The sequence below is a fragment of the Aotus nancymaae genome, unplaced genomic scaffold, assembly GCF_030222135.1.
Source record: "Aotus nancymaae isolate 86718 unplaced genomic scaffold, 86718_ANA_hifiasm-v0.15.2.pri h1tg000041l, whole genome shotgun sequence".
NCBI classification, from domain to species: Eukaryota; Metazoa; Chordata; class Mammalia; order Primates; family Aotidae; genus Aotus; species Aotus nancymaae.
The window spans coordinates 41,219,601-41,363,779 of record NW_026988455.1 but is presented as its reverse complement, the minus strand read 5'-3'; the positions used below and the strand labels follow the sequence as shown (position 1 = coordinate 41,363,779).

Here is a 144,179-nt window from a genome sequence, read left to right as displayed (position 1 = left end):
ACATGAGAAGACACACATGCAGATGCAGACCCTTACGAGACACTTTGGGTTTTTCCTCATGCCCATCTAGTAAGTCCATCACTGTGGAGCCCAACCAATCCTTTATCTGAGAGGCAAACTCCTCTTTGTTTAAGGAGTCAGCTTACATTTTGCTATCTGTGGAGCTTCCCCTGGCAAACGAAATACTCCTTGTACTTTAACATAATGGAAAAAGTTGCCTACTTATCTAACTTCTCTATTAGAAAAAATTCTAAAGCTGAGACTTATTGCTATTACTTTCTCTGCGCCTGGCACAGTGGTTGGTACATGGTGGCAGACGTTTGATGTACATTCCTAAACGAAAAAATGACGGAGTGAATGAGCTGTGAGGTCTCTCTGAAATAACCAGAGTCAACTTCAATTCTTAGCAGCATTAAATAAATAAATAAATGCCAACAGACTCGGGTCCCTTTTATTCCAAGAAGATTTCTGTGACAAATTCATTTACCAAGCCAATCTGTAGCAAGTAAAGAGCCCCTGGCTTTTGTTCTGCCTCTGAGCCTGCAGCGCTACTTTGCCCGTGGACCTGGACAGCTAAAATTGAAGAAAGAGCAAGTGTGTCAGGCCATTCACATATGCCTAGGCTCTGCTAGTAGTTGCTGCTGAGAGATAAGGTTCAATTTTTTTATTAGAGTCGAAGTACCTCAGGCTCCAGAAATATACAGCAGCCATTGGGGCGACAAAGAGAGAAAACTCACCTTTCACCGGAAAAATGTGTGGTAAAAGTATATATGAGTTTTCTCATTAAAAACACACACAGGGACTTTTCGGCTTGGTTGGGTTTCCTTATTCTTTCCTCTTGCTAAAGGCAGATCAATCCTCCTGGGGAAAGAACTGAAGGCCCAGCAATGCAAAAGTCACTGGATCCACGATTACTGTTACTACTTCCACGGTGTTTTCTTTCCAGTAAACTCCAGCAGCTGCTAAGGAGAATGCCTCGTCATTGCATCTATTGACTGGAGCAGTGCTCTTGGGTGCCCAGCAACACAACATTCTCTGGAAGCTCATTCTAATGAGAAACTGGGTGATTGTGGGCTTCTTCACCAAGGAACACAGTCAAGGAGCTATACCCGAGTGAACCTGCAGCTACAGATGCATATATTCAGGGCTATTGTGAGATCTTTGGAGACGTTTTCCTCTTTTTCACAGGTTGGCTTTCTACTTTATTTTTGGATGTTTCCAATCTAATCAAACAAAAATACATGTAAATTATTTTTCTTCTTCATGTCCCCAGGTTTTTGTTGTTGTTGTTGTTGTTGTTTTGTTTTGTTTTGTTTTGAGATGGAATCTTTCTCAGTTGTCCAGGCTGGAGTGCAATGGTGCAATCTCGGCTTAATGCAACTTCCACCACCCAGGTTCAAGCCATTCTCCTGCCTCAGCCTCCCAGGTAGCTGGGACTACAGGCATGCATCACTATGCCTGGCTAATTTTTTTTTGTATTTTTAGTAGAGATGGGGTTTCACCATGCTGGCCAGACTGGTCTCAAACTCCTGACCTCAAGAGATCTACCTGCCTCAACCTCCCAAAGTGCTGGGATTACAGATCTGAGCTGTTGTGCCTGGACTTCATGCCTCCAAATTTTAAACACATTTTTATTTTATTTTATTTTATTTTTTGAGACGGAGTTTCGCTCTTGTTACCCAGGCTGGAGTGCAATGGCGCAATCTCGGCTCACCGCAACCTCCGCCTCCTGGGTTCAGGCAGTTCTCCTGCCTCAGCCTCCTGAGGAGCTGGGATTACAGGCAGGTGCCACCGTGCCCAGCTAATTTTTTATATTTTTAGTAGAGACGGGGTTTCACCATGTTAACCAGGATGGTCTTGATCTCTTGACCTCATGATCCACCCGCCTCGGCCTCCCAAAGTGCTGGGGTTACAGGCGTGAGCCACCACGCCCGGCAAACACATTTTTAATATAACAGAATCAGAGATTTGGATGGGGGCCCTAAACTTTCTCTGCTTTATGCAGGGAGAACTCCACTTAACTCATCCCTGGAAGCAAACTGCCCACCCTGTTCTCAGGAACACCTCAAGATGATGTGAGGCTGCATGGGCATCCTGCTAACTCTTAGCACAATTAGCTTCCTTGAGGCTCAAATGCCATTGTTTTAATTTCCTCTACTGTTCAAGTAGGAGCTTAGCTTTTCCATTACTTTCATTTCCTCTGCCACCCAAGTAAGAGCTCAGTTTTTTTCCATTGTCTTCAGAGTCTGTAGACTTTCAGGCTGCACATATGCTGATGTTTTGTGCCTCTATATCTTTGCACACGCAATTCCATCTGCCTGGAAATCTCCTTGCCCTTTCTTACAGTAAGAAATTCTGTTTATTCTCCAACACTCAGCTCCTTGGCAAATAGCCTTCTCATCTCTATATTCTGCTGCTCTTTAATCTAAGATATTAATTACTAGCTCCTGAGTACTAGCAACGGCTCTTCTAAAACTGCATTATTCAAACTGTGGCCCTTAGACCAGTAGAAGCAGCATTCCTTGGGAAATTAAAAATGCGAATTCATAAGCCATACTCCTGAATTACTGAATTATTATATCCTAAAGTAGTGTCTGGGAATATGGATTTTAACAGGCTTACCAATCTTTGAGAAGCCCTACTATGCAATAACTTAATCTCAGAAAACCTTTGGCATTGGTGGATTTAACACTCTTAACAGATGAGAAGGATCATGACAAGTAGTTATCATTTTACCGAACAAAATTGGAACAGAATTCTGTGGCAGTGATTAATGAAAAAGAATCTATGTAACAGCCCAGACTCTACATCTCACTGAGATTACTGCTGTTCATTTTTTATTATAGACATACTTTGAAAGAAAATTATTTGGCAAATTTGAAAAGCCACAGCTATCCCTTGAGAATGTCAAGGGGCAATGCTTTTGCCTTTTGCACATGACTTTGGAATCATTCCTTTGCATGTTTGTCTCATATTAGCCATAAAGACTAGGACCATCTCTCTTTCATCTTGGAATTCCAGGACCAAGCACAGGCCCTGACACATAGTGATAATTTAATACGTTAACAGGAAAAAAAACCACAGAATGAATGTCCACAACAGAGCATTTCTTTCTGAAAACTCACTGCCTATTTTAGACAATACAGCCATCAAACTGAGCTTTGGTTTAGTCTCTGCAAATAATTTTGGCACCTGCTAATGTTTCTCGAAGTGTGTTCTCTGGGCCAAGCAACCATCAGCATCATCCTGTATATCTATCCTGTGCAGATTCATAGACCTACCCTATAATATTGAATCCGAATCTCCAGTTTTGGGTATATGGAAATCCCAGTGATTTTTATGTAAACCAAGTTAAAGAACCACTGAATTATATAATTACCCCAATTCAAGGCACTCTAAAATTGGTCACTAACCAAAAAATAAGAAAAAAACATCCTCAACTAAATGGCCTACCATCTAACTTCAGTAAGGGAGGAGTCCAAATGAGATAGAGAAGAAAGCAAAGATCCCATGGAGAAAATTCATTAAGCAAAGATTCCAGACAATCCCATGAGTTTCATGGCATGTTTAGATTGAGATCCGTATCTTTGTCAATAGCTGCTTTGGGAAGTGGGAAAAGTGTTTAAGAAGTTTATTTTGCTAAGCCACTCCTTACATAAGAAGCCAGGGAAATATACTCCCAGGAATTCAAAGCAAGAGAAGGAAAGCAAGTGGAGGAAGTAGAGGAGTTGTTCTTGGTTTTTGTTGTTGTTGTTGCTTTTACAGGAAAAAGAACTAAACAGAGCTACTATATATTCTTCCCAAGCCCACTTCTCTCAAAAGAGCCTGATGCAAAGGCCCAGCAGACACCGATTCACTGTGGTGTGCATTTAAAGGGTTGAAAATGAGGTATCTGTTTCATGAGAGTTCTTTAACTGGAGATGCCTTCTCCTGTTCCACAATTTAAGATAATATCTATGATAGAAATACCCTGGGAAGAAAAAAATCAGTCTATTTTCAAAATGTAATATGGGAAGTTGGTGGTAGAGGTGTGCAATTTTTAATCTCCTTAAATTACCCCATAAGAAAGCAGCCAGAGCCAAACCAAATAGCCACAGACAATAATATCTATAACCGAATCGGGTAATACGTTGTCCTCATGAACCTGAGGAGAAGTAGGTGGGAACAAATTATCAAGCCCCAGGTAGTTTGAACGCACATTCCGGGGGAAGATGTGGGAAGGAAAGGGACATCTAATGGATGTTGAAAAAAGATAACTCCAAAAACTATTGGCTGGAAAGCATGGTCAGCCAATTTGAAGATGGCAGCTGAATTGGAAGGGCTTTTTGCAGTTGAGACCAATGGGATGGCAGTAAGATTTTTAAGAGGCTGATTTAACCCGGGATTTATGAACTGTGGAAACATATTTGCCCTAGTACTCTTCCAGGAAAAAGCTCCATGCCAGAAAAAACTTCTGGGAATAGAACCTAAATTGACCAACAGCGGGGAAAAAAGAGAGAGAGAGAGAGGAGACAGAGACAGTTCAGATAAAGTTGGGATGAGTAATAAAACCAAAGATCTGCAAAAGTATGAGGCTGTATTTTTGAGCAAAAGCTATTTATCAATAAAAAGACAGAATTCAACAGCAGTGAAGCCAGAAGTGCTATCCTAACTCAACCCGTCCTCCTGAAAGTTGAGAAAAACTGATTTCATATTAAAATGAGCAGCAGAAAAAGACTATGGTTGAATTCTGGACAATTTTACAAGGAAATAGAAAATGAGTCACAGGAAAACACCCCTGCAGATAATGAAAGCACTCTAATGCCCACAAAACAGATGAAAAGTATAACCTAATTTTTTAATGAACTAATTAAAATTGTAAAATGATAAACCTGTATGAAAGTACAACACAATTAAAATTTTTAAAACTCAGAAATGAGGTACTAGAATTAAGGACAAAATTAAGCCGATTGCACTGGCTCATGCCTGTAATCTCAGCACTTTGCAAGGCTGAGGTGGGCGGATCACTTGAAGTCAGGAGTTTGAGACCAACCTGGCCAACATGGTGAAACCCCATCACCACTGAAAATACAAAAATTAGCTGGACGTGGTGGCACATGCCTTTAACCCCAGCTACTCGGGAAGCTGTGAAAATGAGCAGCAGAAAAAGACTATGGTTGAATTCTGGACAATTTTACAAGGAAATAGAAAATGAGTCACAGGAAAACACCCCTGCAGATAATGAAAGCACTCTAATGCCCACAAAACAGATGAAAAGTATAACCTAATTTTTTAATGAACTAATTAAAATTGTAAAATGATAAACCTGTATGAAAGTACAACACAATTAAAATTTTTAAAACTCAGAAATGAGGTACTAGAATTAAGGACAAAATTAAGCCGATTGCACTGGCTCATGCCTGTAATCTCAGCACTTTGCAAGGCTGAGGTGGGCGGATCACTTGAAGTCAGGAGTTTGAGACCAACCTGGCCAACATGGTGAAACCCCATCACCACTGAAAATACAAAAATTAGCTGGACGTGGTGGCACATGCCTTTAACCCCAGCTACTCGGGAAGCTGTGGCAGGAGAATCGCTTCAACCTGGGAGGCAGAGGCTACACTGAGCCGAGATTGCCCCACCCACTCCAGATTCAAAGATGAAGAACCGGGCATTTAGGACCAGGGAAAGGGATATGCAAATGAGAAAGCTAGATTTGTCTCGGGCTTTACCAGCCCAAATTCTGCTCAGAGAAGTAGCATGTATGTTACTTGGTATGACACGACCAGGCCATTATGGGTATCAACCATCATGCCATGCTGAAAGGGATAATGCAGCGGACTCTCCCACTCTGGACCTAAGGCAGATACCATTTTTACCTCTCAACATAAAGTAATACAGAGCATGGGTATGACCTCAACTAGGAACACTGTTGAATCCTCAAGGCAAAATGATGGCATCTGAAGAAACGTAAACACGTACACAATTTCCCTTTGTTAGAGTCAGATCAGATTCTACCTTTTATTTTTCGTTCATCTCAATAGATATTTATTATATAGCTATCGTTGGAATCATATAGAATACAGCCTTTTCAGATTTCCTTTCACTGAGTGATATGCATTTAAGAGTCCTCCATGTCTTTTAATGGCTGAATTTCTTTTTAGACACGCAAACTGTGGGTGTGGGGAGAGTAAAAGCACATGGCACATCAAGAGTTGACTCCAGTGTTGTTTTCCTTCTACAATAAAGCCCCAGGCTAAGATACTTTAGATTCTGAAGGCCCGCCATCAGCCTGGAAAGTGTTTATATGCTAATCATCCTAAACCTGTTTTGCCACTGTTTTGCTACAATGTGTAGTCTGTGTCAGGCTCTGTGCTACAGCCTAAGGATGAAATATAGGGGTCCCAGGCCCAAAGAGTTCACAGACTGGTCAGAAAGACTACACATAAATGCATGAATTGCAATAGAGAATAGTAGAGGTTTTAGGGGAGGGATAACAAAGGGCTTCAGGATCATACACAATGGGACTGAGCCTTAATCTGGTCCATCCTGTCTCTACGTCGACTGTGTGCTCACTGCTGATTATGAAACTGAAGGACCGATAGATAAACCAGCTACTTTCCAAAGCTGGTCAAACAAAAAAACACTGGGCTCTAGGTAAGGTCGGAGTGCCCTCTACTGAAACAGGAAGATGGAATCAGAAGACAAACTAGTTAGTCTGAATAGAAAAGCATTAAAATATTCTTTCTATCCTTTCATTTGTAGAAATGAATAAAGATCCACGTCTCATAACAATAACCGTCTTAAGTCTAGTAGATTCTTGTGTTTATTGGGATGGAAAGCAATAGAAGGGCAGGAGAATAGCAAACAGATATGAACATCACAGTGGCAAAACAGGTGTAGGATAACCAGCGTATGAATACTTGCCAGGTTGATTTGGGGGCTATCAAAATCAAAGGTGTTAGACCTTATTGTAGAAGGACCACACATTGAAGCCTCAACTCATGACAAGCAATCATGTGTTTTCACTCTCCCTATTCCCACATTTTATGTAAATAAAAAGAATTCAGCCCTAAAAAGATATGAAGGAAACCTAGATGCATATCTAAGTGAAGGAAGCCAGTCTGAAAGACTACATACTGTAGAATTCCAACTTTATAATGCTCAGAAAAATACACAACTATGGAGATAGTAAAAAGATTGGTAGTTGCTAGGGGGTAGAGGGGTTGGAAGTGTGATTAGGCAGAGCACAGAGGATCTTAAGGGCAGTGAAACTACTCTGTAGGGTACTATAATGGTGAACACATGTCGTAACACATTGGTCCAAACCCATGAAATGTACAACACCCTGATGCAGACTATGGACTTTGGGTGATGATATGTCAAAGGACTGAATTTGATTTTTTTTTAAAGATATTCAGGCTAATTCCATCATCAGGGCAAGTCTCAGGAGGTAAAAGATCATAAAAAGGCAATTTGTAAATTGAACATTGTATCTGTAAGCACGTTGCCTGTCAGTGGGGCGGGCACTCCCAGGCTGGTGGGCGTGGGCCCTTAAGCAAGCCAATTGTCTCTTTGGTGTTTTACTTCAGTCTGAATGTCAGTTTAGTTCTACAGTTAAAGATCTATGTTAAAAATAAGTTAGCTATGATTACAATCATTGCTACTTTTGAGTGAATGCTGACATTTCCACTAAATCAATGGGAATTTACCAGTTTCTGGAAAACGTAATGACAGGTAGATTCATTGATTGTAACAAATGCACCATTCTGGTGCGGAATGTTGATAGTAGGGGAGGCTGTGTATGTGTGAAGGTGAACTTTCTGCTCGATTTTGTTGTGAACCTAAAGCAGCTCTGAAAAAAATAAGATCTTTTAAAAAAATTTTAAACAAATTCAGGCTAATTCCATCGTAAGGGCAGGTCTCAGAAGGCAAAAGAAAATCATATAAAGGTAATTTGTCTTGCCATCTAAGGGGACAAGATAAGAAGAGAGAATGTGTGTAGGACAGATGACATGGTAGCATGAGCCTCAGAGAAAGCCGCCTCATTTCTTCCTCTTGCTCAACCTCCCTATCAAACAGCAAGCTACAGAGACAATAACTATCATCACATATGCCAGAAATTAGATAATTTCAGATTGATTTAGTGGAAATTTCAGCATTCACTCAAAAGTTGCAGTGATTGTAATCATAAGTAACTTATTTTTAACATAGATCTTAAACTGTAGAACTCCAACTGACATTCAGACTGAAGGATGACACCAAAGAGAGAAGTGGCTTCCATAAGGGTCCACCTCCAACAGCCTGGGAGTGCCCGCCCCACTGACTGGCGATGTGCTTACAGATGCAGTGTTCATTTACTCTGTGCAACAGAAAAGACAGAGAAGTTTCTGCAATAAATGAGTTTTGAGCAAATGAGATAATTTATAGCAGCAATTGGGGCTGCTTTTGTTTTTCAAACAAGGACACATGCTAAATGTCACTAACTGTCCTTTAGGTTAGATTATGTCATCTGAAGTCCTTTTTCCACTTTGAATTAGCTTCCAAAAATTTAATCCCATATTTTGAAACGGTGCTGTTCATAAATCTTCAAAAATATCCCAACAGGAGCACTGTAGTCATTTACTTAAATGGCATTTAGCGTAATTAATAGTTTTATAATTTTTCCTAGCCTCTTTAATTATCCAGTGAAGGCTAAATATTTCATCACTCCTGCATGATTAACATGCTAGTACAGATGAAAAGGTAAGGGGAGGTCTCTGTAGAACAGGTGCTGAATGCCTCATTTTCAATAAACATCCCCAGCCACCATGAGTTTGGACAGCTGGTAGAGATTTTGTAGTGATAAACATCTGGAATTTGCTACATGTAGTAGAAACTCCTTCTATTAAAAAAAAATCCTCTACTTTATTCAAAGCAATTTGCAGTCTTTTAATCCATTCATATCCCCACCCGGCCCTTTAGAAAAAACATCTCCAAAATGCCTACTGTGAAAATCCTTGGAATTTCTTGGCTTTGCAAAATGGTTACTTAATGCATTTCAAGCAAGGTTATTCCAGTTCCTGCTTCCTTGTTTCTATCCATTGATGAACTCTGGCTTTATAATTAAAGTGATCTAGTGTGATATTTCAGCTTAATTAGTCAATGCTGTCATCTATTTCAGGGCCTGTGAATTCCATAGTATGTATGAAGGCCCAGGAAGAAGTGAGGGAGGAGAGCAAGCAGAGAGTTCATTTGCATTTATTAAGTTCATTGGTGTTTACATGCACAGTGTTCTTTTCCTGTGGAAATGGGCTTTTGTGACTGCTCTTTTCATAGTTCAGTAGATTGCTCGCTCCACTGCAAATGGCTGCTATGAATAAACACCCTTACTTTCATCTGTGAGACCCAGTCTCTTTTTCCTGGAGATAAAGATGGCTTAGATTAATGTGAAGCACATTCCAAGACATTTCTTGGATGGAGTCGGGATATTTAAAGAAAACCTAGCAGACAGATCTTAGATAAGATGGCTCTTTTTCTCTTTTTTTTTTTTTTTTTTTTTTGCCATCCTCAAAAGTGGAGTCAACTGACCTCCAAGAAGCAAGAAGGAGCTATTAAATGATATCAACCCTTCTTCAGTCTTAGGATGGCAGAGCTCCCTCTCTAAGAAAGCAGGTTGCCCACTGGATAAAAGGCTGGAAGTTGACACTCAGACCCTGGGTGTGCCTGTCACAGTCCTTTCTGAACTTGGCCTTTGGGCAGTTTCATGTGTGATACCAAGCTGATTAAGTACTTCTCGGAATGATTTCCTCCTCCGTTGAATCAGATCCTGAAAGGAAACGTTGATTCTGGCTCTTCCTTAAATTACTCATCCTCAGCATTTCCTACTGTCACTAACATTTAAAAAAAAAACTGTCCTCAGCCGGGAGCAGTGGCTCACGCCTGTAATCCCAGCATTTTGGGAGGCCGAGGCGGGCGGATCACGAGGTCAAGACATCGAGACCATGGTGAAACCCGTCTCTACTAAAAAATACAAAAATTAGCTGGGTATGGTGGCGCTTGCCTGCAGTCCCAGCTACTCTGGAGGCTGAGGCAGGAAAACCGCTTGAACCTGGGAGGCGGAGGTTGCAGTGAGCCGAGATCGCATCACTGCACTCCAGCCTGGTGCCTGGTGACACAGGGAGACTCTGTCTAAAAAAAAAGAAAAGAAAAGAAAACCTGTCCTCAAATAGTTATGACTGTTACAAACATCTTATGTTCCTTTCTTTCAGTGATTTCTCTTTATAACAAATTCTGCCTTTGGATCTAATATATCAAATTCAGTCTGCTAAAGTACTTACATTTTTCTAATAATTGAAACATGAATTTATTGCCTGTGAAAAACATGTTCAGCCCAGAAAGACACATCCTCATAGTCAGGACCTCTTGAAATGTAAACGTTACATATGGGAAACATACAATATGGGAACAGTTTAAATGAGTTTCTCTAAGTGGTTACCAGATGATCTTCCAGTAGACTTTAGCCCCGAGAAAAAATGAAACCTAAAGTTGCCTGAGTAGATTTGTGGTGGTCAACTTTAAATACATTAGACTGGGAGCATATGTTTTTGAAGCAAAGCAATCTTGACATGGCGAAAACCTCTGACATGACAAAGGGAGGAAATTGATCTGAGTAGCTGTCTGTAACATGCCATTTGCTGCGATCAGTCTCCCATCTAGCCTCATCTCTGGTGTCCTTGTTTGTATTGAAGCCATTTCCTGCCTGATAGTACGTTCCTGTTTGATAGACCATGCCTGGGAAAAGGCAGTATCATTTACCCCACCCAGGCAGGCACAGGCTGTAAGACGTCATCAGTACCCGTTGTTTCCGTTGCTGGGTGTTGGTTGTTCTGCCGGGTTTGCATCTTTCTCTATTTACTTCCTGCCCAGTTCAGGGAAATCTAAAGAAGTGTCCAAAGATTTGGTTTCAAGATGAATTGACAAAGCTCAAAAAAAAAAAGACAAGGAGGCGATGAAAACATAGTTCAAGGTCCAAGATTTAGAATTAGAATTTTGAAGCCTACGGAATTTATCTGTTCCTTGCTACTCAAAGTATGGTCCATGGACCAGCAGCACAGAAATCGCTTGGAAGCTTATTATAAATACAAAACCTCAGACCCCAGCCAAGACCTACTGAATCAAAATCTGCATTTTAACAAGATACTCAATTAATCTGTGTGTATCCTGAAATTTGAGATATACTGATCCAAGTCAAGCCTTTTAGCTACGGATAAGGAAACTGAGTCCCAAGTGCAAGGCTTATGGCAAACCACAAAGCTATTCATCCCAGAAGAGCTAGGACTGGAACTATAATATGAATACTCTGGCTAGTCTTCGTTCTCTGTATTTGAATGGAAGACATACAGCTCAAATGCCTTAGGGACATTTCTTCAAATTTGTCCTTCTCAAATCACAGATCGCACCAGTTTCTCATTCATCAGAGCTTCTTCACTTCTCTCCTCATCCATGTTAGATTCCATTACAATTCTCATCCTGCAAATTCCTGAACTCCCCTTGGATCTTCTTCTCATTGTTTCACACATTCTGAGCAAAGTACCTACCATGAGTGAGCTCAACCAGCCACTTTCTCCACACCTGCACCCAAACAGCTGAGTGAGACTGGAGAAATATCATTTTACCACACAGATTGCTATCATTTTATATTTACAATCAGCAATCTCAACTAAGCCCTTGACAGTGTCCGCTAATCTTACTATATATCTATAGCAGGATAGTACATTTTCTACCCTTTCATGCTTTTTGTAATTTCCTCAAAATTTCCACTACCAATTCTCTCTCCTCAGATAAAATCTCATTTTATTACCCAGGCTGGAGTGCAGTGGTGCTATCATGGCTCACTGCAGCCTTCACCTCCCAGGCTCAAGTGATCCTCCTACCTTAGCCTCCTGAGTAGCTGGGACTACAGGCACATACCATCACTCCTCTCCAATTTGTTTTTAAAAAATTTTTTAGAGACAGGGCCCCTCCATGTTGCCTGTGCTGATCTCAAACTCATGAGCTCAAGTGATCCTCTCGCCTTGGCTTACCAAAGTGCTGGGGTTACAGGCATGAACCACCACACCCAGCCCACCACCCATTCTCAAGTAATAATTTGTCTCCAACTTCGCTGACATAATATAAGTAATTAGCTATTAAACCTTTCAACTTTCTACCACTGGTTCTAAATCTGCATACCCATCTGCACCTGCCCACACCCAAATTCTCCTCCTCTTACAAAAGATAACTCTCCCACCTCTTAACAGGATAGTTTGCAATGAGCCCTGTGAAACCACCCACTCTCCCCTTCCCAGGAAGGATTCTTGCACTATAGATCATTTTTTCTTTTCTGAATATGCCATATGCACACATCCTTGCTTCTGAATCAATTTCATCTGCATTCAGTTATATCCCAGTACTTCCCTTCTTCGACAAGAAGCAAGAAGGCAAAGCTTTGGAGAGAATCTCTTTAATTTGAACCCTCTCAATTCTCATCTTCACAGTAGCTTCTTGGAAGAGTTTACTTTGCATCTTTCATTCACTATTTCTTTACTTTGTTGATTGCATAAAAGTGGTACATGCTCCTTTTTAAAAAACTTAAGCAATAAAATATTTCTTAATTATGAAAAAAGCCCCAGAACTCCCACAACCCAGAGATGATCATCTCTTTTCTCTTTATAATCTCTCTTTTCCATTAATGTGTATCAACAGGAAAAGGCAATAGAGTAAAAAATATAAAAGGAGACATATTCGATATGCGGGGTTTTAAAATATAAGATTTAATTGTACTTACATTTATTTTTTCCCCAAACCTTATTTATTTTGAATTGTACTTGAATTTAACAGAACAAGTTTAGAAAGCGAAATTAGAAGACTGATTTCTGAACAGGTGCAGTGGCTTACGCCTGTAATCCTAGCATTTTGGGAGGCCAAGGCAAGCAGATGGCTTGAGCACAGGAGTTTGAGACCAGCCTCGGCAACATGTTGAAACCCTGTCTCTGCAAATAAAAATTTAAAAATTAGCTGGGTGTGGTGGTGCACACCTGCTGTCTCAGCTACTCAGGAGGCTGAGGTGGAAGTATCACTTGAGCCCAGGAGGTCGAGGCTATAATAAGCCAAGATCACACCACTGCACTCCATCCTGGGTGAAGAGTGAGACTTGGTCTCAAAAAAAAATTAAAATTAAAAAAATAAAAGAATAATTCCTTTGAACAACAAGAAAATTAGTATTTTATAATTGCCTTCACATTCTTAGTTTTATAGCTTATCTTGTTATTTTAACTGTGTCAATGTTTTTAATACTTATAATCTGTTCTGTATTTATTCTTCAAGTATTCTATTCCAGTTCTCCATTTAAATGTATCCAACCCTCAACACTGATTATTTTTACTGTAGGTTTCATTTGTGTATATTCAACAAATAAATTTGAAGCATCTAAACACTGGAGATGAGATAGAAAAATGTGTAAGAACTTTGTTTTTATGAACATATTCTAAAACGGGAGAGAGAAAACAAGAAATAAGACAAATCGAAAGCCAATGTAATTTTCAGATTGTGTGTGGTAAGTACCGTGTACTGTATATAAGGACACATACTGAACAAGTAACGGAAAGGCTGTTTTTGTCAAGAAAGGCTTCCCTTTGGCTGTGGCATGTGAGTCGAGTCCTGAATGATTCAAAAGAGCCAAAGAAAGGGATGGGGGAGCTGGGAGCCAAGGGACATTTTACATAGAAGGAACAGAAAATGCTGACAGCTGCATAGAAGGAAAGAAATAAGTTTGGCATATTTGAGCAACAGAAAGAAGCCCCACGTGGCTAGAGCTCAGTGGGAGAGCAGGAGAGGGGAATGTGAGGTTGGAGACGTCAACAGGAGTCGGTTCACAAAGGAGTTTTACGCCAAGACACCAAGTTACAACTTCATTCAAAATGCAATGCAAAGCCTTCAGTAGGCATAAGCAGGAGAGAGAGATATAAAGTGATTTATGCTTTCAGAAGACCAGTTTGACCCTTGAGTAGAGAATACATTGAAAGAGGTGGTGAAGTGAAAAAGTAGAAGGAGAAAGTCCTATCAGGAGATTAAATTTGTAGTAATCCAGGCAAGAGATTACCTGGTGGCTTGGACTAGAGAAATACCAGCAAGGATACAGAAGAGTAGCAAATTTGGGATCTACATTATAAATAGAGGGGATGGGACGTGCCAGTGGGCTGGAGGTGGAAGAATAAGAAAAATGGGACCAAGGACAAATTCTAGTGCTTGGTTGGTTCTGTTTTACTGAGCAACTGGGTTAACACTGACACCATTTACAGAGAGAAAAAAGACAGAGAAAGTATAGGTTGGATTAGGAACAGATGTCCAGTAATTTCACATTTAAGATATCTACTGAAAAATCCATCAGACAGAGGTATCTATGCCTAGTCCAGAGTTGAATGGAGAGAAAGATTTAGGAGTGCTCAACATGGGGATGCAATTAACACCATCAGAAGGATTGAATCACCTAGGGTGGGTAAGTTGTCCACAGCCCTTATTCTGCAACAAAATCATCTGAAAGCTCTAAGAAATACTTGTGGCTAGGCGCAGCAGCTGAGGCCTGTAATCCCAACACTTTGGGAGCCCAAGGTGAGAGGATTGCCTGAAGCCACGGGCAACATAGTGAGACCTTCATCTCTACTAAGAATAAAAATAAATAAATACTTGTGGCTGGGTGTGGTGGCTCACATGTGTAATCCCAGAACTTTGGGAGACCAAGGTGGATGGATCATGAGGTCAGGAATTCAAGATCAACCTGGCCAAGATGGTGAAACCCCATCTCTACTAAAAATACAAAAAAAAATTAGCCAGGTGTGGTGGTGCACACCTGTAATCCCAGCTACTCGGGAGGCTGAGGCAGAGAATTGCTTGAACCCAGGAGGTGGAGGTTGCAGTGAGCTGAGATCATACCACTGTACTCCAGCTTGGGAGACAGAGCGAGTCTCAGTCTGAATAAATACATGTATACATACATACATACATACTTGTGCCCAGTTCCTAACCCCAAAATAAATCAGTATATGTGACAATGGGGTCAGCATCAGTGTAGATAAAGAAATGGGCCAAGGGCTCAGCCTTTGGATACACTAACATTTAGAGGTTGGAAAGAAGAGAATCCAGTAAAGGAGATTAAGGAGTAGCCAGGGAGAAAGGAGAAAAACCAGGGAAGTGTGTGGTCCTAGAGGCCAAGAAAAGAAAGGTTTTATGAAGGACAGAGAGGCTGCTCTTCTGCTGAGACCCTGGGAAAGATGAGGACCAAGTAATGACAGTGTGGAGGAGAAAGTTAAGCAAGTTGCCACCTGCTTTCACCAGCCATGTAAAGGAGAACCATCAGCCGGGCAAGTACAGTAACACTCAAGGCTGGAGAAGAGAGAGGAAACTGTGTGTTATTTTGAAGAGTCAGAGAGTAAAGAGAACATTCAAGGAAAGCCAGGAAGTGTCAACTGCTGGTTTAAAAATGATGAGAATAGTCAGTTTATTTTGTATTAGCTATTCAACCCCATTCAGGTGCTCAAAGTGGGCAAGTAGTTGGCTTTCATCGTGGTAGGGTTTTTATTTTGGCTTTAGTTTTATTTTTGTTTGTTTGTTTGTTTTGCCAAGTAAAAACTATGAAGGAAGACAGGGAGGCAAGAGAGTTGACTTAAATTCCTAATTGCTCGGGGGTTAATTACAGTGACAACGTAGCGTCAACACCTTCAACATGTGACATCTCATGCTCTAAACCAAGCAAGGGGAGTAGTTTGCAAAAAACCAAAATTGAAATTAAAAGTATCATTCAGACTTTCAAATGAGTGTGTTCTTAAGTAAATCTAAGCTGGATAAAGAGAGAATAAAGTTAGAAAGCTTGATAAGGAAATGCTGAATAATGAAAAGCTGTAGGGTTAGTAGATGGGGATCCCAATGAAATAGAATTGGCAGGGGGCTGGGCACAGTGGCTCACACCTGTTATCCCAGCACTTTGGGAGGCCCAGCAGGGAGTATTGCTTGACCCTGGGAGTTTGAGACCAGTCTGGGCAATATAGTGAGACCCCATGTCTACGAAAAACTTAAAAATTGGTCATGATGCTAATGCACACCTTTAGCCCCAGCTATTTGTGGGCTGAGGCAGGAGGATCACTTTTGCCCAAAGTTCATTGTTGCAGTGAGCTATAATCACATGACTGCACTCTAGCCTGGTCAACAGAGTATGATCCTATCTCTGAAAATAAATAAATAAATAAATACGAATTGGTAGGATGTGGCCCTAAGAATGAGCCAGAGGATCAGGGGTGGTGAGACCTATTATTCTAACTGTGTTCAACTGTTACCTTTGTCTGCTGCATTCACTATGATATCCTCAGCATGTCCCCTATGTAATTTCTTCAGCTGTGTGTACTCCGTTTTCTGTTCTTTCTGATTTATGTATGTTTTATAATTATATGATTTTGTTTCCTGCGTTATTCCCTTGGCTCTGTTTTTTGTTGTTGTCGTTTTTGTTTTTGAGGTTTTCCTGACCATCATGTCCGTAAATTCTTATTTCATAAACTCCTGTTTTGAACAAGGAATTTTTTGTAATTCTTTCATGACCCGAGGGACCCATGGAAACCTGTAGTATTCAGCTGTGTTTCCCCACTACATTCCTTGTCCTTCCCTCCTCAGCCCCTTTCTTTTCGTTCCCTCACTTCCCTCCTTTTTTCCTTTTCTTCTCCTTCCTTCCTTTCATTCCTTTGTCTGCCTTCTGTCCTTTTCTCCCTCTTCCCTCCTCTTTCCTTTCTTCCTTCCCTCTTTTTTCCTTTCCTCCTCCTTCCTTTCTTTCATTTTCTCTTCCTTTTTTCCTTCCTTTCTTTTTTCCTTTCTCTTTCTTTTTCCTTCCTGTTTCTTTCCTTCCTTATTCTCAATGTATCTAGCTCCGTGGCTTGGTTTTCTGTTGTCTTTCCACACAAGTTTAAGGCCCACAGCTCTAAGCAGAACTTCTCCTTGCTCTGGTAGAATGCAAGTCAGGCTTCATTGGTGCCCTTGGCAGTTCATCTAAGACCGTGTTGTCTTTTCCTCTGGGCAGCAGGTGAAGGAGTGAATGTTGTACTAGACCCATCTTCCTGTGGTCTGTGGTGCAAGGGAACAGGAGAACCTCCTGCTGGGGCTCTGAGCAGCCTTAATCCTCAATTTGAAGACATGAGCTCTTCTATTTTTTTAGAGTTTTTGTTTGTTTTTTGAAATAGCATCTCGCTCTGTCACGCAGGCTGAAGTGCAGCGGCACAGTCTCGTCTCACTGCAACCTCCGCCTCCTGGGTTCAAGCGATTCTTGTGCCTCAGCCTTTCGAGTGGCTAGGATTACAGGCATGCACCACCACACCTGGCTAATTTTTATATTTTTAGTAGAGACAGGGTTTCACCATGTTGGCCAGGCTGGTCTCGAATTCCTGCCCTCAAGTGATCTTGCCCACGTTGACTTCTGGGATTACAGGCATGAGTCACCAGGCCTGGCCAATCTCTTCAGAGGCTCTCCTAGTCTCCTGTATGACAGCATATTCCTGGCTGTTGGCGCCAGTCCCCCAAAACCTTTCCCACAGGGTGAGAGTCCTCAGAGCCTTCAGATTATCGCCCAATTTCTTGGAAAGCCCTTCTTTTCTCGACTGAGACCCTGTGATGATACTTAAGGGTTTCTCTTAACTTCCCCCAGACCTCCTACTCACCCCCTCAGTCTGCTTCTCCACAAACTTGGGAATTTTGACAAGAATGTTCAGGACTTTATAGACTTCCCATCTCTCCCGTGCTGCCTCAGGAAGGTGGGTGTGGGTTAGAAGCTATGCTAAGCCCAGCCATGGTAGAATTTTCTGATTCTTTCTTTAGCTACCAGGTTTCCACAGTTATTGGAATTGGCACCTTCCCTCATTTGATTGCAGCTGGTGAGCTTACTGTTGGTTTCGATTACATTTGTTGTTAAGAAACAGATTTTTGTGATCCTCTTTCACACAACTAACTAGGAAGCACCAAAAATGAAGTCTCTCCATCTGCCTTCTTGCAGAGAGAGACTCAGATCTTAAATATGTAAATAAACAACAAAGTTTCAAAGCATTGCAACAGAAATCAAGTACAGGGAAAACAACGTTTCTTTAGGTTTGTCTTGCTAGCTTCACGTTCGTTACTCCCTGGAACCATCATTTATAGGGACCCAGCCCTACAAAAGAACACGTGCCAATCTGCTGCTTTACTTGGATGTGTGAAGTCTAAATAAGGCTGTTCCTCAGTGGATTGTGATGTCATACTTAATAAAAACTTTACGAGATAGTCATGGAAACAATGACAGGTTAGACACACTAATCTGTCTCGAGGTTGGGGGCAAGGGAGTCCTGATTTCTAGCATTTATAAATTTCTATAGTATAATTACTTACGCAATGCTGCCTTCAAGCTACTCATGATTTAATAACTGGCTTGCAAACTCCTAAATATTTAACAGTGGTCTCTTGTGAGTCAATACAAGACAGCAAAAGCCAAGCCTGTACCCCACTGGGGGTGCTACTCTGGGACCCAAGCTCCAGTTCTCCTTTTCAGGGTGGCCTTGAACAAGTTATTTAATTGTTCTTAGTCTCATATTTTCATTTTGATACAAGGATTGATAATATGATAGAAATCTGTGATGGTTAAATCCCATAATGTTTAGTTCATAAAATCTTCCTAAGTCATCAAGCACATACACAGTAGGTAGGGAGAGGTCTATCATGAGCTGAGCTGTGAACCTGAGATTCTGAGGAGCCTCAGAATAAATGAAGACAGGTTCCTGCGCTCACTCCCTATATAATTCATTTGTTAGATTGCATCCCCTCTCTCTCCCTCCCTCTTTCTCACACACATACATGTCCAGTTGAAGCCACCTGCATGTCCAATGTTGAAAGCTCAGTCTCCCGCTGTTGTCCTGACTTCCTTAGGGAGTTCTGATGAGTCATTCTGGCTCCAAGCCCCGCCACTTCCTCCTCCTGCAGAGGAAGCTCATTTTCAGCACTCACACCCACAAACCACTCAGGAAAGCGAGAAGTGGGATTGAGTGAAAATGTTTAGCTCCTTCCATCGCGTCTGGTCCACTATTATACATAATCTTGCCAACTGTGTCTTGACTGTGGCTGCGGCTTGTCTGAGAACTAAAGTGGCCCTTGGAGCACACATCCCTGCCTGTGCCTTGCCTGCAAAGTCGAGCTCTATAGCCCAGGGAAAAACCTCCTGATTGGAAGGCAGAAAACACTGGGTTTTGATCCAGCTGAACTGGTTACAAAGACCTTAGTTTCCTTATCAGCAACCTGAGTCTAATAGTTATACATACTTCACAGTGTTATGTAAAGATTAGTTGAGATAATATATGCAAAATTTTCAGGATAACACCTGGTACATAGAATATCCTCATATATATTAGCTAAAATAATAATAATTTTTTTTTTTGAGACAGAGTCTGGCTGTGTCGCTCAGGCTGGAGTGCAGTGGCACTATCAGGGCTCCCTGCAGCCTTGACTTCCCAGGCTCAAGCACTCCTCACATTTCAGCCTCCCAAATAGCCGGACAACTGGGACCACAGGCGGGCACCACCACACCTGGCTTATTTTTTTTTTTATTTTTATTTTTTGGTAGAGATGGTGGTCTCACTATGTTTCCCAGGCTGGTCTTGAACTTCTGGATTCAGCGATCCTCCCACCTCGGCCTCCCAAAGTGCTGGAAGTGCCTATGAGCCACAGCTCCTGGGCAATAATTACTATTATCATCAGGTAGATCTGCCTAAGGAGATCTTTCCAGTCTTTGAGAAGCTTCACCTGTGACTATTTTAAAACATGCATCCTTTAATAAATTTCAAACTCACTATTCAGGATTTGTTTCACTGAGTTGCTATTTTTTAATTTATCCAAAAGCTCTTTCATAATCTTTAATGCCATTTTTCCTGATAGGAATTTTTCTGTATGATTTTGCTCTAGATGTCAGTCTGAACTGTTTTAAAAAGCTTAAACAAGATTTTCTTGTTCAACAGACATTTCCTTAGCATTTATTGAGAAATCTTTTTATCTTTTTTTATATTGTTTCCCTTTTTCTTGATTTTTACAATGCAGACTGAAAAGGAATCAGTGCCGGGCTGATGGCCATGGGAGCTTAGGGAAACCTGGATCCGGTTATTCATTCCGCACACATTTGTTGAGTAACTTTTTTTTATGCCTTTGTGTCAGGCACTACTCTAGGAGATAAGCCCACAGAGAACAAAAACACAGTCCCTGGCTTCAAGGACTCCAGAGACTAAGTAGAAAATACAGACAGGTCAACTGGTGATAAATGTGTGGTGTGTAAAGTGCTAGATACAAGAATTCACACACCACTATCGGAATCTGTGGGTCAGAGGGAGCCAAATTGGAAAAGGAGGAGACAGGGAAGTTTTTTTGTAGTTTGCAAGTGACTTTCAAGTAAAGAAAATGGACCAGCGCCGGGCGCAGTGGCTCACGCCTGTAATCCCAGCACTTTGGGAGGCCGAGGCGGGTGGATCACGAGGTCAAGAGATCGAGACCATCCTGGTCAATATGGTGAAACCCCGTCTGTACTAAAAATAAAAAAAAGTTAGCTGGGCACGGTGGCGCGTGCCTGTAATCCCAGCTACTCAGGAGGCTGAGGCAGGAGAATTGCCTGAACCCAGGAGGCGGAGGTTGCGGTGAGCCGAGCTCGCGCCATTGCACTCCAGCCTGGGTAACAAGAGCGAAACTCCGTCTCAACAACAACAACAACAACAAAAAAAAAAAAAGGACCAAAAAATCCCAGGCAGAAGGAACAATAAACACAAAATAACATAAGGGAGCCTGGTCCACCAGGAGCTGTATGTAGTTGTATTTGTTGGAAATTAGGAAGAAGGTAGGGAATTTCCATCAGTGAGGCCTTACAAGCCAGGTCAACCTGTTTCTAGAACATCCTGATATCAATAAGGAGTGATCAAAAGATTTTAATCAGGGGAATAAAGAGACCAGACTTGTGCTTTGGGAAGTCAATATGGAAAGACTTAAAGGTGAGCAAGCCTGAGGATGGAAAGACAGTCAGGAGGTAAACACAATGGGCAGAGAATGAGGAGGTTTGAACTAAGGAGATAGCGGTGGGAATGCAGAGAAGCAGAGGGCTATGAGAGAGGTGAAGCAGCAAACTCAATAGCTCTTGGTGACCAAATAGACGTGGTAGATAAGGGAAAACGAAGAGTCAAGGATGACTCTTAAATTCTTGGCTTAGGTATCTAAAAACTGTGGTGCCATCCACTGACAGGAAGCACAGGAGGAAGAATAGATTTAAGGAGTTAAATAATCATTCATTTTACATGTCTTAGGTTAATTTGCCTTTGATACATCCAGACCAGGCTGGGTGTGGTGGCTCACACCTGTAATCTCAGCATTTTGGGAGGCCAAGACAGGAGGGTTGCTTCAGCACAGGAGTTCGAGACCAGCCCGGGAAACATGGCAAAACTTAGTGTTCACAAAAAATGCGAAAATTAGCCAGGCATGGTGGCGTGCACCTTTAGTCCCAGCTACTGGGGAGGCTGATACTGGAGTATCACCTGAGCCCAGGGAGGTCAAGGCTGCAGTGAGCCAAGATTGCACCATTGCATTCCAGCCTGGGTGACAGAGTGAGACCCCGTTTCAAAAAAAAAAAAATTAAATAAATGTCCAGGGCAAACAAAAGTGTTTCAGAGTGGTGCAATATGTCTAGTTTGGAGTTCGAGAGACAGATCTCAGCAGAATACAGGTGGTAGTCAAGGTCATAGACGTATGTAGAGTCAGCAGAATGAGAAGAGAGTAAAGAGTCCAGGAGGACAGACTGATGTTATGGTTTCAATGTACGTGTCCCTCCAAAATTTACATGTTGGAAGTTAACCACGAGGTGAAGGTATTAAGAGGTGAGGCCATCTGGAAGTGATTAAGCCATCAGGACTCTGCCCTCATGAATGGGATGAGTGTCCCTATAAAAGGGCTTGAAGGAGTGAGTTCACCTCTTCCACCCTTCTGCCCTTCTGCTTCTTCCACCATGTGAGGATACAGTGCTCATCTCTTTGGCCATGTGAAGACAGAGCAAGAGGCACCATCTCGGATGCAGACAGCAATCGCTCACCGGACACGGACTCTAGTGAGACCTTGATTTTGGACCTCCTAGCCTCCAGAACTGCTGTCTATAAATTATCCAATACAAGGTAACTTTTGTTATGACAGCAAACAAACTAAGACAACTAGTAACCATAAATAGCAAAAAAGAAGAAAAATGAAAAGGAAAAGCCAAAGAGATAGAAAGGAAATAAGAAGAGTGGAAAACCATATTAATACTTAAGATTTATGGCCAGGTATGGTGGCTCACACCTATAATCCCAGCACTTTGGGAGGCCAAAGTGGAAGGATCGCTTGAGCCCAGGAATTCAAGACCAGCCTGGACCACATGGCAAAATCTTTTCTCTAAAAAAAAAAAAAAAAAAATACAAAAATCTAATGGTTTGGTGGCAGGCACCTGTGGTCTCAGCTACACAGGAGCCTAAGGCAGGAGTTTTGAGCCCGGAAGGTTGAGGCCGCAGGGAACTCTGATTGTGCCACTGCACTCCAGCCTAGAGTGAGACCTCATCTCAAAACAAATCAAAACACAACAAAAAGATTTAAGGCTTAGTTCAGGTACTTTTTTCAGAAAAGCTATTACCTGTCTTCTCCTGACACTCAAGCCCCATCCTATACAACTCTCGAGAGAATGATCTAACTTTTACACATCTCCACATCTCTGGCACCTAGAATGGTTTTCTGACACAATGTATCTGTCTGGTCCCTCAATATACATTTTATCAACAAAACTGAAATCAAGGGAAGAAAGACACTCAAATGAAAGGAAATGATCGGCTCTGTGAAATACTTCCAAAAAGCCGAGTCAAAACATCTTACTTCTAAACAAGAAAGTCAATTTGCAAGGTTCTTGCCAAGAGAACTTAGTAAACTAAAAGATGCAGAAACCAAACCACCCGGGAAATAAATTGAGACAGTGGCGGCAGGGGGGCTGTGGGGGGAGAAAAAGTAGATTTCTCTTCTGAGAAGTTTGTCATTGAAGAGTTATGACACTTCATACAATAGCCGGTAAGGAAAGTTTTTGCCATAATGGCTCTTGAAATACTCTGCCACTTTTGAGGCAATTCCTTCTGCTTTATTATAATGACTTTTTCACCTAAAACATACTAGACAAGTCCTCTATTAGAAGTGATATTTTGGTATTCTGGTTCCAGGCAAAGTTACACTCCCCAATTTACTTGACACAACAATTTCCCATCAGAGAGTATCATGAAAAAAAATTTGAATTGCACTCATGTTTGTATAAACCCAAATAATCTGTCTTGAATATGTGCAAAAGAGGCTAGGGAGATGGCATCTTCTAGGATTCTTCCATCTTTTTTCACACGTAACAACTCCACATTTCTAAACAAACACGCTCTCGTCTGGACTTTTGTGCTGCAGGTGTGTTTCTATGCTATAAGATTAACTGGACTTTGAGTGAAGATACCACAAGCCCCAAAAAAGTTGAAAAATTGTTGATGTAAAGAGAAATAATTAGTTCTAGAAACTTTCACTCTATCATATTTAATGCACAAATTATCAACTTTCAAAATGTTATTCATTACTTGTAAAAACTTATTTTTATCATTCAATATATATTAACTACAAAAATGATTTGGGTATCATGGGTTCTGACAAAATTCGTCATAATTTTTCCATTAAAATTAATGAAAATATTTTCTTTATGTAATAGTTTTTCATTTAGCAACAGACTTTTCAGTAATGAATTTAAATTGTTAAAGGAGGGATAGGTGTTGTGAAAATGGAAGGGTGATAGTCAAGGGAGATTTTTTTTAAAAAAGATGGAAGATAGTTTAGTGCAATTGTATATCAAAGCAAAACCAAAACACATAAGAGAGAATGAAGATACAGAGTCAGAAGGCATCATTGACGAAGTGATTCCTGAGAAAGTAAAAAGAGGATCCAGAACACAGGTGGATGAACTAATGTGGATTGAAGGCAACTGTTCTCATAGAAACTCAGGAGAATGGAGGAAATAAAGGTTGCAGATTCAGATCAGTGGGTCTGATAGTTATTGTGGACAAGCAGGAGGTTGCTAACTCAAATGTGCAGAGACATGGTTAGAGCAATGCAGAGATACTGACGGCTCAGTGCTGGAACAGCAGAAGACCACCTCTGTGAGGCCCCTATTCCTGGAGTTATGTACGGTTGCCTAGATTCTGTGTGAATATACAAGGCTTGATTTTTGGTGGACCATGGGGAAGGATCTGCTGTGTAGAACTGTTAATAAGAATTATATACATAAGAGAAAATAATACATTTTTCACAAATGTATTTATTCATGTTCTATATTACAAATAAGAAGGCACGTGATGGTTTATCCTTTCAAAATCCAAATATCTAAGTACCCATCTCCATGTTCAACAGGTAATATTTTTGCCGTATTCTCATCAGATCATTCATTTTCAGAAGTAGACATAGCAAATATCATTGAAGCCTCACTATGGCTCCATCTCTCCTCAGAAGTCACTAGCATCCATGTTTTCATAACTTATCACCCAGGTATTTTGTGTATAAGTATTTATATTTGTTTGACATTGCCATTTCTAGTAAAAAGAATAGAGAATGGTTTTTGAATGATTTTATTGTTTGAATAAATGTCATCTTACTGTATAACAATTTGCTTTTCTCACTCTATCTTTTGTTTTTAAGTTTTATCATGTTAAAATGGCTGCAAACTGCCATTCACAATTGCTACAAAGAGAATAAAATACCTAGGAATACAACTAACAAGGAACGTAAAGGACCTCTTCAAGGAGAACTACAAACCACTGCTCAATGAAATAAGAGAGGACATAAACAGATGGAGAAACATTCCATGTTCATGGTTAGGAAGAATTAATATCGTGAAAATGGCCATACTGCCCAAAGTAATTTACAGATTCAATGCTACCAATGACCTTCTTCACAGAACTGGAAAAACCACCTTAAACTTCATATGGAACCAAAAGAGATCCCGCATAGCCAAGTCAATTCTAAGCAAAAAGAACAAAGTGGAAGGCATCACACTACCAGACTTCAAACTATACTACAAGGCTACAGTAATCAAAACAGCACCATACTGGTACCAAAACAGAGATATAGACCAATGGAACAGAACAGAGGCCTTGGAGGCAACACAACATATCTACAACCATCCAATCTTTGACAAACCTGACAAAAACAAGCAATGGGGAAAGAATTCCCTGTTTAATAAATGGTGTTGGGGAAACTGGCTAGCCGTGTGCAGAAAGCAGAAACTGGACCCCTTCCTGACACCTTACACTAAAATTAACTCCAGATGGATTAAAGACTTAAACATAAGACCTAACACCATAAAAACCCTAGAAGAAAATCTAGGCAAAACCATTCAGGACATAGGTGTAGGCAAGGACTTCATGACCAAAACACCAAAAGCATTGGCGACAAAAGCCAAAATAGACAAATGGGACCTAATCAAACTCCACAGCTTCTGCACAGCGAAAGAAACAGTCATTAGAGTGAATCAGCAACCAACAGAATGGGAAAAAATTTTTGCAGTCTACCCATCTGACTGCAATTCTGATACCCAGAATTTACAAAGAACTAAAACAGATTTACAAGAAAAAACCAAACAAGCCCATTCAAAAGTGGGCGAAGGATATGAACAGACACTTTGCAAAGGAAGACATACATGAGGCCAACAAATATATGAAAAAATGCTCATCATCACTGGTCATTAGAGAAATGCAAATCAAAATTACATTGAGATACCATCTCACGCCAGTTAGAATGGCGATCATTAAAAAATCTGGAGACAACAGATGCTGGAGAGGATGTGGAGAAATAGGAACACTTTTACACTGTTGGTGGGAGTGTAAATTAGTTCAACCATTGTGGACGACAGTGTGGCGATTCCTCAAGGACCTAGACATAGAAATTCCATTTGACCCAGCAATTCCATTACTGGGTATGTATCCAAAGGATTATAAATTGTTCTACTATAAGGACACATGCACACGAATGTTCATTGCAGCACTGTTTACAATAGCAAAGACCTGGAACCAACCCAAATGCCCATCAATGATAGACTGGACAGGGAAAATGTGGCACATATACACCATGGAATATTATGCAGCCATCAAAAACAATGAGTTCATGTCCTTTGTAGGGACATAGATGAACCTGGAAACCATCATTCTCAGCAAACTGACATAAGAACAGAAAATCAAACACCGCATGTTCTCACTCATAGGCGGGTGTTGAACAATGAGAACACATGGACACAGGGAGGGGAGCATCACACATTGGGGTGTGTTGGGGGATATAGGGGAAGGATAGTGGGGGGTGGGGAGTTGGGGAGAGATAGCATGGGGAGAAATGCCAGATATAGGTGAAGGGGAGGAAGGCAGCAAATCACGCTGACATGTATGTACCTATGCAACAATCTTGCATGTTCTTCACATGTACCCCAAAACCTAAAATGCAATAAAAAAATTTGCTCAGGGTATTTGATTCAGTACTTTATTCAATATCTGGGGAGCAAATATACTCTCCCTTTAATTAATAGGAGCAAATGTGTAAAGCTCTGAAGTCCACATTCAGAAGGTGTGATAGGGAAGAATAATCTGTAACAACTCTATTGGATGTCAAAACATTCACCAAAATATTTTTCTTCAGTTTTTAGAGGGAAGAAGGCAACTGACAGGTAAAAAAAAAAGTTTCCCAATGTGTCCCATTGCAGGGACAAAGGGAGGTCCTTGCTCATTATCCATAATGGACTCATCTGATTATATAGCTGGAGATCATAACTCAGGTTTTATTTTTAAGGGATCCTGGAAACCATGGGTGACTGCTTTTTATAATTTTACTCTGTACTTTTTCTCTTTCTCTCCTTCTATTAAGTCTAATTAATTTTCCCTAAACAAAAAAAACAACAAAAAAAAAGTTTTATCATGTTAATACATGTAACTGGAAAATAAGATTTTTATTATAGTTTTTAAGAATAGAAGAATTTATTTTATTTGAAAAAATCTTTTTACAGAGCGTTTCTTCTTAAATTTTATCTTAAATTACACCTTTCTAATTTAAATGTTTTTATATACTGAATGTATTAATTAAAATAAGAACAAAATGAGCAACAAAGTTTATTTTTTTAACTAAAGCACACACACACAATTCTCTATTACAAATATTTTAACAAATGTAGTTTCCTAAAACAAACATACGTTATCTCAAGTTTACAAGTCAACATTCTTGCAAGCTCTACTTAACAAATATTTGCATGTGACAGGAAAGTTCTTTGCTCTTAGAGATAATTTCATGATAACTAAAGACAAAAGAAGCATAAATTTTATAATCATGGCAAGTGGAATGTAAATATTCTCTAGCCTCCTGCATTATCTTTTTCATCTAAACAAAAAACAAGGACTAACCTAGCGTTTGAGAGTCTCAAAAGCACTATGCTAATAACATCATTGAAGTTTTTTATTAAGTATCAGTGAATCATGTGGCTTAGAATCTCAACTATAATTTTAACTGAAGCTGATTCTAAGTGTTTAAAGTAAATAATGTTCTATGACATAGAAGATTAAAGAATCTATAGGCAGATTCTAGAGGTAAATAATCTTGTATAATATAGAACATTAAAGAATCTATAGGCAGAATCTATAGCCACAAAGATTAACAATTCATGTTAATTCTTCACAGTATTCCATTGTATAAAGATCCTACATTCTAATCTACTGTCTGGCAATAAGATTCGTTTTTTCTAGCTTTTCATTATCACAAGGAAACGCTCAAGAACATTTATGCACATCCCTCTGAACACACATGCAAGACTCTCTCTATATTCCTTGTTAAGTGGAACTGCTGGATCACCGGGTAAAGAGCATGTGCATCTTTGATATGAGACAAAGAGCATATCTTTACTAGAGATTGTCAAAATTGTTTTGCAGAAGTTGCACCAGGGTAGCCTCTCACCACTCCTGTGTGACCCTTCTGTCTTGTTTCTCCACATCCCAACTTACGCTTGGAATTATGAGACTTCTAAGTTTTCACCAATCTGCTGGGAATAAATCTGTGCCTTTAATCTGTATTTCCCTGGTTACTGGTGAGACTACGCTTTGCTTTTGGGTTTTGGATATGCTTTGTGGCCATGTTGGTTTCCTTTTCCGTGAATTGTTTGATCACATCCTTTGAAAATTTTCTCAAGGTCTTGTCTTTTCTCTAAAGGTTTGTAGGAATTCTTGATATATTCTGCATACAAATTCTTTTTCAGTTTTATGTATTGTAAAAACCACCTTCCAGTGTGTGGATTTAGTGCTACCATGTTAATTTGCATTTACCATTCTCCTCCTCCTCCTCCTCCTCACTCTTACGTTTGCTCCGTTCCTGCCTTCTGTTGTACTTACAATACATATATACACATACACATATGTGAAAGGAAAATAAATCTCAGGATAAGGCAAAGGGAAAAGTCAAGCTGGGAACTGCTTTAGGGCAAACCTTCCTCCCATTCTATTCCTAAAAAAGACAGCTACAAAAATTTAAAAAGCTACATAACCTCCTTCACAATTTGTCCACAAGGAAATTCCTTACAAAGGTCAAACAGAACTCAAAGTCATCTCTCTGCTCGCTGAGATAAATGCATATCTGATTGCTCCCTTTGGAAAGGCTAATCAGAAACTCAGAGAATGCAATCATTTGTCACTGATTATTTACCTATGACCTGAAGCCCCCTCCCCACTTGGAGTTGTCCTATCTTTCTGGACCAAAACAGTGTACATCTTTACACATATTGATCGATGTCTCAAGTCTCCCTGAAAATGTATAAAACCAAGCTATCCCCTAACCACCTTGGGCACATGTCATCAGGATGTCCTGAGGCTGTGTCATGGGTGTGTGTCCTTAACCTTGACAAAATAAACCTTCTAAATTTATTGAGACTCATCTCAGATATTTGGGGTTCACACATATATAGTCTATTTTATTCTTTTGGGGTTTTAAAGCTATACATAGTTTCTATTCTTTTAATGGTCACTCAATTATTTTTTTACCTACATACTTAGTTTTTCTAGTAAAGTCTGGAGGAGTGGTTCTCAAAGCATAGACCCCGGAGCAGCAGCCTTAGCATCACCTGGGAACTGTTAGAAATGCAGATTCTCAGCTCCCACGCCAAACCTAATGAATCAGAAACTCTATGGGTGGGTTACACAACCTATGTGTTCCAAGTGATTCTAACACATGCCAAAATTGGAAAAACACTGGTCTAGAATTATTTAAATATTTCTATCTGCCTTTTCCTACCCAATCTCATAAGAACTCCCATCCCTACTCCACCTTCTTCCTTGGTATTCTTGCCTGGAATTTTGACATCTGTGCTTTGTGTGTGTGTGTGTGTGTGTGTAAATAGTGTCAATGGTGAAGTAAAACAGCATTTTAAGAGCATTAGTTTCTCTTGGGGTTTTTGTTTTGTTTTGTTTCATCCCAATCCTTGGATCTCTGTTAATGGTTCTTTCATTAAGGATCTTAAGTTGTTAAATATTCCAATGCATTTTTGAAAGTCTTTATACGATCTTTATTTTTGAATCCTGGTTCATTTGGTTTTAGAATTCAAAGATTGCAGTTATTGTCTATCAGCACCTTGAAAATATTATCCTGTTGTGATGTGGTATCTGTTGCAGGTGAGAAGTCTGTTGTTCATCTAATGAGATTTGTTAGCAGGAATTCTGCCTTTTTCTCCTGTCGTATTTTTTGTTGTTGTTGTTCTTTTGTGTTTTTTCTAGACAGAGTCTCACTCTGTCACCCAGGATAAAGTGCAGTAGTGCAATCTAGACTCACTGCAACCTCCACCTCCCTCAAGTGGTTTAAGTGGTTCTCCTCCCTCAGCCTCTCGAATAGGTAGGGTATGTTTTGGCTATGTGTCCCCACCCAAATCTCACCTTGAATTGTAATAATCCCCACATGACAAGGGCAGGACCAGATGGAGATAAATGAATCATGAGGGCATATCCGCCCCCCCCACACATCGTACTGTTCTCGCGGTAGTGAATACGTTTCGTGAGATCTGATGGTTTTATAAATGGGAGTTCCCCTGCACAATTCTCTTGCCTGCTGCCATGGAAGATGGGCCTTTGCCCCTCCTTTGCCTTCCACCATGATTGTGAGGCCTCTCTGGGCATTTAAGTCCATTAAATCTTTTTTCTTTATAAATTACCCAGTCTCAGGTATTTCTTATTACCCAGCTAATTGTTGTATTTTTAGTAGAGACAGGGTTTTGCCATGTTGTCCAGGCTGGTATCGAAGTCCTGGCCTCAAGTGATTGAGCTGCTTCAGCTCCCCAAAGTGCTGGGATTACAGGTGTGAGCCACTGTGTCCAACCTTCTCCTGTCTTTACCCTTGTTGTTCTGCAATATTACCATCTTGTGTCTACATGTGCATTTATTTCTACTTATCCTTTTCATTATTCTTTGTGCACTTTAAATTGTAAGGATTTGTGAATTTCCTTAACTGTGAAAAGTCTTCAGTTGTTCTTTCTTTGAATATTGTTTCTCACTATCCTTTTTTCCATTTATGTATGTATGTATGTATGTTTATAGAGATGAGGGTCTCACTATGTTGCCCAGGCTGGTCCTGAACTTCTCAGCTCAAGTGATCCTCCTGACTCAGCCTCCTAAAGTGTTGGGATTACAGGCATAAGCCACTGTGTCTGGCCTGAATTTCTAATACAATTGTTGAGAACATTTTTTTCTTCAGCTGTATCAGCCTAGAGTTGATCCAACCTATTATGTTTTTTTTTTCACTTTCCAGATTTTTTATGTACATGATATCAAGGTGGCGCTATTTCATATGTAACTGTTCTTATGTCCTTTCTTCCTATTTTTGTTTGGTTAATTTTTTTCCTTTTTCTTTTAGTAGAGATGGAGCTCTCACTGTAATGCCCAAGTTAGTCTTGAACTCCTTGGCTCAAGCAATCCTCCCTCTTCGGCCTCCCAAAATACTGGGATTACAGGCATGAGCAGCTACCCTGGGGCCTTTCCTTTGTATTTACCACTTGTTGATCTTAAACTCATGTGTTTAAAGTCTTTTTTATCCTATTCTATTATTTTATTTATGTATTTATTTATTTTTTGAGAGGGAGTCTCACCTTGTCACCCAGGCTGGAGTGCAGTGGCATTATTTCAGCTCACTGCAACCGCTGCTTCCTGGGTTCAAGCAATTCTCCTGTCTCAGCCTCCAGAGTAGCTGGGATTACAGGTGCCCACCACCTGTAATGCCTGGCTAATTTTTGTTTTGTTTTAATTAAAAATGGGGTTTCTCCATGTTGGCCAATCTAGTCTTGAACTCCTGGCTACAAGTGATCCACCCACCTCAGCCTCCCAAAGTGCTGGGATTACAGGGGTAAGCCACCACACCTAGACTTATTCTATTATTTTAATTGTATAGTGAATTTGTCACAAATGTTGGCTGTCTCTCTTAGACTAGATTTCTTCATACGTTTTGGACTATGTATTTCAGCTCATCTTAGGTGAAATTTTTTTCTCTTTCATCCTTTCCTGCCAGTCTCCAGGTTTGGGGTTGTTTCTGCCTGGCCTCTCAGAGCACTCAACTTCTACTTCTAGTGGGGGCTCACAACCACCTCTCTCTCCCATACGCTGTGTGGTGTTACAGGTACTGATGTCAACACCTGCCAACGTGTGGGGCTTGCCTAAGATTTTGGTTGTGTGCTTTTACAGTTTCCTTCTTTCCTGGGTTCAAAACTTCACAGAAGTGATAGCCCTACGGAGCTTTCCAGACTCCTTTCTTAACTAGGGAGCTTCATTTAATCTCCTAGTTTCAAGAAGCCCCTTATCCCTTTCAGATATACAGCCCAGCAAGGCCCAGAACCAACAGCCAATTATAGTTCTGTGGGTTTGTTGTGTTTCTGATACATGGAAATATTATTCTTTATTATTGATATACCGATGCTTTTATTTTCTATTTTTATACTGCTATATGGAGCATGGATGGCATTTCAAATAATACATTTATAACACCTACTGATCTGTATTAGTCAGTTCTTGCACTGTTATAAATAAATACCCGAGACTGGGTAATTTATAAATAAAAGAGGTTTGATTGGCTCGCAGTTTTTCAGGCTGTACAGAAAGCATAGTGGCAACTGCTCAGCTTCTTGAGAGGCCTCAGGAAACTTACAATCATGGCAGAAAGCAAAAGGAGAGCAGCACTTCACATGGCTGGAGAAGAAGCAAGACAGAGAAGGGGCAGCTGCCACACACTTTTAAACAACCAGATCTCATGAAGACTCACTATGGGATGACAGCACCAAGGGAGATGGTGTTAAACCATGAGAAACCACTCCCACGATCCCATCACCTCCCACCAGGCTCCACCCCCAACACGCAGGATTACATTTCAACATGAGACTTGAACAGGGACAGAGATCCAAACCATATCACTGACACACAGATTCTGACAAAAAATCTGCTTTGTTATGTTTTTAGGGCCCAGTAGGTAAACAGAATGATGTAGACCTCCAGCTTCTAGTCTGGCATGTAAGAAGCTTGGAAGTCATCACTCTGTCCTAACAACGAGTAAAAAGCTGAACAAATTTAAATCAATTACTTTTCTTAGATCTATCAGAGAAGTGAGGTCACATTAAACTGCTGCCCTTAAAGCTGGAGAGACAGACAGGTGGTTACAGAGAATAATAACTGACGAGAGCAGAAACCTCCACAGGAAAGGACAGGAAAACCTAAACCGTAACTGAAGAGTTGCTGAAGCCTCGATGTGGACAGATCTGAGAGTTAAAAACTCCAGAGGGGCCATTCACAGGAGCAACCTCATACTTTTGTGAGTTCTCCACGATCTCTACCGGGTTCTCACAATGAAGGCTGGAGAGAAATCCACTGAGGCTTCCTTCAGAGGGAGCGGAAAGGGAACCATTTAAAAATATGCCAGAGCATTCTGTGCATCTTAACAAGGTCGGCTCTCAAGAGTAGCTAACCAGTGCCCACCCTAATGGGTTATTTCAGAGCCTAACCAACTGAGAGTAAGGGAAAAACCCAGCTCCAGCCCCATCTAGCTATCCTGCCCCATCTAAGGTGAAGGAGAGCACTGAGAAGCACTTATGAGATTCACAGCCCAAAGGCACAGGCTTCCCTCCCCATACCTTACGCCACATCGCTAAAGGTCTATTTGCTGGAATTACTTTTACCCAGTATGTCATGTCTAGCTTTTAAGAAAAGATTACAAGGCATACTAAAAGGCAAAAGATACAATCTGAAGACAGTCAGAGAGCCTCAAACCAGACTCAGATATAGCAGAGATGTTGGAATTATTAGATGGAGTTTTTGTTTTGAGGCAAGGTCTCATTCTTTCTTACAAGCTAGAGTGCAATGACACAGTCACAGCTCACTGCAGCCTCAATCTTCTGGCCTCAAGCAATCCTCCACCTGAGCTTCCCAAGTAGCTGGCACTACAAGCGCATGCCACATGGCCAGCTAACTTTTTTATTTTTTGTAGAGACAGGGTCTCACTATGTTGCCCAGACTGGTCTTAAACTTCGGGCCTCAAGCAGACTTCCTGCCTCAGCCTCCCAGAGTGCTGGGATTACAGACACGAGCCACTGTGCCCAGCCCTGAAACAACTATGACTACGTTAAGGGTTTTAATTTAAAAAGTAGAAAACATGCAAAGACATATGTGTAAAGTAAGCAGAGGGATGGTTACTCTAAGAATCAAAAACAAATGCTAGAGATCAAGAGTACTGTAACAGAAGTGAAGAATGCCTTTGATGGTCTCAATAGTAAACTAGACATTTCTAAGGGAAGAGTCTCTGAGCTTGAGAATACGATAGTAGAAACTTCCAAATCTGAAGAGGAAAGAAAGAACATGCTGAAAAAACAGAACAGAATATCTAAGAACTATAGTAACAACTACAAAAGGTATAACATATGCGTAATAGGATACCAGAAGCAGAATTATGTATAAGAATCACACTCACATATATAACCAAGTTAATGTCATCTTCTGAGTTCTCCTGGAAGACAATGGCCCTCACTGTAAGTCTTTGTGAAATTTCTGCATAACTAGGTTATAAGCCTCGCCAGAAAAGCAGCTTTGAAGTCACACTTCATACGCAGCAATGTAGAGAGCACGTGGACTCTCATTTTAAAGCACTTTCAGTAGGGTCTAAACAAGTGGTTGCAAACCCTCAGCACACGTGCCGTGGTTGATCTAGGTAACTGTTTGCTGTATTCTATCCCGCCATACCTTGGCAGTACCTCGTGATCCTTCTCAACACAACACATTAGGTAGTCATTTCCAGTTTTCTGGAGTTAGCCCACAAAATACATTCTGTTTACCAAGATTTCCTGAGGTGTTTCTGTGGCAACTTCCTTCTACAAAACAATAACTTGTGAAAAACAAAAAGATTAATAAGGTCACATGGATTTGAAAACACTGAATCAAAATTACACACATTCTTTTTTTTAACTGCGAGACTTCATAATATACATGATAAGTCTCTATTTTCTAAACTTTCTAAACCAGAAAGGAGCAGCTCGTAAAACAAGCATGCCCTGGAGCATACTTTGACAAATATTATTCTAGAAATATTCATGGATACATTGTTTACGGGAAAGTAGAGGAGTTTGGGAAGGCTGCCTAATGTTTTTAGGTTAGCGCTATGGTACAGAGGTTTGCAGATTTTCTCCACCAAGGCCAGATGCTAAATATTTTGGACTTTGCAACCCACAAAGTCTCTTTCTGCTACTCATCTCTGCCATTGCAGCACAAAAGCAGCCATAATCAATGCTGGGTGTGACTGTGTTCCAATAAAATTTTGTTTACAAAAAGAGAAATGTGGGTTGTAGTTTGCCAACCCCTGCTTTACAAAGAATAATAATGATGCTTTGTCCTAAAACATTTGTATTCAACAAATACTAACTATCTACTGTGTTTTTCGGTTCTGTGAATGTTGTTGGATACATGAATATAGTAGTCACCTCTTATGTGTGGGTTATATATTCCAAGACCCCCAGTGGATGCCTGAAACCACAGAGAGACCCGAACTCTGTATATGCTGTTTTATCCATCTGATAACCAAGATGGCAGTTGTGACTAGCAGACGTGTAGCGTAAGTAGGTAGTGTATATAGTGTGAATACATTGCACAGAAGGATAAGTCCCATCCCAGAGGGACAGCATGAGACTTCTTCATACTACTCACAATGGCATGCAATTTAAAACTTGTAAATTTTTTACTTCTGGAATTTTCCATTTAATATTCGCAGACCAAGGGTGACCGTTGGTAACCAAAACCACAGAAAGCAAAAGAACAGATCGAGGGGGCTGCCGTAGATGAATTCGTGTGTAGGGGAGAGACCAAGGTGTTTAAGGCACAGTGTACAAGTTCTAAATCTTTACACTTGACATTTACTTATGGTTTTGCACTTAGCCTTTTGTAAAATTATTATTTTTGCATCCCCATTCCACAGAGGAGGGAACTGAGACTCTGACTTCCTTTGGTGGCCATGCCAGAGGTGGCATCAAGGCATACAAGATGCATAGGCCCACCGCCAGCATAGCTTTTCTAAGTCACTGAGGCTTTGTGTGTCAAGCCTGACGCTGCCGCAACTTACGGTGTGAATCCTACAAATGTTAAAACCACAATAAAAACATCAGGGAGAAACAACCAATTTGCTTTAAGTAATCGAACCCTGCAGTGTTTATGTTCCAAGATGGGATCCATTCTTAAGCTGTTCAAAGAAACTGATTACATCTTTTTCCCACATCCAGCTCTCTAGTCCTCTGCTGAACTTAAAACCTGGCCAGTAGCGAGGAACGATAAAGGCACCCTGTGGTTTTTTTTTTTTTCCAATGTTTTGTTTCGAAACACGGATGGAAAAGCTTTATTTAGATTTGGCTAGCCTTTATCCTGCAAAACTTTCCAAACAAAGCCTTCATGGCTTGGAGTTTTTCCAGGTCCTGTGATTCCTGTAAATCAAGTTAACCCAAGGCAAGTTTGGGCTTTGTTCAAATCCCCACCGCCCTCCACTTCCATGCCTTTTTCCCGTGCCAGCTGTTTAGACTACGGCATTCTGATATCTGCAACCCACAGTTAGGTTAGGCTATGTTCTTGCCCAGCTAAACAGAATCCCAAGATGGCAAGTATTTAGCATCTGACAACTACAGAAGCAGGGGAAGGGAAGCGATTTACAATGGAAAGAAGGGGTGCCCCATGTTTACTTCCTCAAGCTCTGTTTCACCATCCTTTCTAACTGTAACATTTTTGAATAAGTACTAGGAATTAGCCTGTGTCTAACAAAAGAAGCCATTGAAGCCCCCCTACTCACCCCCCTGCACCCCCATAGCACAATATACTAAATTGCTGATGTGAAACAATTAGCATTGTGGCCAGACATAGGGCTCCAATTCAAAAAAGGGCTGTGTCTCTTGAAATTCCTTAGGCTTGGCTGCCCTGCTGGCCACAGAACCAGCCACCGGAATGTTTAATAGAACAAATACTTTCTGCCTAAACCATTTGTTTCTCTTCCTAGAATTCCTATGGAAATTTTCTTATGAAACAGATCTGAGAGCCTTTTGAACAATTGTCTTCCACTCCCCTATTCCCAGCCAGATCAGATGAAAGCAAAAAATTGCTCTCAGATTCCACAAGCAAAATTGGGCCTCATAAAGGCTTATAAGAGCTGAAAAAAAAGTGGGAGCCATTCTTCAATTAGTTCAAATGTCTGACCTAAATGAAAGCAAATTCCTGGGATTCCCCTTCAGCTGGCATCATTCACTATAGCCATTTCTCAAAGTATTGCTACCACATCCACCAACAGGGATTGTCACCACTCATAAACATCTGTGGATTTAACTCACCCCAGAGCTCTGAAGAGTGGGAAATCCGGGCATTTGTTATTTCTGCAGAACAAACCAACCTTGACCCAACAAGGGACAAAAACAAGGCAAAGCAAAATTAAATGACAAGAGCTAGGCGTGACTGATGGAAAGCAGAATATAGAGACGGGGAGAGGATTTGTTCTTGGGAATGTGTGATATCCAGTACAGAACACCTGACTGGCTTTAACGGCCATGTCTAATAAGCACAATTTTTTACTTACTAAAAACTCCAGTTTGATGGCTTAACCTGTGTTTGTTTTTTCCCTCCACATCAAGGAATAACACATTCCACCATGGCTTGTCACATGTGACTTGCATTAACTAGTTGTTCAATCTGTAAACATGAGACTCTAGAACTAGATATTTTCTGAGATCCTCTGGCACTACAATTCTATGAGTGATTTTTACCTTTATTGTTTCAGAAAGTGATATGGCATCTTTTCCCTTCCCTAAGATTAAGAAAAAGAATTCACATAAATTAAAGCAGGCCCAGTTTCACCTATGAAGGAAAAATACCTACCATTTTCTGATGGAGATACATACGCCAGTTTAAGTTATTAGGGGCAAAATACACAAGACTTCATTTTTCCCCTTCCCCCAGCCCTGGCGTCTTGGGCATTTCACACTTCCTTCAGGGACTAACAAAGAATATAAGCCAAGTTAAGACTCAGATCAGTTTTCACACAGTATCTGTTAGGAATGCTAAAAATAAGTTAGATAGCAGAGTCGTCATAATTAAGGTTGAAGTTTAACTGTAAATTACCATATTTCTGTAAAATTTAATTTGTATATCTCAGCAATAGTAAGATACTTTTTTTCACATTTAACATCTTTGAAATTGGAATGCAATTTTACATTGCAGGGAGTTGCATTTTACAATTCCTATCATCAAAGTCCCATCATGATGTAATTGCCATTGCTGAGGTATGTACAGCATTGGTCACACCTGTTCATATGAATGCCGTCATCTCTATTGAGTGATGTACAACCTGGTTGCTATGGTTTGAATGTCCCCTCCAAAACTCATGTGGAAACTTAATATGGATGTTGAGAGGTGGGGCCTTTTAGAGGTGATTGGACGTGAGTCAGCATGTTAGCACACTCACTTCCCTCACCATGTGATGCCCTGCACCGCCACACGGCTCTTCAGAGTCCTCACCAGCAAGAAGGACCTCACCAGATACCGCCCCTCAATCTTGGCCTTCTCTTCTCCATAACTGTAAGATATAAATTCCTTTTCCTTTTATAAACTACTCAGTTTCAGATATTCTGTTATAAGCAACAGAAAATAGACTAATATATCAGTACTACAGCATTGAATATAACTATGATTTGACATTTAGATAAAAGATTACAAGAATGCAGAAAGACACAGAAAACAGAGCACAGGCTATAAATTTGACATAAGTAAACAGTCTATTGTGTATGTACAAAGACATAAAAACTAAGCAGAATATATGCATTGTAGGAGAAAAAGAATGACTATGCTTCCATATTTTCTCATAAAGAAATAACAAATGCTTTACAGGAGCTAAAAAAGATGCTCACAAGAAGATGATGATGTAGTTTGTTATTAAAGTGTGTGCAAAATGATTTCCTATCACAAGGCAAGGAAGGCAACTGGGGGCAGGACAAATTGCCAAACTCCTTGGAATGGCTGAGAGACATTTCCAGGCAGTAAGAGGTTGCTGGGACCAATTCATATGGAGTTGTTTCTTTTTATTCTCTTTCTTACTTAGTAATACATAAAATAATGGTGAGACTTGCAACTGATGGAATCTTAAGGTTGATAGGCTGATTTAGTTAGTTGTTTCAGCATCATAACTAATTGCATATGAAGTAGACCTTGATAAGAGATTGAAGTCTATGTGGTATTGTACTCATACACTTACATGGAAATTATCCTCTGTGACCTCCAGCCCCTCAACCCCTCAGAGTCAGCAAGAGCACTGACTGTTCTTCCCAGCTAACTTCACATCCATGCCCACTCAGCTCAGGCCCCCAAATTAGTCCTTTCACCATGTTCTTACCAATATCTTAAAGACCATTTTTATCATCATGATTTTCTATCTTGGTTAATGGCTTCTGCATGTACCTAGCTACTTAATTTCAAAAAATAAAGCTTTCTGGTTCATAGTAGCTGCTCAGTAAATGCCTCTTTCTTTTATCATATGCCTCCTTCCCAGCTCACAAATCCCCCCTTCTGGGCCTCACCACACTCCGTGATTTCACAGAGCTCATACAACCAGCTTTCTCCAACACCAACTACATTCACACTCAAGGTTCCCTGTTTTCAAAAAAATTTACTTCCACCTTTTCTTTCTAGCAACTTGGTAGCAACTAGAAAATATAAATTTTAGTTTGCTTTCTGCCTTTTCTGCAAATAAATCTCAGGGAAAAAATCTATAATGGAATTCTACTACCGCTTTTTGGTTTTAATTTTGCTGAATGTCTCAGCAATACTTGATACCATTTAAAACTTCCTCATTCCTGACATTTTCTCCTTTCTGACTTCTGAAATGCCATTTTTTCTTGGTTTTCTTCCAAAGTTTCTGAAAACTTCTATGGTTACCCTTTCCGGAATCTTCGCCTCTATTCAGCCCTCAAAAGTAAAGTGCCAAAGTGCTCCATTGTACATACATTTCCGTATGACCTCATTCCAAATCTTTATTTCCAATTCTAGCCTGAGTTCCAAGCAGCATTTCAAACTAGCCTCTTGGAAATCCTCATCTAGCATGCCAAACGAAAATAAACTCCTCTATATTCTGACTGTTCTTACACACAGATACTCAGTTAAGAGCACAATTATCTTCACACACCAAGAGAGAAACCTCAGCATCATCTTACACTCTTTCTTCTTCAACTCCAATGGTAAGTACTACTCAGTCCTGTTAAGTCAAATTCTGTAAGATCTCTTGAATCAAATCCTTTTTATTCTTATTCATTTATACAAATGTTTAATGAACACCTTCTCTTGGGGATGGTTCTGTAAGGTCCCAATGATAACCTTATCCTCCTTCTAAGTTTGATACTCAGAGATAGATTCATTCTTCAGATAGAAATTAGAGCATGTACAACCCAAATGAGGCTCCCTACCACCATACACACAAATATACACATGCACACGCACATGCACATGGGTGCGTGCACACACACACATGCAAAAGCCCAAATTTGCAATCCATCTAAAAGGAAAGTCTGCAAAGCAGATATGCATCCAGTCGGCTACATGGGGAATTATGTGCGTCTTGCAACCCTTGAACCTAGAGAGCTTCTAGAAAACAGGCTCAGGATCATCAATCAGGTTTGCTTACTTAATTAGCAATCAGGCTTGCTTACTTCATGGAGGAGTTCAATAGAAGAACATATACACACTATAGGCTGGCCTAAAACATAGCCCAGAAGAGCATTAGCTGCTAAGAGCGAATTCCACAATATCACAAATCAGAAACATAATTCTTATTTTGTGAAAAAGGTCGAGTATAAAATGAAGAGAGAGAATGTAACTGGAAATGTTACTGTAATGCTATCTCACCTGATCAGTGGAGTGAAGTCCTATATTTATTTTCTGAGGCTGCTATAAAAAATTACAACTAAGCCAGGGCCGGTGGCTCACACTTGTAATTCAGCACAAGTAATTACAGCTCACACTTGTAATTCCTCACATTGGGAGGCCAAGGTAAGAGGATCCCTCGAGCCCAGGAGTTTGAGATCAGCCTGGGCAACATAGGGAGGCTCCAACTCTATTAAAAAAAAAATACTACCAACTTGGTGGTTTGGTGACTTAAACAATAGACGTTTATTCTCTCACATTCTTCAGGGCCAGAACTTTAAAATCAAGATGTCGAGGGGCTTGGTTCCTTCTGGAGGCTGTAAGGGAGAATCCATTCCTTACCCCTCTCCTGGTTTTTGATGGCTCCTGGCAATTGTTGGTGCTCTTTGGGTTACAATTGTATAACTCTATTCTCTGACTCTGTCTTAACACGTCCCTGGCCGCTGTGTTTCCCTGTATGCTCTGTGTCAAATCTCCTTCTCCTTTCTGTTAGAAGGACACTAGTCATTGGATTTAGGGTCTATCCATAGTGTAGGATACTATCATTTCACGATCTTTAAGTACTTATATCTACAAAAACCTTATTTTCAAATAAAATCACATTTGTAGGTACCAGAAATTAAAACTTAGACATAACTTTATCTTTTGGGGGACACTAAACAGTCCACTAGGAGTCTTTATGAAAGCATGAGCGCAGGGATTCTTCCCCTACTTCTCTTTTATTCCAGGAACTGTACCAGGCACCAGAAACACAGAAATGAGTAAAATCAATGCAGTGTCTGTCCTCACACTCACTGACCCTTCTTCACTTTTCCTACTGCCAATGCCTGACCAATTAAAATGGTCTTCTAAATTTTTCTCCTGGTCTCAATTCTAATTAGTGACAGATCAGATTTGAAAACATGCACATTAGTCAGAACAGGCAAAGTTATGCTGCAACAACAAATAATCACTGCATTTCAGTGGCCTTTTTTTTTTTTTTTTTTTTTTTTTTTTTTTTTTTTTTTTTTGAGACAGGGTCTTGTTCTGTCAACCAGGCTGGAGTGCAGTGGCATGATCATAGCTCACTGTCACCTCAAACTTCTGGGCTCAAGCAATCCTCCCACCTCAGCCTGCCACATTCCGCTAATTTCTAAAATTTTTGATAGAGACAGAGTCTCGCTTTGTTGCCCATATTGGTCTCAAACTCCTGGGTTCAAGCAATACTCTTGCCTTGAACTCCCAAAGCGCTGGGATTACAAGCATGGGTCTCACACCCAGTCTTCTCAGTGACTTAAAACAGAAAAGGCTTGTGTCTTCTTATTCATGTCCCTGAAAGAATAGCTGAGAGTCTTCTCTATGTTTTTCTCACTCAAGGACTAAATCTCATGCTTCCATAAAACTTAAGGCAGAAAAAGGAAACATGACAAATTGGACAGCGTCTCTTAAAGTTTCTACCCAGACACGGTACATTTTACTTTCACTCATTACTCATTAGCATTGGTCCAAGTAAGTCATGTGACCTTGACTCATCTCAAAGGTATACAGAGAAGTATGTAATCCTAATATAGGCTTAGAAGCATGAAGAACTAGCAATATTCAGTGACGAGCTCTAACAACGACCACGATCTTCCTAATGTTTCAGTATCTCTAATACATGCGCCTTGCAGATTAAAGTTTACACTCCTCAGCACGGCATTCCAGGCTTTATATAGAAATCCCAATCGCTACTCTCTGCTTCATTTCTGTCACTAATGCTCCAGCATTTTGACTAGTCAAATTTCCTGCCATGTTGTGCCCTCTCTAGCCTTCAGGTATTTATTCACACTGTTCCCCCCACCGGGAACAACCTTTGTCCTTACTCATTTTCCAAGTTTCTTCTTAAAGGTCGTGTCTTCTCTGAAGCCTTTTTCTTAGGTAGAATTAATCCCTCCATCCGTGATCTTATTTCATTTTTACATAACTTATTCCTCCACTAATTTATTTCCTCAAGAAGTAAACCACGTGCCAGGCACTGTGCCGCAATAAAAAAAGGGCATAGCTGCAGTCCTCCAAAGTTGATTGCCCAGTAGGGGAGAAAATAATGTAACAGGCAATTACAACACAGAATTTCACTTGCCACTTGAGGAGAAGGATGAGGTGCTATGGGAGCCCATTAGTCAAGAAAAAGTCTAGGGAGGAGAAAGATCCAGGTGGAGGAAAACTTGTATAAAGGCCCATAGAGAAGAGAACTCATGATCAGTTTGGAGAACTGAAATATGTGCTTAGATACAGGAGAAATGCATGGCATGCACTATAAAGTGAACTGAAGACGACACCATATCTTGAACTGGAGAGCAAGATAGTCTCATTTCCTATGTTCACAATTCATCAGAGTAATTGGTTACTTAATCTGGCGTCTTTGACCTATCAGTTTCTAAGATATGAGAGAGACATTTCTCTTTGTTGTTGTCAGGTTGGTAGGTTTTGTTTTGTTTTGTATTTTTGAGACATAGTCTTGCTCTGCCATCCAGGCTGGGGTACAGTGATGTATGATCACAGCTCACTGTAGCCTTGACCTCCCAGGCTCCAGTGATCCTCCTTCCTACCTCAGCCTTCTGAGCAGCTGGGACTACAAGCAAGCGCCAACGCCCAGCTCATTTTTTGTGTTTTTTTGTAAAGAAGGAGTTTCGCCATGTTGCCCAGGCTGGTCTTGAACTCCTGAGCTCAAGCAATCCTGCTGCCTTGGCCTCTCAAAGTGCTGGGATTACAGGCGTGAGCAACAGCACCTGGCCTTCCTCTTCATTTTGTAATGCTACTGCCCATTATTATGTGTTGTCTTTTTTCTTTATTTTTTATTTTTTTGCTGAATATTCTATTCATATTCTACTAATATTAGTATTATTAATTTTGTCATATCAACTTAAAAAATTAATATACCATTTTCTCTCTTTTCATTTTTAATCATTCCATACCATTTTGTTATGTTTATAAACAACACATAATTATATCTTACTTTTTAGTCCAAACAGAGATTGTTGAATTCAATATTAGAAAAGTGAGCTTAACCTGTATCTATTTTGTATAATTATGAATATATTTACACTGGCCAGGTGCAGTGGTTCACTCCTGTAATCCAGAACTTTGGGAGATCAAGATGGATGGATCACATGAGGCCAGGAATTCGAGACCATCCTGGCCAACATGCCAAAACCCCATCCCTATTAAAAATACAAAAATTAGCCTGGCGTTGTTTGGGGTGCCTGTAATCCCAGCTACTTGGGAGGCTGAGGCAGAAGAATAAGTTGAACCTGGAAGGCGGATATTGCAGTGAGCTGAGATCATGCCACTGCACTCCAGCCTGGATGACAGAGCCAGGTTCTGTCTCAAAAAAACAAACTATATGTTTGTTTGTTATAAACGTATATATATGTGTGTATATATATATGTGTGTGTATATACACACACACACACACACATACATATACATATATCTATATATACACACTGATTTCTACCACCTTTACATTTTATTTTTGCCATTCTATTTTTTTTTTTTTTGTTGCTGTTTCATTAAACAGATCAGTTTTATAAACTTCTTACTTTTCACTTTCCAGTGTAGAAGTTAAGCATTTTGTATTTATCATACATTCTTACTTTTACAATACGCTGACAAAGTGAAAGGTAATCAGTATTTCTTTTCTCTGCGGAAAAAGACAGGGACCTTAGCACAGAGTAACTTCCTCCAACTTCCTCTGTCTCAAGGTTTCCAAGTTACCGTGGAGTATTTCTAGCTTCTTGTGAAACACAAAACACAAAAACAACTGTCCTTGTTATTTTATGGAAAACACTTTCTGAAATTGTGTTCGACATTTTATTGCTTCCTTTGTTCATAATTGTTTCTTGTACTTTATCACTCCACCCTGCAATCATTTAACTTCTCACTGAACCCCAGGGCTTTAGCCCCAGTCAAACAGATACTTTAACCCCAGGGCTGGTTAAAGAACCACCTTCGGATAGATACCTAGGGTCCCTGAGTTGTAACCCAGAACTTTAGAGCGTCCCTCTGGCTCTTCACCTCCAGTGCCTATCCCCAAGAGCCAAGCGATTCAGGAGCCCAAGAGGACACTCCAGCTGAGCAGGCACTTCTGGTCCTCCTCTGAACCATGTTTCAGAGGAATTTCCTTTGAAATGGCAAATGTTAAGCACAGGCTTGCAATGTAGCTTTCTGGTCCACACAGATCTTTATATCCTGCTCATTGATATTAGTTCCTTTCATATTTCCAACAAGTACAAATTTTCCTTTATTTTGAGCCAGCTCTGTGTGAGTTAATATAGAAAATATGGTATCTAATAATTCTATATGTCTCAGGTAGAAGGGTTGTGAGGAGGAGGGGAAAGTAGATTTTATATGTGCAAAATCCACTGCCTTAATCTTAATTTTATATATAAATAAATGAATGATTTAAGTGAAATAAAATTAATTGAATTACATTGGTTAATTTTACGATTAAATTGACTGAAACTTAAATTTTTAAATTATATATGAAGTAATTCCTCTAACTGTGGCCCAAATCGTGCTGTGGACCAGATAACTCTATGATCTGGGGCAAATCACTTTATTTTTCTGAGCTCCAGTTTCTCCTATTAAGAAAGACATGGATGTGGATTGCACATAGTGACTTCCTTCCAAAGAATACCGCATAGAAAAGAGGGAAAGTTCAGAAAAGCAACTCTGCAGTTGAGAAATGTGGCAAATCCTACCTGTACCAGGTGATCAAGGTTAGCATCAAAAGAGATTGCCATGCTAATAATATGCGCAGTTGACATACTGTGATGGGAACAGTACTTTACAGTCTTTCTCACTGAAACTCAGTCTAAAAATGAGAAAAATATCAGACAGCTTCTAATGAGGAGCATTCTACAAAATAGCTGATCAGTACTCTTCAAAACTGTCAAGGTCATCAAAAAAAGGTGAAGTCTGAGAAATGGCTGCTATGTAGAGGGGCCTAAGAAGGCATGGCTGATAAATTCAGTGTAATATCCTTCATGGGACCTTAGAACAGATAAAGAACATTTGTTCAAAACAGGAACTCTGAATAAAATATAAACTTTATTATATCAGCATTAGTTAATGCAGTGTAACAAATGTGCTATATTAATGTAAGATGTTAGGCCAGGCGCGGTGGCTCACGCCTGTAATCCCAGCACTTCGGGAGGCTGAGGTGGGTGGATCACAAGATCAGGAGTTCAAGACCAGCCTGGCCAACATGGTGAAACTCCAGCTCTACAAAAAATACAAAAATTAGCCAGGTGTTTTGGTGGGTGCCTGTAATCCCAGTTACTTGGGAGGCTGAGGCAGGAGAATAGCTTGACTCTGGAAGGTAGAGGTTGTAGTGAGCCAAGATCACGCCACTGCACTCCAGCCTAGGCAACAGACTAAGACTCCATCTCAAAAAAAAAAAAAAACTAATGTAAGATGTTAATAGAAGAAACTAGGTGTAGGGTATATGGGAACTCTGTACTATCTTCATAATTTTTCTATTAATCTAAAGCTATTCTAAAATTAAAAGTCCATTTTTTAAAAATGTTAAAAAGGAGATTGGATAAGATAATTTCTAGGAGAGTTTTTAGCCCTAACATTTGAGATCTAAATGTGAAATAAGGAATCTTCAAGTTTAGCAAGGAAAGAAAGAGAGTCTCTTCTTAGAGGTAGAAAATTGGATCATGCAACCTCAAAAATAAGTGTATATCTATAAATATCATATTACCATTTCATATGGATTCGTCTACCCAGCACTGTGTTTTCTGAATGTATCCATATTGATACACAGAGACATAATTCGTTCATCATTATCTGAAGCAGAGTAGTTCGATATGTTCTATCATGTATTTATACAGTCCCACATGATGAACATTCATGTTCTTTCCAATTTTTCAGCAATATAAACACAGCAACAAATTTGTCTGAACATGTTTGCTTGAACACATGAGCGAGAATTTCACAGGTATATATGAACAACTAAGGTAGCAAATATACAAAGCTTTTAGATACTGCCAATTTGACCTCCAAAGTATTTGTACCAACTTACTTTCCAGCCAACAATATATTCCACAGTTTCATTTTTCCTACATATTCACTAACCCTTTGAATGGTATTTCATCTTTTAATTTCATTTTCTGTGAATACTAATAGAGCTGCCATTCAGATTTCTATTCTATTCTGTTTCTATTAGTTGGATATGATTATTTGCCCATTTTTTCCTGGTTTGCTTTTATTTTCCTCAATGATTTATAGAATATATACATATATGTTCTATAAATAAATATATATATATATATAGTAATCCTTTACTGGTTATACTTGCTATAAATATCTTGTTCAAGTTTGTGGTGTGTCTCTTGACTTTGCTTAAGGTATCTTTTGTCATACAAAAATTCCATTGTGCTATGGTATGAAAGTTTGTGTTTTCCTAAAATTCCTGTGTTGAAATCTAGGCACTAATGCAATGGTGTTGGGAGGTGGAGCCTTTGGGAGGTAAAGACAAAGCCAGAAGTCTCCATCTGTGAACCAGGAAATGAGTCCCTGCCAGACATCAAATCTACCAGCACCTTAATCTCAGACTTCCCAGTCTCCAGAACTGTGAGAAATAAATTTCCGTTGCTTGTTAGCTACCTAGTGTACGTTACTTTTTATAGCAGCCTGAAAGTACTGAAATAAAATTAGTACCAAGAAGTGGGGTGCTGCTATAACAAATACCTAAAAATGTTGAAACAGCTCTTAGGCTTGGCTAATAGAGGCTGGAAGTGAGACTCATGCTAGAAAAAGCCTACATTGGCATGAATGGACCATAAGCGGTAATTCTGGTAAGGACTCAGAAGAAAAGAGCTATAGAGAAAGGCTGAATCTTCCTAGAGAATACCTACATGGTCACCAACAGAATGGTAAAGGCTATTCTGATAAGACGGTCTCAGATGGAGATGAGGAACATGCTATTGGAAACTAGAGGAAAGGTGATCCTCATCATAAAGTTGCAAATAACTTGTCTGAATTGTGTTCTTGGCCTAGTGTTTTTGTGGAAGGCAGAACTTGTGAGTAATGACATGGCATATTTGGCTGAATAAACTAAACGCAGTGTTGAAGGTCTGGACTGGATTCCCTTGGATGCTTATAGTAAAAATGTGAGAAAGGGGAAATGAATTAAAGATGGAATTTTTAATCAATAAAGAAGCAGAACTTAAAGATTTGGAAAATTCTCAGCCTGTGTATATTGTAAAAAGTGAGAAAAGTGTTGGGAGCTAACACAAAGGGTGTGGCCAAATGACCCTTTGATAAGGAAATTAGTATGGATTGGCCAGGTGTTACCCATCAAGACAATGGAGGACTGACCCTGAAGGCATTTCAAATTGAGGCTGCCACTCACCTCACAGGCCCAAGTGCAAGGACCTGGGGGAGAGAACGATTTCAAAGGAGGGGTCACTGGCACCCCTGGGACCTTGGCACCCTCTGCCCAGCACTGTCTCAAGATTCTGCTTCCTGCGCTCTGTCACCAGGCTCCGCCACTGCCCGAGTTGTGGCTCTCATGGCCCTGGTTCAATATGCACTATACCCAGCAGAGCTACAAGGGTCTGGTTCCCTCTACCTAAATTTCAAAGGATAATCTGTAGAGCCTGGAGCCCAGTCAGAAAACAGCCATGAGGTGGGGCCACTGCAGAGGAATCACACTAGGGCAATTCTCAGTGGAGCCATGGGGGCACGGCCACCCTAAGACCAACAGTTAGAGCCACTGGTGTGTGATTACATCTGGGGAAGCTGCAGGCTCAAGACCCAGGCAAAGAGCCACGAGGGAGACAGGGCTTGCTCAAAGCCCCATCAAGAGAACTGCCATGGGGATAGGGCTGCTCAAGGCCATGAGGGCAAGGCCATGCCCCAGTGGGTTCAGAAAGTGGGACTTCAACCCTGCTAGGACTGGCAGGAAGAGCCTCAAGTCAAAGAAGATTATTTTCAAGCTTTTAAGGTTTTGAACTGCTCAGGACCCACTACCCTGTTCTGCCCTTAAATAAGCAACCTAATTAGTAGAATGAGTCACACAACCTGGAAATAGACGTGTGACAAAGATGGCATTACAGATGGAATGGAAATGTCCATCCTGTTCCTGTCCCACCATTGTGTTTGGAAGCACGTAACATGTTTGATCGCACAGGTTCACAGCTGGAGATCATTTGCCCGTGATGAGTCATACCTTCAGTCTCACGTATATCTGATTTGAATATTTAGATGAGACTTCAGACTTAGATTTTAAAGTTGATGCTGGAATCAGTTAAAACTTTTGGGGCTATTGGGATGAATATCCTTTTCATGTGAGATGGAGTTTATTTTGCTTCACAGTGTGAGATAGGGATCTAATCACATTTTTTTCCATATGGAAAACCAATTTTTCTCACATTATTTATTGAATAATTTATTCTTTACATGCTGATTTGTAATGCCATCTTTGTCACACATCTATTTCCAGGTTCTGTGACTCATTCCACTAGTTATGTTGCTTTATTTAAGGGCAGATTTCTAGGTTTCAACCCAAGATTGTAATTCAATTCATCTAGAACAGAGTCCATGAACCTGCAATTTCCATAGTTCTGATGGATATGGCCTATAACCCTCACTTTCAGAAACAGAGTCCTGGGCTTTGGTAAACAAAAGAGCATGCCAGAGTCCAGGGAAGATGATATTCTTTAATACAGGGTAGCCTCCCCTTTATAACCTGTCCTTTTTCCAAGTGGTACCTAAAACCTTAACATCCACTATTCAACAGCCCGTTTCAATCCAACTTGACTCATAGAAGTCTGAGCACAGAGAGAAGCTAGGCCCTCATTCCCTCTAAACTTAGGAACTCATACTAAGCAGGTGGGTATATCTAAGTAGCTAACTTCCCCATGGTAATTAACAGATTTAACTTTTCCCTAGAAGCAGGATTCTACCAATCACACACACCAGTGTTTAACTTTATTTTTGTAGCCCTCAACAAGATAATTATATTAGTATAACAAACTCTCAGACATATGAGAGCAACACACACACATATACAAAGTAACAAGGAGGGCAGAATTTGTTTAGAAAATTGTTTTCTCAGTAAGCAAACTTAGAAATTCAATGATTAGAGTCCACTGGCTCTGACTTACTAGTTGAAGAGTAGAGATAGTAGGAAAAGTGAAAGAAAACCAAGGTAGAGCCACTATTCTTCCTCATCCTTTACTTCCAATGTTACTATTCTTCAAGTCTATAATTGGCTACCTTTATGCTTCATATTAGTCATTTGTCTTCTGTAAACAGATAAAGACCAAATAAAATTAAAAGAGCCTCTTGTGTTAGGTACTAACAATACAAATACTAAATTGTTAGTTTAGAAGTTGACTCTCCAAAAACACTTCACATTTGTTATCGACTTTAAATCTAATTATTTTAGATAATATTACAGCAAAAATTATAACTGAAATCAACAAATTGACTCATTTCAAGGAATTTGAAACAAGAGCCAGAAAGTTTAGATCATCAGTGTAATAAAATCACACATTCCCCTCACAAAAATAATTTTGTGTTTGTAACTGACCCTTTTCCTGGGGTCAGTTTCAGGATAAAACTGCACAGGAAGCCCCTAATCCTTGTTTATGTATCATCTACCTACTTGCATCCTTCCTTAACTTTGCTAGCATGTGTCTACAATACAGGGCTGCAACAAAGGAAAACTATAATTAACAGATCTCTTCCTTTTAGCTATTAAAATAGGTGACTTACAGAAATGCAAGACATTACCAAAAGTAAGAATTTTCCAGTGTTCACAGAGCGCGGCTTCCAGGAAGACATTGGGATAAACATGCTTTCTTGTGGCCAAGATCCTGGGCCTGGAATCTGAGTGGATTATATGTTTCAGAGCCAGGTACTGTTTCTCATCTAGTATCTGTGTTCTGAGAACATTGCTTAAGCTGGAGGAAAATCACAGTATAATCCATGACCTTCCGGAAGGTAAGCAGAGGGATTCCACTCAAGTACAAATACTCATATCCTGTAGATGTATTGACTCCACTACCCAGAACTAGTTCTCCAGGGTGTGAATTTTCCGGATCTGTAATTTCCTGTACACACAGATGAAATCAGTCTCATATAGAGTTCAATATGCTGCCAGAGGGCAAAAGTGCTTTAAAAACCAATAAATCAGAGATGTAACCAAAAATTCCAGGTACACATTACTTTCAGAACTATAAGGTGCTCTGGGCAGATATTAAAATTGCATTGCCTCCCAAGAGAGAATTTTAGACATGAGGACTGACCTGATTTTTGAATTACTTTAGCAAGGGCCGAGCACCCCGAGGGTTAGAACGGAACATGTGAGCAGCAGTGGAACATGAGTTACCGAACAGTTGTGGGAACGTGGTCTTCCAGCAGGACAAGGGCCCCAGGGGTGGGCAGCTGGGAGGGGGGCACAGAATCACAGGAAAGCATGTTGTCAAAGGCACTCATTTTCCAAGTCCTTGAACTCAGCTTAGTTTGTTCCTTAATGAACCTTAGCTCTAAACCATTTCACTACATAATAGCATTTTTTCCTACTTGATAGGAAGGAAAAGTGAAATTGTATGTGGTTAAAGAACTAAGAGATAGAAATGAGATGTTTCTAGTCTCTGTTTATGATACAGAGGGAATAGAATAGACAAATTATTAACTGAACTAGTTTCCCCTCACAAGAATGAAGAGCTGAAAACTACACATACTAGCTGCAGAACAGGGTGAAGCCAAGTGTTTTCAGAGATTTTTGGTTTTTCTCTACATTTCATGGCTCCAGTTCCCACACAGCTGATTTGTTGAGTTATGGGCAACCAAGGGCATGAATGCAAACCTCATGATGATGTTCAGACCAACCCACTGAACGAGGATTGCCTGGCCTCAGGTCCCGTTTTCCAGATACGAGTAACAGCACCAGAGTGTGTTGAAACTAGGGCAGGGTTTTGCATCAGGTATTCTCAGTGGTTCCCCAAACTGGCATTATCTTGGAAGTTTTTTTTTTTTAAATCCGGATTCCCTAATCCTTAACCCTCAACAAACAGACTACTAAATTAGAATTCACAGTGGTCTGGAAATCTAATTTTTTAGACAACAAACCATCAGGTGTTTTTGATGACCAGCCACGCTCAGGAGCTAGAGCTGTTCTCATTTAATCCCCTCTGTAATTCCACAAAAGTACAAATAGTTCCATTTTATAGATTGGAAAGCTGAGGCTCAGGAGGAGGAAGCTGCTCCCAGAACCACCACTAAGTAGAGAGCCTTAGCAGAATCAAACCTAGATTGGTCACCAAAACATCCACACCTACAGCAAATAACTGTATCAGACACTGCCCTGCCTCCACTCGACTTCAGAACTCTTTTCCTTAAAAAAACAACTGACCACATGCACTCTTAAAGGAGGCAGTTTTGTCATCTTTCTCTCCCATCAGAACTCTTGTTCTCCTACCCATCGTGGCGGCTAAGGATGTTTCTCGCCTCCTAAGACTTGCAAATCCCGCATTCTCCCACATCAGAAACCTACCTGACCCAGGCCCTCCTTTCTCAGGAACTGGATGTTGACAATCAATGTGGGCTGATGGGAGGTGAACCTCCCATAACCACCCTCTTCCCTGGCAACGGTCAATCTCATTATCCACCAACTCTACTCAGCCACATCCTGCAACCCTCCGTGAAGTTCACGTATTAAAAGATTTGTGCTTGCAAAGCAAACTGCTTGTATGAAATGATTCATTCTACCTCACAAAAAAATACATCTGCAATTACCAATTAGAGCTTCGATAAATGTGAAATAACTAGGGTGGATACAGTTTCATCAAAAAGCAAAGAAACCTACGTTTTTGTTAGTCTGTGCAGCCTAATTGTGGCCAAATGTACATTTTGCTTTAAAGTCTTTAAATAAAAAACTTGCAGAAAATAAAGAATGGCTGGGATTTCAGAGTAGGAATAACTGTAGCCAACGGAATCATTCTAGTGGTATTTCAGGCATCACGGGGGGAGGACTCAATCATGGGCTCCAAACCTTTGCCCCAGTAACAGCTACACACTCCGCCAGCATCAAATCTGCCCTAGTCAGAAGTTCTAGGGAAGACTGTGTAGATAGAATCATTAAGGTTAAAAAAAGTCAATTTTGTTCAGATGTGTTTTCTATTGAAGGAAAAGAGGGAAAGGAAGAACAGGTTCAATGCATTCTGTGAAATGGTCAAATTTTAGTGTTCACGATAATCATCTGGAGCGCTTGTTATGACGTCATATTCCCAGCTCCTACTCCTAGAAATGCCAGTTCTCCTGTCTGAGCTGGGGCTTGGGATTCTGCACGTTCTTCAAGCACCTCAGGTGATTCTGATGCAGGTTTTTGCCTTAACTTGCTATTTTAAAAATTCTCACAATATAGGAAGGTTCCAAGAACCCAAGGACAATGAATGCTGGTCTACACTTCACTGAGATCAAGGGCTGGTAAACTTTTTCAGTAAAGGGCCTAATAGTAAATATTTCCAGACTTACAGTCTCTGTAGCAGCTACTCATCTCTACCCCTGCAGTATAAAATGCCCATAGTTAATACGTATACACAAATGAGCATGGCTGTGCTCCAATAAGATTTGATTTATGGACACTGAAATTTAAATGTCATAGAATTTTCACCTCATAAAATATTACTCTTCTTTTTCTTCTGTTGTATTTAAATACATTAAAACTTCCTAGCTCAGAATTGTAGGCAGAGGTTTGCCAACTCGGATTTCTCAATTGTGATCATGAAGGCAGCTTTTCTGTGGATGAACTTTAAACTTACCATTTTTCAGATTTAGACTAATTATTTTGTCCCTCTTAGGAAAATTACAAAAACACATCTATAATGATGTTTTCTGGTCCACGCTTTGCTGTATTTTCAGATATAACATGTTCACAGCTTGCCATGGCTGATAATTTTGGATGTCCTGTGGGGCACAGTTCCTCATTTAGAAATCACAGTTCAGTCAGTCTTTGTCTAAATTTACCACATAAAAATAAAAAGCGTGTGTGCCCTTATCCACAACACTAGGGCCTACTTAAGCATCCTTTTATTAGCTTCTTTCTCAAACTGAAGATAAATAAGGGGGGGAAAAAACAACAGCTCTTCTCTCCCAAATGACTCAAATGGTCCAGCAAGTCGTGAACAGCATTTTGCCATTTGTGAGCAGGGAAGCGGGAATGGAGTTCCCTGATTTTTTTCCCTCCCTGACCTTTTGTTGAAAATTAGCTTCAGCTCTGTCTGCTCACATTTCCAGCAGACTGGGTTGTAACCAAGTAAGACTAACAGTAATGATACAAATCTACTGCCCTATTAAAGGTCTTTACCTCCAGGGGAATTTATCAGGTTATTAAACATTGGTTAATAAGTATCCAAAAACTAAACAAGAATTCCACAAGGACGCTCCAACTCCACATGATGAAATTAACAAACATCGTCATCATGGAATCTCTGTATTGTACTTACCTCCTAGGAACAAAGAAAAAAACCCTTGAACTAAGCTCGTTCCTTCTTCCAGAAATGCCTCTCAACCAGACTCCTCCAAACATGACCTCATCTCTTAAAGAACAAAAACCTACCATAGTTATCTAAAGCACTAAAGCTTCGATCGATCACTTCATTACCACCCCCTCCTTAAGGCAAAGTAACCCGCTTAATGGCATGAGGATGTGCTGTCTCTTGATGAAGTTAGAGAACAGAGGAGTCATAAATCCTCTTTTCCCCTCCCCAGGTCTAATCATCAGCTTAGAGGCTGCTTTGGAGTCATAGTCCATGAGACGGTGTGTCTGCCTTTCATCTTCTTGCCAGCACTCTCTTCCAGCCTCTGAATATATGACATGCAGACATCCATCAGGTGGAGAGGCAGGAATCACAGCAAAGACTTAAACCCCAGTCTGTGGATACATGAGAGCCTCTGTGTTTCTCATCAGCTGGCTGATTTGTGGACGACCACATTTCTGGAGCTCAACCAACTGCCTCACCTGATGGAAAATGCTTACGAACTTATAAATCACCCTTGAATATATTTTCTTAGTAGAAATAGAACAGACTGCTAGCTCCCAATAGTCTGAAATGTATGTATCAGTGTATAGAACCAATTTAATGACTTGAGAGGATTGAGGACTAAAAACTGTATTAAAAGCTTCTATTAAAAAGAGACAATAGTGAAAAGCTTTGTTTAGGGCTGGTAGTTTTGTGAGTAACATAGGAAATGCAAATAAAAATAATAGATAAATGCAAATTTTGTTTTAGTCACAAAAAAATTGTAGACTGGAGTTAAACAGTGGGCTTATTATATTAGTGCAGTGGTTCCGAAACCTGGCTGCATATTAGAATCATCCAGGGAGCTTTAAAAAAAATTCCAATGCCCAGGCTGCACCCCACACCAATTAAATCTGAATCTAGGGGGAAGGGAGTGAAGTCTAGGCCTCTATATATTTTTTTAAAGCTCCTCAGGTAATTCCGGTGTTCAGTCAAGGTTGAGAACCTCTGTATTGGAGAATATAGTCCCTGCCCTTCTGAAGCTTATTCTTACCACATTTACTTGGTAGATTCTGTCCACCAAGTGTCTTCCTCACTTCAGTCAGTAACTTCTTTACAACTGGAATCTGAATTTTAAATGTATACTTAGAGACATAAATTCACAGACAGGCCAGGCGCTGGTGGCTCACGCCTGTAATCCCAGAACTTTGGGAGGCCAAAGTGGGAGGATCACTTGAGGTCAGGAGTTTGAGACCAGCCTGGCCAACACGGTGAAACCCCGCCTTTAATAAAAATACAAAAATTAGCTGGGTGTGATGGCAGGTGCCTGCAGTCCCAGCTACTCGGGAGGCTGAGGCAGGAGAATTGCTTGAACCTGGGAGGTAGAGGATGCAGTGAGCCGAGATTGCGTTACTACACTCCAGCCTAGAGACAGAGCAAGACTCCATCTCAAAAAAAATAAAATAATAGATAAATAAATTCACATACACACATATATAGAATACATGCACACATATTTTTATTTAACTTAGGCCCTGATTATTAGTATATAAAACAGAAAAACCGAGTGCCTTGGTAATTTACATATCCTCTCCAAATCTTTAAAGAACCAAACTCTAAAAAACACACATAAAGATATTTAAGTCATAAAATTTTACACACACACGCACATACACACACACACACATGCAAACTTTAATGAGCTTCAGGAACCATGATCCAATAATAATAGGTAAGATCTCATTCATCAATATACAAAAAAAAAAACCCACAAAACAAAAAACTAACTTTGATTAAGACATGTGCCCTTAGTAAGAGCACTTACAGTTAGAAAGTTTATCGGTAGCACTTTGAGGTAGCATATTTTGTAAAACAACAGAAGTCACAGAGCTGCTCTGCAGTTTCTCCTGGATATAAAGGTAGAGGCCATCAGCCTTTGCCCTTGGAAGAGGAAAGTGAAATTATCTACTCATTGCCAGTGTCAGCCTGAACACACTTCCTACCACCTGCCCTCGGCCATCCCTCCCCTACACTTCATGCATAAGGGATTTTAGAAGAACATGAAGACCTTTCGCTGCTCCCTTCCTCTTGCTATGGCAGCATCCCAGGCTGTAGAGCCAACTGCCTCTTGCCGCATGTGATTCACCTGCAGGAGACGCGTGGACCCCACGGAAAGAGAAGCTGGGCATCACGGCGTTTTAATTGGCTTTAACATTTCATTAAGAAAGAGTGACTCATTCCTGTAAGGCTATAAAGAGGTTCATTTCTGAGTAGTCGCTCTGCGATTCTGACTCTAGAAAGCGCTCCTTTTTTTCTTTCCTGGGTGTAATCATTTTGGGGTATCATTAAGCTTTCTGGGATTTTCCTGGCAGGAGGGTGAGCAGAAAAGCTTTTTAAAATCCACACAAAACAACAACAGAAAACCCAAGCGCAAGAGCAACACCAAGAACAGACTTCCTTTGTGCAAGTTAAAACGATACAAGTTTACGGTTCAGGAAAACAACCTACTTCTTAAAAAAAAAAAAAGGAAATATTCAGTTCAGCTCTGCATTTTAAACACAAATACACCGTCAAAACAAGCTAAGGATTAAAGCTGCAAAAATGGTCCCAACAGCTTCAGACTTTTGCTGCAGGAAAAGTTTTTGCCCAACGGTCACAGATTAAAGGGATTTCTAATCCCCAAGAGCCCTTTTGTCCCAATATACTTCCTGTTTGAAAGTTGAACCCTTACAAGTAATTGATACACAAGTGAATAAAAACAGCACATGTCCAGGCAAAAAAGGGCATGAGCTGGGCCTGAGTTGCCGCTTAAAACTCTGTCATTCAGTATCATAGAAAATCCTCAAAGGCTGCCCAGAAATAGGGCCCCAGACACTGATGAACATGCCAGCCACCAGGTCAACTGCCACCAGACACAACTGAGCATTAGACTTCAAGTATCCAAGGTGCTACAATAGCTGGTCCTCTAAAGACCTCAGGCTGACTCTCAGAAGCCCCCACTCCACCCCACCCCATTATACAAAAAGTAAAAACACTAATCATGATCATTACAAAATACTGGGGTAGAAAGTGAGCAATGAGAGATCTGCTCTCTGAATACACCAGCCTTACAAATACAAATGACGTCTTTAACATTTTGTACAACTAGAAGGTGCATGAAGCTGGTATCCAAGCAATGACTTCAAACACTTTTTCTCCCCGTTCTGTATCAAACTGGAAAATGGTTCCGTTGGGTTAACAGTGTCATTTTAAAATGCCATAAATTAAATAAGTTAGTTCACATTTTTTCCCCCAGCACTTGAGTTACAGTTAGTCTCTAATGTGCTTTTGAAGCTTGCTTTAGCAGTTCCAGGTCTCTTCTGTGGACAGCGGCGGCTCTGGGACAGCCATATTCGTCCAGCTGCAAAGGTATGAATTGTTCAAGCACCCCAAGGCCCTGTCCAGCAGGACTGGTAAACAGCTTAGTCCATGATGGTTTAAAGTTTCCACTGAATCCCAAAAATATGGTGCTCCCTAAAAAAAAAAAAAAAAGAATAGAAAAGAAAAAAATTTCAATGCTTGTAGCTATATTCCAGCAAGAGAATGCAGGAGGTGAGTCGGAGGTGAGCAAAACAAAGGCAGCTATTAAAAACTCTACACTTCCTCACATCAGCAAACGAACTTTCACCACCCACCTCTTGCCCCAGATGACAAACCACATCCCAGCACACTTCCTCTCATACTGTTCCCTTATTTAGAAATCATCTTAATGAGACTCACTCCAGCAAAACAAGCTCACAAAAATCGTCTGGTAACTGAATTGCACCATAAAATTGCCTATGTTGCTGGCCCTGTCAGAACTTCATGGAATAATACAGATACAAACCTTTGTCATAAAGATGAGCTGGTTTGGCTAATCCCAGAGGTACTAGTAAGTCTGAAATGTTCAACTGCTTTATTTCTCCTCTTGTGCTCAACAGAACGATTGACCTGTATGTAAAATTTAGAAAGTCAGAACCAGTTTCAATCCTTCTGCACGAGTATCTTTCTATTGAGTAGCTTTCTGAACTGAGTGCTGAATAGAAATATTAGTTAAAAGCAGAACTCCTAACAGAAAAAAAGCCCAGATGCTTTTTCATCCAATTCTCACTCTCCACTCCTCCCATGGGCTTCACATGTTGCTCTTACAAGGGGTAACACACAGAGAAGCCAAATCATTTACGTAAGTTCACCTACTGCAGGGGTCCCAACCCTGGGCCATGGATGGGTACCAGTAGATTAGGAATTGAGTTGCACAGCAAGAGGCGAGCAGACGGGCAAAGCTTCATCTGTATTTACAGCCATTCCCCATCACTTGCATTACAGCCTGACCTCTGCCTCCTGTCAGGTCAGCTGTGTCACTCAACTCTCCAGGAGCAGGAACCCTATTGTGAACTGAGCATATGAAAGATCTAGGTTGTGTGCTCCTAATGCCTGATGATCGGTCACTGTCTCCCATCACTCCCAGATGGGACCATCTAGTTGCAGGAAAACTAGCTCAGAGCTCCCACTGATTCTACATATGGTGTGTTGCATAATTATTACATTGTAATATTTCATTATATATTATAACATAAGTACATTGTAATATATAATATATACAATTACATAGTAATATATTATACATTACAATTATATATTATATAATTACAATATAATGATATAATTGTAATATAATAATTATTTCATAATTATTTCATTATATAATGTAATAACAATAGAAATAAAGTGCACAGTAAATGTAATGCACTTGAATCATCCTGAAACCATCCCTCTCTCCCTCTGGTCCATGGAAAAAATTATCTTCCATGAAACCGGTCCCTGATGTCAAAAAGGTTGGGGACTGCTGACCGAGTAAATGGTTTGGGACACAGCTCTTTTAGGGAATAGTTTATTGTTGCTGTTGTTTATAATTTGTATGAATTTGTAGGGCACAAGTGCAATTTCATTACATTCATAAGATTGCATAGTGGTGAAGTCAGGGCACTTAGGGTATCCATCACCCAAATAACGTACACTGGGTCATTACGTAATATCTCATCATCCACCCCCCACCCTTCCTTCTCCAATGTCTATCAGGGAATAAGTTTTCTGTAACACGGGAGAATGGATTTGTTTTGTTTCAAATATTCTATTTACATTCTATTATCTATTTATTAAATAAATGGATAACACAATTCTAAAAATAAATAAAGAAAATGTGTTTTAGATGGTTTGAATTGGAATCTTTGTCACGCAGTAAACCCACACACATACTCGTTCCTATATGTGGATTCTCTGTTCTTCTCCTCTGATCTTGCTCTTCTCTGCCAAAGCTATGCTGGCCTAATTACTACAGCTTCACGGTTTATTTTAATATTTGATAAAACAAGCTCCTTGTATTACTGTAATTTGTTTACATTTTGCTACTCTCTCATTTATTCTTCCAGATGAACACGGGTATCGACTGTCAAGTACAATAGAAAAGTACCTTCTGGGACACTAACGGAAATGTGTCGAATTTGTATTTTAATTAAGGTAAAGTGACATTTTTATTAATTTTTCCATTTAGCAACAAGGAGAGTCTCTCCTTTTATTCAGCTCCTGTTGCATATCCTTTAGCAATGTATTTAATGATGTATTTATTTTCTCTCTCTGTGTGTGTGTGTGTGTGTGTGTGTGTGTGTGTGTACATACAAACTCGCTGCTTCAAAAACTTTAATCAGAAATGTTCTTGGCCAGCTGGGTGCAGTGGCTCATACCTTTAATTCCAGCACTTTTTGGGAGGTGGAGATGAGAGGATCACTTCAGCCCAGGAATTCAAGACTAGCCTGGGAAACACAGCAAAACTCCATCTCCACAAACAAATTTTTTTAAAAAAATTAAACAAAAAAACTAGCCAGGCGTGGCGGTACACATTTCTAGTCCCAGCTACTTGGAAGGCTGAGGTAGGAGGGTCACTTGAGCCTGGAAGGTTGAGGCTGCATTGAGCTGTGATCACACCACTGCACTCCAGCCTGGGCAACTGTTTTTTGTTTTGTTTTGCTTTTTTAGACACAGGTTCCTTGCTCTGTCACCCAGGCTGAAATGCAGTGATACAATTATAGCTTACTACAGCCTCAAACTCTTGGGCTCAAGGGGTCTTCCTGTCCTAGCCTCCTCAGTAGCTGAGACTACAGGTATGTGCCTGCATATCCAGATAATTTTTAAATTTTTTGTAGAGACAGGGTCTCATTACATTGCCCAGACTAGTCTTGAACACCTGGCCTCAAGCAATCGTCCTGCCACAGCCTCCCAAAGTGCTGGGATTATAGGAATGGGCCACTGTGCCTGACCTCTTGGCCAGTGTTACTGAAAAAAAAATTTTCAAGAACAAATCAGTGTTTAGGGGGCTCTGAGTAGCTCTTATTAATTAAAAGGTAACATCAGATTGATTTATTTTCAGAGTCATCAAGGATGTCTACAGGAAGTTGAAATTTGCGTAGTATGTCTTAATGTGGGTCTTTATAGTTCTTAAGATTAAGAGCCTTAAGTCTCATGCTGGTATGAGTTCTTTACTGTAGTCTTTCTTTCCTTTTTTTTGGAGACAGAGTCTCGCTCTGTTGCCCAGGCTGGAGTGCAGTGGCATAATCTCAGCTCACTGCAAACTCTGCCTCTTGGGTTCAAGCAATTCCCCTGCCTCAGCCTCCCAAGTAGCCGGGATTACAGGCATCTACCACCATGTAGGACTAATTTTTTGTATTTTTAGTAGAAACGAGGTTTCACCATGTTGGCCAGGCTGGTCTCAAACCCCTGACCTCAGGTGATCGCCTGCCTGGGCCTCCCAAAGTGCTGGGATTACAGATGTGGGCCACCGCACCCAGCCTACTGCAGTCTTTCTAAAGCAGTGGTGATGCAATCTAGAAATAGTGCATCAGTCTAAGCACCACCACCCTGCACACCTGACCTTCTTCGATAAGTCAGAATTACCCACAAGATCATATGGTCGCCCCCCAACCCTATACACATAGACATGTGCTCAATCTCCATAGAAGTCACTGCCAGTTGCTCCATACCTTCTTAACACTTTATTAAAATACAACACACACGTTGAAGTTTTGCAAACAAAACCTATCTGTATAACCAGAGGGCAGATCAAGAAACAGCATTACCAGTATCTTAAAAGCCTTTCTGTTGATGAGTTAGCTTTACCTCTTAAATCTATGGGCTGACTTGCAGTACTGCCATGTTGTCCTGAATATTTGTGGTGAGGTTTAAATCCTAGATTGTTTTAGGGGAAGTGAGTGCATGTGTTTTCAACATTAGGAAAAATCTTCAAATCCTTCAAGAAAATTGAGGCTGTACAAGTGTCTTAAACCAGAAGATAGAACTACATATACACAATTAATGTTATATCCAAATAATCCAGTGACTTCATGCAATTTATTGGGATCTGGTTCTATAAACTATACAGAGCGTAAGCAATCGGAAAATGATTCTAAAGCTTGATAGGCCTTTAATTTGGGAGAAGCTTATATTCCTTCCTTAATGGTTCCACTAAATGAAAGCCTGTGTATAAACCAACATCTGTGGCAAAGGCAGAAAACACCGAGTTCATCTCCTTGCCTTTAGGCAGGGTCTAGCGAACCCAGAAAAGGAAAGGTTTCTCTTCCTAGTGCGCTAAAAGAGCGACTGCACGCTCAACCACTTCAAAAATCAATTTACTCTTTTCCAGCCATTTCCAAGTGACCCAGGTGATCACTTCCTGTATCAGTCATAGTGCAGTGCTGTCCAGGAGCATCCGTGGGACAGACGGCTGCAAAGGCAAGCTGCCTGGAAAATCACTTCAAATAGTAATAAGCCTTCTCAGGGAGACTGGACAAAAAATAAATGAAAAGTGGGATAATGTTCTAAACAATGAGCTTTTTTTCCTCCTAAGAGCCTTTCCCCCATTTGTAAAATCTTGCAACATCCAAGTTCTGCCACTGATAAGCAATGGCGTGTCAGTGATAAGCAGCTTAGACGATGTGAGCATCCATCTGAGGTAGGAGAGGAATGAATACCTTGCACAGTGCCCTGAATGTCCACAGAGTGAAAAAGCAGAGTTGACCAGGCATTACTGGTTTGGAGCACTCCACATCTTTAAGGTGGCTTTTCCCTGTTATAGCACAAGCTTGACCTACCTCGGAGGGATGCCTGTTTTTAAGTACTCTTCCATGCGACTGACATCAGCAAGAAGAAAATCCTTTCTTTCCGTCAACTGGAATGGAACACTGCACGCATTCACGACAAGGAGGAGGACGCCTACGTTTTGGAAGGTAAAGCTGGTGCCATTGACCTGAGAACGCAAAAACAACTTCTGCTGTCATTGTCATTTCAAGAACATCTGCAGGATGACTCATTTTTCCAGCCCTTTCCCTTTGTCTTCTAAACCTATGATTCAAAGTAGATTTCCAAGATTCCAATTGTGTGTTTCACTTGGTTTTTACTCACCATCTGAAATTGTGCCTGTGATCTTAGATGCTGCCTATAGATTCTGCCTTGATTGATGTTTGCTGACTGGAGAAGCTGCTTTGAGCAAGGCATGGTGTCCCCAACTCAGCTAAACTGGGTGACTCATTCTGCAGTGCTCAAGGCCTTCCTTCTTACACATACTCTCTAACTGGGGTCAAAGCTTTGTAAGTCAATGATAGGTGGCTGCCTCTATACTTCAGCTCAGATGGTTCATTTATTGTCTGTCATATTGGTTCAGAAAATGATACACATACACATATAAATATGTATCATGCCTTGACCCACAGGAATTCCATGTTAGTTTATATTGTAGTTTGCTATAAATACAGCTCTCCTCTGAGATCAAAATGACAAAGTGGTAATTTTACTCGAATTTAAGCTATAAGGAACTACTACATTTATTTCACAATTATTGTGAGCTAAATTTTCATAGTCATCCTCTTTAAATCAATGGTTTGTGATCTTTTCAAGAAAAAGGACCCCAGACATTTCCAAATATCATTAATTTCTCAGCCAAAAAGGAAGACACAAAACAACACAACTGACTAAACACTAATTAAACCCAAAGGCTGTTCTAAGATGTAAAATTATAAACTATGTTAAAAGCTAACAAAGGAGAAATGTTCTCACCTCTATACCTGTCCATGCTTGGGGAAATTATAATGTTTAACTTTTACTTCTAATCACTTTTGATCTCAGTGATATTCAAAATGGCCCTTTAAGGCCAGGCTCGGTGGCTCATGCCTGTAATCCAATCCCAGCATTTTGGGAGGCCAGGATGAACGGATCACTTCAGATCAGGAGTTTGAGACCAGCCTGACCAAAATGGTGAAACCCCATCTCTACTAAAACGACAAAAATTAGCTGGGCGTGGTGGTACATGCATGTGATCCCAGCTACTTGGGAGGCTGAGGTAGGAGAACTGCTTGAACCCAGAAGGTGGAGGCTGCAGTCAGTGGAGATGGTGCCACTGCATTCCAGCCTGGGCAACTGAGTGAGACTGCCTCAGGGAAAAAAGATAAAAAGGTCCTTTAGCTATGTTTAAATTGCACCAATCCAGTGAATAGTTCTGGAAGCATTTGAAGTAAATTTTATATGTGGAAAGACTAGACGTATTTCCTTATTTTTAAAAATCTCAATACTTAAAATTGAGGTACATTTAAGAAAAATTACATAACAGTCCTCAACATATTCAAACTGCCCCCATGAAAAGTATCCCTAAAACCTGTTGCTTAAAAAAAAAACACAAAACTTTCTATGAAAGTAAAGCAAAGCAAGGTCCAGTGGCCCATGCCTGTAATCTCAGCTACTTAGGAGGCTGAAGTAGGAGGGTCACCTGAGTCTAGGAGTTCAAGGTCATCCTGGGCAACATAGCCAGAACTTGTCTTAAAAAAAAAACAAAACCAGCTGGGTGCAGTGGCTCACACCTATAATCCCAACACTCTGGGAGGCTGAGGAGGGGGAATCACCTGAGGTCAGGAGTTCAAGACCAGTCTGGCCAACTTGGTGAAACCCCACCTCTAATAAAAATTTAAAAATTAGTTAGGTATGGTGGCTGGTGCCTGAGGCAGGAGAATCACTTGAACCGGGAGGGTGGAGGTTGCAATGAACCAAGATAGAGCCACTGCACACCAGCCTGGATGACAGGGCAAGACTGTCTCAAAACAAACAAACAAACAAACAAAAACCCTAATGCAATGCCAGATCGGAAGGAAGAGTTTTCAGATAATGAATGTGAAAAGTACTAGAGATAAGCATGATTTTTCTAGAGTCCCAGGCACCCAGTGTGTAGCAATGGAGTCCCACAATGTTTTCTCAGGGGGTATATCCTGCCTGAGATTTTTTTTTTTGGCAAAACGCTCTACCCATACCCCCCACCGTGTCTCTCTCTCTCTCTCTCTCTCTCAATTATCTAGTAAACTACCAGAGCAGTGGGACTCAGCACCCACCTGCTTTCCCTTATGCAACTCCCACCAGACACCAAGCTAACAGGCTGGGATCAGGTTCCTTATGCAGCTGACTGCAGTCAGATGCTGAGATAGCAAATTTCATGCCAATAAAATTACATCATGAGTGTATTACAAAATGCAGGACTGCTAAAGGAGGGGAACAGGTATAAACACAGACTTGAAGAATCTTTAACCTGGTGTGATGGCTCACACCTGTAATCCCAGCACTTTGGGAGGCCTAGGTGGAAGGATCACTTGAGCCCGGAAGTTCAAGACTAGCCTGAGCAACACCGTGGGACTCCGTTTCTATAAAAAATGTTTTAAAAATTAACCAAGTGCTGTAGCCTGTGCCTTTAGTCCCAGCTACATGGGAGGATCAATTTAGCCTGGGAGGTGGAGGTTGCAGTGAGCTGAGACTGCATCACTCCACTCCAGCCTGGGTGACAGAGTGAGACCCTGTCTCAAAAACAAACAAACAAACAAAAAACCCAAGAATCTTTGAGCTACATTTACATAGGGATAGTCTTAATTCAGAGTTGTGAAGTAGAACTTTAGTTCCGGAGCTGGATGATAGTGATGGTGACACAACAATATGAGTGGACTTCATACCAATGAACTGCCCGCTTGAGAATGGTTAAGATGGTAAAGTTTATGTGTATTTTACCACAATAAAAAAACCGAGAAACAAACAAAGTAAACTTGAATTCTGTCCACATATGTATGGATTTGTGATTATGTTGCCCACCACTAAAACACCAAGCCCCTAAAGAGACCATGTGAGATGGCACGGGTTTTGGCTGAGTCCTGGTTGAAAGGTTGGATACCTGTCACCCAAAGAGTTCTTTGTATGGTGGCACCCAGGTCAACCTGATTTTGGACAGGCCACATGCTGAGACCTGGTTCTCAGTGGCTAACCTGGCTCTATGCGCACATGCTAGTGTTGATACTGAAACTCATGTCTACACTTCCATCAAACCACTTAGAAAAGACAACTGACACTTTGCATCTTCATTTTCCTCAACTGAAAAAAATACAGAAGAGGCAATCTTAAAAGGCCAAAGAGTTGTTAAAACTTTTATTTCCCATATCTTAAACAACCTTGAAGGTTATTTTATACAGTTTCCAAGAACAAGGTTAATGAGTAGACACAATCTACTCAGGAAAAAAACATTTCTTAAATTTATTTAAAAACACAAATGTTTAGGAGGTATGTATACCTCTATTGTATCGCTTGCTACCGATAATAGAAAACGTGATTACAAACCAGTGACTATAGCCAGAGGTAATACATGTCACCAAGATAGAAGATAAAAGCAAGAAGCTACACCAGTGTGTACATCTGGTCTGACTGTCTGTGTCCTGCCAAATATTTATCTGTTGAAAATGTCATCTCCAAGGTAACAGTATTAGCAGGTAGAATCTTTGGGAAGTGATCAGGACATGACAGTGTAACCCTCATGAATGGGATCAGCGCTCTTATAAAAGAAGCCTGACAGAGATCCCTGGACCTTTCTACCCTATAAGAATGCAGTGAGAAGGCTCTATCCATGAACCGGGCTCACCAGACACTCAATTTGCTGGCACCTTGCTCTTGGAGTTTCCAGCCTCCAGAACTGTGAGAAGTAAATTTCTGTTGTTTATAAGCTACCTAGTTTATAGCATTTTGTTTTACCACCTAGAACAGCCTAACACAACACCAGATGATACTTACAGAAATAACAGACGGGTCTCCACGCTGGGTTTCTGCTTTACCAGGTGACTGGAATTGCACCGGGAGGTAACTTTTATGAGGATCACTAGTAAACACCACCTAGGCAGAGAAGATGTTCCATATTTATGGCAACTCTTACCTTCCTCCAAAAGGTTTCCTCAATATAAACTTAATTATAATAAAGTTAGTGGGTGTATTTCTTATTCTGAACTTTTTGCACATATTTTATGACCTAGAATTCCATCTTGATATTCTTAACACAGCAAGTATATATTTGGTCCTCATTTTCTGGAACAATTCCAGTTTCAAATAAATTTTATTCTTGCTGTTCACTTCAGCTCCATAAGTGATTAAATAAATGTGCTTTATATTTCTAAGTAAATATTTGTAAACATTGTATGGAAAAACACGCACAAATATCTTTTAAAGTGTTTTTCAAACCTATGGTCCCAAATTGGGACTCAGTCACTCTAGGACCAAGGAAAGAAGTGTAGATGACAAGGACTACCCGGTTTAGAAACTTTTAGTAACTTTGTACACACCCAGGTCTCAACTCCCCTTTGTGACCTGCAAAGCGCTCCATACAAACAGTTGTGCCTTATGGACAGGACCCTATTTCTCGCTGTGCTGTCACACTCACGCGGGGCCTCACTTTCCCACAAGCACTCCACCCTCTTTCTTGCCACTCTGCCTTGCGATGTTGTTCCTCCTTCCCAAGAATGCTCTTCCATTTTCCCTGTACTCCTCCAAATTACTCCCAGTCTCCAAAGCCTACCTCTTCCCTAAAGGCTCTCTTCTCATTCAAAAACACTTAACTCTCACACGATATAACACTGTCCATATAAACCCATGTTAACAACTTCACTGCAAGAATAAACAATCAGCCGGGCACAGCAGCTTACGCCTGTAATCCCAGCACTTTGTGGGGCCCAAAGTGGGCGGATCACCTGAGGTCAGGAGTTCAAGACCAGCTTGGTCAACCTGGCGAAATCCTATCTCTACTAAAAATACAAAAATCAGCCAGGCATGGTGGCACCCATCTGTAGTCCCAGCTACTTGGGAGGCTGAGGCAGAAGAATCACTTGAGCCTGGGAGGTGAAGGTTGCAGTGAGCTGAGATCGCACCACTGCATTCTAGCCTGGGTGACAGAGTGAGACTCCATGTCAAAAAACAAACAAAAAAAATTAACAATCTAAATGATCCTAAGCAGCATTCAGAAGCTGGATGGTTCTTTGAAGTCTCTAAGTTTGGAGTCAAAAATTCCTGTAAATTTTCCTATTTACTCCTAATATACATGTGTTTGGTTTTGACATTCAGAACAAAAATTAGGCTGGGTGTGGTGGCTTACACCTGTAATCCCCACAATTTGGGAAGCCAAAGTGGGAGGATCACATGAACCCAGGACTTCAAGACCAGCCTAGGCAGCATAGTGAGACCTTGCCTCTGTATTAAAAAAAAAAAAAAAAAATTACTCACAAACTTTCAAGTAAATGTTCCCAGATACTTCAACTACTTTGCAACTGCACAAAGTCAGTAATCAATACATTTTTAAAAAATGAATTCTGATGAATGATTCATGCACAAACGATACAGAATGCTAAGTATTTGTGCATGGAATCGTTTAATAAGACAGGCCTAGAATATTTCCAATGATAATTAAATTATTTGTATAAGTTATAATGTTTATCATAAATTATGTAAAGTATCTTCAGTATAGAAGGGTCTTAACAAATCCAGCTTGAAAATTAGGCTGGAAATTTTACTTTCCCACAAAGAATATCTCAAAATGTCACTTTAACAGTCAGATTATTATATGGGTCTGGCAAGGAATCATATAACCTTCATATACAGGGTTGTTTTTTGTTTTGGGGTTTTTTTTTTGGCTGGTTGGTTTATTTTTGGTTTTACTTGTATGAGAGAATAGAGGTGGCTCAGAAATATGAGAGACTAAGATTGTGATAGTAGAGTTGCCATTTAAAAAAAAAAACTTGGTCAAGCATGGGTCACACTTGTAATCCTAGCACTTTGGGAAGCCAAGGCGGATGGATCACTTGAGGTCAGGAGTTTGAGACCAGCCTGGGCAACATGGCAAAACTCCATCTCTAGTAAAAATACAAAAATTAGCCAGGTGTGGTGGTGCGCGCCTGTAGCCCAGCTACTCGGGAGGCTGAGGCAAGAGAATCGCTTGAACCCAGGAGGCAAAGTTGCAATGAGTGGAGATCATGCCACAGCACTCCAGCCTGGGCAACAGAGAGAGACTCCATCACAACGGGAACAACGAAAAGCAAAAACAAACAAAAACAAAACAACTTATACATCCTGGTGTCCTCGTGGGAAACACAAATCCACCTCTTTCTTCCTGCTTTTACTGCCACTAATGGATATAAATAATGGAAAAACATGAGTGAAATACGGAACTTATTAGTGGAAGTAATTTTGTTTTCTTTTTCTTTTTCTTTTTTGAGATGCAGTCTCATCTCGCTCTGTCGTTAGGCTGGAGGGCAGTGGTTCGATCTCGGCTGACTACAACCTCTACCTCCCAGGTTCAAGTGATTCTCCTGCATCAGCCTCCTGAGGAGCTGGGATTACAGGCACGCGCCACCACACCCAGCTAACTTTTGTATTTTTAGTAGAGATGAGATTTCACCATGTTGGCCAGGATGGTCTCAATCTCTTGTCCTCATGATCTGCCCGCCTCGGCTTCCCAAAGTGCTGGGATTACAGGTGTGAGCCCCCTTGCCCAGCCAATTTTGTTTTCTTAAATCACTTAGGATAGTAAGAAACGAAAATATTTAGTTTTCTCCATATTAACAGACAGTATGCATATTTGTGATAATTATTGCTTTTAAAAAAAAAATTCTCAGTGGAACTCAGATGTGAACACGTATCAGAATCAGCTGCAGGGCTGGTTAAAACAGATTGCTGGGTCCCATCCCCAGAGCTGCTGATTCACTAGGATGTGGGTGGGGCCCAAGAATTCCCATTTTCCACAAGTTCCCAGGGGATGCTGATGCTGCTGGTCTGGGGGCCACACTTTGAAAACCACTTCCCTTAGCCTATATTTGTTAGTGTAAAGATGAAATATAAATCAGGGCAGCTCCATCCTTTGTTTTTTCACTTTGAACTGATCTGATTTCCTCTGGAACCCCTTCTGTATGCCTAATTTTAACTCCTATTTTGGGTTCACTTTCATTGCAGTGTTTTCTTGCGATCCAGTAGGAGGCCATCTAATCAAGAATGTTAGAGGAAGCATTTTCATTTCTAAACTAAGTCAGTCTGTACTTTTTTTTTTAATGAAATGATAGAGTGAGGTGGTAGTCTGTACTTTTAATTACAGATAGATATAATGGCATATGTTTCAAAAATAGAGTGAATTTCCACTTTATAAAAAGGAAACAATTTTCATATTAGCTGTATTTTTAGAAAAGAAATTTCACACTATGCCAATAAAACAAAGGATCTTTTTTTACATCACTGGCACATAAATCCAACCGTAATAATGCAAAAGTATCAAACATCTGAGAAAGAAAAAAAATGAGAACCAACATAGCAACCTTTAATTTCAAACTACAGAAAATCTGCGGTTGTCCAGGGTGAACTGATGTATCACAGGGGACGTATCTGTTATAAATTGGACTAGTTTGCTTCTTATCCACATCATATTTTAGCATGGGCCAAAATTCAGGATATACCATGCAGTGTCCATAAATGGGCAACAGAGATGTTTCAAAGAAAAGCACTCCTATTGCAAAGAAACCCTCTGACTTTTTCTCCCTGGCCACAGACCACTTTTCATCCTTGTTTACCTGCCGAGTACCACAGTCCTGACAGAGTCCAGTGAGCATGGATGGCATCCGCTTGACCGCTGATGGCTTTCTGTAGTACTGTGGGTATGCTTTGGCCATGCAGTTACTGATGTCCTTTGAGTCTGTGGCTGCCTGGATCTTGACTCTTTCACATCCCTGAGATGAACAGTAACTGTGGCCATCCCTGTGGCTTTTGGCTTTGAGATACAAAAACAGTAACCTGCACATACACACAAAGAACAATCATTGTAGTTAGACTTACTCTTGAAAACTTACAAAATTCCTCAAATCAAACTCATGGCCAAAAGGGATATTCCTCCACTACCATAACTTTTCCTTAAAAAAAAAAAAAAATTATAAAATGAATAAAGTTGTTTCTGTTTTCTTTCAATCCTTCAAGGGTCCTAAGTCAAATGCAGCAACACTTTAGAAAATATTTTCATGCCCTGCTTCCATTGTTCTAGAACATATCAAAGCTGATTTCTGCTTTGAATTAGTTCGATAGGTAATTTGGGAGGATGAAATTTGGTTTGGCTCAAACATTCCTTGGAAAACTTTATACATCATTTGTTGAGTTTAGGATTTGGTAAATTAGTGTGGTCATTCTTTTTGCTGTTCTTGTTCATAAATCATTTTGGTTAAGGCACAAAACTGAAATAATAAAAACAGGAACTGTGACTTGTTTGGCTAAGGCCAAGATAAAGTCTCAAATCAATTCCTGTAATATTTACAAAGAGCAGACAGACCTGGGTTCCTTCTGTCTATATTAGGGCCAAAATCAGGCAAAATGAACAGTCCATCCCACCCATTCTGAACTATCTTCCTACTACCAAGATGAATTAAAAAATCTAACTTCCAGGTGGCAGATCAACCTCTGTCAGCAAACCCAGTCCTTCCAAACCAAAGGAAGTCAAGACTCTAAAAAACTTGATCAAATGTGATTGATTACTAGAGATGAAGAATTCACATTTTAATATGAGGTCAATGAACAGTACAAAGTTGAGATTATGAGGTACAAATCGGCCCAAAAGGCACATTAAATATCTCTAGAACTGAGAGCATTAAAAATAAAAAAGACAAAAACCACAATTACTTTTGTACCAACCAAATAAAAACTATTAGGACTTCACAATTCTTGAAATACCTAGATCAGAAAGTATTTCCCATCTTTTTATACTTTTCATCATTAAGTTGTCACCAGACTATCCTTACAAATTTGGATATTCTTTTTATTCTTGTGGAAAATCAACTGGGAATCTGCAAGTTCTATCATCTACAGAATGAAAGTCCAAATAGTTGTTTAGGTCTAATCAAAAACTGAAAATCAGTGCTGGATGTGGTAGCAGCAGCTACTTGGGAGGCTCAGGTGGGAGGATCACTTGAGCCCAGAAGATCAAGGCTGTATTGTGCCACGACTGTGCCTGTGAACTGTACTCCAGCCAGGGCAACAGTGATACCCCGTCTCTTAAAAAAAGAAAAAAGAAAAAAATTAAAAATTGGAGACAGTTGTGATAATAAAACTTTTAAGCTGATAACACTGTTGCTGGGGGACTTAGGGCAAATGAGTTGCATCTCATTTAAAGGCTAACCAGGCACTTAACAACTAAGCCCCAACTTCATTCCCCAAATCAACCTCCCACCCTTCTCCCCACTCTGAACTTCTTGCCTTTCCCCAAACATGCAATGCCACGTTCTGCCATGCCTCCATGCATCCGTGCACACGGTCTCTGCTGTGTAAGACATCACACCCATCTCTTTTTCCATCTCCTCCTAAGTGTTTCTCAAGAATTAGCTCCAGGATCATCCTCTCAGGATGTCACCAGTTACTCTAGGCTGAACTTCTGAGGTAGCCCAAAAGGCACAGTGAATTATCTTTAGGGCTGAGAGCATTCGACTTTTCCTTCTCTAATGACTTGCTTTACATGCCCACATTCCTCAATGGACCGTGAGTTTGCAGAAGAAATGCGTCTTCTTTCCATTGGTATCTTTACAATGCATAGACAATGGCTTATAGGAGGAATGTCTGCATGAGGACAGAGGCTGAAGGAACATGCTACCTTCTGGAAGGGTACAGGAGATGGAGCCTACCATAGCCCACAGGCTGAGACTGTAACTGGGTAAAAGCAGTCAAAACCAACAGGACCCCAGGAGAAGAGGATTGGAATTAAAAAGTGGAAAGATGCAACCTAGGGAAAGTTGAAAGCAAATATTCCACAGTTATACAGTGATTTTTAAAAACTCAAGGTCAACTTGAAAGATAACCTTAAGTCAGGAAGAGAAAAATGAGTTTTCACTGAAATATGAACTATATCACATGTAAATAATCATATGAAGAACTATTATGGGAAAAAAATTATTGTAATTTCCAACTGGGCCTACTGGTTCTTCATTGACAAGGGATAATCTCTCTCTCTCAGTTGCCTTAATAGGTATACAGCAGACGTCTTCACTCGATCTCTACTGCCAACTATAATTACAAGTCCTTCTAGTTCCCCTCCAAACCTCTAATAGAGATGTGCAGAAATTACCCACATCAGCTGCTTTACTAAACGGCCATGATGCTGAAGAACTAGCGATTTCACCATTACAGAAAAATAGCAATAATTCTCATTCCCTGGTTTCACTGAATTACCCCGTGCTGGAGTCAAAATAGAATTTCCTCTCAGACTGCTTTCTCTGCAGTTCTTCCAGAGAATGCACAGGCTCATATTCCTCAATTTTGGACAATGAGCCATTCTGCCGCTGCAAATAGCCAAAGGTAACTTGAAAACTTGTGTTTGCTGGATAGCAAAGGCCAACTCGAATCCAGTCATTCCTTTAAAGGAGAAACATAAAAAAAATTAATTTACACTTGAGCCATCATCTTTTAAGTACTAGAGCGTATGCAAATACCTGTCCTTCATTCCCCCACTTCTTCCACTTCGTGCCTCTAACCATGGCTTTCCCCTTAAATTCCTTCTGTGTGTTGGGTCACTGACGGTAGAAGTTCTGAACCACGGCAGAGTAACAAATCGCCCACCTTTATCTGTTGCTCAGATTTCTCGTATCAATAGATTTACAGCAAAAATATGAGCCTTTAAAAATTCTGTTTTTGTTTTGTTGTTGTTGTTTTTGAGGTAAGAGTCTCGCTCTTTCACCCAGGCTGAAGTACAGTAGCACAGTCTCGGCTCACTGCAATTTCTGCCTCCCAGGTTCAAGCGATTCTCCTGCCTCAGCCTCTCAAGCAGCTGGGATTACAGACGCACACCACCATGCCAGGCTAATTTTTATAGTTTTAGTAGAAATGGAGTTTCACCATGTTGGCCAGTCTGGTCTCAAACTCCTGACCTCAAGTGATCCACTCACCTCAACCACCCAAAGTGCTGGGATTACAAGTGTGAGCCACCATGCCCAGCCCCCAAAATTCTTAGTTTTAACAGTATTTCAAAGAACATTAAAAAAAGTTGGATAAAACAGATACTCTAAAATGATAAGAAAATTAAGTAAGATTGGGTATGGGTATACCAAGATGGAAACACTAATGCACGGAGAGTGGAAGTATACACTGGCAAAAGCATTCTAAAGAATTTTTGTGTTTATAAATATATGTTTACCTTTTATACATGTACTAGGATGAGTTCCTAGTGGCAAAATAGCTGGATATAAAGGTATATGCCTTTTTAAAGCTTTTGATGCATATCACTAAATTGCCATAGGATTTTCTTAGTGTCCTTATATATAAAATTAATCCTTTTTAAAAACCATTAAAAACATTTTCCCCCTTTTATCATTTTCTCTCTTTTTTGAACTTTTTATTGTAGTAAATATACATAGCATAAAATTTACCATGTTAATCACTTTTAGCCATATGGTTCAGTGGCAGTAAGTATATTCTCAATGTTGTTCAATCACCATCACTATCTATTTTCAGGACTTTTTCATCATTCTAAAAAATTTTTAAACAATATGTAACAAGGCCTTAAAACTGTTCACATAGCCAGGCACAGTGGCTCATGCCTATAATCCTAGCACTTTGGGAGGCTGAGGTGGGTGGATTATTTGAGTGCATGGATTCGAGACCAGCCTGGGCAACATGGCTAAACGCTGTCTGTACAAAAAATACAAAAATTAGCTGGGTGTGGTGGCATATGCCTGTAGTCCCAGCTACTCGGGAGGCTTAGGTAGAAGGATCAATTTAACCCAGGAGGAAGAGGATGCAGTGAGCTAAGATTGCACTACCACACTCCAGCCTGGGAAACAGAGCAAGACGTTGTCTCCAAAACAAAACAAAACAAAACAAACAAAAAAGCCTAGATTTTAAAGTCAAAAAAATAATCCCACTAAAGATTAGAAAATGCAGAAAAAATATATGAGATGTTATATGGATTAATGTCTATAATAGCAAAATGGGGGGTGCAGGACAAATGACCTAAATGTTCATGGAACAAGGGGATAGTTAAAAAAAATTATGGCACATCCATATGCACAAAGCAACTGAGCTTAGAAAGAGGGGAGAAAACTATATATGTTTACAACGCCTTGCTTTGGTTAGGAGGACTAGAGATTATTTCCATTTTCTTTTATGTTTTTCTATATTTTCCTTATTTTATTTAATGAATAAGTACTGCTTTCATAACTTTTAAAGTGTTATTTTCAGAAGTGGCCATTATGACAAAATCTATGACTCCCCTATAATTATCTTAAATTGAGGGGAAAAAATTGTCCATCTCTTCCTTTTGCCTCTGACCATCATGTAATTTTTATAAACTTTTAGCTGATTGAAGAAGCATGACTGAATTTCATGACCATGTGGATTTTTGAAACTTCTAGGCTCAGCTGTTTTTTTTACTTTAAAATATTTTTAGTTGCTGAGTATTTGATGGAAAGGTATGCAAAGCGCTTTACAGAACACTGCATATCATTTGCGTGTCATACCTCACCTCCAATTCATAATTCTGCCCAATATAACTTAGCACTGTTAACCCTTCGACATCTCTCCATCCTCTCTGACAATCATTTGTTTCTTTCATTCACTTCTCTGCAACTCACTGATGATATCAGATTGGGCTTTCAGAAATCTCACTCTGGCCACAATGTGGACTAAGGATTGGAGGTGGGGAGACCGAGGTGGGGGTTGCTGCATGGAGCAAGGCAAGAGATGATGAGGGCTTGACTCAGCCACTAACACTGAGGGTAGAAAGAAGTGGACAGGTTTAGAAGACTTTAGGAGCTAGAACCAACAAAGCGTAGTTACTGATAAGATGGAGTGATGAGGGAGAAGGAAGAGACAGGAATAAGTACTGGCCTTTCGGTTTGGTTGACTATGTAGGCGGGCACAGGGCACAGCAGCAAGGATTAGAGGAAAACAGTAACAGCAACGGTAATGGTTCCGCTCAGAGCACATGCCAGAGGCCTAACAATTTCAGAGCAAGGGCATCTGCCACGATGTTCATTATCCTCGGAGGTGAGCTGCTTACAGCTAAAATCCTGTATCCTCTAGTCCTTCTCTGTTCATTTCAACTGGATGTTTTAAGAGTATTCTGACAAGTCAGGGCTTGATGATGAGTCAGGTGAACAAGCCATTTCAATTTTCCAGGTACATATCTCAGCAGTTTCATGGAGTTGCACGGGTTAATAGCCACATGTATCTAGATTAATAAGATACATGCGGTTTACCCCTCCCTTTCAAAATAGTCCCATCCCATCTTCCTAGTTTCACATTCTGTCACTTCCCCTGATACATCCTATGTCCCCATCACACTGAATCCATCATTTCCCCCAGGAGAACTGGCTCTTTCCCAACACCGTGCTTTTATTAATATAACAAGACTGATGGCTTCATCGGAATCATTCTTCGCTGCAGCCTGGCTCAACTCCCTTAGGCAGAATTATTTAATAGTTGCTCTATCATTTGTCCACTAAAAAACAGCTTTGGTTTATCTATTTACTTGAGTTTTTTCTACCTTTCTACTGTGAACTCCTAGAAGGCAAGCACTTCTCTCATTCATCTTTATGTCAGCTGACACACACTAAACACTTGAATAAATTAACTGTAAAAATTGCACCTGGGATTGCATGTGATATTAGAACAGACAACTGAGAAATCAGGAAGGGATAAAATAGTGCTTTCGGGCAGGGCTAGTAAACACCTGGTCTTCATGTCCCAACTCTTTCACTTCTTGCCCCAGCAGGTATTACTAATCCATCCCACCACTTTCTTCTGCCAAGTCTAAACTCAGCCTCAAAAATCTTTTTAATTTTTCAGGCAACCATCTGCTGGAACACCATATAAAACTACTTCCCATCCCAGCTACAGGGAATTAAAGCATTCAGCAGACTGTATTAAAACCTATTGTTGAATGGCTTTATGTGCATAATAACTTGACCACAGAGAAAAAGAAATGTTTTTGAAATGACAGGATTCCATTTGTATAATCTCTTAATTCCATCCACACAAAATATATAGCCTCCCCACAAGAGAAGCAAAGTACATAAAATTGGCTTTCTGCGCTTGCTGCAAAGGAGATATAAGTTATTCTTTTTCTCCACTAAATTACTACTCACCCGACTATTTGAAATAACAGTATTAGAAACATACTTGTTGAAGTTGACGAGGTATAGAAATGTAGTCCGTGGTGCTGGCCCATTCCAGTGGATGGTATATCCCTTCTCCAGCATGATGACAGGCTGGTACTGTGGAAAGGCAGCCTTCTGATTAATACCTCGGAGCACCATAGGGTGGGACGGATACTCATCTCGTGCAATGGTCATAGAAAGATTCTGCGTGCTCCATGTCTGTACATAGACCTTAAAAAAATAAGAAGTAAAGGGAAGAGGATGAAAATGTAAACAGCTAGACAGACATTTCCAGCACAAAGTCAAGTGTCTCGACTTTGAAAAGATTCTGTGATCTGTGCCAGACTAAGTGAGCAGCAGCCAACCACATCCTAAGCCACTTATACTGCAGCTAACTTAAACTAGAAATGGTAAAAACAGACCATGCGCTCTGCTAGCCAAGATCTTCATCATCGCTTCCACCACTACAGGCCAGCTTATTCATCAGAATACGAAACTTCTGCGGCTTATATAGCTTGTCAAAGAAATCTCTCAGTCTGAAGAACACATATACAGAAAAATTAGTAAACTCATGTGAAAACTGATATCCTCTAGTCAAATCTAAGACACTTTCCACTAAACCAAGAGATGAAAAATTTATATATCTTAGAGCTTTGGCTTTCAATTTTCCATGGCCTACATCAGCCCACAAAGCCATTTTTCACCCATTCAAAGAAAAAAAAAGGTTATAAAGTACTGTGCAACAACTGAAGAAACATATTAAACTGAGACAAATGTGAAAGTCCTGAATTTATTCCAGTGGCATTTGTGCTACTTGCTATGCCAAAACAAAACCATCCCCAAATGTATCCTATAAAGGAAAATTCTTAGAACTCTCCTAAAACAAATGAGTATCCGTAACCAAATTCTCCAGAATATTAAAGCAGCTGCAGAATACTGACATTTCATCTACGATACTTTTGAATTTTCCCTTTCATTTCTATGATCTTATCCATATTGACTCCTCAATTTTATGTCCTTTTAAACTACTTCAATTATTTAATACTCTACTGACACCACTTAAAGATTTAAAATAGAAAACATATTTTTAAGACTGATTGTCATCATTTAAATATATATTCAATATATTGTATTAATTTAAACATATTTATGTTTACCATGTTTAATTATACATATTTATGTATATGTATATTTATATGTACATTTATACATTTTTATATGTGTGTGTGTATATATGAGGATATACATACACTGCATATCTGCCCCTTGCCTTAGTAACCTTAATTCTCCCTATATCACCATCTTTCTTTCTGAGCACCTTTATCCCTCAGGTCATTAAAAAGCATATATTCGGCTGGGGGGCAGTGGCTCACATCTGTAATCTCAGCACTTTGGGAGGCCGAGGAGGGTGGATCATGAGGTCAAGAGTTTGAGACCAGCCTGACCAACATGGTGAAACCCCATCTCTACTAAAAATACAAAAATTAGCTGGGCGTGGTGGCACACTCCTGTAACCCCAGCTACTTGGGAGGCTGAGGCAGGAGAATCGCTTGAACCTGGGAGGCGGAGGCTGCAGTGAGCCAAGATCACACCATTGCACTCCAACCTAGGTGACAAAAGCAAAACTCCATCTCAAAAAAAAAAAAGCACATATGGCACTAAAAAGTATTTACAAATAGTTAAATAATGATCATTCTATCTCGAGATCCAATTGCTCCCATTTTTTGCCTACAATTGCATACTACATCATTTCTAAGTAACAGCAAATGGCTGCAGATCTGGGCTTCTGGCCCAAATTTCACAATCCCAGGAGTAAATTTCTGGCTTATGGTCCTACCATCCCCATTCCCCACTGGGAAGTGTGAGACGACTTCTTCATCTATAAATAAAAACAGAATTACTACTCTGATTTGTAACATAGATCAGGTTAATATTCTCAAATACATTTGATATTCAAAGGATTGAATGCTTTACTGAGTGAATGTTGAACAAATGAAAAATATGTCACATTGATAGTAGCAATGGTCATTTATAAAACAGCTACCACAACCATGTATTTTATAGATACATTTATGATCACTTAAAAAATATAAAGTTTTCATCCAAGTCATGGCACCAAAAAAATATATAAAGTTTTCATTAGTGTGTAAGTGCCACTTTAAGACAGACAGACAGATGTATGCACACATGCATGAATACTCATGACTGCCAAGAACTTTAGCCAAAACTGTAGGTACAAAAAGACAAAAAGCTTTTTATTTTTTATTTTTAATTCTACAACTTCTATAGTCCTAGGTATTGATGGGTAAACTTAATTTGAGGAAGGCAATTCTGATTTAGAATAAGATAAATGGAAAAAATAAATCACATTTTAAACCGTATTCCTTTCTTCGTTATTCTACTGTAGTTAATTCCCCATCCCTTCTAGGACTTAGGCAAGTATTACTTTTTAAAAATTGTTTTTATTTTTGAACATGGGAATGAGAAATCCCATAGCCACAAAGAAGCTAATACCCCCGCTAAAATAAACCAGAAACTCTCTCCTTCTTTATTCCTCTGAAGTCCTTTGTTGTGTCTAGAGACAAGGATCTAAACTTTTTTTAAGTTTTAAAATTTTTAAATCACTTTCTTTCATTGTCATAATTCAAAGTCAGAAGAGCAATGAAGAATTCTGATCTAAGAAGCTCCAACTATTGAAAGCTCAGGTGGTAGAAACTACATGAAATTCAGGGGGCTCAGAGAAGTGACAAGTGGGAGCCCACAAACACACCTTTGACCGGCAAAGTGAGCAGAGCTCAGGAGAGGGGAAGCAGCACAGCACTGATCCTCCCCAGGAAGAGCCCACACTACAAAAAGAATATCTAGCAGCAAATCAACGAAAGGGGCTTCTTTCCTGCCTTTAGGGCTATCAGAGCCCAATTCTAGGTGGAAAATCCCTTGCTCTTCCTCTAATTCTTGTCTCCATGTTCTGATCATCTATTTCCTTTATGCCTTTATCTCCTCTGAGAGTCCATTATTAAATCCTACCCTTTAATTGTCTAAAGCATGGAGCAGAGGGCGGGGGTGAGATCTGCTGCCTTCAAAATCCTGGGCAACTGGTACCTCCAATTCTGCAATCTCTCATCACCAAAATTTCACTATTAAAACCGCCTTTGCAACTTACAGCTCTTCTCCTTAAATAATACTAAGAGCAGCAGGCACTGAACTATGTGCCAGGCCATATGCTAAATGCTTTACATGTATGTAGGCACTCTATCTTCACAATAGCCTCATATGAGAGTAATTACTATTATCCCCATTGTGCACAGACATAGAGTAGTTAATTAACTTGTCCAATACATACTTTAGAAGATAACAAAGCCACAATTCAAACCCAAGCAGTCTAGCTCCAGGGTCTGTGCTCTTAACCATATATGGTACCTTGCAAATTAGTTCACCCTCTTATACTAGGCATCAAGTTAATACACATTAATGCTTAATGTCTTCAAAGAGGTGTTTCTCCATCTGTATCACCTTCTTCATATTTTCATAGACATTTTATCGTAATATAATTAGAAAATTTTCCTGGGATTCCTTTCTTGTCCACTCACTCCTAATCTCCACTCTGTCCCCGGAACATCTCACTTTTCATGTGACCTATTGATATTTTGTCTTAAAAGTCAGATTCTTTAATTAAGTAGAGATTAATAACCCCCAAAGCAAAGGATAAAAATCCCCCTTAGAGGGCACAGTTGTAGTATGGCAAGAAAACCTAAGAGTCAAGAAACATAAGTTCTTGCCCCAACTACGTTCTAAACATCTTTAAGCAAGGATAAATCAGCTCTCCTCTCTGGGGCTCACTTTTCCACTTCTTAAACAATTCTGGAGTTGGGGAGTTTTAAGAAAAATTCCAGGTGTCCATGACACCTAATGAATCAAAAGAAAGAAAGGAAAGAAGGGAAGGGGGAGAGGAGGGGAGGGCAGGGAGGGGAGGAAAGGGGGAAAGGAGGGAGGGGAGGGGAGGGAAGAGAAGGAGGAGGAAAGAGGGTAAAGAGGGGAAGGGGGGAGGGGAAACGGGAAAGGGAAGGGAAGGCGGTGGGAAGGGGAAGGGGAAGAAGAAGAGGAAGGAACTGGAAAGGGAAGGGAAGGGGAAAGAAAGCCTATACTTTGGAAAATGTCAATCACACTGAAAAGTTGAAGAGTCCTTCTCACAGAAACAGTGCTGGCAGGAGCTGGTAGGAACTTGGGCATTATACATTTGCTAAGCCCACCTGGGCATAGGTCCCGTTACAGATCACTGCATTCCACGTAGTAACATTTACACAGCTTGGATGGCGGATCAGGTAGTTGTCCATTCTTCCCACATAAGCATCCTTGTATCCTGTCACAGAGCCATCAATGTCGTGGAATATGGAGTTCTTATCACCATCCAGCTCACAATCTTCAAACCAGGGGCCAGGCTTTCCAAAAAAGACATTCAGAGAAACCTGACCACAGTGAAAAAGAAGGACGTCACAAAGTGAGGGCTCCTGCCATCTCCCCAGCAACAACCCAACTGCAGGTCCATTGTGATTGTTTTAAGGTTAGAGCAGTTCTGTCACTGCTATGAGCAGTTACAGTTCATAGCTGTCAGCTATGGCACTCAAGTCAACCTGAGTTTCATACTCAATTAACGACATGCTGGGTTTTGGGGGAATTTCCCAAAACCTTACGGTGTTTAATGGGCAAATGTTATACTTCATCGTTATTTGTACTTCTTTTCGCACTTAAAAATTGTCACTTATTCTCCAGACAAAACTCATTTGTGTTGAGAGAAAAAGAGTTGTGCGAAAGGGGACTATTCAGTCACATCCATTTGTCAAAAATTATAAACTGTACGTGTAAGATCTGTGCATTTCCCTACGTGTAAATTATACCTCAAAGAAATAAAAGTCTTTGATAAGTTATCTTCAGAGCTAATTAATGAGTTTATCTCCAAATGCCTTAGTTACTGGTTCATGTGACTCCCCCTACCAAAAAAATAAACAGGTAAGTACAAGTCAAAACAGAAACACAATTTAAGTGTTGGCTTAGTATAGCTGAGTTACTGATAAACACTAGAATCTGCTAAAAAGCCTGTATTACTATGTCACTCCTCAATACAGATCAAACTCAGCTCAATAGTTTTCACACCCAGTGGAGTTTATTTAAAGCCTTTATCAAACACATAATGCACAGCTGCAAAATGGGCTACAGGTGATGATACATTTTACAGTCTTTAGCCGCTTCTTATTAGCAGTAAATTATTTGATACTAACGCTGTTCAACACAGATACAACTCTTAAATGCTTTTGTGCACTTTTTTCCCTGGGGTGTTTTTAAATCAACAGAACATCTAAGTGATAAGCAAGTGAATGGAAAACTGTCATGTCTGGGACAAGTAGCTGCAAGTTCTTGGTTCCACACTTTTTCTCTGTTCTCATGTTGTCAAATCTGAGAAAAGTTTAGAGCACATTTTCCACACTTTTAAGTAAAGCAAATTTTGTGAATTGCTCCCTTTATAAGCTTTAGAGCATCCCCACCATAGAAAGCTCCAGACTGGATGAACTGATGGACTTAGTATGGATTGTCTTATGCTGTAATAACTTTAGGACAACAAGTGCAGTATCTAACAAACTGCTTTTCAGTATGCCTATGCCAGTGATCACTAAACTGGATACATGGAGAACTACGGGGAGGTCCACGTGGGCAGTAAGAAAACAAGTCTCCATGTTGGACAGGTGATCCAAGACTCGCCCTGCTGATTTATGTGGGCGCCATCTACCAGCCTACTCCTGCCCCTCTCCTGGAGTCATATGGCCTAAAAAATAATCAGCCAACCACGCTGGCACTCCAATTTGTACCTGTGCCTCCGATCTATGCCTGAGCTATCGTAGAAACCAGACATAGACTCTGGTAAACCTATCAGGCTCTATTTTAAATTGAGTAACTATAAAGTTTGTGGGTGGATATGAATGAGAGAGTGATGACTTTTTTCCAGGTGTGACTACCGGTGGGAACAGGGAGCTAGATGTCCTGAGACTCCTCTGTCTTGTGCCATTGCCATCATGGAACTGACAAGATGAAGAAAGCTTGGGGGCATGGAATCAGATCGTCCTGTGTGTTACGGGTACAGCTGATACTGGTGACATTACCAAGAAAATGATTCCTGTGGGCTACTGTATCGTAAATGGTAATTTTTACAGTCTATCTGCAATCTTCACAAAAACCTTCTAACAGTTTACACCAGAAATAACCTAATTTCAGCCAGGTACAGTGGCTCACACCTATATTCTCAACACTTTGGGAGGCCACATTGAGAAGATCATTTGAGGCCAGGAGTTAAAGACCAGCCCAGCCTAATAAGGCCTTTTCTCTATTAAAAAAAAAAATTAAGTAGCCAGATGTGATGGCATATGCTTATAGACCCAGCTACTTAGGGAGCTGAGGTGGGAGGATGGCTTGAGCCCAGGAGGTTGAGGCTGCAATGAACCATGATTGCACCACTGTTCACATCACTGCACTGCAGCCTGGGTGACAGAGCAAGACCCTGCCTCAAAGGAAAGAAAAAAAAACAAAAAAAGAAATAATCCAATTTGTATCATACTGCCACAGTATTCCTCTTTATTCCCAACCTCTTATCCTCTAGTCCCCCAGAAGGACAGTCCTCAGACAAGTAAAATAGCAGGAAGGACCCAAATCTCTTAGTGGAAATGGGCTACCCAACCAGCGTTATTTCACTGAATTTTCCATAATCGTATGTCCTCCTGTTGCTATGAAACTCTACAACGCCTGTATCATCACTTGAAGGCATATTCCCTACCAAGGTATGACTTGAATGTCAAAAATACCCCAAGTCACACAGGACTTCCGTTCTCACCTTGAACTCAATGGGAGAGAGTGCATGGGATCAGGAGCTGCCTCTGTGTGTATTTCTCCTCCCGCTCATACAGACCCAGGGCAGATCCTTTGCGTTTTTGTCTTTGGGCATGTGCTGTCCCTCCCTCTCTCACCATAGTCATTACATAGGAACTACAGAGCATACTTACGTGTGGGCCAAACTTCACGCGGGAGATGTTATTCCTGGGGGTTATCTGCCAGGAATTCTTCATGAGGAAGCCAACCGCACTGCTGTACCTATCTGGAGTTGCCACGTAGTTTTTGAAAGTGCTCCTGGTGAGATGAATGGGCCCATCATAAATCTGAAAGCCTCTAATTGGGAATGTCCTGTGGAAATACAAGATTTTGTTTAATGCATATGGGCTGTCCCCTTAGCAGCACTTCACTTACTGGTTTTATGAGTACTGCTAAAGATCCTGTATGCACTAGGATACAGTGGGAACCAAGACAAGATCCCTGATTGAATGAAACATACACTGTAGTGGGAAAGACAAACAGAAAAACAAAGGATCATTTCAGAAAATAAGTGCTATAGAGACATAAGACACCACATTATAATAGATCTATTTTAGAGAATGAAGAGGTTACTTTGTCTTCCTTGACTCAGCTCAGTTAAGATCTTTTGTACTTCAGTCTTTGTTCCCAAATTTCCAGCCATGAGAACAAAAGACATGACTGTGCTTAGGCAGAGAACTGCCTCTCAAGACACTAAATGACAGTACGAAGGTGAAATGATCCACTTAAAAGTGTGAAAGCATGAGCCCTCAAGGCTTACCATGTCAACAGTGTTAACTAGACCTAATAATTTCGTTTTATTCATTTTCCCCCTTTCTGTTCAAACACAAACTCCTTAGCCTACTAATCATAAATCAATAACCATAATTAATGTGTAGAACTGGTAATATTCTGAATTCCTTAAGTTCCTCTCCCATTACTTCTTTAATTGCATGGCAGAGGCTCTCTATAGCAACTAATTATTCTACAACTAGGCAGTGTTGTAGCCTATAGCAAAAGCATATATGCTAGCAAGAAAACCAAATAGTCTAGTTAAAAGCTACACATCATTTCTAGGCATACATCTCAACAAGGTTCTCCCCTGTAGAAAACGTTGTGATATATTTTGGCTCTGTGTCCTCACCCAAACTTATCCTTGTAGCTCCCATAATTCCCACGTGTGTTGGGAGGGACCGCTCTTCTCATGATAGTGAATGGGTCTCACGAGATCTGACGGTTTTAAAAACGGGAGTTTTAAAACAAGCACAAGCTTATTCTTTTTGCCTGCTACCATCCACGTAAGAGGTGACTTGCTCTTGTTGCCTTCTGCCATGATTGTGAGGCCTCCCCAGTCATGTGGAACTGTTAGTCCAATAAACTCTTTCTTTTGTAAATTGCCAGGTCTCAGCCATGTCTTTATCAGCACTGTGAAAATGGACTAATATAGGTTGTAAAGATATAATAAGATTAAAGCTGGCTCCATTAATCAATGAGAAATTTTAGTTTTGGAAAATCTTCCTTACCAAAGCAGCAAAAAGCATTTTGAAATAAAACTGGAGGTCATTATCAAATACAGAGTGGAAGTGATTTGGTCCCATCACACTGCAGTCCACATGCCAACCAATACAGCTTTTTTTTTCAATCTACACATTAGGAGAAACAGCAAGAGCCTAATTGTGAAGAGAACAGCACTGAAGACAACCTAACTGGGTTTGAATCCCGCCTCTTCCACCTTTAGTAACATACTCATTTGTAAAACAGGATGTTGGCAGTACCTATCGCATTGAGCTTGGTGAGGAATAAGTGAATATATTTACAACAGGGCCTGACATATCATAAGCATTTAATACATGTTAGCTATCTTAAAAATCCATGAAGTTCTTTTCCCAGTGGCTTCTGTGGGCTAACAGGAGTTCCACACAGAGTGTAGCACATAGCAGTGCTCGATATTCCACAATGATGAGCACGAGGGGTGAGAAGCCAAGCACAGGTAACCTTGTTCCAGAAAACAGTACAGCTCTTCCTCGAGGCCTTGGCTCTGCACCACCACTCCCCAAAGCTAGCAGTCTGTCTGCCCATTCCTCTGCCTTGTGCTAGCCCAACATCCAGAGAGAGCATTGCTCTAGGGGAGTTGATTCTTGAAGAATTATGACATGGGCTCAGATGTAAGGCCTAACAACACTGTTTAATATTTTTCTACCTGGTTTTCTCACAAGTGAAACGAGAAGCCCAAACAGTGCCTCAGAACTGAGATATGAATTAGTAGTTTCCTTAAAGCTCTGAAGAAGTGCTAAGTACAATTTTAATGACTCTGTGACTATGATGACAGAACACATGCCAAGAGCCTACCCTGTTCCCTTCAACATCTAAACCACTGTTAATTATACAGCCGTGGTTGGGTTTTGAGTTAACTTTGGCATCAATCAACTCTCATTTCCCAGGACTCTTTTCAGTAGGTAATTTCCTTTTTCCAGTAGCTAATTCTGAAAACCAACAACACACACTGAGGAAAACCTGACCTAATGTCATAGTTTAGGGTTTGGCAACTTTCTATGGCTCAAGAAGGAAGGAAAAAACAGTTTATATAAGGTCTTATATAAGGAATGAGAAACAAGACAGGTTTCTTTGTTATAAAATTGATAATTAAATCTATGAAATGTTTAATAACTAAAGCTCCAAAATTTCAGGACAATAATACACATAATAATCATAATAGCAGCAGTAGAAATAAATAATAAAATAGGAAAAGAGTCACGGTAGGAACCAATCCATCCAGGATTATTACAGAAACTTTCCTGAGGGTTAGGTTTTCCTTTATTGCTTAAATTTAACACTCTACAACTAAATCAATGCTTACCTGTTCCTGGGTAATGTCCGAGGCTTCTGGTCTATTCCTCCAGTGCCTACATACTTGTTCTGACCACCGTGGAAGCCATAATTCCTGCTCTCCCCAACAAAGAGAGATTCAGATACCTCTTGGCTAGAACCTTCATCACTTGGAAAGCTTCCATCACTGTTAAAATGAGAACAATCAATAGCTACACTTCTCTAGGAAATTTAAATTTATGCCCAAATGTAGGCATGCTATAACTAAAAGGCTAAAAGTTTTAAAAGAAGTCAACAGCTTTTTCTAATACATATTTACATATCTTCAGAAACTGTTTTTTTTTTTTTTTTTTTTTTGAGACAGGGTCTTGCTCTGTCACCCAGGCTGGAGTACAGTAACAAGAACCTGGCTCACTGCTGCCTTGACCTGCTGTGTTCAAACAATCCTCGTGCCTCAGCCTTCCAAGTAGCTGAGACCACAAATGTGCGCCACCATGCCCAGCTAATTTTTTTTAATTTTTGTAGAGATGGGGTCTTGCTATGTGGCCCATGCTGAACTCTTGGCCTCAAGTGATCCTCCTGCCTTAGCCTCCCAAAATGCTGGGATTATAGGCATGAGCCATCACACCCAGGCTCGAAATTGCTTTTAAACTATAAAAATACTTATACCATATTTAAGAGACAGGGTCTTAAAAATTTATATATATTTTAAGAGACAGGGTATCTTAAAAAAAAAATATATATATATATATATATATACATGTAATTCTGTCACCCAGGTTGGAGCGCAGCAACTTTGAACTCTTGTGCTCAAGGGCTACTCCTGCTTCAGCCTCCAGAGTAGCTAAGATTACAGGCATGCCACCACACCTGGTTAAGGTTAATTTTTAAATTTTTTTGTAAAGACAGGGTCTTGCTATATTGCTCAGGGTGGTCTCAAACTCCTGGCTTCAAGTGATCCTCCTTGGCCTCCCAAACTGCTTACAGGTATGAGCCAGCACACACAGCCTTCATATGAATTAATACACGATTTGCAAATTATATATTAACAAATGAACTTTAATTCAGCAGCAATGACTGATTGCTCTAGTCTCAAGCAACAACATTGCAAATGAGAACAAACTTGCCCTGAATATAAGAATTAAATAATGAGCATGTTTAACATGACAACTAGAATGATTATTATCTGAAGAAAAATATACATAGAACAAAAAGTTTACTTCTTAAAGACTGCTGCTAAATTTAGAGCAGCTTCTAAGAAAGAAAATATTAGTTTTTAAATTTTCTCCCTACTTTTACTCCCTTCCTCTTTGTTCCTCTACTTTTTGAGAACTTTAGTCAAATCAAAAGTATTTTCTTCTAAGCAAAAATTATCCTGTGAAATTCCAGCTCTATTAACCTAGTACTTTAGTATGAATTCAATTAATCAAGAAAAAAATGTATTTTTGGCCCCCTAGTGGTATTAGGAAGAGGGTGCTAATTTTTTTTAATGTTAACAAATGATAAAACATTCCCTGTGTACGATCAGGAAAAAAAAAATTAAGGGTTATTTAACTTAAATCTTTAAAATAATCAAGTAAGTATTTTTAAGCATTTACAAACCTGGCAAAGGTCAGTCCTATTCCATTATCTGCAAATCTGTAAAAGAAAAGAGAATGAAGAACATTTTAATTCACTATAATATGTAAAAAGAGGTAATTCTCTCAATATTTAAGGATCATGAAATCCAGGAGGTCCCAATATTTACTCTATACACGACCATACAAAAATTTGATTTCACAATAACCAGGAGCACAGCAACTGTAGCAAGGGCACCTGACTCAAATCCTGGCTTTGCGAACTATTAGCTGTGTGACTCTGGGCAAGCTACTTAACCTCTCTCAATTTTCCCATCTATAAGTTGAAATGAAAATATAATCTTCCTCATAGGATTCTTGAGAGTATTAAACATTCTAGTGCTGGCGGAGCATGATGGCTCATGCCTGTAATCCTAACACTTTTGGAGGCTGAGGCAGGAGAGTTGCTTGAGCCCAGGAAGTCAAGACCAGCCTGGGCAACATAGGGACAACCTGTCTCCACAAAAAATTTAAAAGTTAGCAGGGCATTATGGCACATGCTTGTGGTCTCAGCTACTCGGGAGGCTGAGGTGGGAGGACTGCTTGAGCCCAGAAAGTTGAGGCTACAGTGAGCTGTGATTACACCACTGCACTCTAGCCTGGGTAACAGAGCAAGACCCTGACTCAAAAAATTATAATTTCTAATGTTTCAAACAGTACCTGGCAAACAGTAAGCAGTGTATCAAATTATTAGCTATAATTATTATTTTTATAACTGTGTTTTAAAAACAATTAGGCTGTGGTATATGATGTTGAAGCCATTTCTACAGATTTAACACAGTATCAGTTTTTTGGATGAAAGAAGTCAGAAATGACGTGAAATGCCAAGAAGCTAATTTCAGTGCCAGAAAACACACACACACACACACACATTTTTCTAGACTGTCGAACATTAACTCTTAGCTCAACATACATGAGACCACTCCTAAAATTATACAAATGGGAAAAAAAGTGAGATACTTACTGCCTCAAGTCATGTTAAGACATAAGTCAACAGACTTACTAAGGTGGAATTATAAAGCTTTTATTTTGAATGGCAATAGAAAACCATCGAACAAATAAGGAGTTTTCAAGAGGAAGGGAAAAGATCCAGGTAGTTTCAAAATCTTTATTTAGCTCTCTAACATAGACCATGCTTGTTACACAAAGTTAAATTCCCAGTTTCTGTTCAATTTCATCAAAAGCTCTCATGCCACTGGACAAGTTCTGTTCCAATAAAAGCACCAGAATGAGACGATTTCAAACATGTGCAGCCTTTCAACTCGAGCATACTTCCTCAGAGCTTGTCCTGTCTATTAATAATAGTATAATTCCAATAATCATCACTGTGCTTTCATGCTACTGGCTTTAAAAAAAAGCTGAAAAATAATACATCAGTGTCATCAGATAATAACTTCGTAGAGAATACCCACGCTGAATTCTGAACGATAATATCTCCTCCTCTGACCCAAGCTCCATTATCATTATTTTTAAAAGCAATGAGCCTGTCAATTAGAGCAGCAACACGTGGTTTTTCAGGGTCCGCATCCTGATGAGGTCGAAATCTAGGAGTTAAAAAAAGGATTTTTTTAAATGTAATATAAAAGCCGTAGGAATTAGCTAGTTATAAGTTTAAGTGTCAAGAAGCAGAATTTAAATTTGACCAAAACAAATGAAAACTTCTTAAGATACAACTTACTTACATTTTAAAGATTCAAAGACGAAATTACATTTTTTTACACACAAGTCTCCAAAGAACCAACTGCATTTACATTTTCTTAGTTCTTTTTTGAAAAATCAATTAAAGTGAACACCGCAGAATATTACTGCATAAAAATCATTTCCAAAGAAACCCCAGAGCATGAAGTCTGGCATGTCTTTACAAATGCTTAAGGTACATGTTACTAATATAAACTTATTTAATAAAATAATAATATATTTCAACATACATATATGTGAAAGAGAGTATAATTTGAATTGTATGCTGGTTACATGTTTAGATATAGACAAAACTGGGTTCAATATCATTAAAATGCCTAAATTTAAAATAGACTTTATTTATTTATTTATTTATTTATTTATTTATTTATTGAGACGGAGTCTTGCTCTGTCGCCCAGGCTGGAGTGCAGTGGCGCGATCTCGACTCACTGCAGCCTTCACTTCCTGGGCTCAAGCATTTCTCCTGCCTCAGCCTGCTGAGTAGCTGGGACTACAGGCACATGCCACCACGCCCAGCTAATTTTTGCAGTTTTAGTAGAGATGGGGTTTCCCCACGTTGGGCAGGCTGGTCTTGAACTCCTGACCTCAGGTGATCCACCCGCCTCAGCCTCCCAAAGTGCTGGTATTACAGGTGTGAGCCACCACACCTGGCCAGACTGTATTTAATTAACACATTTATTATAAAGACGGAACTTCAACCTTTTCTCTTTCTTCTCTCTAAAACAGTTACAAAGACCTTAGTGAAAAGGTCAAAAAATTTGGTGTCAAAAACCGTCTACTATAACAACTCAAATACTCAAATGGCCTCATAATGCTCAAATACTCAAATACATGATACTCAAATACTAAAATGGCCCCATAAGGTCACCTACTTTTTACAAAAATCATTTCTATCTTAATCTTAGAAAGCTGACGGAAGAAAAAAAAATCACGGCTTTTCAAAACCCAATTCAGCAGGGAGAGATTTCAACCAGTGAGGAATATCATTTGCCTAATGCTAATACCACAGCTGTTGGCACACAATACGTGCTCACTAAATGTATCTGATGGCAGAAGCAGCTATGGAGAGAATAGCAAGTGCTAACGTCCTTAGGCATGACTGAACTTAGCATGTGCAGGAACAAGGAAGTTTGCTGGAGAGAAACAAGCAAGGGAGACAGAATACAGAGGTGGGCAAGGGCTAGGTAAAAATGTGGGTCTCCATTGGAAATGCAAAGGGAAGTCAATGGGAGCATGGAATCAAGGAAGTAATGTGATCAAATTTCTTTTTTGTTCTTTTTTTGAGACAGAGTCTTGCTCTGTTGCCAGGGTGGAGTGCAGTGGCGTGATCTCAGCTCACCGCAACCTCTGACTCCCTGGTTCAAGTGATTCTCCTCCCTCAGCCTCCTGAGTAGCTGGGAATAGAGGAACACGTCACCACCCCCAGTTAACTTTTGTATTTTTAGTAGAGACAGTGTTCTGCCATGTTGGCCAGGATGGTCTCGATCTCCTGACCTCGTGATCTGCCGGCCTCGGCCTCCCAAAGTGCTGGGATTACAGGCGTGAGCCACTGAGTGCAGTCTCTTTTTGGCTCTTTTAAGAGATCAGTGACTGCTATTTGGAGAAGGGATTATAGAGAATGGACTCTAAGGAGACTAGTCAGAATGCTCTTTATGTGTTTCAGAGACATACATGTGTTGTGTAAACTGGGGCAGAGACAAAGAGTGTCATATCCAGCTTTAGATTATGTGACCCAAGTCCCCTTACCCTAACTAGCTCTGACTTAAAAGGTAAACAGTCTGACTCTAAGCCAACATCTACTCTCTGGCATTGCAGTTTCTGCCAAACAGCTTTGCAGTCATTACATAATACTAAGCAGATGGAAGAGTTCTGGAAAGAAAACACATTGTTCTAAAAGAAAGAAAAAAAAAGAAAAAAAAAAGTACTATAAAGCAGCATCTGATTCTCTGCTGTAACCATCTCAACTTTTCTGAACTTCCTATCAATATAAATCAATCACAACACCCCCACAGCACGCAGGCATGTACAGGAAGAAAAAAATAATCAGTAACTGACCGCTTGCTTTGATATCCTTTATTTTCTCCTTCCTTCCTACTTGGCATATAGAAAAGAGTTAATTTTCCCAATTTTCTTTTTCTCATCAATGAGTTTTCAGCACACTTCTCAACCCTCTCTTAATTGTCCTCTGCTTTAAATGTACTAGTTGGTTCTAATGCCCTTTCACTTTTTAGATGAATTTCCTAATTTCAAACCAAGAGCTTTCTTGAGTTACAATTTTCCATCTTGGGATTCCTGAATTTTCATGTCTTGAAGACACAGGGAAAGGCTTATCTGATTAACTGTTGACTCAACTTCCTCTTTGATGAACAAACTAAATATCTTTTGGATTCTCTAAGCCTGGTGTTTAATAGATGAGCTGGTTTATTACTCATTTATGCTAGTTTTATCATCTTTGCCATGTCTAAATTGCATGACTATACATGAGCATATTCTAAACATTAGTTCAGTATATGCACAAGCTCGTTACTGTTCTGCTATGATTAATTCTTTTCAATAACAACTTCCAAATGGAGTCCAATTCCTTGTCAACATGTATTTATAAACTAGTAAGAGAAATAAAAAATGGAGAGAAGAAAGATTACCATTTTCATAATATCACATACATACACCTCGTAAGGAACTAAAGCCACTATGAGTAAATTATTTTATTGTCAAGTCTAATTAAAACATCAATGAACTCAAATATATTTATTCCTCTACACAAATACACATACACACATACATATATACACATACATGTTATCCTTATACATAAATATATATACACAGATAAATAATTTTTTAAGGCCAGGAAGAGAACTTACTGTGTTTAGGGATTTTTCTGGCAATGCTAAGCAAAAAACACACTACTTTCTACCAATTATAATAAATTATATTAGTTCTGTCCATTATAATAAACTCTTTAAAACTAAAAAAGCAGCAATAACCTTCTAGATAGAATTATTTGCCAGCTAATATTCTCTTCTTAGTTCATAATTTGTTGTCATCTATACACTCTTTTTTCTTCTTATGTTTATCTCCTCTATTTTTTCTCTTCATTTGTTGATCAGCTTTTAGGTGTCCAGTACTTTAAAACACCCACAGTTTCTGGGTTTCTCAAACCTATCTGATTATTGCATTACAATATGTCAGGCTCAACTTGATGTTTGAGGAATCCTGATGAGTAATAAACCAACCAGATTTTCCCCAGTTTTCTTCTGATCTCGTGTCTTATTAAAGCATCGCAAGAATCTGCCTCACCCTGAAGTCAGGCTCACCAACCTATGGTGTGCTTCCTACTTTACTCTCTGAAGAACAATCAGGCTTGGTATTCCTTTCCTAAGTGTCTATCAACAAAGCCTAGTAAGTCTAACACCCTATCAACTCCATAAACTGGGCAATCAACTTGAAGTATGGAAAATAATAATATGTACACAGTTCCTACTGAATATGACTTTAAGTCGCCATCTTTTCCAGAAAAATTTTCATCTGAGACATTTTATTTATTTTAGCTCACATGTAGCACGAACTCTGCTGAAATGTTGATCCATATCTAATGCATTCTGTGATTACAAAAGGAAGTAACCTAGAGCCTGGCTGTGATGTAAACATGAGGCTCCAAAGGACTGAACCGGAAGCAGCTTGCTCATCAAACTTGGGATCTTTCCTTTTGAAATATTAAACGTAGTGTTCATTTTGACCACGAAGAATAAATTCTATATGGTTTGGTTTTTCAAAGATTAGACTAAACATCTTAGATTAACTTATTTTTCAATGAATCATACTCCACACCAAATTTGGAAACTTTCTCAACACATCTCCCCTTTTTCTTTCTCTTTCTGTAACTCTCTCTAGCATCTATTTATAGCAATGAAAAAGGAGAAAAACATCAACCTCTTTGGTATTTCTATAAGATAAAAGCCCAGTCACAGGACCTGGAACAACACAATAAATTTTTTTCAAAAAATCCTTTTATGAACTTTTAAAACTTGATTTTAAATGTGTTACCAGAGAAAGAGCACAAATGAGCTCCAGTTGGAAAGTTTTGCTTTGGCAAGGTACAGCTTGAGCGTGACTTAAAAGAGCCAGCTTTACCTTGCACTATTGTCCAAACAGAGGTATTCTCTTGGGTCAGCAGCACTAGAGTTGGTTGTTTTGACACCTTTGTCAATAAATAAGCCAGCCTGAAAAATATAAACAATCGACTGGAATGAATACGAATCCCAAATTACAACAACATATACAATGACTCATGAAAACAGATTTAGCTTATCACTTCTACCAAAAAAAGTGGGGCAACGTATAAAGAGCAAAGGTATATTAACGGCCAGGCGTGGTGGCTCATGTCTGTAATCCCAGCACTTTGGGAGGCTGAGGTGGGTGGATCACCTGAGGTCAGAAGTTCAAGACCAGCCTGGCCATCAGGGTGAAACCTCATCTTTAAAAAAAAAAAAAAAAAAAAAGACAGCTACTTTCCCACATATTTTAAATAATTTTACTCATTAGTCATTCAACAAATACTTACTGTTAGGTACCAAGTATTACACATTAGTTAACAAGAAAAATATGGTCCTTGTTGTTGCTAACACAAACACTAGCAATTAAATAAATAATTACAATCCAACACGATAAGCATATGATAAAGGAAGTAGATGAGGCTTGGGCAGAGAGAGAAAGGCATTTGGAGGAGGCCTTTTTTTGTGGGTGGAGTTGAAAGGATTCAGGGAATGTCTCCTAAAAGAAGTGACATCTTAAAGCTGAAATCGGAAGGATGGAGAGAAATTAATCCTGCAAAAGAATTGAGTGGTGGCACAGAGGACGGGGTGGGAGGAAGGAGCTGAAGAACCGGAGAAAAGAACTCAAGGGAATAGTTTGTACAAAAGTCTGGAGATGACAGAGAAGATGGAACAGCCAAGAAGAAAAAAAAAACCTTGACAGACAAAAACGTAAGAAGGAAGGAAATACAAGGGAGGGGGTAAAGAGGAGCGAACATCGATCACATGGAATTGATGAGCTCCAGAAGTCAGAACAATGGGAATTTAATAAACACATCATAATCAACTACGAGTTAAAGAAAAAACACTGTAGCTAAAAAAAAAAAGGAGGTAAATAAGGTAGGAGATGATTTCAGTCATCCAGAAGAGAAATAAAGATGATCTAGACTTGTGGCCATCCTAATGGTGGAAAATAGATAAAGCGAGAGTTATTTACAAGGTAGAACTGATATCATTTTGTAATTGATAAAAGTCTGGGGGTGAGGGAAAGAAAGGAATAAAAGCTCATATATTTCTGGTTTGGGCACAAGCCAACTAGTAGTTTCATTCACTGAAACAGACATACAGGAATAGGTCTGGACCTAAAAATAAGAATTTTAGTTTGAAACATGCTTTATTTATGTCCATAAGACATTCAAAGGGTACTCAGTAGGCAGTAGGGTAAGCATGACCAATCTGGACTAGTACAGATTCGGGACGCATCAGCAGTTGAAGCCATAAGCGCTGGTGTGTGTGTGTGTGCATGCACATGTGGGTGTGTGCATGTAGGTATTTATGAGTTATTCTAAAATGGCATGTTTCTTTTTGAGTACTCCAAGAATTCAATCTCCTTTGGCTATGAAGTATTATCCTGGACAGTCATTTCCAAATTTAACAAATTAACACCTAATCATCCACTCATGTTATTTAAATTTAATATTCTTTTTGAGTCAATTACTATATGTTAAAAATTAATTAGAATTAGGTGCTTTTTATACCATTTACAATTAAGAAAATTTGAGGATTTCTGCTATGAAATGCTGCTTTAATTAAATATTAACTATTCAGCTCACAAAAATCAGTTCTGTATAGTTCTTTCCTCAACTCTTCATCAAGTGAGTCTAAGCTCTTCAAACTGTAACACACTTAGGTTTTTAAAGGGTTCTCTGAGTATCATAAATGCAAAGTATTCCTTGAACTGTGGTGTGAGTCACATCAGGGTAAAGGATTTGGGCATTATACACGTAACGAAAACAAAGTGCCTTGTGAGCACACAATGAGTCGAATTTCGTGAAAAAATTGAAACTCGGAACGGCCTTTAGGTTACTTGATGTGTATCATTTAAAGTCAGGTCAACTATTCTTAAGCAATATTTCACTATTTATTTAATTAGCATTAAATGCCTAATAGGACACTCTAACAGCCACTGTGAATCAAAAGAAGAGATGAATTACGCTAATCAACCTCCAGAAGCATATTATTTAATGTGTACCTCCCTAGAAACGGGTAATGCCATTAAAGACTGGAAAGATGATGAGAGGGAGGAAGACATGAAGCAAGGGAAGAAACAAGAGAGAGGATGAGGACACACGAATCAAACCCACTACGTAATTATTTAGGTTACACGTGCATGTATGTGTTGTGCATACCTGTATGAGTACTAGGTATGTATAAATGGAATGCTCTATATACGTCCTGAACAAGGAAGGGTTAGGTGTCTGTTTTTCACCACAAATTACTTTCTCTGAGGACAAGTTCTATCAAAAACTGACGTTTCTCAGCTATTATCTGCTATGGTTTGAATACAACCCCCAAAAACCATGTGTTGGAAACTTAATCCCCAATGCAGAAGTATTGGGAGGTGGCGCTTAATGGGAGGTGTTTAGGTCATAGGGATTCACCCTCACAAATGGATTAATGCTGATTAAAAAAGAGCTTGAGGCTGCAAATTTGTTCTATTGCTCTCTAGCCTTCTCCTTGCCCTTCTGCCATGAATGACACAGCAAGAAGACCCTTACCAGATGCTGGCCCCTTGATCTTGGACTTCCTAGCCTTAAGAACTGTGAGCCAAATAAATTTCTGTTCATTATAAGTTAACCAGTCTGTGATATTCTACTATAGCAGCACAAAGTGGACTAAAATATGATCACAATAGTTCATCCTTTGCACTATCATATGTACTAATTGTTAAAATTCGGAAACCTACCTTAAAATTTGAATGGACTCTGTTGTTATAAAATATACCCAGTGGAGTGAGTTCTGGTTTTGCTAACAGCTGCAATCCACTGGATTCCCCAGTAGGTTCCTTGTGGAATAAATACCATATTCCAGCATCCTACAAATGAAAGGACAAGCCCATTAAAACCCTGATTTATAAAGATACCTATGAAACACTCTCATAAACTAACTGCTTCATAAGCAACTTTAATCTTTTTCACCCAAATTTTTTCATTATTTCAGGTTCAGAATTGACTATAAAAAGTTGTACACGGCCGGGCGCGGTGGCTCAAGCCTGTAATCCCAGCACTTTGGGAGGCCGAGGCGGGTGGATCACGAGGTCAAGAGATCAAGACCATCCTGGTCAACACGGTGAAACCCCGTCTCTACTAAAAATACAAAAAATTAGCTGGGCATGGTGGCGCGTGCCTGTAATCCCAGCTACTCAGGAGGCTGAGGCAGGAGAATTGCCTGAACCCAGGAGGCGGAGGTTGCGGTGAGCTGAGATCGCGCCATTGCACTCCAGCCTGGGTAACAAGAGCGAAACTCCGTCTCAAAAAAAAAAAAAAAAAAAAAAAAAAAAGTTGTACACACATCTCAAAGTGGTTATACCATTTTTTTTTGAAAAGTAAATTTAATTTTGCTTGCAGAATTGGACAAAAGAGAAATAATTGGCTGTTATCAAAATTCACTTTCAAACTTTTCCATTATTATCTATGTTAAAAGTTACATAGGATTAAAACCCAGTCAGCTTTCCACGTGACCAGGACAGCACAGCCGTTAAGCAATATGGTTTTTATCTGTTTACCTCCAAACCTGTTCGATAGATGAGTCATGCCTATTAAACAACTGTCCACCAGCACGCAGAGCTCACTGACTTCTTTCAAACAAGTCTAATGCCCTTCCTGTCTCGAGGCAAATTTTTGCCAAAGAAAAAAAAAATCACCACATGTATGAATCAGGATGCTGTCTCAGGCTGGGCCCTGTCTGTTCAATTTCAATATTACTGACCTTAATAGGAACAGAACAGTTTAAAAATTTTTGACACTCAAAATGAAATATAAAAATGGAAATAAATGTTCTTAATTCCCATAACAATTCTTTATTTTACAACTCAGTTAAAAATCAGCCCAATGTGAAGGACAACACTTTATGGAACTTTGATTAAATAGCTTGCTAAAACTTAATAATACAGTGTAAAAGGACAGCATTAATTCAAATTCAGCACACATTTATTTAGTGCCCGCTATATGCCAAGTGTACAGTGAGGCTATTCTCAAATAATTCATAGTCTAGTGAGAAATACAGAGATAATTAAAATAAAATGTATGTGATAAGTACCTATATTAACTGTAACAAATAGAGTCCATGGGGGGAGAGACGAGAGAGGAATTATGGAAAGCAGATATATACCTATACACCAAAATGAATGCCATGTGTAACATTTTCTATGATAAAATTTTATTAACAGGTCTTAACAGAATAAACTACTCTGAAAAATGTTTGCTACCTCAACTCTTCTGGGCACAAAACAGACAAGTCAACGGGATAAGACCTAGAGGGTCAGAAGAAAACTCCATACCATAACCTGTAAGCTGAGGGCAGAGTGGACCATCCTAGGATGCGATGGAGATGGAGATGGTAGTGGGATGGGGATAAGAGGGTAGCAGCTGTTTCCTGTTAAAACACTGTGGTGTCAACACAGGTAAAAGGAGCTTTGTAAAAGGCAGTGGAAAGGTACAATGAAAAAATGGTTTGATTTACTTTGGGAGGAAAAACCCTGCCCAAATTAGCTTTTACTGGAACAGTTTTTCTAGAGAGAAAATAAACAGCTCACAGAATAAAAAGGAAGAACATGCATGCAATGCTTTCTTCTTTTCTCACATGAGACACAGTAAGGGTATCTGGCAGTCTCACCTTCTATTTTTCATGAACTCTTGGCAATTTGCTTTAATCTTCAAACCCTGACTTCTAAAAAGAGCTAAAAGAAATCTTTGTTCTGGCTGTTGACTCGTAATGTCACATAGATCAGAAGATGGCTGTGCATCAACTTCTTGGTCATCTGTACTCAAAAACTCACTTTCCAATTAGAAAGTCTGAGCAGAAACCTCATACAGGCTCAACAAATATTTGATGAAAAATGAATGAATGAAAACCTAAAATGATCAAACGTCTGGGTCTCTGGCCTGTCAAATAAGAATCTTCAGTTGACAGGGACTTTCAGGTTACGTTTTATGTTTTTAAGGAAAATAACAGATATGAGTTCAAACCATCACCCACTGATGCCTTTTTTCTTGTTATCTCAAATACTCCCTTCAACTAATCTTTTACTTCATCTTAGGAAACAATGCTAGGTATTTATTTCCTTTTAAAAACTTTAAATAGCCATGATGTATAAATACGAATATTTAGGTATCACTGTAAATTTCATATTTTTTATTGCAATTTTCAATGCAATTATAATCTTGATAGCATAATATCTTAAAAGATTCACTTAGCCTGGGAATGGTGGCTCATACCTATAATCCTAACACTTTGGGAGGCTAAGGCAGGTGGATAGCTTAAGACCAGCAGTTCGAGACAAGTTTGGGCAACACAGCGAAACCTCATCTGTCTGTCTGTCTGTCTGTCTCTCTCTATATATATATCTATATGTGTGTGTGTGTGTGTGTCTGTGTGTCTGTGTGTGTGTGTGTGTGTGTGTAAAATACAAAAATAAGCAGGTGTAGTGGCATGAGCCTGTAGTACCAGCTACTCAGAAGGCTGAAGTGGGAAGATGGCTTAAGCCCAGGAGGCAGAGGGTACAGTAAGCCAAGGTCACACCACTGCACTCCAACCTGGGTGACAGAGTGAGACCCTGTCTCAGGAGGAAAAAAAAAAAGAATCATTTAGCTTTTACATTAGAAGTTTTAATAACACTAAAACTCTCAATAATAAATACAAATTTCTCCAAACTCATCCAGGAGACATTTCTATTATCCAAAACATATCATTTATTCTCTTAAAAAAATTATTCTCATGTGTGAGTCTTAATTCATGGCATGTATATGAGTTTTGCTGCTTTCCCAAGGAAATGAGATTCCCACGTGTATGTAAAGCCTTACATTCAACAAAAGGGTGTACCCCCTAATCAGAGTGACAACTGTCATGGTATTCTCCAAGACGATCCATTCTCATTGAAAAAAAAAAAAAAAAGCTAAGGGTTTTTGCAGTTTGTTGTTGTTGTTTTGTGTGTGCGTGTTTTTATTGACACAGGGCCTCTCTCTACCACCCAGGCTGGAGTACAGTGCTCACAGCAGCCTCCACCTCCTGGGTTGAAATATCCTCCTACCTCAGCCTCCCGAGTCGCTGGGATGACAGCCATGTACCACCACACCTGGCTATTTTTTTTTTTTTTTTTTTTTTTTTTTTGGTGGAGATGGGGTTTTGCTATGTTGCCCAGGCTGGTCTCAAACTCCTGAATTCAAGCAATCCACCCACCTTAGCCTCCCAAAGTGCTGGGATTACAAGCATGAACCACTGTGCCCAACCTAAGCCTATTTTTATCAATACCCTGAAATTGAAATTATCAGTTCCTTGACCACATATGACTTAAATGCCAGAAAGATTGTACCTAATACACCAAAAATACTCTCTGGAAATAACATAACCCTAGCGATTAGCCCACTTCTTTTCCCCGTTTGGCATCTGTCTTACTAAACTCATAGATACTAATGGGCACAAAGGATTTAGGAGAAATAGAAGAACCGTCTCAACTATCCTGCTCTCAGCTAAACAAGTAGTACCAGAAAACAACATCATGCTTGGGTTACACTGGCACACATGACATCACATCCATATAAACCAGACTATTTATAAACAAGAAAAACATTAAAACATCTGAGGTCACTTTAACATTGCTTACCTGTGATCCTGCAGCCGCATTATTAATCAGATTATTGTTGGGATGAGCAATCCAGAAAGTCGAAACAGCCCTGCAAAGCATTTTTCAAGGTGATTTCGACATTCTTCATAAAAACTCCTGCCCACTAAAAACTTCCCCAAAAAACCTCTTCCCCAAAAGTCAAAGGCCTTGACGCATGGGTTTTTCTCTCTGCCAATTACTCACATACAGTCAGTAGCAGGCACAGGGATATAATTTCCAAACACTTTGTCTCGCATGGTGGTACACATGGAGTTGTTCCTATCAGTGGGCAGGAGAGTGCCCGGCTTGGTGAGGAGTCCCAGATTGTGGAACAAAGTATTTCTCTGTTCAATACCATCTTCCAAGAAGAAACAATGACCTAGTGTGTCAAATCCAATGGTGTCTTTTATCTGCAGAAATAAAAGTATATTAATGTCATTGGTAACAAGACTGATTGTGATTTAAGTGACAAGTGCTATCCAGTGTAGCATGTTCAGTGCACATGGAAAAAGAGGTCTGAACCTTAGCAGAATAGGCAAAGTAACATGTCAGGCTTAATTTATCTCTGAAGGGGACAATCTGCTTGAGTCCCATGGGGCAAAAAATAAAAATAAATTGTAAATAAATAAATAATAGAATACAAATAGAAAATTGAGTTAAATTTAAAAGAGGATACTCTGGGTGGTTGAAAAGGTAGGCTTCCTTCAGACAGAAAAATCATGCAATGCTCAGAAAAGGCAGGATAGAGCAGGATGTGTGGTGAAACAGTTTACTTATACAAACTTGAGAAGTCATGAGAATTAAAGTGTTAGCTATTTCAATAATAAGGGTTGACTAATGTGAGGCTACTTACTAGCAAGCCATTTGTCCCATGCACAGTGATGCACCTTGAGAAGCTATGATGAATAGACAGGCCATCCACAAATGTTGTGTGTCTGTATCCTCCTTTATAATCCACGTCTCCACACAGGTGAAAATGAACAGGATACCGTCCCAGCTGCTGCTGACCCATGTGTTTCAATTCCACATAAGAAAGATGGACTGAAGTAAAATTTTTCTTTATCTGCAAGTCAAGGTACCAAAATCAAACTCATACTTTTCAGAATAGGGAACTAGCAAAAAAAAAAAATTGTTTTAACAGAAAACATCCAAAAGAGAATATGTATTAAAACATTTGATTTTCTTTTGCATCCTGTTTTCCAGGATTCCCAGTTAATACTTTAGCAAATGCCTTCAATTAGGACCAAAATATTTGAACAAATCAAAACACTTTCGCAGAGACCATTATTGCAGCTTTCCTTTATTTGTTCAAATATTTTAGTCCTTCCCAATATCATCTTCTTCATTTAGATATCCTCCGTCAGAGTCTGATAAATATTTATTTCTAAATCCTCCCCAGTGTTTTAGTTAGCACATAATATTGTTGGCTTAAGTTATTTTTTAAAATTCTTCTGTGATCCAAAGTTTGAGCACTCTCAATATTTTTAAACACTAGATTTTCAATCATAGTACTAAAAACAAAAGAATAACACTGATCAACGTTTCAGAAATCCTTGTAATAGGCTGCATACAGTGGCTCACACCCGTGATCCTAGCGATTGCTTGAGCCCAGGAATTCAATACCAGACTGGGCAACATGGCAAAACCTTGTCTCAAAAAAAACCACGAAAATAAGTCAGGTGTGGTGGTGTACACCTGTAGTCCCAGCTACTCGGCGGGGCTGAGGTGGGAGGATCACTTGATCCCAGGATATTGAGGCACAATCCGTCGTGATCATGCACTGCACTCCATCCTGGATGAGAGTGAGACGCTATCTCAAAAAAAAAAAAAAATCCTTGTAACAGAAATGCTGCTTACAGCCACAGCCTACTCAATGCACAAAAAGTGATTTAACAACACATGTAGCCAAAATGCAGCCCAGAAGTCCAACAGATTAGGATATATTGATAGAATACTGCCTAGTATATAGTAAGTACTCGTTTTTCCAGAACAAAAATTTGCATACAAAAAATATTTTTACAGAAACATATTTTGTATGTGCTTGCTAGTATTGCTAACCCTTTGGTAATACTATGTTTTTTAAAAAAAAGCTACCTGATGCTTTCAGAAGTCGCATGCATGGATACCAACCAAGCTCCCTCGTGGGTTTTTGTCTCTGTAATTGGTTCTTCCCAATATACTGATTTGACTCTCCATGGAACAGTTAAATAGTTTAACTAGAGGTCCAGGTCAACTAAATGAAGTCATAACATTCTATTTTGATAATCTAAAACCTCCGCGTTGTCATTTGAGAAACAAAACATGATTTGCTTTTAATATCCATTTATATCTCATTCCAAAACTTGACATTTTCTTCAAACATGTATTTAGCAATCAGGATTTCAAAGAAATCATCAAATTCTTTTGCCTACCATAACGTGTCCCCCAAAGGTATCATAATCAAAAAATTGGCACTGATTTTCTGCGTAACACGAGTCCTCCACTTCTCCTTGGATCACAACATTCCGGGTAAGAATTCCAACCTCAGCTCTCATGTCCACACCGTCTATGATCTCACCCATGTGCAGGAACTGAGGGGTTTCTGGTTGACGTCGCCCGGGGAAGAAAGAACGTTAGAACAAAGAAAACATGAAACTCACTTCAAAAAGACATTCTCTTCATTCCCTAACCCCAAGATGATACTGACAACTTATCATCAGCTCCCATTCTCTCACACCTCAGAATCAGAATCCCAGGACATGCGGATTTTAAAGATTATCTAGTCCAGTCCCCACCTACTGCCTGAACCCTCACTACTAACTGTCCTGCCAATTCTCAAACCCACACACTGACAGAGAGCTTGTTCCTTCCTGAAGCAGCTCAATCCTCCCTTCAACAGCACTAATAATCTGGAATCTGCCTAATGGTCCATAATCTTTCTCTCCAGTTTCTGTCCATATGCTCTTTTTAGTCTCCTCCCCTAGGGCCTATGAAGAACCAAATGCATGGTGAGTCCATAAAACAAATGGCGTGCAGATGTTAATATCAGGGTGTCAAACTGTTGATGCTTTTACTTGAAAGCTAAAGTAATCTGCAACTGGACATTAACAATAGAGAAATTATCATCTTTTCTTTCCCATTTCTTTTTATTTCAGTATTATTATGCATTCTTTTAAATTCTCACATTTACTGGAAGTGTAGAAGCACTTTAATAATGAGTTTTTCTCTGATGATCTTATTATATAAACTCAGGAAGGAAAAATACACATAAATCATGGGAGGAGAGTTCAGGAAGACTCATCATGTAGACTTGTTAACAAGAGTTGGAATTTCCAGAAAAAATTAATGCCAGATGGCATCATAGTTTTGGGGTTTTTCGTTGCTGGTGGTGTTCTTGTTTTCTTTATGCCCTGATTATCAAGAAGGAAAAGTACAATGTTGAATGAAGCACAGGGAAAAAGGGCCAAGTGAGCCAGTCACTGTTTTTTTCCAAAGCAGAAAATTTTTCCTTAAATGTCAAAGCTCTTCCTATTACTCTAAATTACTGAAAAACTAAAGAAGCACTTACTGAATGTTACTGTAAACTCTTTTTTTATGCCATAAACGTATAATCTTGAGTTCAGAAGAAAAGCAATAGAATGAGTGAAATGTACAATGAATCCCGTAAATGAAGCAATGTACAAAGGGACTGCGCCAAGTACCAGGCTCAAAATGAATGCCTGGTAAGAGTCAGGCATTCTTTTGATACGCAACGTACAGTAAGAATTTCTTTGTGCAGTCATTTTCTTTTTTTGAGGCGGAGTCTGGCTCTTCCCGCCAGGCTGGAGCGCAGTGGCATGATCTCAGCTTATTGCAACCTTCACTTCCTGGGTTCAAGCGATTCTCCTGCCTCAGACTCCCCAGTAGCTGGGATTACAGGCATGTGCCACCACGCCCGGCTAAATTTTTTTGTATTTTTAGTAGAGACGGGGTTTCACCATATGGGCCTGACTGGTCTCAAACGCCTGACTTCAAGTAATCCACCCACCTCAGCCTCCCGAAGTGCTGGGATTACAGGCGTGAGCCACAGTGCCCAGCCAGAAAATACAGTCTTATGGAAATACCTACTGATACATATTGATTCCATTTTAAATATTAGTGAGGTTTTTTTTTTTTTCTGCTAATCCAATAGGCACTTGAAAACCATAAGATTTCTTTTAATTAAGAAAGACTTCTATTAATAAATGGATCTAGTTCATCGTTGGGTTTACTATTATCTGATAATAGAAAACTAATACAAAAGAAAATGGAGGGGGGTGGGGTAAAGAAGATCATCAGGAAAAACAGCTAATGCCTGCTGGACTTAATACTTAGGTGATGAGTTGATAGGTGCAGCAAACCACCATGACACACGTTTATCTATGTAACAAACCTGCACATCCTGCACATGTACCCAGAACTTCAAATAAAATAATGGAAAAGACCTTGGAAAAAAATCAGTTTATCTAGTTGACATCTCTTTCTTTTTAATATATACAAAGAAATTGGCCGGGTGCGGTGGCTCACGCCTGTAATCCCAGCACTTTGGGAGGCCGAGGCGGGCGGATCACGAGGTCAAGAGATTGAGACCATCCTGGCCAACATGGTGAAACCCCGTCTCTACTAAAAATACAAAAAAATTAGCTGGGCACGGTGGCGCGTGCCTGTAGTCCCAGCTACTCGGGAGGCTGAGGCAGGAGAATTGCCTGAGCCCAGGAGGCGGAGGTTGCAGTGAGCTGAGGTCGCGCCATTGCACTCCAGCCTGGCACCTGGTGATGGAGTGAGACTCTGTCTCAAAAAAAAAAATTTAAAAAATTAAAAAATAGAACAAAGAAATTGAAACAATATGCATCATTAGCAGCAAGAATATTGCTCAATAGCTATTTTCATCTAATATTCCCTGGAATCTAGTGTTCAATGCACTCCACTGGTATGACCTTAAATACTGATAACAGTGGTGGTGGTGATGGTGGTGATGATGGTAGTGACTGAGAGGCAACAGGATCCCAGGAATTAAATCCCAAGAAAATAGTGTGTTTCCCAAGTAGTACTCTGAACAATTTAATACCTTTAACTTTGACCTGAAAACGGCTGCATTCGGAACAGGGAAGAAGAGTGAACTCCTCTGCTTGGTACATGGAATAGTCTGTGCTTGCAACCACAATCTGGTCTCCAGGTTTCCAGCTACTAACATCATCTAGCAAATTTAGCTTCACTCCATCTACAGCCTCTACCCGGAAACCTGAAAGAGCAACACCTAAACCAAAAAAAGAAAGAAAGAAAGTGGTGCATTAACAGTACATTTTCTTCCTCTAAAATCAACCCTCACACTGATTCACAAATCAAAAGTTAAGGAACCACATACAATTCAGCAAATTTTTACTCATCACTCTACAGATATAAATAATAAAAGTCTGAAAACGGAGAGATCTCTGCCCTCAAGAAAAGAGTGCTCCAGGTACCCCTAGCCACTAGGAACACAAGATGTCACCTTAGTAAACTATTATTTTATAAGTTTGAAGAAAGCTCTCGATCCCCAAATCTCTCACTGTATTTCAACTCAGTGCTACAACTGTTATACTGACCCCAAACCATCCTAATATGAGACAAGTACATATATTCCAGCAGAAGTTGTCAAGCAGAGGATAGGCCTGTAATAAATACGCAGTGCTTCAATTTGATCCAAGCACAGAAAAATGGATAGAACATTAGCATACTAACAATCTTAATATTTAACAATTTGTGGGCCAGGCGTGGTGGTTCACACCTGTAATCCCAGCACTTCAGGAGGTCAAGGCAGGAGGATCACTTGAGCTCAGCAGTTCAAGACCAGCTTGGGCAACATAAAAAACAAAAAATTGGCCGGGCATGGTGGCGTGTGCCTATAGCCCCAGCTACTCTGAGCCAGGAAGGTTAAGGCTGCGGTGAGCTGTGTGATCAGGCCACTGCATTCCAGCCTACAAGATAGAGCAAGACCCTGTCTCAAAAATAAGTAAATACGTAAAATAACAATTTGTGGCCTGGCATGGTGCCTCACACCTGTAATCCCAACACTTTGGGAGGCCAAGGCCAGAGGATGATTTGAGCCCAGGAGTTCAAGACCAGCCTGAGCAACAGAGTGAGATCCCATCTCTACAAAAAATTTTAAAAGTAACTGGGCGTGGTGGCACACGCTTGTGTTCTCAGCTACTTGGGAGTCTGAGGTGGGAGGATCACTTGAGCACAGGAGTTTGAAGCTGCAGTGAGCCATGACTGCACTCCAGCCTAGGCAACAGAGCAAGATCATCTCTAAAAACAAACAACACAAAAATCTGTCTCCGAAAACCCTCCATCTCTGTGCCTTTGCTCATGCTTTATTCTTCCCCTAAAATGTCCTTCCATTCTTCCTGACCAACCCACATACTGTCCTTTTATGAAGTTCGGGTGATTTTTTTAAGAACTTTCCAAAACATCTTTGTTGGAAGCAGCCTCTCTCTCTCCGGGATTCTCTCGGTATATTGCCTGGTATTGTTCATACCTTCCCAATGGGAGGACCGCTCAGCTCCTTGGAAGTTGCATCAGTGAAGGTAGCAGAGTACATTATTTACATATGCACTACTCTGTCTCGTTTGTGGATCCACGATGTCTGCTGAATGGATGAGTATGACCAGTATGTTCTGCAATGTGACCTGAGGTCACACGGTGGTGTCCCTGTACAACTGAGCTCCTTTCCTGGGATGATGTAAATTATGTAATCTAATGACTACTAATTACTGATCTTTCCTAATATCTCCTTTGAAAGTCAAAGTTAGTTCCCAATTAAGCAGACAAGAACTGAAAATCTAATCCAACTTCGTAACTTGGCTTCTTTTACATGCTATCCAGTATAGAAATGTTTTCGGCTTCTTAACATTCATGATATAATCTGTCATAAACCAATAGCTGATTTAATGGAAATGTCTATGAAATAGATGGGAACTGGCTGGGCACGGTGGCTCACGCCTGTAATCCCAGCACTTTGGGAGGCCAAGGCAGGTGGATCACGAGGTCAAGAGATCGAGACCATCCTGGTCAACATGGTGAAACCCCGTCTCTACTAAAAATACAAAAAATTAGCTGGGCATGGTGGCGCGTGCCTGTAATCCCAGCTACTCAGGAGGCTGAGGCAGGAGAATTGCCTGAACCCAGGAGGCGGAGGTTGCGGTGAGCCAAGATCGCACCATTGCACTCCAGCCTGGGTAACAAAGCGAAACTCTGTCTCAAAAAAAAGAAATAGATGGGAACTACTTCATAGCACTGATAGAGAAGGAAAACATGACATTTCAAAAGACAGCTGTTTAATAAATATCTGTACTTTTCTGTCATCCTTCTAATTAACAGGATACTACCCTGAAGTAGGAATGCTGAGGTGGAAAGATTGCTTAAGCCCAGGAGGTCGAGGCTGCAGTGAGTTGTGACTGTACTGCACTCCAACCTGGAAGAGAACAGTGAGACCTTTCTCAAAAAAGAAAAGAAAAAAAAGCCTGTAATCTCAGCACTTTGGGAGGCCAAGGTGGGCAGATCACCTGAAGTCAGGAGTTCAAGACCAGCCTGGCCAACATGGTGAAACCCTGTCTCTACTAAAAATATGAAAATTAGCTAGGCATGGTGACACATGCCTGTAGTCCCAGCTACTCAGGGGGCTGAAGCAGGAGAATCACTTGAACCCCATCCTAGGTGACAGAGCAACACTCTGTCTCAAAAAAAAAAAGAGAAGAAAAGTGACAGAACACATTTACTTTGGAGAATTATGAGTGAGAGAATATATTTACTTTGGAGAATTAAATGTGAGGAAATTTAAAGCAAGGAGCAAGCAACAATACATAAATTCTTGCAGTCTTTAAAAAAAATGTAAAGACATGGTCTCACTATGTTGCCCAGTCCTAATCTTGAGTGATCCTCCCACTTCAGGCTCGCAAATCTCTGAGATTATAGGCATGAGCACTGGACCCGGCTCTTCCAGCTATCCAGATAAAACTTAACCTGGGCAAGTCCTGGATTCTGTTTTTGTACTTTAATCTACCCTGCTTTTCTATTTCTATAAAGCACACAAAGAAAGTACCTGACAAATCTAAAATGTTTTCTGAATATGTTTCTTGCATCCAGATATTAAAGCCTATAAGATTTTATACAAATAATATTAATAATAGTAACTCTAACAATAAAAATGATAGCTAATAGTTGCTGGGACCTCATATGCATAATAAACTTTCATCAAAACATCCTGTTAGAGACAGGAGCTATTATATTTATTAGAGATGAAAAAACCAAAGATCAGGAAGTTTGAATAACAGCTAAATATGGTAGAGTCCCAAATTTAAAACTAATCTAATTCCAGAGCCCAATTTCTTCCAAAGCCTCTGTATTATACTTTCCAAGAATCAAAACAAGCAGGTTAAGAACAAAGATAAAAAAACTCACAGAGGCAAAAATAGCCCCTACCCCAAATTTCACACTTTTATAAAAAAAATAAATTTCCCTAACAGCAATTAAGAAACATTCTCGCTGGGCACTCTAGCTCACAATAATCCTAAATCTTAGGGAGGCAGAGGCGGGAAGATAGCTTGAGCCCAGGAGTTCAAGACCTGCCTGGGCAACATAGTGAGAGCCCATTCTCCACAAAAAGGAAAAAAACAAAACGAAGAAAAAAAAAAAAAACATTCTTTTGTTCAGATAAAATTTCAGTAATGCATCCATGCCTGTAATCCCAGCATTTTGGGAAGCTGAAGTGGATGTATCACTTCAGGTCAGGAGTTGGAGACCAGCCTGGCCAACATGGTGAAACTCTATCTATAACAGAAGTACAAAAAAATTAGCCAAGCATGGTGGCGCCCACCTGTAATCCCAGCTACTTGGGAAGCTAAGGCAGGAGAATTGCTTGAAACCAGGAGGCAGAATGCATTGAGCCAAGATCGCACCACTGCACTCCAGCCTGGGCAACAGAGCAAGACACCATCTCAAAAAAAAAAAAAAAATTCAGTAATGATTTAAAAAAAGATGACTACTAGACAAATACATTTTGACTTGAAAGATCACTAGAATTTGTTTCTTTCTGTCAAACTTTTTTTAAGCCAGAAGTTTAGATGGGAAAGATTTGTATTACTCAGTAACTCATTTTTTCTTTCATGTCTAAGATTATCTCCTATTAGCACTACTGAATAGAAAGCATAAAAGAAAGTTCATTCTCTGATTCCTGAAGAAAACTTTCCACCTCTTCTAGAAAGAGTCACTGAGAACATGAGACATGAACAGTATCTTATGAGAGACAGCTAGATCGTACCATCTTTCAGAAATGAATAGTCATCACTAATATGGAAATGAAAATAACATTTCCTACACAGGAAACACTGACTAGCGGTCTGTCAGTAATTATCCTGTCTAGAATATTCTGGAGGCAGTACCACTAAACTCCCCGAAATCCTCTTACAGGATAAAATTCCTGCTAAGAAACGCTTCTTACCCACCATCTATGCTTTTTGCCAGACGCAAAGAAACAGCAGTCATCTTGGAGGCAGAAAGCTGGGGCTTCACTCCAGCTTCCTCATCCCTAATAGATCGTCTCTTCACCCCAAGCCCAGAAGACTGTTTCTAGACTAAAGAATGGTCTACTCTAGTTTCAGCTCAACTTTATTCTAAAACAACCTTGTCCAACCCACAGCCCGAGGGCCACATGCGGCCCAGGACGACTTTGAATGCAGCCCAACACAAATTCATAAACTTTTTTAAAACATTGAGTTTTTTTTTTTTTTTTTAGCTCATCAGCTATCATTAGCGTTACTATATTTGGTGTGTGGCTCAAGATAATTCTTCTTCTCCTAGCGTGGCCCAGGGAAGCCGAAAGATTGGACACCTCTGTTCTAAGAGATTACTGGATTTTGTTCTAAGAGATTAAGTACAGTGGGAAAACTGTAAGTTTCAACTTCAACTAGTTGAGAAATCTAACCAGGCAACTGTCATCTGAACAAAATACTATTTAAAAAATAGAAAAAGCTGTCATAATACTTATCGGTGTCTTACAAGAGTATAACCTGTACTTGCGTACCTTCAATCCATTCACTATAAGCTGTCACAGAGAACTTCTGGCCATCCACAGTATAAAATTCTCTCTGGGCAAGAGCCTTCCCACCACTGCTATGATTTTCATAGTTTCTCACAGATTCATTGCAAGAAGTGCTTCCACCATCAATGACACCAACTAAAGCCCAAGCTTGCCTAGAAGCAAAAAGAGCATGTGCATTTGATTATTTGTCATGGTATTCACAAAATCCCTGACAAAGATGTTATTACAGAGTGCTGTTTAATTCTCATATTTAATTTTTGTCCATCTCTAATGTTTTTTCCATATGAGGCTACAATTCCAAACCTTGACTGAAGTAACATCATAGAAGGAAATACACCTAGTTTTTAAATACTTGTTTGTCCAGCTCTGTAACAGGTGGAACACGGATGACTACAATTTCAATTAATCATTGACTTACTTCCTTAAGACACATCCATATCACACATATCATTGGGCCATAAATCCATTTATTTTCTTTCTCTTTTTTTTTTTTTTTTGAAATGGAGTCTCAGTTTGTCACCAGGCTGGAATACAGTGGTGTAATCTCAGCTCACTGAGACCTCTGCCTCCCAGGTTCAAGCGATTCTTCTGCCTCAGCCTCCCAAGTAGCCGGAACTACAGGTGTGCACCACCATGCCCAGCTAATTTTTTGTATTTTTAGTAGAGACGGGGTTTCACCATGTTGGCCAGGATGGTCTTGATCTCTTGACTTCATGATCCGCCCACCTCGGCCTCCCAAAGTGCTGGGATTACAGGCATGAGCCACCACCCCTGGCTGTTTTCTTTCTTTTAAAATGATTATCACCTGCTCTCTTTGAAACTATGCTTTCTATTAATACAATGTTCTCAAAAATCTAATTGCATGATAGAATTACCTAGGGAGTTTGAAAAAGATATCAATGCTCAGATGCTATCTCAGATAAAGGGAATCATATTAATAACAGCAAAAGGCTGGGTCCCGAATTTGTATTTTTTTTTTTTTTACAGAATAAATAAAAAAGAAAAAAGAATAATTCATTTTTATTTTTTGGAGACAGGGTCTCACTATGTTTTTAAAGTTCCCAGGTGACTTGAATGTGCAGTTACGCTTGAGAGCCACTGAGTTTGGGCAGTGGTTCTCAAACTTCAGTATGCATCAGGGTCAACAGGACAAGGGAAGGGTGTACTGAATTCGATCGCTGGCCCCACTCTCTCAGTGTCTGAGGTAGGACCAGAGAATCTGCATTTCTAATGGGTTACCAAATTATGTTAACGCTGCCGGTCAGGGCACCATGATTTGAAAAGCCCTAAATTAGAGACGAGAGGGTAGCGTAGTAATCCTGGGGGTCTTATCCTTCTTCCTGACATAACTGATCTAAGGTGCGCCCTAGGTGTCAGGTCTCCACTTTAAAAAAGGCTTGCAAACTGAGAGATTTCTTAACATTCCTAAATTAAATCAAAGCTGTAGAATCACTATCTGGCAGATTTAAAATTTTTAAAACACCATTATTTCTCTTTTTTTTCTTTTTTTTGAGATGGAGTCTCACTCCTGTTGCCCAGGCTAGAGTACAATGGTGCGATCTTGGCTCACTGCAACCTCCACCTCCCAGGTGCAAGCAATTCTCCTGTCTCAGTCTCCTAAGCAGCTGGGATTACAGGTGCCCACCACCAAACCCAGCTAATTTTTGTATATTTAATTTTTAGTACAGACAGGGTTTCGCCATGTTGGCCAGGCTGGTCTTGAACTCCTGACCTCTGGTAATCTGACCACCTCAGCCTCCCAAAGTGTTGGGATTACAGGCGTGAGCCACACCTGGCCTGAAAACACCATTATTTCTGATACTAAATATCTGAGAGATGTGCTCAAACTTGTGACCAAAAGCAATCAAAGCAAAGGGATGATTTATAAAACCCAGAAAATTTGCTTTAGGACTTCTGGCTTAAAACATGAAAAGAAAAATGTCAACTTCCTATTCTAGAAATAAAATAACAATTATAATCTGTGTCTGACAGATGGCTGGATATTCACAGATAAAAGCTAACCAAAGCATGCCTACACCCTTACGAATTCCACAGCCGCCCCTGTATGGATTAGCTACTCTTTGGACAACAGTGCTTTGTAGTTTTATTTATATCCCTTGATACAGCAGAAAGAATCAAATAAAGAATGTCTCAATGTATTATCTCCTATTTGAGAGAAGAAAAGAGAGGAAGTATATGAGAGGCTTCCTTTCTTTACCAGAACTGTCTCAGCAACTATAAAACAATGTTCTTTCTCTCCTATTGACATTATCTCCAAAACACTCCTACTTCCCTCCTCCACTTGAGGGAAAATTTCAGTGCACCAGAACACTATCTTCAAAGGCCTATGTGTTTATGTAATTGGAGATAATGTCTATGCAATGGAACGTTGGCAAAAGATCACAACTATAATTCCTCTATGAAATCAAGGGTGATATTTTAAAAGGAATTGAGAAACCAGTAGGGAGAGGAACCTAAGAAAGTCAAAATAGTCACAGCTAATGATCATGCAAATCTAGAAACAATAATAGCACGAAGAAGTAGAAGCTGTAATCCCTGGCATTACTGGATAATGAAACAAAGTAGTTCTCTAACTTTGAAAGAATCATGCTTCCACTCCTAAGTCCATAAATTATAGAAATATATGCACATGTACATCAAGAGATGGATGGATCAAGGAACATCTAGGGAAGTAATTTTATACAGGTTCAAACTGGAAAGCCACTCAGATGGCCACCAATAAATAAACTGTGGTATAGTCACACAACAGAAAATAAACAGCAACGAAAATGAGCCTCAGCCAGGCACATGACTCATGCCTGTAATTGCAGCAATTTGGGAGGCTGAGATGGGAGGATCATTTGAGGCCAGGAGTTTGAGACCAGCCTGGTCAACAGAGTGAGACCCCCATCTCTATTTATAATTTAAAAAAGAAAAGAAAATGAGCCAGCACTATATGCAACAATGTAAATAGCATTCAATAACATAACACTGCACAAAGAAGCCAGACACAAAATCTGATATATTGTCTGCTTCCATTTATATGAAGTTGAAAAACAGGCAAGCTGAAACTTTAGTAGATCCCACAAATTCAGTAGCATGGCTCCCTTCGGTGGGGAAGAGGGTGATTACTGTACAGCAGAGGGAGGAAGGGAACTTCTGGGCTGCTGGCAATGTCCTATTTCTTGACCTGGGTGGTGGCTACGCAGGCATCACATTGTGGCAACTCATTAAGCTCTACATTCTTATTTTTAGCACTTTTTTGTATCATATTTCAAAAATAAAAAGCAAAACCACAAAAAAAAACAACCCTTTGAGGTTTTGCACATGGAATTTCCTCAGTCTGAAAAAGCTTCCTTCTCTGCTGTCTACACAGCACACTCCTGAATTCCCTTCAGGTCTCTTGCCTTTGGGGAGCCTGCACCAATTCGCTAGGCCAATGTAGAGGCTCTTTCTATTAATACTTATGTTCCCCTTACACCCTGTAACTGCAGCGTGTCTCACTGTATGATCATCATCTATTTGGGTCTCTGTTTATCCACTGGATTAACTGAGGGCTCTGAGACAGTGTCCTTTCGTCTAAGCATCCATGGGTATCCAGCACTTAGCATCTCCTAAATATCTCCTACGTGAATAAAAGGCATTTCTAAAATGTTACAGACTGTTTTTCTTCCCTAATTTTTGTCTTTCTATAGCCTTCTGTAGAATTGCTGTAGGTAATATCTCATTCCAACAATCTACCATCAAAGGAAAAAATAGTGCCTAGATCATTCTGGCATCTGGGTTTTGAGGTCCTCTTAGTTTTTGCACCATAGATATTCCCTGACTTTATTAGGAACATTCAGCAGAATTAAAAACTTCTGTTTTTTAAGTGAAATGTTAGGCCAGCTACTTCCCCTAGACTCAGAACTGCATTAGGAAATCACAGTTAATTAGAACATGTCACAAGAAGGCTGGGTGTGCTGGTTCATGCCTATAAAGCCAATGTTTTGGGCGGCTGAGGCAGGAGGATCACTTGAGCAAAGGAGTTGGAGACCAGCCTAGGCAACAAAATGAGACCCATTACTACAGAAAGCTTAAAAATTAGACAGGTGTGGTGGCAATTGCTTGTAGTCTCAGCCACTTGGGAGGCTGAGGTGGAAGGATGGCTGGAGCTCAGGAGGTGGAGGCTGCAGTGAGCTGCAACCAAACCACTGCACTCCAGCTTGGGCAACAGAGCAAGACTCTGTCTCTAAAAATAAAAAATACAAAGAACAGGGTACGTTAACCATAAATAGCAGACATTAATTCCGCTATCTGGATGAATTTCCTAGCCCTTTTAACTTTTTCCTTCCTCACATTTGCCAGGGGTCTATACACCTGTGCCAATCAAACAAGCAGATTCAAATCAGCATGCAAAGGAGTCCAAAACAACAAGAACAAAACTGTATATTCCACCCAGAGGCTTTGAAGAAAGGTCTAGAACTTAGCATGAAATTCTGCCCTAACCTTTGAACTCATAAGTTGCCTCAATCAGCCTGAGTTTCATAGGACCTTCAGAAGGTAGTGAAAGGAGGAAGTCCCTTCAGAGGCAAATTGTCCTTAAACTGCCTGCCTGTTTTCCAGTACCTCCTTTCTGTTCTCTGCTTTTCACTAGCCTGGCACTGCAGTTCACAAAGGGCTGCATAAACGAAAGCCAAGGAAAACAGCTTCTGTATGCAGTATCCTATCCTCCAGCCCCATGTCTCAAAGCTACCAGGCGTACAAATCGTAGTGGGGCTTCTGATGCCTGAGTCCGGCTGCAGCTTCTTTCCCCAGCCTCGCTCTCCTCTCACACAGACACGGACTCTAATAGGGATCTGGGAAGGTGTCCTTACCTGTAGCCCAGTCCTTGGATCAGTTCACTCCCCAACCGGTCCTGGATCATCTGGATGGTTCCTTGTAAGAGGCTTTTAGCGGCTGAATCCCCGACAGCTATGGCAACAATCCGACCTGGATCCTGGAACCTCAGAAACTCCTGAAGTCGCCTGCTCTCATTGTGGTATTCATGGGTATCAAACCTCTCACTTTCCAAAATTTTGGCTGTGTCTTGGTCAATGACCCTCACATTGAGGCCCCGGGAAAAGTCCTTTTCAAAGGTGTAGGACCCAAAGGGCAAGCCTGAGGAATTCAGGGTCTTCGCCAACAACGTCCACGATGTCTTCTGTGCCCCGTGTAACTCCAGTGTCCCACCAGCTTCCACACCAATAAACTTTTTGCCAAATGTTGGCATACTTTCACCTTCATCTGACTTGCCATACAAGGCAATTGTCGCTTTGGATTTATAGCGGCATTTTTCTGCTCCAATGTGAAGCGCCCCACCATCCTGGATCAGGATGTAACGAGTCCTCAAAGTAATATTTCTGGATCCATCTTTATTGTCCCCAAATACAAGCAGTCCTGCAGGGAACATCACCCCTGTAAGCCAACTTCTAAATCATCTTTCTGAGATACAAGGAAATAGATTTCACCTTAAGGTAAAATACACTTCCGCAATTAACTTGGAAAAAAGAATTCACTAAGAGTCTGCTTAGAAAACCAAAGGGAAAAGTGAAGAGTTCATATCTTAATATACTCTCAATGCCCATGACTGTGAATTTCAATCTATTCACTTTAGAGGTTAAATAATTTCTCTTAAAAATATATAAGAGCCAGCCAGCTCTGCGGTGCAACGGATAGCACATTGGACTTCCAGCCGAGCTTGGTGTGGCCATTCAAAAAATATCTAAGAGCCTACAAACCTGAATCTTATTTTTGTATATGTTTACTCATGTTAACTTTCTCATCACTTTCAGAATTGTAACAAAAATTCAGCTTTGACAGATCACCTCTCTGGTACTGTTTCCTTGTCTATAAATCAGGGGTCTTGATTTGAATGATACTTAAGGTCTAAGCTCTTAAATTCTATGGTGTTCATCTCTGGATAAATTCTCTGGTTTTATCTCAGGAACTTTCCAAATCTCCATGGTTAGAGTAATACCACAAACTAAGGGCTATTTTGCCTAACAATAGTTTTCTACACAAGAAACATCAACTATCCCCACATTAAAGAGCAACCTTGCAGTTCCCATAGGCAAGAACCATTACCTACCTCCATCCTGAATGACTATAGAATGCACCGTGGCATCTGAGGTCAGACGGAGCATATCTCCCTCCTTGATAACAACTTGCTTTGCAGAATCTTGTCCTGGATCCCAGTTCCTGAGACGAGGATTTTGATCTGGGCAATTTTCTATAAACACATTAATATTCCATCCAACCCATTAAAATGAAAGAATAGTATAGTCAAATCTAAGCACTACCATTATTTACTGCAGATCTGTAAGAAATATGCTAACATATTTTGATTTCCTGCCAGTAGAATGGAAATCCCACCCCTTTCCACTAGCAGAGAACCATCTTACTCTTTAATTGCTCAACGCATTTCCGTTTTAAAGCATTACTGCAAAACTAAATTGCTAGCATCTAGTTCAGGACAAACTTCACGGGAAAAAAAAAAAAAAAGTGTTCTCCTGAATCATCTACTCTGGAAATAAACCAATAGAAAGAGGCAAAATTATAAATTGTCCTGGGATTCACACTAGAAAGCTGTTTTAGAAAATACGTTCGCAACATCCCGGTAAAAGTGAAAATCGCTAAATAATACATTTATCAGGTCTTCGTAAGTTCCTTCCCGTACACAGTAAATAATGAAGTAGGTGTTAATAGCACCTCTCTCCAAGACTGAGAAACATCACTATCTTCAGTCATGTGCACTCTCCCAACAAAATGAAAGAGGCAAGTGGCTAACGACATAACTTCTATTTTCAGAGACGAGGAAATTACAGGTTAGAGAAGTCAAAGATGACTTAGAAACCTGAGTGATATGCAAGTTTCTCCTTTTAGAAAATGAGATTCTTTACTTGTAGTGTTCCTTTACTGGAATTAGAACCTGGCTCTTGAATAGATATTATAATAATGAAAATATAAAAGTATTTAATTAAAATAGCCATAGCTATTTAATGCATGACACCTTTAATGTCTGCCATAATTCTGAAGAGGGGAGAAAAAAAAAATTACATCTTCAATTTTGATCAACTAATGATCAAGTATTTGCGGAAAATCAATTTATCCACTCTGTACCAGATATTTTAAAATTTATAAAGCATAGAATCAACTCACATTTCCTCAGAGTTTATATTCAAGCTTTAGAGAAAAAAACCACCAAGTATGAAAAAATGAAATGCTGAACAATATGGTAGTGACTTGAGGTTCAAAAGACCTCAGGCAAAGGAGGCATGGGGCTGGAGTAACTGAGGCAGCTTCATGAACAGGTGACCCAAGACCTGGGCATCGAAGGATGGGCAGTATTTAAACAAGAGGATCAGAGAACACTAGCAATACAAGTATCCCTTGCGATCCAAGTGGTCCATTTGGTTGCTCAGTTAGAATTCCAAGATGGCTGTATTTAAACCGAGCAAAGGTAGGAATAAGCAAGATATGCTTGAAAAACATATGAAGAAATTCCTTTCATTAAGGTGGAAGGTATATGTTAAGGAATAACATGAGAAAAAATAGAGAAGTGGGGTGCTGCACAGAGATATTGTTCTATACAGAAAAAAAAAAGATTCCTCATTTTGAACTTACGTAACACTAATGCAAACATCTTCCTGTTTCTGAGCTCTTCCGATGCTCGAGATTTATGCTTTCTCTTTAAGGTGTTATTAACCACAGCTAAAATTAGTCTCATCAGTTATATCCCTGGAAATTATTTCATGGCATTCAGTTTTCTCACAGCAGTTTCATAACTGGTGATATTTAATGCTCCTGATAAGTCAATGAGTATACTATTACACTAAAAACAATCTTTAAGCTTCTCTTTCCATCAAAGAAACAAAAAAAACTCTTAAATTTGTTTTGACTTAATAACGAGGATTCCTTGAACTTTTCTTCTACTTCCCTCTTTCCATAAAACATCTACCTGAAATTCTCCATAGTGTTATAACAAGCACTGTACCCAGCTATGAAGAAGGAAATCCAGTCTTTTGAGATCTGGAGCCTACTTCAATGGTTATATAATTTCTCTTAATTGTTTATAATTATTCCTCAGGAGAGCATGCTTCATTAGAACCATCACCAAAAATTCCAGTCTATTTCCTTCCAGTAAAATGCACTTAATGAGAAAATCTGTGGTCTGTACTAAGCACTGAAAAATAGCTCAGCCAGCCCCACCTTCCCAGCTACGCACTTGCAGAGCAGTGAGTTATATTATCAAAGTTATGTAACAGCAATAACCACAGTCAGGCTGTCCCTGAAATATTTCAGCATACCAGATCTTTCCACTGATGATCTGCACTTATATTGCCAAAATGTGAAACAAAGAACATTGATTCGAGGCACCACATCAGCAATGCCCTGTTTTAGATGGAATATGAAAACACCAATCAAAGCCACAGACTTCAGCTCTGATTTCCCCCTAGTCTAGCATCCCTTTACTGCAGAATAGCTGGGAAGTATGAATCAGCACAGCGAACTTAGTTATTATGAATCAGCATAGAGAACTTGGTTATTCAGCTGGGAAAAGGAGAGAGGAAGTCATATGGCATGCAATGGAAATCAACGTTATAAGTTCATAATGTGTTCTACTAGTTTGGTCCCTAAGGATACTAATATGCATGTCTCTCTCATTTCAGGTTTATTTTCTTAGAAGTATTTAGCACTACCTCTCCCAGAACCTTAAATTTTTTTTAAAAATCCCTTAAAGCACCCAGGAAAACTAAATAATATAATATTCGTAAGTCTTATAAGTAGTAAAATGCTTCTGAACCGTTATAGCCACTGAAGGAAGCATTTAACTTGACAAAAATCTGTTGTAGACTTTGTTTAAAAATGCAGAAAAATACGGTACCCAGTGCAGACTATTAAGAGTCTGCTTCTCTCTTCACAGCCCCGAGCCCTCTGATTTTAGACAGATGGATGGTATTCTTTTATGAGGCAATTCATTGTTTGTATTCTATTAAGGCTGACTGGCAACCAACTTCTTCAAAACTTTTCAAAGTATTGATATATCATTAACTTGAAAAGACCATTTAAGAAATTAAAATCTCCCTGGATAATATTTAACTAGGAAGAAATGACTGATATTTAGATAAAGATGCCAGAACTTTTTTTTTTTTTTTTTTTTTTTGAGACAGAGTTTCGCTCTTGTTACCCAGGCTGGAGTGCAATGGCGCGATCTCGGCTCACCGCAACCTCCACCTCCTGGGTTCAGGCAATTCTCCTGCCTCAGCCTCCCGAGTAGCTGGGATTACAGGCACGCACCACCATGCCCCGCTAATTTTTTGTATTAGTAGAGACGGGGTTTCACCATGTTGACCAGGATGGTCTCGATCTCTTGACCTCGTGATCCACCCGCCTCGGCCTCCCAAAGTGCTGGGATTACAGGCTTGAGCCACCGCGCCCGGCCGAACTTTTATCCTAAAGGATGCTTCCCTTCCAGGAGGTATATTGCTACTCAAAAATATTTGAAACTTTTCCTTTGGAACTGCTTCCCAAGCCCATTTCAAGTCACACACACAAATCTTATTATTTGTAGTCACTTACTCAAAAAAAAAATTAAATATAGTTCACTACATTTATAACCAAAACAAACTTGCAGCCGAGCATGGTGGCTCACACCTGTAATCCCAGCACTTTGGGAAGCCAAGGCGGGCAAATCACTTGAGGTCAGGAGTTCGAGACCAGCTTAGCCAACATGGTGAAACCCGTCTCTACTAAAAATACAAAAACTAGCCAAGTGTGATGGCACTTCCCTGTAGTCCTAGCTACTCGGGAGGCTGAGGCAGGAGAATCACTTGAACCTGGGAGGCAGAGGTTGCAGTGAGCCAAGATCGCACTACTGCATTCCAGCCTGGCCATAGAATGAGACTCTGCCTCAAAAAAAGAAAAAAAAAAAAAAAAAAAAACTCGCAACAGTCCAAAAATCATACCTACCATAAGAATTTAGTGAAGGCTCTGAAAGCATTTCCAAAACAGGTGCTCCAAGACCTTCTTGAGCACTGGAACAAAGCATCACAATGGACAGAAAGAGCAATCATTTAATTGTATCATTTCCAACAGATTATTGAACAATTGCTCTCATTCATTAGAAATTATACCTCATATTACCTAACTGCATATTAGTTAGCTAGGGCTAACTTAAGATAAAAAAATTTTTTTTAAGTATTCTACTATTTCCTCCTCTTTTTTCTTCTAGAATATGTTCTATGTACATACAGGCAAACTTACCATCTGGAGCATATTTTGAAGATATTCCTAAAATGATTGCAAGTGCAACAAAAAATGAGAAACTAGTAAGAGCAAAACAAATGAAAGTATTTTTGTGTCTCTTTTGCTTTTGACTTTCTCTCTGGGCTTGCTGTTCTTCAGGTAAGAATGCGAAGGTTGCCCGGTCTTCTCGTCTGATGGAGGTAAATTTGGCTGAAGCTTGACTCTTTGGAGGGGGAGGAGGACGCAATGGGACAACCTTCCCTGGAACGTAGCCGGATGAATGATGACTGTTTCCATTCTGAGGCTGGAGGAAAGCAGGGGCGTGTCCCCTGGAATCAGTGGCATACATGATACACTGTCACTGTGAAAGGGAAAAAAATTAAGCTTCAATATGTGAATATTTTAATTTTAATAAAATTTAGAAACTACTATTTTTTAATTTCTATTTTTTAGAGACCAGGTCTCACTCTGTTGCCCAGACTGAAGTGCAGTGGCATGATCATAGATCACTACAGCCTCACACTCCCAGACTTAAGCAATCCTCCTGCCTAAGCCTCCCCAGTAGCCAGGACTACATGGCGCATAACACCATGGCTGGCTAATTTTTAAATTTTTTGTAGAGATGGGATCTTGCCATACTGCCTAGGCTATTATCGAACTCCTGAGCTCAAGTGATCCTCCCACCTCGGCTTCGCAAAGTGCTGAGATTACAGGCGTGAGTCCCAGCATCCAGCCAGACTGTGTGAATTGTAAATGGTTTTTAAAAAGTACTTTTTAAATTGTGTTAAACATACCATAAACTTATATTTTAACTATTTTGACTGTACAATTCAATGCCATTAAATACATTCACAAAGTTTGTGTGACCATCACCACCATCCATTTCCAGAACTTTTCATCAACCCAAACAGTAACTCTATATCCATTGAGTAACTCTCCATTTTTCCCAGCTCCTGATAAACCATCATAATGACTTTTTGAAAATATCAAGTCAGCTTACATCCCTGACAATCACCTTCACTACTTGTGTGACAATCACCTTCACTACTTGTGTGACAATACTGTCACTGCTTCTCAACCCTGGCTGCATGCTATAATCACCTGCTAAGGCGAATGCTCAGTGCACCACTCCTAAACAATTAAATCAGGATTGCTGTCCCTGGGATCTAAGTATCTGTAGCTTTTAAATGCTCCCCAAGGGATTTTCATGAACATCTAGGTTGAGAGCCTCTGTTCTATGCAAACTGTTCTCTATTTTCAGTGTGCATAAGAATCATCAGAGAAGCTTGCTAAAAGTGTAGATTCCTGGGCTCTTTGCCCTGTATTTCTGGCTCAGCTGGTGCAAAGAGGGCCCTGGATTTTACATTTTTTAAAAAATATATCTTGGTGATCCTGAAGCAGGTCACACTTTGAGTATCATTATTTTATCTTCAAATTGAAGATAAAAGTCCATGTGTCGTGAGGACCCAAAGTGTCCCTAAAAAAGTTCCAGTAGATAGGCACTCATGTGTGGATGTTTTAATTTCCCCACTAGACTTATTTAGTGATTAAGCAATTAAGTATTTCTATCTGTGCTATCACTTAACTATATAGATTGTTAATTCATTTGGTGAGAAAGTCTAAAGTCTATCTTGTCTCTTTAAATCCCCAAATTTTGTCTGGAAAAAAACAGATATTTAAATATTATGGTTAAGATGATAAAAATAGCTAACACAATTAGTGCCTTATGTGTATTCATTCACTTATTTAACACAACAAATCTATAAGGTAGATGCCATTACCCCCATTTTACACATGAGAGTAACCGAGACCCAAAAAGGTTAATTAACTTCCCCTAAGATCACACAGTTAATACAGAGGAGAACCAGGATTTAAACCTAGGTATTTTTACTCTAAAGTTTAGGCTCTTAACTTACACCGTGTCTTTCCAAACAATTGAGGCAAAGAATGAGTTTTGCAAAGGTATCACTAGAACTCAGAGTGCTGAGTTTGAAAGGCATATAAATCTTCTCAGGAATTCTTCAAACATAATTTTATAAACTATACATGCTTCATTTTTAACAGAAGCTGACACACCAAAACAGGGAAGTCCTTTTCAATTTTTTATGTTCTCTATAGTGAGCACTTACAAGTTTTTGAATGAAAAAATAAGTTTTGAATGAAACCTTACTCTGTTAAATTGCCAAGAGGAAGGAAGGAAGGGAGGGAGGGAGGGAGGGAGGAAGGAAGGGAGGGAGGAAAGGAGGGAGGGAGGGGAGGAAAGGAGGGAAGGAGGGAGGGAGGGAGGAAGGAAGGAAGGATCCTTCTTACGGCAATGACAGGGGATAAATATATGGTGTGCTCTATGGCTTCAGAAACATGGTGTTTAACCTCTTACATCCCTTCCTTAACAACTAGAGCATGTCAGAGTCACCTGACTTCATTCAATACCCTTACAATTAATCCCCTTCATCTTCTGCCAAACAGTGAATAAGATTCTAGTCATAAAGTACTTCCAAATTGCTCTAAACTATCAGCAAACCCATTAAACACAAAGTGGTCATTAGAGAAGCCACAAACAAGCAATTCCCAGGACCCAAGCGACCTGGGAATTAATGGGGGCAGAAAGAGAATCTAATCAGGGATTGATGCTGATTTTACACGGGGCAAAGAACATTCTCAGAGTCAGTGTGTCTGTCAAAAACACTTGGTTTGTGGGGTTTGATTTCTGAACAAAAGTAATTATTTAGATGAAGCTCAAGCTTCATGACAAAAGAAAAACACCACCATTCAAGGTACTATTGAAGAACCGCTGCATGTGCCAAGCAGCAGACCAAAATAATGGAGATATCCTGCTGGAACAAATGAAAGAGTACAATACAGACCCCGTTATCATCCTCTCTTAACAAAGAAAGGGCTAAAGTAGATAGTCTTGAGTGTCAGTTCACCAGGGTGGGAGGGGAATCACAGCCCTAATCTGCTCTGAAAGGAAGTGGGAATCTTTTGTTTCTGAGGCTGCAATCATCTGATACCTTATTGTTTCAGGGTGAGAAAGATTGTTATTACTTAACAGGCTGGTGGGGGTGGGGGTCTTCGGTGGGAGATAATGGGTCTCCAGATGTATCCACAACAAAATAAAAGGCATGAGAGGCTAAATGAAGTCACCAGCCTACAGGGAATAATTTACGTCTTCACAGTCAAAAAATGGATCCCAACATGAAAATTCAGATGGCATCTGTCACAAACAAAGTGGTCAATAAATCAAAACTAAACATGGTTGTGTTTTTCCTTTAAAGCTCCTGCAAAATATTTGTGTGTCTATGCACATGTTCTGAATCCATTAGCTCTATTTTATTGAAAACCATGTAAATGTATAAGCAGCAAATATAAGATTCTTTTCCTAAAAGGTAATATGGTGTTGCACCATATATTAGAATAAAATAACCCAAAAAATCATATTTAAACAGCTCCTTCAATTTATTCCGATTTTTAAAAATATAAGATACAAATATATTGCTTTAGGATTTCACTTTATGTTTGCAGATTTACTTCAGGCATAATATTATCTATTAATTACTTTAAAATATATCGATTGATAATTATAGATCTAAATTATTCGTGGAAAAAACTGACATTCATTCAGTAAGCTAACTGTGAGCTCTTGCTATCATTAGAGGATTATGGTAGGAACTACGGGGTGTACAGACAAAAGATTTACAGCATCCCCAAGAAATGCAATTCCTAAATTCCATTTTAAATCACTTGTTTGGAAGGCAAGTGAAGTTGACCAAGTTTCCCAGGCTATCTCAACAATGGCTGTTTAATCTCCAAAGTTGTTAGTACTTGTGTCTGGGGACCTGAGAACAAAGGAGGAGCCTACCAGGGGAAAGACGATGAAGAGTTTCCTCTGGCTTACAAGGCAAACATTAGGCGCCATTTTAATAATTTCACTACAGACCAGTATTTCACTTTAATGCTCAGTTTGTATCACATGCTATTTTTTTAAAGCGTCGTATTTCTAGTGGAAAACACATGCTATGCAGAAGGAGCACATGAGTACTTTATGACACATTTTTAGACCAACTACAGACTGTGGCAACACCTAAAATAAGACAGATAATCCAAAATGGGGATAATCTAAGTCATTCATATTAAAATGGGAAATGTACTCCACAAAGCTTTTAAAGCATAATTTTTGGTATTTAGGTATTCCTTGAGGGAGTCATTCTGTGAGTATTTATTTACTGGATTATGAAAAGTGGGATCACAAAAGGCTTGGTTATGAATCAAGCAAGCAAATAAGCAAAGCAATTAGAAAACTGCATAAGCAATTTAGGCAAATATTAAATTAGATAATAAAGAAATTACTAAGACTATGAAAACATACCAACTTAAAATATACTAATGCTGTTTTAAAAAAAAATACAAATGCTGGAAAAACACAAGCATTCCAAAAAATACCTAGTGCTTTTGGCTAATTCTCAGTTGCCCTCACAAAAAGATACCTTAAAAACTCACTGTTATTGCCGGGCGCGGTGGCTCAAGCCTGTAATCCCAGCACTTTGGGAGGCCGAGGCGGGTGGATCACGAGGTCAAGAGATCGAGACCATCCTGGTCAACATGGTGAAACCCCGTCTCTATTATAAATACAAAAAAATTAGCTGGGCATGGTGGCACGTGCCTGTAATCCCAGCTATTCAGGAGGCTGACAGGAGAATTGCCTGAACCCAGGAGGCGGAGGTTGCGGTGAGCCGAGATCGTGCCATTGCACTCCAGCCTGGGTAACAAGAGTGAAACTCCGTCTCAAATAAAAAAAAAAAAAACTCACTGTTATTTAAATTAAATTCTCTTGGGGAAAAAAAAAAACAGGTATATTACCTCAAAAGCAGTTCGAGGTGAGAGACTCGTATAGTTGGCAAGAGCATCCAGTTTATTTGGTAATAAATTACAGTAACTAAACACAGACAGTAATTATTTTGAGATTTTAATAACATTAAAGGAAATCATGCTTTTTTTTAGCTTATAAAAAGAGGCATAATTTTGGCCAAGCAAGGTGGCTCACACCTGTAATCTCAGTGCTTTGGGTGGCCAATGTGAGAGGACTGCTTGAGGCCAGGAATTCAAGACCAGCCTGGGAACACTGTTGCTACAAAAAAAAAAAAAACCCACAAGGCCGGGTGCGGTGGCTCATGCCTGTATTCTCAGCACTTTGGGAGGCCAAGATAGGGAGATCACCTGAGGTCAGGAGTTCAAGACCAGCCTGACCAACATGAATAAACACCGTCTCTACTAAAACTACAAAATTAGCTGGTGTGGTGGTACATGCCTGTAATCTCAGTTATTCGGGAAGCTGAGGCAGGAGAATTGCTTCAACCTGGGAGGTGGAAGTTGCAGTGAGCTGAAATCCTGCCATTGCGCTCCAGCTTGGGCAACAAGAGTGAAACCCCATCTCAAAAAAAAAAAAAAAAAAAGAGGAGGCATGATTTTAAGAACATTGAGCTATTCTCATTTAATGCTTTCATCCATGAACCCTTCTCAAGTTTCCATAAATTAGCAGGGCACAGTGGCTCACACTTGTAATTCTAGCCCTTTTAGAGAATGAGGCAGAAGGATCACTTGAGCTCAGGAGTTTGAGACTAGCCTGGGCAACATAGTGAGACCTCATCTCTACTAAAAACCAAAAAAATTAACTGGGCACGGTGGCATGTGCCTTTAGTCCTAGCTACTCACGAGACTGAGGCAGGAGGATCACTTGAGCCTGGGAGGTGAAGGCTGCAACAAACTATGACTGTACCACTGTACTCCAACCTGGGTGACAAAACAAGACTCTATCCAAAAAAAAAAAAAAAAACCTCTTACAGGATCATCTTATTTTTTGCCTTGTTACAAGTAAAATTTCAATGAAGCAAAAGAAATAGCACTCGAAGATAAATCCTCTCAGCAAGGCAGTTTACTTCTGTAGAAGGGTGCGGCGCGAGGGTGGAGCAATGGCAGCCGCAGGCTTGGACAAGGGGGGAAGGGGTACTTATGCCTGATGGGGGTCATCCCTACTGCTGTGTCATTCCCCTTTTGGCTAGGGTTAGACGGCACAAGCTAGACTATCCCAATTGGCTATTTTAAAGAGAGTAGGGGTCCTAGCTGGAGTGGCAGGGTGCATGGTTTGGCAGGAAGGACGGTTACTGGTGGGTCAGAGCAGGTAGCCAGGAGTGACCTAGGTCAAAGGTGACCAGAGCAGGTGACTGGAGCAGGTGACCAGGATGAGTCAGGATGGAGCTAGGGGCCCGGGTAACAGATGTGAACTACTGATTAGACCTGGTGGAGAAGGTTGTTTACTGGAACTACAAGGAAGTTAAACTTTAAAATACGGAATTAAAGAATAAGAGAGCTGAACATACTGACATACTAATTCTTTGAAGAGAAACTTGGGGGTTCACTATATCTAACAGCCTTATGTTTCAGCTAATTTACATGCTTGTTCATCTGCAGCAGACCATAAGCCTCGAGACCAGGAGTGATTAGTATCCTCACAAAAGCTTTTATACAGTACATATTCAACAAATGACTGTTGAATTTAGATCACGAATTCCTGCCAAGAAATTAAGCAAAAATGCTATATATATATAGCTTTATATATAAATACAAGCTGTATACATATATACACACACACATACATACATACACACACATACACATATATAGTTACTGGGGAGGAAACAAATTGTTGAAAAAATTAAGTCCACTTTCATTCAGAAATCAATTTAATTTTGTGCAAGCATACTGCCAAAGAATCTCTTGAACTAGATTCCTCTCTCTCTTTCTCTCTCTCTCTCTCAAACACACACACACACACAGAGAGAGAGAGAGAGAGAGAGAGAGAGAGAGAGAGAGAGAGAGAGAAATTTCCTATTTAATCCTTCTTTGACATCCTGAGAAATTCGACTAATTTCTATATTAGTTTCTCTGATTCAGGAGAAAACTGAGAACAACACTACTTAAAGCAAAAGAAGTCTGGGTGAATTTTTATAAAATGCAATTGTAGTATGAAAACTAATAGGTGACTAAAAGGTATTATTAACAATTGCAGGAAGGAATTCCAAAGATAAAGAGCAGCAAACTACCTAGATAAATTCAACCTTTCACAATATTTTGTAATAGTTTTAATGACACATAATGAAATGCAGTAGGCACACAGGCAAAAAGAAACATTCCACTTCACTTTATAATGTTATGCTGACAGCCAATAAATGCTGTGATCAAAGAGAAAAGCTTCTCAATACAGAGAAAGCGGCAGCAGTTCAAAACTAGCAGGAGCTCTTTAAAAGGGCTTTTAATGTTCTTTCTGCTGCTGAGATGTTAATATGCAAGACAAAGGTACTTGTCACTTACATGGCAGTTGAGGACACTTGCCCCCCTAGGACATATCATCAGTCCCCCAAATAATCTAGCCCTTCCAACCCAATGCAGAGAAGGTCCCATAGCCACACAATCACGTCGAGAAATGCATATTGGTCCCATTATCCCTTCATATTGAACAACTAATGAAAATACAATACTTTTTATTCGTTTAAGCTCTTTCAAATCATGCCTAGACTTTTTAAGAGAACTAAATTTTTTAATGGAAGATTCAGGCTTATAGGAATAGCCAAGAAGTTGGCACGATCTAATCAAGTCTGTTGTTTTTCGATCGAGGACATAATTTTTTAAACAATATTCAACCTAAGGGTCAAGTTACAATCTTTGCTTTCTGAGAGTTTGAGTACAACTGGCCAAAATTTGACTAAGAAATATTTTCTTTTTATTAAGATCTTAGAAGACCTTTCTAACACATTCACTAGCATGCCCAAAAAGTAAAAAGAGGAGCATGAATCATCATGAAAACAGATGTTACTATAATTATTTGTACTTCTGACCTAATAAAATATTTAACCAGATTCTAACTGCCTTGAATTTTCAATTAATAATTCCACATTGCCAACCTCCTACTTTCAGAAGAACACAACAAAGAATAAACATCAGGGATCACTGTTTAGATTTTCTGGGTGGTTTGGTTTTGTTTGAGGGGAAGCAAGGTTAGGGTAGGTGTTTCATTTAGTCTTGTTTTAGATTCAGATTATGTCCATTGACAAACGGAACTCAATAAATACCTTGTACACAAAAAAAGTGTTCAATAAGAAAATAACCTTAGCAAAGGAGACTTTTTAGGTCCTCTAATTCCCCAAGTTTCAAATAAATATTTAAGTGTGACCAATATTTTCAAGAAAATTGTATACTTAAATAGCTGTTATAAAGGTTTTCAGATACAAAGGTTGAAACAAAGTGTATGGGTAAGGAGGAATATTTTCATATGTAGTTTAGCAGAATGTAATGCATTACATATTCTATTTCCAGAGCACACAGGATAATATACATTAAAAAAAAAAAAAAACACTGCAAAGAATTCAACATAAATGCCAGATCTAGATATACAACTATTTAGGAGAAAACGGACACAGATGGTTGAAACAATTAAGTCAACTTTCATTCCGAGATCTGTTCAATTGTGCCTCAGCATACTCTCAAAGAATTGAAAACCCTTAGACCTCTAAACAGGTGTGGGGCCAAGGACCTGGGTCCCCTGAAGGTCACCGAAAAATCAACTCACAAAAGCCAGATCAACAGGGGAAAAGACACACAAAGTTATTTAACGTGTTATACACAGGAGCCTTCAGAATGAAAACCCAACCCCCAGGTGGGGTACAGAAGCATGTATCTCCCTTCTAGAAATCAGAAAGAATGCAGGCTCAGAGCACAGCCAAAAACAGGTTATGGTAGTAAATCAGGTTTTAGCTGCCAGACAGGTTATGTGAGGAGACTTGGCTAGCAAAGGTGGTCTTGTTATGTAGATTAACCTCACAGGTAGCACCCCTCAAGAGGAGAGATGGCAAATGTTTCTTTCAGATCTTCAAGGCATCAGACTCAATCCTTCCTAGATCCGGACAAGAGAAAGCCTGGCTGCATTCATGAATATTTTCTATAGATGCAAATTTCCCCCACAAAAGACAGCTTTGCAGGGCAACTTCCGTTTGCTTGTTCTCTGACAGCCATCTCAAAATATGTCAAAGAAAGATATTTGGGGGTAAAATATTTTGATTTTCCACAGGACATGCCTTCACACTGTCCCACAAGGCATATTCTCCATTATTACTTTGCCCTTGTCACAGCTCTTTTGTCTTTTGCCTTCAACTCTCAAAAATCAGTATGAGTCACAATCACCTGCAATTGTTTGACATGATTCCAAGAAATAAGACACTCTGCGCAGTTAGTTTACTTACACAGATCCTTGTTGTATTTATTTATTTAGAGACGGGGTCTCGCTCTGTTGCCCGGGCTGGAGTGCAGTGGTGCGATCTCGGCTCACCACAACCTCTGCCTTCCAGGTTCAAGCGCTTCTCAAAGAATTGAAAGAACTGAAAGTTCTTTCAGCCTCTCAAGTAGCTGGGTACAGGCTTGTGCCACTGTGCCCAGCTAATTTTTGTATTTTTAGTGGAGACGGGGTTTTACTATGTTGGCCAGGCTGGTCTCTTAACTCCTGACCTTGTGATCTTTCTGCCTTGGCCTCCCAAAGTGCTGGGATTACAGGTGTGAGCCACCACGCCCAACCTCTTGTTTACTTTACTTTTATTATGTAGCCAGGTCAATGTTCAGAGGTAGAAGGGAAACGCACCAACTCTTAATTATAAACCTCTCCCTATGAAGTAAAAGGACAAGGGACTGAGAACCCCTAATTGTTTATATGCCCCTGCCTGCTTTATCCATTTGATAAATCACTTGGGAATAATACTCCCAAGTGAAGCTATTGTTATAATAAACATCCGTATACACTCGACTTCTAGACTTTTAGATTCACACCATGTATCACTCAGATAATCTCCCTCCTCAAAGAAAAAAATACTCTCCCCAGTCCCAAAAACCCATTAAAATATAATACAGCAAAAGCATAAGAAACTGTGGGAGTTTTGGCTCCCTAACAGTTCACTGACATGAGGCAGATTGAGTCATAGAAGAAAAGACATATTTAATATATACGCCTGGGAGCCTTCAAAAGGAAAACCCAACTTCCCAATGAGGCACAGAAGTTTATATGAGGTCACAGAGAGAATGAGGGCTTGGATCCTGGCAAAATAGGTTCTGGGAATGAGAAGAGGAGGAATTCTATTGAGAGACAATAAATGATTACTAGGGAGAATGACTGGATCGGGGGACAGAAATTAACTTCTAAATATTTCTTTTTGGAATTTAAATGAATAGTCTTTATCTTGAATAGGGTCTGTTCAGATATGGTTAGATTTTGGTCCTTTCTGCAATGCATAATGAGTAACAGTGAAAGAAGCTGGGATAATTGTTCTCCTTGCTGGGGGGTGTGGGAGTCAGTCCTATCTCTGTAGATAAAGGAAAAGTCTCTCCAGGCATTTTTTGATCTCTAAAGTCTTCTAATTTAAAATATTCATTTTACCAGGGAGCCATATATTGGGGTGAAGTATTTTTACCTTCTTCAGAATATTTCAAACCTATAGTCCTAAAAAGACTAAATTTACTTAAAAAAAAAAAAGATACTAAGCTTTTGAATTAGAATAAGTATTACTTAAAATTGAAAGATTTGTGTTTCCTGCTTAAACACTCAGTTTTGTATTAAGCCAGTCTTTTTGCTAGAAAACTACTAAAAAACTAGTTAGGAAGTAAATCTCTGGAAAAACAAAAATTAACTACAAATACTAAGAGTTTGCTTACCCTGATAACAAAATAATAAACGCCTATGGTCTATATTTTAAAAATTCAGATTAGCAACTTAGCTACAATTTCACTAAAGTGGACATATCCTTGGCAAATTACACTGGACTCTCCTGTTAAAATATAAATCCCTGAAAACAAAGTGTCTATTTATAATGTTTAATGCCAAAAGTGAACCAAGTGAAAACATTTTAAAATGAAATAAATGACTTTAAAGAAATATTTAAAATTCATTCTTATGTTTCTGTCATTTATGCAAGGTAAAGGAGGCAGCTGTCCAATTTTTCTAAGCCCAAATATACTAATTAATCATATCTTTTTCCAACGATGTTAAACAAGTCCATGAGAAGTAATGTTTGACCCTAAAGCCAATAAGGCTGATACGGCCAAAAGGTTAAAATGCATTATCATGGCCAAAAAAAGAAAAGCAGAAAAGGAAAAAAATGCAGACCTACCACAGACCAAGACCAAGGGAAGAGGAAGGGTAACAATTAAGAACACCTAACACTCTTTGACCAACCAAAAACAAAAATAAAAAGAGAGCAAAGAACATGGGCCTCTAGGTGGAAGTAAAGAACTAGGAGATAAATTGCAGGAAGATATTGTTCTTCAACTAGGAAAATTAGAAAAAGGGAAAAGGATCGTTTTACCCACCGTTCATTCTCTATTCACTTCGGTTTCCTTTTTTCCTATTATTATTTCTCAGTTTTCTTTCTCTCCTTAATTCTAAAGCAGTTCTCTTTTCTCCCTTCCTTCCCAGTGATCCTAGACCATCCCCCTTCGCCCTTGTTCTCAACTGGCTGGGAAGATTCAAGAGCGGCTTCCAACCTGCTGGCAGTGACGGATGGCTGTGCAGAGGCACACAATGGCGAGTGCAGGCGCGTCACCAGGCTTGCAGCTGGCCTTCCAAAGAAAGAACCAAAGCCGGCTGTCCTGAGGGAGGCTGATTTAATTAAGGTTATAGCAAAGGGCAGACTTGCCTGTGGGCTGCATTCTCTGCAGAGGGCCAGGGACAACGCATTAAAATACTTCTCAAGAAGAAAAAGCCAAGAAAGTTATGTTGGTAAAATGTTAAAAGGTGGGAAAAATGAAAAGACAACAGAGATATGTTTGAAAAACAAGCAAAGACCTGCCAAAGTTCAGGATCTAGTGATGTACAGATAGCAAAATGCAATGACAGTAGGAAACTCAGGAGTATGTTTTGATGTGCCTTTCACACTAGAAACATTTCAGATGAATAATGAGATGCCCAGACTGACGTGATCCAGGGTTGTTCAATCCAGCATCGTAGCAAAGTTTCTATCAATGGCAGGGCGAGGACCAGAACCCAAGTGTACTATTTCTTTCAACTCTGTAATACATAGCCTTTTTTTTTTTTTTTTTTTTTTTTTTCCTGAGACAAAGCCTCACTCTTGTCCCCCAGGCTGGAGTGCAATGGCGCTATCTTGGCTCACTGCAACCTCTGCCTCCTGGGTTCAAGCAATTCTGCTGCCTCAGCCGCCCGAGTAGCTGGGATTACAGGCACCTGCCACCATGCCAACTAATTTTTGTATTTTTAGTAGACACAGAGTTTCACTATGTTTGGCCAGGCTGGTCTTGAGCTCCTGACCTCAGGTGATTCACCTGCCTCAGCCTCCCCCAAAGTGCTGGGATTACAGGCGTGAGCCAGTGTGCTCGGCTCATTGCCTATTTTTAATATAACCTTAACCACTCGGAATAAAGCCTTTTCAAACAGTTTTTTTTTTTTCAAAAAGTTCCGTTTTGAGCATCTCTTAAGAGAAAAGGGGTCTGCTAGACAGAGACCCAATTGTACAAAAAATAAACACGGTTCCTACTTTCAAGACGCTCACAGCTCAGCATTTAGGGGGAGAAAGAGCAGAAAGACAACACAAGTAAACAAGTAATTAAACTGAATGTCGAGGCAAAGAGAGTGGGCTGAGGAGGGGGTTGCTTGAGTCTATTACATCCCTATGAATGGAAGAGAGTATAGTTTTCTAAAAGCCCTGGCAAATGCACTCACCCAAATGTGCGCGTCAGACTATTACTAATACCTTTCTTACTTTGCATGTGTAAACTAAAGTCTTCCACTGAACTCTGCCATTAAAATGACCACACGTTGCCCAACAGGGACTAAAAGGTATGAGAGGGAGGAGGTGACAGACTACCGAAGTCTTTCATATTCTTCCAAAGGGTGTCACCTGCAGGTGAGTTCCAGGCCAAATTACAAAACATAGTCTCTCTCTTCCTAGGGCATGTGAAAACTAGGCCAAACGAAACGACCATATTACACCTTCTCAACAATTTACGTTCAAGACTCAATGGTGCTACAGAATCAAAAGGCAGAACTTCTGACCAACAAGTAAATACTCAGCACTAGAATGGTGGCTGGACGTCACCTAGCTGAATATGGATAGACTGTGGCTAGGAAGAGGGGCACAATGATGTGCACCTGTAGTCCCATCTACTTAGAGGCCGAAGCAGGTGGATCCCTTGAGCCCAGGAGTTCAAGGCTATACTGTATTAGGACTACTATAGAGCCAATGCACTCCAGCCTGAGTAACCTAACAAGACCCCACCCCCACCCCCGCCATAAAAAAAAATACTGGCTAGCAGCAGCACAGCAGGCAAACAGGGGCTATGTGACAAGCCCAAGGGCTGAAAGCACTAACGGGAAGCAAAAGAAACACTTGAAGGTTAAAGCCAACCTCACGCTCTGCCCAGCCCAGTTCAAGTATAATGTTTTTTAAATCCTCATATATAGTTTTTTTTTTAATAGTGGTGGCACTGGTGGCATTAAAAAGCAATGTTATTATGTGCGCAGTGGCTCACACCTGTAATCCCACCACTTTGGGAGACTGAAGTGGGAGGATCACTTGAGGTCAGGAGTTCAAGACCACCCTAGGCAACATGGTGAAACCCTGTCTCTACAAAAAAAAAAAAAAATACGAAGATTAGCTGGGCATGGTGGTGCATGCCTGTAGTCCCAGCTACTCAGAATGCTGAGATGTGGAAAGATAGCTTGAGCCCAGGAGGTAGAGGCTGTGATAGCTATGATCACACCACTGCACCCAGCCTGGGTGAAAGAGTGAGACCCTGTCTCAAAGAAATAATTTTTTCTAATGTTTTGTGTTTTTTCAAACCACAATTTTAAAAAAAAGGAAAACCACAATAACTCATTTTTCTAATATCTTCTGAAACAGGAATCAGGCATCTGTCCCTGTGTTAAACTAAATCTTTCCCATTCCTAAAATGTCAATAATTAACTTTCCAAACTTCATTGTATGTGAAAAAATGACTCATTCTTCAGAGAAGTGAATCACCATTACAGAGACCATTAAGACAACAGAAGGTTTGCAGTCTCCAAAGGGCACACCAATAATTAAGTAAAAGCCCCAAATCGATAACAATTGCACACTGGAGGGGGACTTAATCTGACCTGACCATGATATCACATTTGCAGTGGATATTCGTATGTTTTAAGATACTTACCTGAAACTCAGTCAGAGGTCAATTCTTTTCTCATGGGCTCAATACGGATTGTCTTAAATTTCAACTCTTTCAGGCAACAACATCCTAATGACACTTCTAACCAGTGGTAAAGCCATATTAAAAAAAATATTAGGGCTAAGAGTGCCACAATCTCTATCAGGCAAACTTTTCATAAAATAAAATTCCTATCAAATATTGTTGAACTTTTACTTATGGTTCAAACTACAATGGACCCTTAATACAACAAATGTAAAAAGGTTTATCACTCACCATCATGTAATTAAAATAAATGTCTTGTTACAATTCTGGTTACAAGGTTAGCCTAATAATAACAATTTCAAAGCAGGCTTGCCTTATACATCAAAGGACTGATTTGCTGGGAGATAGCAATTCTGAGTTTTAAGACATACACAGTTTATGAGTCTGTTTCACCTTTTTTAAAAGACATTTTAATAAAAACCCTATGCTTCATTTATCTTTGTATCGCTCACAGCAACCAACACAGTGCCTTGCACATCCTAGGAATGCAATAAAAAAGTTGTTAAACATAGTCCCTGACAACCAACATTAAAGGCTTCCCAAAGCAAGTACCAGGAAAACAAAAGACCTACAGCCATTAAGTTTTGAAGGAAAGAAAGAACATGCAAACATATTCTAGTATGCTCTTATTCTGTGATTCACAATTCAAATCTGAACAGGGCTTCCAGGAACTGGCTTCTTCTAAAAAATGTGCACATTTACAGTACTTTAAATTTTCATCCTGTTTATAGAAAATACAAGTAAAGCTAGTGTTACTTTTACACGTAGTTCCTCATTCGACAGAAATTTATTACAATAACGTCGCCCGACCATCATGTGTAAGTAGTAGGAAATGAGAAAATATACCTGTGTATCCCTTAAACCTGAGCGCAATGAGTTTCAAAGCCAAAATGCAAATTATCTGACCATTAAACTAATTAAATTGCTAACAAAGCCAAACAGGAATAAAATAAGAACATATCTGAGAAAGAAAAAAAGTGCTGACTGGAAATAGGGACAAAGGAGTTCTTGTCCCTGCTCCGCCGTTAATTCACTATATGACCTTACCTAATTATTTAGCCTCTCTGGGTCCCAACTTCCTTCTTTTAATATTATCTTTAACGTCTCTTCAAGCAACATGCTAAGATTCAGCATATGGAGCAATGTCCAGAAAACTGATTTACATTCATTACCCCCTCCCCTCCCTACCCTACCCCTGGCAAAAGGGCACAGTTAACTTGATAGTTTTAAATATCTGAGTTTGGATTTCTATCAAAGGCAATTTATTAAAATGTCAGATGAGCTTAAGTCCATTTCAAGTGGAGAACTAAAGCAAGTATTGCTTACAGATTCAAGTTTCGCCTAGACAGCAGCTGCTGCTATTGAGAAAATAGACTTTCTTTAACAATCTAGTTGAAAAGTACACCTCTTTACAAATGGGGAAAACTAGTAAGGGGGATTTTCATGGTCTCAAAAAAGGCAGATGCATAGCTTTTCTTTTTTTTTTTTTTTTTTTTTTCCATATTCATCATGTTGAGAGAGAGGAAAGTAGAAGGGCTAGCTTAGCTTGGGAGGCAGAGAGGATGTTACGGTACAAAACGAGACAAGACCCTTTCAGCTGATACACTGTAATAGACAGCCCATTCTTCTCACTAATGCTCACAACCCAAGTGAAATGAAAAGCTTTCCTGTGGCTGGGATGGGAAGAAGCCTGGACAAGAGAGCAATACCAGATGACAATAGCTAGCTTAAAAGTCTAAAGACTTGCTCTCCAGATGGGATTCAGATCATTCCGGGAAGGGCCAATCAAATGAAAATCTGTGGCTGAGAGCAGATTGATTAAGCTATGATTTATATCTATTTATAGCCTTAAAAAAAATTCTGGAAGTGCTTTTTGATACCAGACAGCATTAGCTTTTATAGTACTTTATTATATATTAATATATAGCAAATTTACTCAAATGTAATCCCCAAAACATTCTCATAAGGCATTTTAAAACTCATTTTTCAGGTGAAGAAACAACGTGAGAAGGATTAGGGGATTTGCCCAACAGTAAATGTTTAGCAAGTGTTAGAGCCTCGTTTTAAACCCAAGTCTGACTTCAAGTCCTCCAATCTTTACCATTTTAAGACCGTACGTCCGACACTAGTTTTCAGTCCCTACTATTTTGTCTAATTTAATAAATTTTATTTCTCACAGAACTGCTCCCCCACCCCCAATCTGTTCCTTCTCTGGCTTCTTAGAGCATTCTATGCATAATTCTCCCAGACATGCACTTATTGAACCTTCTAGTTGTTCACTTTCTTATGTCCCTGGCTACGCTCATTTCTTCAACAGCAGAGATTGCATTATCGCTATAGATGCAAATAACACAGGTATCTTCAATCTCTGTGGCCTCCCCAGTTGCAACCACTTTATCCAACTCCTCTTTACCAACATGAATGCTCCACAAAGCCAGTGTTGAGAGTGCTTCCAGAGGGTCTGGACCACAGTAGGTGATTAGTAAGTGCTAGCTGAATGGATGGTGGGTGGGTTGGTGGGTGAATGATGCAATGCTCATACATATTTTAGAGCACACATTACAATACACGCACTTACATACAGCACTCCATGTGTGTCTAAGACCATGAATTTGGTAGTAATTATTAAGTTTCCTCTTTCTAAAATGTGGTTTGTCTTTCTCAATTTCAGAAACTTCCCCAAAGCATGTAGCCGTAAGTAGTGCCAGGTCAACTTCAAGAAATGGCCCACAAGACTACATTACCCTCCAGTTTGTCTTTTCTTGGTAGCTGTTTGAGGACAGACTTGATTAGGCCTATTAGAACATGACTGAGGTGTTGCCCCATTCTGGCTTCCTGTTATGAATCTGACACTTCTGAAGTCACTGGTTACAGACTAGATCAAAGAAGGAGACCACTCAAATAATTAACTGTGACACAGAATATCCAGATAAGCACCATGTATGAATTTACAGATTCTATTTCCCTATCCACACATAAGCCACTCCTCGGCTCACTATCTCATTCACAAGTTAATAAGAACAGGTGATGACTCAGAATTCACTTCTAATCTTAGTTTTCTGAGCCTTTAAGCACACATACATCAGACAAAACAGCGCCAGGAGGACTGAACAGAAAGCCAGAAGACACGTTTCCAGTTCCCCCCAACTGATCCTCTAATGCAGGGGCACAGAAGCTGGGGGGAGTCATTTCAGCGTGAAGAATAAAGCACTCTAAAGTGCTACCCCATGTTTACTAAGCAGAGGACATGCCTACTGCACATTCTTCTGTTTTGCCCAGAAATGCAAACTAAAAAGAACCCTTTGTACAGGTAATCAAAGACACACAACCACAGTATGATACCCAGACCAATTCTGAAAAGTGCAAGCGTCCTTCAAGGGTCAAATAAACAGGAGTAGCTCCATTCTAGCCAACCAAAGAACGATAAGGCTAACCGTTTTAAATGTGTTTTTTAACACTGGGCCATTTCCAACAGACTTGCCTGGCTGCCCTGGAGGATCAGGCCTCCCTCAGCTCAGGTGAAGCCTCTACCTCTTCCAGTCTCTCTAAATTCTTCTCACTTTTTACTGGGCAAAGCAGCACATCTCAATACATGCAACTGTGCAGCAGCGCATCACACTGTCACACTGAATCAAGGGGAGCGAACTCAAGGCAGTGAGTGCCTCTTGTGCACAATGGAAGTTTTTAAAATTATCAGCTATCCCTAACCCCAACTGCTGATAAAAGGAGATATATATCAAAGTCTGTTTTCCTAACCTTCTGCGGAGAATTTAAGTGAGCCGTTTCCGCTCCAGGGCGAGGTCTGGTGACACTCATCAACTCTCAGCAGAGCATCCAGGGAAGTCAGGACCTTGGTTTTATAGCTAAGGGTGTAGTAACGAGTGCTATTAGCAGCACTTTGGTTCCACAGAGAGGGCCCCCTCCTTTACCAGGATCTCCCAACTCTCTAGAGAAAAGCTGGGAATAGGGTCCAGGGTTAAGGCTATTCCCATATTTAAAGGAAGCTGCACGTGATTTTAAAGCCTCACCTAACCTTAGCTAACAGAAAGACAGGCAGGGGGCGGAGGGCGGAGGACCCATCAACCCGGGGGAATTGTAAGGAGACAAAGATCACCCCAAACGCACAAGCGCGCGCGCACTGAAGCCCGGACTGCAAAGCACATTCCATCAACCTTTCACTGTAATCGGCTTCCTGTGGGGTTTATCCCGTTACCCCATCCTTCTCCGGAAAGTTTAAGGCTGTTCGCACCGACTTTGAAAGGTCCATTGTTCCCTTCCCCATGAACGTAATGAAAAGAGAGGAGAGAAAGAAATCAAGACACCGTTTCCGAGGACCCTTCCTGACGCAGAGGACTGACTCCTGGGGAGTCGGGTCAGTCTTAATCCAGAGATGAAACCGGGAAAGGAGGCGCACGGAGGAAGGGCGGGAGGACGTCTTCCATTTCTGCAGAAATGCCCCACGCCGGAGCGGGCCAGGCCGCCGGCAGCGAAAAAGGTGGGCGAGACCCGGGTCCGCGCCCCCGCAGTGGCCCCCTAGGCAGCAAACGAGGCGGAGGGGGGGCCGGGTGACTGAGTCGCTTCTTACCTTCCCCTACCCCACTTAGCGTCCGTTAACTCAGGTGCCTACACAGCGGTCCAGAGAGACGGAGAGGAGCCCCTGGCGTCCTCGGGTCCAGATCTCCTCCCCATGGCCAGGGAGCCACTCGAGTCCCGGCGCCCGCCGCCGCCGCCGCCGCAGCTGCCGTTCGCACGCAACTGGCAGCCGCAGCCTCTGCCTGGAGGTGAAATACTCTCCTCCCGGGAGTGACGCGCACTTCCCTCCGCCTCCTCCTCCTCCTCCAGCCCCGAGTCTCGGGGGCAGGGGCCTCGGCTCGTTTTCTCCCGGAGCCGCCGCTAGGCTTTCTCGGCTCCTTCCCCTCCGGGAGGAAGAGGAGGAGAATCGTGGCCCGGGCGACGCGGGTCTGAGCGTCCCCGCGACAACAGGGGAGGAGGCGGCGGCGCGGGGCAGAGTGGAGTCCCAGGAGTCCCGCCTGTCCCTGGTCGGCGGGCGCCGCGGCTCGATACGGTCGCGCTCAGCCACCGCCGGCCAGACAAGCAGCCCGACTCTGCTGGGCCGGGGACTGAGGATCCGGCGGGTGGGCGGGCGGTGGAGCGTGAGGGAGGCGGAGGGAGAGGAGGAGCCTGCGATCAGAGGAGGCGGTGGCCCCGCCGGGCTCCTCCCGCCGGCCCCGCTCCCTGAGAGCTGCGAAAGCGGAGGCTCAGCGCGCCACTCGCCGCCGCTCGCTAGAACAGCGCCGGAGCGCACGGCCGGCGGGGCAGGCTCCTACCCTTGCTGGGCGCGCACACCCGCCTGGACGAATAGGAGCCTATGCCTCCAGCACCCCCAGATGAGGCTGGTACTGCGCCTGTCACGCCCTGGCTGAGCCTGACATTGCGCCCCCCTCACCTCTGGCTGAGCCTGACACTGTGCCCCCAAAGTCCCCCGGCTGAGCGTGACTCTGCACCCCATCAACCCTTGGCTGAGTCAGACTCTGCGCCCCATCACCCCTAAAGGGATTTCCACACTCCAACAAATGTTCTGAGCGTCCCGTCACCGCCCCCACCTGGCCAGACGCGGGAGCCGGGTTCTTAGCGCTGTCAGAAGAACCAGCCTCCTCTGAGACACAGGGCAGCTCTTCTGGTCCCTTGGAGCAGCCCCAGCATCTCGCTTGCCGGCCGGAATAAATATACCTCGGTCTTCCCACGCCCCCTGCCCGCGCCACTCTGGAGTGGCGGCCGCTTGCAGAGGTGGCGCTGAAAGCCACGCCCCAGCCCACCCCAGTGCCAAAATACCGCTCTGTGGACACCGGCACCCGGCCCAGAGCTGCTCTGCCGCTGCCACCCCGCCCCTTTGCTGGCGCCGCTCTCACAGAGGAAAAGCCTTGGCTCGGGATGAGGGCGCGGCCCGAGCTGGATCACTCAGACCCACGAGGTCCCAAGCTAGTGACAGCTGCAGGACTGCCAAATCCGGGCCGTTGTCATCCTCAGTTTAATTGGGAATTGGAAGTTTTTCCATCCAGGAAACTCTTTCAGTGAATACTGTACAGGTAGGATAGTTGTTTTCAGGGTTGTTCATTACCCTCCCCACCAAACTCAGTCGTGTAACCGTGCCACACCCGACATTGAAGGGGAATCCCCTATTTCGAGGTTATTAGTTCAGGACTTCATATAAGGAATTACTGTTTCCAAATCTTGGCTGATGATCAGTATCCCCTGGGGCACTTAGAAAAAACTGGATTGCCAGACATCGCCCAATCTACTGAATCAGAGGTATGTGGAATACGTAAGTTTGGGAAACAGGGCTGCAATGCATCCTCTAATTAACTGAAACCTTAGAAAGATGCCTCCAAAACAGCAACACAGGCTAGTGCTGAGATCTTACAGAAACTTCACCCATCTGCCTTTTGGAGCCACCGTCCCTTCTGGGAGAGGGAGGAAGGGAGGAAAGGTTTTCAAAATAAGGAAGATGGTTTTGAATGACAAGCTGGAAGGGACAAAAGACTGGTTCCGTGGTCCAAAGGTGAAATGTTTAGGACTGTGCTTAATAAAGACAGAACTGTGTCACCCCATTTGCTAGGCTGAAAAATGTTCCCTCCCCAAAGATATCAGGTTCTAAATCCCAGAACTTGTACATTTTACCTTATATAGATAGAAAGAGGGTCTTCACATACGTGATTCAATTAAGGGTCTTCTTGAATTGGGGAGATTATTCTGGATGATCAAGATGGGTCCTAACTGCAGTCACATGTACTCTTATAAGAGGAAGTGGGGTGGTTAGCACACACCGGGGAGGGATGGCCATGCCACTGTGGACGTAGAGGTTGAAGTGATGCCTCTACAAGTCCAGGAATGCCAGCACAGAGGCAAGGATTCTCCCCTAGAACCTCTGAAGGGAGCAAGGCCCTGCTGACACCTTGATTTTGGCCCAGTGAAACTGAGTTTGGTCTTCTGCTTCCAGAAGTGTGAAAGAAGTTTCTGTTGAAGTCACACCACATTTGGGTGATGTGTTGCAGCATAGGAGGCCTGTGCTAGGCCAATTTTATATTAAAAATATCCATCTTTTGTATTAAGTGCCAGGCACTTTGCTTGAAGTTAGGATATGTTATGGGTTATGTTGTCTAATTAAATCCTCCCAATAATTATTATTTCCGTTTTGGGGGGTTTTTTGTTTGTTTGTTTGTTTTTGAGATGGAGTCTTGCTCTGTTGCCCAGGCTGGAGTGTGGTGGCATAATCTCAGCTCACTGCAACCTCCACCTCCTGGGTTCAAGTAATTCTTCTGCCTCAGCCTCCTGAGTAGCTGGGATTACAGGCGTGCACCACCATGCCCAGCTAATTTTTGTATTTTTTAGTAGAGATGGGGTTCCACCATGTTGGTCAGGCTGGTCTCAAACTCCTGACCTCGTGATCCACCCACCTCGGCCTCCCAAAGTGCTAGGATTACAGGTGTGAGCCACTGCACCCGGCCTATTTCAGTTTTAAAGATGGGACACTAGGACTTGAAAATTTAAAGGGTCTGCCCAAAGCCACGCAGCAAGAATCTCTTGAAATCAAGGCTGCAAACCACTCAAATGTTAAAAATAACAATTAAAAATTCATATTCATTATTTTAATAAAATTTTTTGTTTAAAAAAGGGCTTATTTATTTCCACAATCTATATTTATTGCCCAAATCAACCGAAATGGATGTTGATTGATAGTGGGGTGGGCAAGTGGGGAGAAGGGGCATAGGGGATCTCTTTATACCTGCTCCTCCGTTTTGTTGTGAATCTAAAACTGCTCTAAAAAATAAAGTCTATTAATCAAAAAAAAAAAAAAAAAAGGTAGGGGGATTGAATCTGTGGTGTGGCCTATCGTTGAGAATTTTATAAACTTTTATTTTTAGATATTTATCTGAAACATAAAAAAAAATCAAAGGAAACTGATGTAAAAGGAAGTTAAGAAGGAAACCAACAAAGTAAGAGGACACAGACTTCTCTGATCAATGGGACTGATGTCGCAGAATGGGTTCTCACGGAAGCAGGCTCTGAGACAGTGGCAGGATGTTTCACCTTCGGGGAACCGGCAGGAAGCAGGAGGGTCTAAGGGAGGAGCTGGACTGCCGTGTGCACCCAGCAGCTTTCACTTACCCCACTGGGGGATCTAGGGCATGGCCCATTGGATATTTAGCCTAAATGGCTGGACCGTTAGATATCCTCCTGAATCAGTCATTGGATGTTGTCCATCCTGGGAAGTGACATGACCTTGGTTAAGGTGACCCTGAAGCTAAGGCAGTCTCTGAAAGGGCCAGCTGCTGACAGCACCCAGAGCTGGACAGCAAGTCCTTCTTTGCAAGCAAATCTGGGCAGTGCATCTCCATATCACTCACTGATATGGTGTGGATCTGTGTCCCCACCCAAATTTCATGCTGAATTGAAATCCCCTGTGTTGGAGGTGGGGTCTGATGGGAGGTGATTGGGTCGTGGGGGCGGAACGCTCATGAATGGTTTAGTACCATCCTCTTGGTACTGTCCTCAGGACAGTGAGTTCTCGAGAGCTCTGGTCATTTAAAAGTGTGTGGCACCTCCCCCTCACAATTTTGCTCCTGCTCTAGCCATGTGACATGCTGCTCCCCATTTGCCCTCACCCTCCCTCCACTACATGATTGTAAGTTTCCTGAGGCCTCCTCAGAAGCTGAGCAGATGCCAGCATCATGCTTCCTATACAGCCTGCAGAACCGAGGTCAATAAAACCTCTTTGTCAATGCAAGAACAGACTAATACACCCACTTACATGTATGTGACATCCTCACCATTTTGCTATTCCTTCCAAACAAGGAGAGAAAGCCCCAGAGTGAGCAGGATGCCCACATTTTGCATTTTTTCCTGGAATAATACACTGGCTAAGACTTGAGACTCTTTAGGCAGATCACCTGCCTTAAAACCACAGTCTGTAGCTGTCTAGTACAACCAGGTGCTCAGCCTTTCTGAGGTGCCTCCAGTTTTCATTTTAAAAAGGGAATAATAGTGGTACCTAGCTCATGCAGTTATAAGAATTAAATATGGCAA

General features: G+C 40.3%; 1 protein-coding gene across 4 annotated transcripts; it reads right to left on the bottom strand.

Annotated features, from left to right (window-relative positions):
* Positions 1-55,520: 55,520 nt before the first annotated feature.
* CEMIP2 (cell migration inducing hyaluronidase 2) lies at positions 55,521-140,718 on the bottom strand. 4 transcript variants are annotated; one of them, XM_064361654.1, is made up of 24 exons: positions 140,699-140,718; positions 120,840-121,182; positions 116,665-116,805; positions 115,412-115,973; positions 110,538-110,707; positions 105,546-105,734; positions 102,892-103,061; positions 101,334-101,543; positions 100,685-100,890; positions 100,481-100,550; positions 96,566-96,694; positions 93,701-93,789; positions 89,280-89,411; positions 87,854-87,889; positions 86,283-86,438; positions 83,581-83,758; positions 80,785-81,000; positions 76,557-76,765; positions 72,612-72,794; positions 69,980-70,199; positions 66,174-66,272; positions 62,183-62,337; positions 57,889-57,992; positions 55,521-57,536 (listed from the first exon to the last, which is right to left on the bottom strand). In XM_064361654.1, the coding sequence occupies exons 2-24, from the start codon at positions 121,168-121,170 to the stop codon at positions 57,340-57,342; spliced, it is 4,152 nt and encodes a 1,383-aa protein (XP_064217724.1). In that variant the 5' UTR covers positions 121,171-121,182; positions 140,699-140,718; the 3' UTR covers positions 55,521-57,339. The 4 variants fall into 4 exon arrangements, with proteins under 4 accessions (XP_064217724.1, XP_021524937.2, XP_064217723.1 ...); XM_021669262.2 differs by lacking the exon at positions 140,699-140,718 and adding an exon at positions 139,681-139,987; XM_064361653.1 differs by lacking the exon at positions 140,699-140,718 and adding an exon at positions 132,222-132,328.
* Positions 140,719-144,179: the final 3,461 nt, after the last annotated feature.

Bases quoted from the DNA above. Each gene is read 5' to 3' on its own strand.
- CEMIP2 (XM_064361654.1), bottom strand. From the start codon at position 121,170: ATGTATGCCACTGATTCCAGGGGACACGCCCCTGCTTTCCTCCAGCCT. The intron at 87,890-89,279 runs GTGGGTATTCTC...TTTCTTTTACAG, and splicing joins ATTATCGTTCAGAATTCAGC to ATTTGCAGATAATGGAATAG. The intron at 81,001-83,580 runs GTAAGTATGCTC...CACTGTGGTCAG, and splicing joins GCGTGAAGTTTGGCCCACAC to GTTTCTCTGAATGTCTTTTT.